Source organism: Cryptomeria japonica, chromosome 7 (assembly GCF_030272615.1).
Source record: "Cryptomeria japonica chromosome 7, Sugi_1.0, whole genome shotgun sequence".
NCBI classification, from domain to species: Eukaryota; Viridiplantae; Streptophyta; class Pinopsida; order Cupressales; family Cupressaceae; genus Cryptomeria; species Cryptomeria japonica.
The window spans coordinates 174,157,028-174,301,206 of NC_081411.1; the positions used below are offsets into that span (position 1 = coordinate 174,157,028).

The window sequence follows — 144,179 nt, forward strand, 5'->3', positions numbered from 1 at the left end:
ACTCGAAAGCTAATCTGAGGGCTTAGCAATCCCATGAAACATTGGAACACCTTCGAGCCTGTGGGTTGCTCAAATTGAAGGTGAACCTCCAGATTATGGGTTGGATCCCCTTTTGATATCCTAAAAACTACAGATTTTTTGACTGGAAAAGAGGTAGAAGGGTGCTTTAAACAGAAACTAATGCTACTAGGTGATACACCAAATAATTCTAAGAATACTAATCAGTTGTCCAAATTCACAATCAGCTGATATAAAGATCTAATTCTGCTCACAACTCAAATAAAACAAGCAATGCATAAACATTTTATAGAAAGGCTCTGAATTTATCATCTGTTTGAAGGAAAACACTAGTTTCTCACAACTCCAACTTGTTAAAATCAGACAAGCACAAACTACAACCTACACTAACAATGTTGTTTTCACACAATTTGTGTTTGAATAAATGGAATTAAAAGGATTTGAATGCAAATCACAAGAAAAAACATAATTTATTCATTCGAAGAAGTAGACAAGAATCATAGAGGAGGAACAATTGCCGAAAAATACTTCTAAAACTGAGTTACGATGCTTCTTAAGCTTGAAAGAGCTTTTCAAAAGCCGCAATGCAAGCCAAGAGAAAGAAAAGAACTCAAGAAAATAGAAGAAGAAGAAGAGGAGACTTATAGCAGAAAGTGTCTCAAAAAAATTGAATTTGAAATCATTGGCTACCTTTGGCTTGATGTTGATTGCTCCTTCTCCTCAAAATCAGGTCCAATTGGTTGTGAAGTTGAAATCAGACCTTGTTGGGCAGGATGACTTGAAAATCCCTTGAAAAGTGGGTTGGAACTGAAGATTTGGAGTTGATTGTGGCTTCAAAACTGCCCTTGACTAATAGTCAACTCACTTGGGCCTTCAAATCAAGGATAAAACTGTTGTTTTGGCTTTAAAATCCTCCTTAAATCATGGAATTTGTTTGTAAATGACCCCCTTCACTTGATTTTGAAAATTAGACTTAGTTGCATTGATGATCTTTTTGAATTTTAAATTCAAATGTCACAAGTGATTTGAATTTGAAGACTGCTTCCTCTTGGCTAAACAAAAGATATATTTCATTGTTCTTACAGTACTGCTACAATATCTTCATTACGACTGGCTTGAGGTAATGAAGGATGTCATCTCTAATGGCTTGTGTGAATGTGATTGTGACAATATTGTCAAGTCAAGATTGTCATTGAATGACTATGATTATTGTTTCCCCTGCTTGTATTTACCTATCTTTTTAACAGTGAAACAACTATAAAAACTTATAACCTTAGTGGTTGACTTTTTAGGTTGCTCATGTCTCTCAAGACTTTTAAAACTCACTGTCAAAATAGATTCTTGGTCTATTATATCATAATCAATATGCTTTGGCTATTGTTCTCATTTATTGGTTCATTCCTTTCTCATTGTCATGCTTTATGAATGATCTATCACTCTCATGGGCTGGATTCTAGTTCATTAGTTCATTTGACCCTTTTGTACTATCTCTGTTATGACAACCTTTAACTAAATGACTCTCTTTGTGGTTAAACTACTCTTTTGAGAACTAATCGACCATATGCATTTGATACATGCTTTTGAGGATCTTTGACTTGAGATCTTTTAGGTCTACATCATTAGGCTGTGATCGCTGTATTTTAACTTAACAAGAACAGTGATCAAGACTGATCTCCTTTTGTAGCCCTAATCATTAACCACCTTTGGAGGTTTCATGATTGTTATGACAAAGGTATGACTTGCGTCTCTACTTCATGAGTGTTGATGTATGCTATATGCCCTTTCTACAATCTCTTCAATGGCTGCTCTGACTGTCTTTTGTTGAGTGCACTATTCTTTGTACTGTGGTATTCAAACTTGCATACTGTCCTATTGATCATGAGTCATTTCTGTGCTTTGCCCTATGATCATTGTTATTATCTATTTGAAGGTCTTCTTTGATTGTCAAACATGACTCTATGTGACCAAAACCACCTTCCTTCAACATGTATAATCAATACCACATGCTGTTGTCTTCATAGAGCATTTGATCTCCTTAATTGAAGATGTCAGTGAGGTACATCTTCATTATCTTGACTGCTTTTAAGGTCTGCTCCAAAGAAAATCTTGCTCCAATGTTAGTTGCGTACATATCTTTTATCTTTGATGACCTTTCTCTTTTAACCCATACAAAAAGCTACTCTTACACCTATGATTCTAGTCTTGTATATTTCTTGAAAAGTTGAGTAAATTGAATTATGTTTCTAATATTTTAAAATTAATGGAGGTTTAATTGAAAATGAGATCCTTGATAAGTTATCAAGTGCATGGATTGACGATATTATGCGCATATATGCTCATGTAAGCTATGCATGCATAATATGCATTCTTATGTAACCATGTTATTGTTAAAATAGATAAGTCATATTATACTATTCCATTACTCCTGCCGGATTTAGTCTACCTCGAGTCGGGTCGGGTATCTTTCATATCATGAAAGATTCTAGGGAAGTGTAACTACTTCGTGGTAGGGCAGATACATGCTCCAACAATGTTCTCGCCCTTAAGGTGTTCAAAGGAGATAGATGTCAGAGTTCCTGTCTTGGTGATCTTCACGATTCATTTCCCATGTATTCTTAAAATTGGCCTTGTGGTCTATTGCAAAGGAACATGCTCCCTTATGTTCAACCTTGTTATACGTTGTGTATTAAAACTTTATGTTGAAATGTAATTTTAAGTATCTATTCTTATATATCTAGACATGTGGAATATTAAATGCTTTATTTTGTGAATTTTTCTATGAATTATGCAAATTATGTTATTTTGAAATTATGGAGGTAATTACAAATACCTTCGCAAAAAAATCCCTATGCTATCTTTTGTAGATAATTTGGAACTATAACTTAAACAGATTTATATACAAATTGGATCAATAGTTCGAGGTTTTACGGAGTAGGAAAAATAAGAACCCAAATTTAGGTAGAAGGAGAAAAACAAAATTCAAATCTTTCAAAGACAAAGAAAAGTATAACAAGGCATTAACTTGTATTTATTAAACAAAAAATTAAAGTGTGTATTGTATTGTACATTTATGGAAGAGGCAGTTTAAATAATTTGCTCAAGTACCTGTTCACAATGGTTCAATCGTTGAGTGTAATGCAGGAAGGCGAAAGAGGAAATCAGAGGGTGGGGATGATAGTTGTAGTATTTCAAAATCCTCTCACTCCGTGGTAGGGATGATTTGGTGATGTCAAACATGAAATAATATGATGCATAAAGGCATATGAGAGAGATGAGGATGTTATTGACATGAAATAATGAGCCCTCCTAAGCCATGCAACATGCTCAAACATTTCACCACTATCTATGCTATCATCTTCACAAAGCCACAAATGCTACAATACACTTTTTCATGTCTTCCCCTAGGCTTCACATCTTCACCTTGCTTTGCAACTTTGTTCCAAGTTGATATCTTACAAATTTATAGATGGGATGAGTTTTAATTTCTATGTTTTATTAGGGATGTAGAAGTACCCTATGTGGAACCTCTTGCAAGTTATGGGAACCTCTTTGTCTAGTTGAAATTTCAACTCCTTTTGGAAGATAAAAATCTTGGTTAGAACGACAACATTCTAGGCACATGGTCATCCTCTTGGAGAGGATAGTTATTGGTCTACTAATCTAAAAACTCCTAGAATATGGCGGGAAGTGTGACATTTCATGACTTGCCCTTAGAGAAAAGTAGGCTAGACAAAGAATAGAACAACTAACTAAAGGATCCATACATATTTGATTGAGGGAACCATAAATTTATTGGCTAAATGTCTTGAAAATAAATGTTAAATAATCTTATTTATCTCCTTTCCAAAAGAAATCAAAAGCCTATTCAATTTAATAATAATAAAGCTATGAGTAAAGACTTATTTTTAAGGATGAAATACTAAAAATTCAGATACTTCCTATTGCTAAATAATAAAATATAACAAGTATATATAAAGATGGAAAAACAAAAATAGTATGCAAGGAAGAGGTGTGGAGAGGGTAGAGGAAGTGGGTGCCTTGAGGAATTCGATTGTTAGCTATAACTTAAGTAAGATCATGCACATGAATTTTAAATTTTTTTGAAAGTCACTATTGCCATCGTTATACACTTCTCATCAAAATTACCAGATAAGAAAAGAAATGAACATAAACATTTTTGAATCCAAAAAAAATTCATTGTTAAAAAATTATTGTATTCTATTTGAATTTCTAAGAACCTTTGTCAGCCCTGTCGGAATTAACCTTGCCGGAAATATTTGGGAATGAAAGGCATGGGTAAACATGGACACGGTACGTGTTTTGGCTGCGTTTTTTAATTCAAACTTAATTATTTTGCCTCCAGAATGGATGGTTATTCAGAGGGTAATTTTTGTGGTCTGCGTTAAACATTCATGGGTCTGGACGCAAAAAACATTTGTAAAGAGTATCGTGCGTTGTGCAAGGTTTTCTATTTTAGATACGGGAGGGTATTCAAAGCGTTCTTCGAATCTGTTGTTGGGATTAGTTAATTCGAGTGCATTTTAATGGGTGCTCGTTCATAGAGGAGACAAACAAGATTTCGATGGACGCTGACACAATGCAAGAGAAGGTCTCTAATTTACAGGTGTTTGTATGGCCCATCATCATTTTTGGCGATATGTATATTGTTGTGTGATTTTTCCTAAGCAGACGGAACCTTCCTCGCCTCACTCTTGAAAACAAATTTTACCGTCAGATCTCTGAATCAATTTGGTTTAAATAGAATGAAGCAGTAATTGTACGGAGATTTGTTTTTTGTTCGTTTTAGTTTAAAATAATTATGGCGTGGTAGGGTTTTGTAAATTTCTCGTCCAAACTCTGTCCATTTTTCGTCATCAGCATCGTTGAGGGAATCTCGAGGTAAGTCATTTGCCATTGTTTCAGTGAGTTTAATCTTTCAGAATCTGTACACGATGTACACGACTGGATTATTTTTTTCTTGTTCCTTATTTCATCCTAAAACAATTCTTCTATTTAATTTTTCATTCCCCACTTGACAATAGGTCCATTGTTCGCCATTTCTGCGAGCATTGAATTTTGTGTTGTTAATTATTCTAGAGTAATGTATAAATTCCCATCATTTCAATTCTAGCTTGTCGTTTCGTCACTCTCATGGGAAATTTTCTGACTCGTATGGGACTGAAACAAGGCTTTTTTTTGTTTTTAACCTCTTTCATCTGGGTAACGATATTTTTTTTTTTGAAATGTGAGAGCAGGGGTATGTTTGAAGTAAGTTCAGGGTTTGATAAAGTGGTTATTGCATTGGAGATCTTGTTAGATACTTTGACGTGAAACAGGTAGGATTCAATGTCATTTCATTGGCCAAATTTACTGGTAAGATTGGTACTGAAACACAGATTTGTTTTTGAGCCCGTCCGTTTGGATAGTCCAAAATTTCATTGAATTGCAAGAGCAGGAGGTATTTTTGAAGTGGGTATAGGGATTTGTAAAATAGGTGATAAATCTGAGGGCTTAATAGATATGTTGATGATCATAAATGAGTTTTTTCATATTCAGGTTTTAGTTTCGTGGTCTAGATTAGTAATGGTACAAGGATTGTTTTCGTTCACCTTTCATTGGCTAGGCTATGTTTGCATTGAAATGTGAGAGCAGGAGGTAGTTCTGAGTAGTGTAAATGTTTTTGCAGACTATTTGTTGTGTTTGAGGACTCAATTGATAAGTGGATGAGAAAAAACTGGGATATTGTTATAATGGGCGGTGGATTATTGAGCCTGAAAGATCTTAAACCCCTTTTTTTAAGGATCTGCTATTTGTTTCCTGTGAATTTATTGAAGCAGAAGCTGTAGGGAGATTGGTTTTGGTTCATCTCATTTTTATATATTTTTCAAATTCTGCCCATTTTTCCTCATCATCATGATTGATAGCATTACACAATTTTCTGCAGAATCTTAAGGCAATTCACTTGCCATGGTTTTGGTGTGTTTTTTTTTATTGGGAATCTGTATGTGGCGAGTTCTTTTTTTACTGTGTTATCTGTTAATTGAAGGCATTGGTTCTCTGATTTTATTTCAATTTAGTTTCGCCTCCCATAACATTGATCCCTTTATCAATTGAAAACACAGTCTGCTTGCTATTTATTGTATAGTGGGTACAAGACTATTCCTCTATATGTGAATGGTCGTGGTTGCCCACTTACAATTTCCCTAAGTCAGCAATCACAATGTTAAGTTCCTATTAATAATCAAATTTCCATCAAAATATTTTCCGCCATGATCGCTCCAAATATTCTCCTAAACAACAGATTGTCATCTAATCAGAGTCAATCTCTTGTCAAACTTTTCCCGATACCAAATATTTGAGCCGTTTTGGTAGAGAAGTATGTAACACACATTGTAGTATTTAGTGAAATAACCATATTAGCATATTAATCTAATTGAATTTGCAAGGGCAGTTGTTTGCTGGATAATATTTAATTTATTATGAATCATTTAGGAAAGGTAGAGGTTTGCTAAATAGTTAGCATTTTATTCTGTGATTTGCAAAGAAAGGGGTTTTGTTGGATAATGTGCATTTTATACTGAGTGATTTTGCAAAGTAGGGTTTGGCTGGATAATTAGTGTTTAATTCTAAATGAGTTTTGCAAAAACAGGGGTTTGCTCGATGATGAGTGAGGTTATTTATATAGATTAAGGCAGTTTAATTTGATTGCTCGATGATGAGTGAGGTTATTTATATAGATTAAGGCAGTTTAATTTGAGTGATTTTGTTATCGCAGAGAGGTTATTTATATAGATTAAGGCAGTTTAATTTGAGTGATTTTGTTATGGCAGAGATTTACAGGATGATTATGAGAGGCTATTTTATAACGTGAAGGAATACCTAAATATAGTTTTGACGGATTTTGTAAAGGCAGGGGTTTGCTTGATACTTACCGAAAGGTTATATTAGAGGCAAAGATAGTTTTATTTGGATTATGGAGAATTTGTTTTATAGGTAAAGGTAAAGGTGATATGTACAGGATAATTAGTGAGAGGCTATTATATAGTTTTATTTGGATTATGGAGAATTTGTTTTATAGGTAAAGGTAAAGGTGATATGTACAGGATAATTAGTGAGAGGCTATTATATGAGCAAAGTGAAATTTAAATATAGTTTTATTTTGATTAATTTTGAAAAGACAGGGTGTTGTTGGATAGTTAGAGAAGTAGAACACATTTTTTTAAGTGTGTTATATTATGATATTTTATAAGATTTGCAAGGGTTGGATAATTAGTAAGAGGTTATTTTATAGATAACGGTAAAGGCAGTTTTTGGGTTCTGATCAATAGAGACATTCTTTAGATATATGAGACTGCCTGTATGTAAGCATTTCACAATGGAATTGTTTTTCTGTTTACCATCTATATTATTCAAATGAGGTGGGTAACCCTAACTCATGTTGTGGATTTGACCTTGTGACCTCTAGATTAGAGTATGGAAGACTTCAGCATTAGGCTAACATAAGCTGTTTTCCATTTATCTTACATAATTAAGGGTAAAATTTTGACAAAGGGTGCGAAAAGCAGTTTAGAGTTTTAATGAGTTACTGTTTTTTTATTTTTTCTTTTTTTCTTTTATTTTAAAATGGTTGGAGGTTCGCTACTTTATTTACAAGTATGTCTTTTATAGGAAGCAACTTTTCTATTAGAACATGCTGAAAGTCATACTGGAGCGATCAGAAGTTCCCTTATGCTCTATTGCAACAGCAGGTTTGAATCCTTCCACCCAGCTCTTAGTTTTTATTGTGTAGTATTGAATAAGAGGCAAATTAGAAGTGGTGTGGGGGTAGTGCAGTCAAGGGCTGCACCCTTTGGGTGACCCTGTAGTAGTGTCCCTCCTGATTGATTTGCAGCTTTGAATGTGTCAACTGCTAGAGAGGATTGAGTTTGATTAAGCCCTATTAGTTAGTCATATAAACTATAAATAAGGTTAGTTTGTTATTTACTTTATTGTTGTCCTAAGCCAAGAAGGTGGAATCTTCACTAAATCCGTAAATTCTTGTTTATGATTTTCATTTTTCATTCAAACTTTTCCATGTTCATCTTCTTTGTTTAAGAATAATGGATTCAAATGCTAGTAATTTTCAAACCATGGTCAGTGGATTCTGCACAGAGAAAATTTAACCCTAAACATTGGAAAATCTAAATTTGATATGCACTTTGTTGACTTTTTATATAAGTTGCGGCTGAAAAATAAATGCTTTTACAGAGAAGTGTAGTGAAAAGAAATTGAAATAAATACAACTAACCAAACAAATTATCTTTCACCAGAAACATAGTCAAGCAAGGGAAATTTTTAGTTTTCTATTCTCTGCACCTGCTCAAAGGTTGCAGGCTGGGCAAAACAAATCATGGCTCTATCTTTTGGGGAAAGATTCCATGTCTTCTCCTAGAAGGATAAACATGTCAGCAAATGATCACTGGGGATAGCTACCTCCAAGTGACCACATCCTAAATGGTTGTATTTGTTACAATGACTTATGGACTGTATGGTGCAAGTATGGTCCTTAGGTATGTATTCCATTGCAGGACATTGTCATTTGCATTTTTTTATCTCCAATGTGCCAATGCTTAGTGCTGAAATTCTTTATTTGTAGCGAATTCAAGATATAATTGTAACCCGGAATACAAAAAGATCTATTTCATTGTGCACACTCTGCCTATCGGCTTCCTGTTGTGCACACATGGCATGCAACTGCTAGTTGTAACATGTAATCGCTAATAGTTGTCTGTCAAACCATAGAGAATCATACCACCATTGTACACTGTTTCTAAGATTTAGTGTTTTATCCACTACTACTCTTACAAATGAATTCTTTTTTAATCAATCGTATAAACATATATATAAAATATAAATTAATATAACAAATTCATTACACATCTAAAATACTAATTAATATTATATAAAAATCTTAATATAAAAAATTAAATTACACATAAATTAATAAAAAAAATTAAAAAAATTTAATATCAAGCGATTAATTTGTTATTTAAATATATATTCAAATACTTAGCGATCGAGAATGTCTGAAACTAACCAACCATTTGAGAATGTTTGAAACTAACCAACCTACAACGGTATTGAGAGAATGTTCGAAACTAACCTACAACGGTAAAGAAAATTTAAAATGTCATGGAGCGGGGAAAAGCATGTGAAATGAACATCATAACCCTTAGTACATCAGTACAGATAACATTCTTCCTTTTGTTTTTCTCTTCTGTCATTGCTATGTTTTTCTATTCTGTTTGTTTGGTTATTTCTTGATTTTTTTCTTAGATATTTAAAAATATTTCTTGTAAGAGTTTGTTTGCAGTGTGCACACTGATATGTCTGTCCATGATTTTCATCTATTATTTATGCTTTTTTTGTTTACAGTAGAAGATGAAGAGGCAAAGCAGAAGATCAGGAAAAATAGCAACTGAATGAGGGCAAAATTCTTCTTACAGGTAGTTCTTTGTACCTCTTTATTATTTATTTATATTTTTACTATGTATGTGGTAGGAGATGAAGAGGTAGAGTAAAGGATTGTGTACCATTCTTTGTACCTCTTTCTTATTTATTTATATTTTTACTATGTATGTGGTAGCAGATGTAGAGATAGAGTAAAGAATTGTGTACCTTGCCCAATAAAATCATGCATTGATCAAAACCCTATGAAATTACTAATAGATCTCTCCAAATGGCATGAAAAATTGACATCTCTAGGATTCAATCCTTTGCATTAAATTTAGCTATCCTGCCATTCTTCCCCATTGAATATACGAGGCTAGGGTACAAGAGCAGAGTCTCTGATCATTCTTTGGATAGACATAGTAGCCGGTAAATGAAACCCTAATCACTTTCTACTTTCCACTATTGAAAACTACTTCAAAATTGCATTAAAACCATGGATGATAATCCCGAAGTAGTGAAAAGACATATTTGACAGTTGATCGTACCTTCCTAGGTGTTAGTAGCTTATTTGGCATGCACATGGCATTCTGGGCCATTATGGTGAGCTGATATGTAGTCAATCTATGAAATTAGGGCATCAAAGATCAGAGTTGAGAATTAACTCTTCCCTCTTAAACTATGCAAGCCTTTAGATTAATAGGGTTTAAGGATTACGACACACCAAGAAACAACTATTGAATGAGGGAAGTTTGACAAAGGAAGGGCAGTCGAGGAAGAGATGTTAACCATACCTCAAATGAGGTATCGAGGAATTGACAGATCTTGGGGAGTTCGAAGTGGGATGCAAATGGGACTTGGGATTAAGGCTTGTAGCTTTGACAAGAAACATTTAGAAAATATTTTGCTATATTAATTAATTGGATTGTTTGCCCGTCCAGAATGAATAGGAATCACATATCTTCTTATAGATTGTCTTTACTATAAAAGATAATAGATTGTTTACCCTGCTAGGATGAACAAGAATCATAGATCTTTCTGTAGATTATCTTTACTATAATAACTAATGAATTGTTTTTTTCTATCTGAACATCTGAACCAATAGGAATCATAGATTTATATATAGACAGTTGATAATACTAAGAAAGATAATAATAATAAAATAAAATAACCATCTACCTTTACGCAACCAATGAGGGGTTGTTTCTTACACATAATTACTAGCAATTGCACCTTAGTGTGCAATGGATATGCGGAAGAGGCATGAAACGTCAATCAAGGAAAATTGTAATATATTTTTCTGCATACATTTGTGCAGTACATGAAGTCAGTTAGTAAGGCATTTAGTAAATGATATTTTTTGTGCATCAAAGGTTTTGTTTTGTTCTCAAATGATTTTTTCCTGTCTTGGACTACCATGTAGGTCAGGGTTTCTTGATGCATTCTTTCATGCTCAATTACCAGGGAGAAAATCCTGGCATCTGATTTTTCCTTCGCAGCCTCATTCTGTATCCATATTCATGTTTTTCTGACATAGTCAATCACAACTTCCTTTGAGGGCCATCTTGAGGGTATAACTGGATGGCTGTGGCACTGCGATGGGATCCAGGACGTTGCGATCAATTCCTCTTGAAAATATTGTATCCAATTCTTATTCTTCCTGGTTTTCTATCATTTTTATCTTTGTGAAGGCACAAACATGATCACTGCACGCAATGACACAACATTTACACACCATATATAAGAGGAAAATATAATGCAAACTCCCCAGTCCGAAGAGTTTCATGTTACTTTCTTGACTTTTTAAGAAATTATTATTCATGTACAAGAAATCCTTCAAAATTTTGGGTTCTCCGATATCTTTGGAGAACACTCGGAACAAAGGTTATTGGATGAGCTAATCTTATAAGCTAGTTTGATCTGATCGATTATATCCACTCCGAAATTTCTAGATAAAATAGGATGATTAGATACTCTGTGGCTAAAGATACTGCCCACCCACGGTGCTGATATCTAAAACCCAAAGCAGGTACTTGTGTTGTGCACAAGTTAACTGATTTGAAAGCACAAAATAAAAACATTCAAGAAAACTATAAAGAAATTCTAATCTAGCAAAATGGTTTTTAAGTGATTTTGGTTGATTACTAGTAGAAGATATATGAATGTCGCAGATCAATTGGCTTGGAGTTCCAATCCAAGATGCCTGCAAAAAAATTATCAGTGTCCCTCCAGCACTGCACCAAAGCATGACTGACAGGCAGGAATATTTGACAAGTGTAATCTGAGCTGTCTCCCCAACATCTAGGAACCTGGCAGCAGGCTTTGGTTGCAAATTTTTTTCATATCATCCACACTATATTTCGTGGAGAATTCTACCAAAACCCTCTCCCCAGGTCTGTCAAAATGTAAATAGTATATATACATCAGAATTTATGATCATGTATAGATGTAGATCAATCTTATTGCAGATTTGGATCTGATGTTTATCGAGATTCAAACCTCGGGCGAAGGAGATATACATTTGTACTCTTCTAAGAAACTTTTCAATCTCCACATCATAACACCAAGATTTTACAGAGTCCTCATCTGGTGCATATCCAATACAATACTGTGCCTTCTACATACCATGCTTGATGAAGCGCTCAGTTTCTCCCTTCTTGTCATGGTACGCTGAATAAAGTGTTTCAGGATTCCTCCACATATCTAGCCAACATAAAACCTTTATCGTCAGAAAATCTATTTTCTATTCATACTCATTTTGGCAATGGAAACATAGCAGGGGATTTAGAGAATGAAAAAGATGTCATGGAACTCATTCCATAAAATTGAATAATTAGGACCTACACTTTAGACAATGGGGATGGATGAAAATGTGACAATAATCGCACTAACTCCACTAATAGTTAAGAAAAACTAGCAAAAAACCAAAGAGCCATTATAAGATATTACCACTTAATGATTCATATAGTGTCAGTCCAGAGCCAAGAAAGACTATCATCACTGGAGCACAAGCAATGAAGTGAATGTTAACTAACAGAACTTTCATACCTTGTTGATATGGGTATGTTGAAGAAGGTAGAAATTTGATAATAGCATATAATAATAATAAGTAATGAATCCATTGCTTCTACTTTTTGAATCAAGAAACAATAATATTGATAAAGCTACATCAAAGGGTAAAATTAGAAATCATCTTCAGATTTACATAAAATCAATAAAATCAATGAATATGGTATCATTAGACTCTTACCCATGGAGACAAGTAGTTGGGAAGTGAATCCCACAACTTTGAGAACATCCTTGAAATTTTTTACAGCATCTTCCCTTGTCAAATTGCCAACATTGCTTCCAAGCCATAAAGACAGAGTTGCTGTTCAAGATAACAACTTTCACCTGGTGCAAACCATTGCTAAATTCTGCATATACAAACTCTATGGCACTAGGTTCCAGTCCTGCCACAAGCTCTGCCAAGCTTCTTCTATCCTCATTCAACACACTTTCCGAAACATCAATTCCAACATACCTGCATCTGATTTGACCAAAAAACCACAAAAAAAAAATCAAACCCACGAATGCTGCAACAATCTGTATTAATTAATTGACCCAAAAAGTTAAACAATGATATTTATTTTTTCCAGAAGAGTTAGAGACACGTTCTTTACTTGGAGATGTCAATTTTTAATATAATTTAATGATTTTTAGAAAATATTATGATATAGAATTTTGAAAACAAGAATAGTAGTAAAGTTTAACATTAACTTTAAAATTGAACAAAAATAGAAATTAAAATTACTTATACTGCTGGTATCATAGCTAGTCAAAATGGTTTAGTGAAAGTAAGATGATATAGGTGCTGAAAATAATTTTCAGAAAATATCATGACAGAGAACTTTGAAAACAAGAACAGTGAAAAAGTTTAACATTAACTTTAAAATTGAACAAAAATAGAAATTAAAATTGTTTATACTGTTGGTACCATAGCTAGTCTATGGTTTATTCATCCTTAGTATTATTATCTTTGTTGCTTTTGACGTGGCATACTCGCTATGCCATACCGATGTGGTGTATTCTCTATGCCATTATGATGATGATAGTGGGCATTACATGTTAGATCTGGGATGTAATTCAATGTTATGATAAAAATAGTATAAATTTGTAGATAATAAGTTTTAGATTTGATCACTTCAAATGATAGTTTTCTCTTATTCTTTAAGTTTTCACATCATGTTTTATTTTTCTTGAGAATAAATGTTTTGATTTGTTTTAATTTCTTATAGATTGACTCATGTTTATGTTTTAGCCATTCATGGCACTCACATTGGATTCATGGGTTGGGTCTATTTCTCTTGTTAGTATTAGCACTTCGCACAGGCCATTGACAACTGAGGATTATTGAGCTGCATCATCAACTTAGGTTTTTCTTTTTTCCTTTTTCCCTTTTCTTTTTTCTTATTTAAAAACTTAGGGTGTGGAATTTTGTCTTTTGGATATATTTTTGTATATATTTTTATTTTATTTTAAGTATTATTTTGTCAAATTTTGGAATGTAATGATTAACAATCAACTACCAGAATTTTCCATTAATTACAACAAAGTTGCAATCATTGAAGTTGACGCGTTTGGTGAGGTTGATGCAAATGATTGAATATGAAACCCAGTATGTACATGTGCTTAATGTTTTAGATTGTTTTCATGATCACTTTGTGTGACTTGTTGCTGTTGGAAATAAGCCACACCCGGATCGACGATGGACTGGTCCAAGAGGGGCTAGTAGCTCAGTTGTAGAGCACTCTAGCAGCGTATGGAAGGTCCTAGGTTCGAGTCATAGCTGGTCCATGTCTCAACATGGTATCAAAGCCAACTCTAGGCTAGGAGGCCTAAGCACACGAGAGATGTGGCTTAAGAGGGGGTGTTGTTGTTGGAAATAAGCCACACCCAGACTGAAGATAAACTGGTCCAAGAGGGGCCAGTAGCTCAGTGGTAGAGCATTCCGACAGCGTATGGAAGGTCCTAGGTTCGAGTCCTAGCTGGTCCATGTCTCAACATGACCACCATGCATTGTTCTTTGTGTATACCCTTCAATTATGAATTTTTAAAAGTAATTTAATAAATTTGGGGTTTTTAATATTGGTACGCATTTCATTTCTTTGTTTTGTTGCTTTGACTATAAGTGAACTACAATAAAAATTGAGATTGATAGATTAAATCATTTTTATGATAATTTATTACATTATAATATTCTTTCCTTTGTCTTTATAAAATATGTCCTACAATCTGTTTTGTCTAACAAACAGACTGAAAACCCTTTAAAAGAACATTTCCCATATTGACTGTGATACAAATCAAATTGAGAGAGATAACTCCCTTGCCCATAATCTAAGCAATCAATAACAAATTCAAACATGCTTATTTTTATTTTGCAAAACAAAACTTATCTTTTGCTATGCTGCAAACATCATTTACATTCTATTGCTACTTTGCAAAACAAAACTCTCTAAACACTAGTTCAAAATAGTTTTCAATATATTTTCAAGATAGTTTTCAATATATTTGAAATTGTAACTTTACTTTTAAATTGTTTTCTCTCTCAATCCAATGCCATTTGCTTGCTAAATATTTGGCTTTGAATTTTTTATTTATTCTTTAAACTCCAACATATTTATTCATACTTCTATTTTATTTCTGTTTAATTAAGTCTACAAGTTTGTTCTTCTAGCATGAACGCTTTCCCTCTTTATTCTGTATTCTATAGATTTTAATCCCAATTTGGGCGCTTCAATCCATTTTCTCTCTTTGCCCACACTCCTCTCTATTTTCCACGCACTTTACCATTCTAATTTATTCAGCTCTTATGCAACTTTGATTTCTCTTCCTTGCACACTCTACTCTGATTCTCTCCCATTTCTCAAATTGCAACTTTGTTTTAAACATAAAACTCTCATCCTTATGCCATCTCCAGTCAAGAACTTCTTGAAATTCTATGCCCCTTTGTCTACTCTGCCTTAAAATTGTTCAACTTTTCCAACGTAGTGTAGTCATAGAGGAGGTGTTTCCACTTCATCATTATAATCTACAAAAATAAAAGTAATTTGATTCGCTTTGGCTCTCTAATAATTACTCTTAATATTATTATTGTTTGAGACTTTTGTTTAGGTTCCTACACCCTTTCATTCATGTTGCTCTCCTTTAAAATTAATTGGCTTTTATTTTTCCATCGATTTGTCTCCCAAAGTAATGGGATGGACTATCTGATGAATAATGATGAACAACAAATACCCTAATCGATACAGAGGGGGGGGGGGGGGGGGGGCGTGAATCAGTACATACAAAAACTTCTCAACAACTTATCAAGTTAAAACAATGCTAACCGATTGTCTTCATCATTGAACTTAACCATGACAATATCGGTTAAACACAGTAAGACTTCAGACAGCTAAACCAGTAAAACTGAATACTTCAAATAACATTCAACACTTGATAACTACTTCACCAATATACTCATGCATGTGTTGTATCAGTAATAGCATAACCATTAGCTTTGCATGCATATTCACCTGAACAAAGGGTGCTTAATCATCACATTTAAAATGCACAACTCATGACATATTTTTCACATGGAAACCCAAATGGAAAAAACCATGGTGGGGATGAATACCCACAAGCTTGTTTTTGAACTCTTTTGAAGCTCGCTCTGTTAGGAGCCTAGTCTGGTTAAAGACTTTACAATAAGGTTCTGTTAGGAACTGATCCTGTTAAAGATCACCTGGTTAAGGGATGACTATATACCCTGTTAAAGGTTACCTCGCTAGAGGATTTGAAGAACTCAATGATCTTGAGTCACCTAGTTAGAGGATTGCAATAAGCCTGTTAAAGCTACCCGGTAAAGGGATTTTCTTACTGTTGAAATGGTTAGAAGACAACAGGTAAAGCTTTGATCTGATAACAACACTACATGCTAAGGCAAATCCTTTTCAGCTCCTATGCTCTTCAATCACACTCTGTAGTTTTCCACTCACTGGTCTAGCAAGTATCTCATCACTCGGATACAAACACAACATTTGCCAACACAAACAATAACAAACATCATCAACCTTATAGACAACAATTAGGTCGGTAGCATAAACCCTAAACCTTAAACATTTTAGGTTTACAATTACAAGCGGTCCAATCCTGACCGTTCAAACACTTTGCATAGAATAAAACAATCTCAAACAGATCACAAGTCATTCTGCATCGTCCATTCTTCACCGCATATGGAAATCAGTAACCCATCACGCTCTCTTCACATTCCGCTAAGAAGAATGTTCATTCCCGAGGTAGACATTTAATGCAATCGATCTTCACATGTAAGATTCTCATGGAAATCCTTCATGTGCACAAAACTGACGTGACATCTCGATCGAATCCTTATCTCTTAGCTAACTCATCACAGAATGTCATCGGTTGCATCACACAAGTTAGATTGCCAAATCGGAAACCCTAGAGCTGAGACTACCAACCGGTAGTCACACTTAGTGAAACCCTGACATCGGTCCACTTCATCCCTTCATACTTATTCTCCTACTTGAACATCAATAACAACCTCTTCCAATCTTCATACTGGTTCACCTGCACTTATTGACATCAATGACAACATACATTGTCACTGCTTCATCATATGCCAACAATCTCCCCCTTTGGCATTGATGGCAATACTCAGTGTAGCATTGCAACTAAAAACAACATAGACCAGTGCAACTATAATATATATCTTCTACCATATCATATATCTTTATCACTTCAGATATCTTCTCCCCCATACATCATCAAATATCTTCTCCCCTTTGACAACAATGCCAAAGTGGAGACACAAGCTTCCAAGCTCCCCTATGCTACTCCCCCTATGGAGCAACATCCTTCAACACATCAATCCTGAAAGATTTGACACTGTAGTACTTGATTGATGTGGAGCACAAAACTTTAGTTTACTTCATGAAGGGGCAGAACCCCTAATTCACCTCTCAAATAGGTAAATGTAGTTTTTGGTAAGGGCTTAGTGAATATGTCTGTTAGCTACTCCTTACTGGAAACATGTTCTAATACAACCTCTTTGATTTGAACCTTCTCTCTCAAGAAGTGATACTTGAGCTCAATGTGCTTAGTTATAGCATGCAATTCTGGATTCTTGGAAATATTTATTGTACTTGTGTTGACACAAAATATACTCACCGGTTCAGATATAGGTACTTTGAAACCATCCAATACATGTTTCATTCAGATTGCTTGAGTGCAGTTCATAAATGCTGCCACATACTCCACTTTAGCTGTAGATTAGGAAATACAACTCAGCTTCTTACTCGTCCATGAGACTAGTCTTCCACCAAGAAAGAACGCTCCACTGGTTGTGCTCTTCTGGTCGTCCACATTACCTGCCCAATCTGCATCAGTAAATACTTTGAGATTAAAATCGCCACTGTATGGATACCACAATCCATAATCAACTGTCCCTTTTAGGTATCTAAGAATCCTCTTGACTGCTACAAAGTGGGATTCTCTTGGATTTTTCTGAAAACGGGCCACAATGCCCACTGCATGAGCAATATTTGGTCTGCTGTGTACCACATAGTGCAGTTGACTGATCATTGATCGGTACTCCTCCTCATTCACCAACGCTGAATCATCTTCCTTAGTCAATTTGCAGCCGGTCACCATTGGTGTACCAACCGGTTTGCTCTCCTCCATGCCAAAGGTCTTTAATACCTCTTTGACATACTTGGATTAGGTAATAAAGATACCCTCTTTCATCTGCTGAATCTGTAGACCAATGAAGAACTTTATCTCTCCAATCAGAGACATCTCAAACTCTTTCTTCATTTCATTTGCAAATGAATGGCTCATTTCATCATCTCCTCCAAAGATTATGTCATCTACAAACACTTCACATATCAGAATTTGATCGCCTTCAGATTTCAGGTAGATGTTGTTGTTCTCACTTGTTCTCTGAAATCCTATCTTCACAAGATGAGAGTGTAACCATTCATACCATGCCCTTGGTGTTTGTTTCAATCCATACAGGGCTTTGTGTAATGTACCCACCATGTTACTATTTTCTGATAAGGCAAACCCATCCGGTTGCTCAATATACACTTCCTCTTCTAGGATTCCATTCAAGAATGCAGACTTCACATCCATCTGGTATACCTTGAATCCCTTAAATGTTGCAAATGCAAGTAGCATTCGAACACCTTCTAGTCTAGCCATTGGGGCAAAGGTTTCTCCATAGTCTTCTCCCTTTTCCTGAGCATATCCCTTGCATACAAGTCTTGCCTTGTTCCTTACAACTGTGCCTTCTTCATTCAACTTATTCCTGAAGACCCATTTGGTACCTATGACATTCTTGTGTTCTGGTCTGGGAACCAAAGACCATGTTGCATTCTCTTCTATCTGGTCCAGCTCCTCTTCCATTGCCTTAATCCAGTCTTCATCTATAACTGCCTCTCTAGTGGTCTTAGGCTCAAATTCAAAAATCTCCTCCTCCTCCTCCTCCTCCTCCTCCTTCTTCTTCTTCTTAACTTACAGTGGGAATCTTCCTGTTCCAGTACTCATAGGGTTTTTTTTTTTACCTTTCTTGCCGTTTTCTTCACAATACTTGTTGAATTCATTAGAAGTGAATTCTTCTCCTTGATCAGTTCTTAGGCATTTTATCCTTTGACCACTTTCCTTCTCTACCAATGCTCTAAAGGCTTTGAACTTTCCAAATGCCTCAAACTTGTCTTTCAAGAATGTGACCCACATCATTCTTGAGCAGTCAGAGTAAGAATTATGAAATACCTATCTCCTTCAGTACTTCTAGTTTTCATTGGATCACACAGATCGATGTGCACAAGATCAAGTAAGTTCTTTGCTGAAAAAACTTTGCTAAAAAAGACTTACCTTTGAAAGTTGAGGAAGACATCTTCCCAAGTTTGCATTCTCTGCACAAAGAATTCTCTGGTTTGTTTAGCAAAGACAATCCTCTTACTGCCTTGATCTTACTGGCTTGTATAATATTGTCTAAGTTTATATGACAAAGTCTCCTATGCAATATCCAACTGTCATCAAACTTCACCCTCAAACACTGACTAATCTTGGCATTCAACTGAAACAAATTACCTCTGGTCTGCTTACCGGTGGCAATAAGTTCACCACTCTTTCCAATTATACCGCAGACTCTACCTTTGAACTCTAGAATGAGTCCTTTGTCATTTAGCTGAGCAACACTCAAAAGGTTATGCTTAAGACCTTCTACCCAGTAGACATCATCCAAACTGCTCTTTCCATTCAGTGAGATGGATCCTTTACCTTTCACCAAGCATGGTGCATAGTTGCCAAACCGGACAACACCTCCATCATATTCTTCCAGAAACAAAAACTTTATCCGATCACCAGTCATGTGGTGAGAACACCCACTATCAATAATCCACTCATTATAGAGTTGTCAATGCGAGAGACAAGGGCTTTCTTGTCTGACACTTCTTCCTTTACGGCTACAAACACTATGTCCTCATTCTCTTCATCCTCAGATTCTTCATTAGTAACACTTTCATCCACTACAACAAGACAATTTCTCCTACCTCCTCCTTTATACTTTCTAAACCTCTTCGGTTTATCCTTATTGTCATTGTTAGGACAGTTAACAACTATATGTCCTAACTTATTGCAGGAAAAACATTTTAAAGGAAGCTTACCTATGTATTTTCTGGTGCCTTTTGGAAGTCTTTTGACAAGAAGAGCTTCAAACTCCATCAGTATCTCTTCATCATCCATATCTCTGTATTGCCTGGATTCATAACTGGTACTTACTTCTTTTCCTTTTCTGGTTGGTGCAACAGATGCTCTAAAGGTTGACTCAGTATTCTGAACACTGCCATCATAGCTATTCAAGTCATCTGCAGTCAACTTTGCAATGATAGAGTTTAAGGATACCTTGGTTTTGTCGATAGACCTTAGCTCTTGAATAGCAGCAACTTTGATTGCATAGACCGGTAACAATGATCTCAAAACTTTACTAACAACAGTGACATCATCAATTGTTCGACCAGTGCTTTTGATATCTCCAACCACAGTCTTGATCCTTATGTCATATTGCTGAATGGTCTCTCCTTCAACCATCCTCATGTTCTTCAAATTTTCTTCTAAGGCTCTCTTCCTTAGCTTGCTTGACATGCTCATCACCACCACAAATGGTTTCTAGAGTGTCCCATACATCCTTAGGATTGTCTTTATCTTGTACATCAATGAATTCAGTATCGGACAGACTGCTAATAAGAGCTTCCATGACTTGCCCATTTTCTTGAATCTCTCTTTTCTGATCATCGGTTAGAGTGCCAGTGGGGATAACATAGACATTCTCAACATAGCTCCAGTATTGAGTACCCAAACTCTTGATATAAATCCTCATTCCGTTCTTCCATATTTTGAAGTTATCTCTATTGAACTTAGGACCTTCCCTCTTCATCATTAAAGCAAGATCTTTTACCTCAAGCGGTTAAGCTTATATCACGGAGGACCTGGAGTTGCTCTGATACCAATTGATGAATTATGATGAAAAACAAATACCCTAATTGGTACTGAGAGGGGGGGGGGGGGGGGGGGTGAATCAGTACATACAAAAACTTTTCAAGAACTTATCAAGTAAAAACAATGCTAACCGGTTGTCTTCATCACTAAACTTAACCATGACAATACTGGTTAAACACAGTAAAGCTTCAGACAACTAAACCAGTAAAATTGAATACTTCAAATAACATTCAACACTTGATAACTACTTCACCAATATACTCATGCATGTGTTGTATTAGTAATACGATAACCATTAGCTTTGCATGCATAATCATCACATGAAAAATGCACAACTCATGACACACATTTTTTACGTGGAAACCCAAATGAGAAAAACCACGGTGGGGATGAATACCCACAAGCTTGTTTTTGAACTCTTTTGAAGCTCGCTCTGTTAGGAGGCTAGTTTGGTTAAAGACTTTACAACAAGGTTCTGTTAGGAACTAATCCTGTTAAAGATCACCCGTTTAAGGGATGACTATATACCCTGTTAAAGGTTACCTCGCTAGAGGGTTTGAAGAACTCAATGATCTTGAGTCCACTGGTTAGAGGATTGCAATAACCCTGTTAAAGCTACCCGGTAAAGGGATTTTCTTACTGTTGAAATGGTTAGAAGACAATAGGTAAAGCTCTGATCTGATAACAACATTACCTCCTAAGGCAAATCCTTTTCAGCTCCTCTGCTTTGCAATCACACTCTGCAGTTTTCCACTCACTGGTTTGGCAAGTATCTCATCACTCAGATACAAACACAACATTTGCCAACACAAACAATAAAAAACATCATCGACCTTATAGAGAACAATTAGGTCGGTAGCATAAACCCTAAACCCTAAACATTTTAGGTTTATAATTACAAGCGGTCCAATCCTGACCGTTCAAACACTTTGCATAGAATAAAACAATCTTAAACAGATCACAAGTCATTCTGCATTGTCCATTCTTCACTGCATATGGAAATCAGTAACCCATCACGCTCTCTTCACTTTCCGCTAAGAAGAATGTTCATTCTCGAGGTTGACATTTAATGCAATCGATCTTCACATGCAAGATCCTCAAGGAAATCTTTCACGTGCACAAAACTGATGTGACATCTCGATATCATCCTTATCTCTTAGCTAACTCATCACAGAATGTAACCGGTTGCTTCACACAAGCTAGATTGCCAAACCGAAAACCTTAGAGCTGAGACTACCAACCAGTAGTCACACTTAGTGAAACCCTGACATCGGTCCACTTCATCCCTTCATACCGGTTCTCCTAATTGAACATCAATAACAATCTCTTCCAATCTTCATACCGGTTCACTTGCACTTATTGACATCAATGCCAACATACATTATCATCGCTTCATCATATGCCAACACTATCTTCACACTTGTTTCCTAATAGTGTAGTTGCTTATGGATTCTTGATCTTTTCTTTTCACATCCCATACCTATCTATTTTTCTATGACCCTCATGATTGTATCTATCTCACACATGACATCATTAATTATTATTTACCTTTTTAAATCTTACAAATCTTTTTTCCATTCAGCACATAGACCCTAGATTGAAAGTCATTCCACATGAGAAATAACTCTACAATATTTCACCGCCCATCTCTAGTTGTTAAGTCATTTATAGTATTGTTGTTCTTGCTATTCTTGGGAAATCAAAGCAACAATAAGGTTGTGACACTAGATATATGCTAGAATGTGGTCTAAATGTCTAAACATTTGGAAAACACTTTGGTATGTGTTGTGACGTATTCACACATCGGCCCATTGCAAATGGGGACCACTACTTTTTTGCTTGCTAGGGTTAGTTTAGTTTGCTTGATTGCCCGGTCTTGGCTATTAACCTTTGCATTGGAGAGTTGTTAGAGAGATCATTAGGATAGCAGACTCTGTTGAAGTTGAAGTGGGTCAGTAGGTGGTCTAAGTCAAGGTCTCTGTGAAGGCCTTCTCTAGGTCAAACTTTGGTCTTGTTGCTAGGTGATGTATTGTTTGAGTTTGAGATAGTCAATGAAGCTTTGTGAGTGAATGTCATTTTTGAGGGTTTGAGATTGGTCCAATTGATTAATGATGAAGTTCTAGGCATTTATTGATGTGAAGTTGACCTATTTTGCACTTGGAAACGCTTAATGATCAAGCCTAGACTTTGAAATTTGGAAAAAGGATAAGAATTTGAGCATTTTTGCAAATTTCGCTCCTGACCCTTCCAAAGGGTCTAGAGCGAAATCTTCCTTAGCTCCCTTTTGAATCCTATCCTAGACAAAACTTTCACTTTAAGGCATGGATTTGAGGGAAATAAGCTTGAGTTCACCTTTGGAGACACTTTGGATAAGTTTGGATGCAGAAATTTGATGAGAAGGTCAAGATTTCGCTCTTGACCCTTCCAAAGGGTCCAGAGCGAAATTTCCCAAAGGACCTAATTCTTCACTAAAGTCATTGAATGGTTGGGCAAATTTGCAATATTTTGGAAGGAAAAGGATCAAAGATCAAGTTTAAGACAAAGCAAAGTGAAAGAGGAGGTGAATTGAGCCTAGAAGAGCAATTTCGCTCTTGACCCTTCCAAAGGGTCTAAAGCAGATTTCTTCATAAGGCATTCTACTTTGCTCAATGCAATTTTGAAAGCAAAGAACCTTGTTTTGATAGGGAAATGTTGGAAATGAAGTCAATGAAGTCAATTTGAGCTTAAAACATCAATTTCTATCTTGACCCTTCTAAAGGGTCCAGAGTGAAATTCTTAGAAAACCTTTTTTCCTCACCACTCTGATAATAAGTTGGCTTGAATATGACAAGATAAAGGGGAAATGAACAAGTCCTAGGCAACTTAATGAGAATTAAGTTTGAAAATGCAAATTTCGCTCCTAACCCTTCCAAAGGGTCCAGAGCAAAATCCTTAACTAGACTCTTTATTTTGCCTGATACATTAAAGGGACCTTGTTTTGAGCTAAATAGATGGTGAATTTCCTTGATTTGGAAAGATGAAATTTGATAAGTCAAGTTTGAGGTGAGTTGAGAGGAAAAGAAGTGTGCAATGAGCCTAAGGGAGAATTTCGCTCCTGACCCTTCCAAAGGGTCGAGAGCGAAATTTCTTAAAAACCTCTATTTGCTCCTTGTTCAAGCCAAGATCTTTGTTCTTAGGACATGGTGGAGAGAAGATTGATATATTCTTGCATTAAGAAGTGATTGAGAGTGAAGGAAATGATGGATTTAAGCCTAAAAGACAAAATTCGCTCTTGACCCTTCCAAAGTCTCGAGTGAATTTTCATAGAATCCTCGCTTTGCTTCATTTTTGAACTAATTTTGTGCCTTGAAGCTTTAGCTAGGATGTCATCATGCCTTGGAAGCAAGTGAAGGGTGAAAGGGTGGAAGATTTAGGCCTAAAATGTCAATTTCGCTCCTAACCCTTCCAAAGGGTCCAGAGTGAAATTCCTAAAACGTTGGAAGACTCAAGTGTTTGAGGAGTTGCAAGCTATCCTCAAGATCTTCATCCTACCAAATGGAGAAACCACAAGATATCAAAAGGAGGATCTTATAAAACTTCAAAGAGATATGAACAAGTACTAGACAAGGTGGCATCCCTGTCACTGTTCCTCCAATCAGATTAGTCCACATCAGCATGTCTAGATTCAATGTACCAGACTCACCAGTGATGGCACAAACTTCGAGGCACCTACCCCTGACATCTATTGGTCCACACATGAAATGTAATTTTCTCATTGGCTAAAAGAGTTTGTTGTAAGAAACCCTAATTAGGGTTTTCATCTTGTAATCCTATCCATTGATTGTAAATCAATCAGAGCCATTGAATTGTAAAGAGCTCTGTATATAAAGCTCTGACTCTTCATTTGTAAAGGTTAATAGTCAGAGAATAGTGAATAGTTAAGAGTTAGCTAATAGAGGTTAGAATAGTGAATAGTCAGCAGATAGAATAACAATTAGAATAGAGTAGGAAGAGAAGGTAAGAGATTGTTGCCTTGATTGTAAATGAACTCTATTCTCGTTGAAGTTATGGTGAAGTGTGTCGTTTCATTGCAATATGCATGGTTTCTTGTTGAATCTTCATTTTAGATGGTAAATGATTAGATTGAATGAAGTTATTGAATGCATTCACTTGAAATTCGCCTAGTCCAAACCACTAGCCTCTTACTGATTGTAAGTGTGTCCTGTGTGGTCAACTGATATTGAATGAGCTTAATCTCGAATTGTTATGCATCTATTGTTCATGCATTAACTTGAATGGTGATAAGTGTCTAATGGTGTAATGATTTGAACATATTCAAAGCACCCCTTAGAAGACTGCACCAAGTTGATGTCAGATTTTTCAACCTGATGGTGAGACCCAATCTAGTAGGACTCCACCTAGTCGTTCATCTATCTTCTTGCACTCTAGGTCCTAGAATAGATTTCTGTAAATCCTATGCTTTTGCCAATTCTTTATCTTCTAGCTAGTAGATAGGATTTAAGTTCCAGCAGATGAAACTTAGGTCATCAAACATAAGTCCCCTTGTGAATCCAACATAATCACATCATACCACGAGCTTATCCACACGTAGGGACCCTACATACCAGAACCTTAGAATTGCCTCGATTGATCCTTAGGCGAAATCTTTAGCATTCCGGGAAACTTTGTTCAAGAGAGAATAAGATACCTTGGTATTTTATTCAGTGTTCGCATGTGCATGAAAAACACATGTACAGTATGCAACATGAACACAGATCAAGATGAATGATTTGCCCAATTTAGGTGCATAATAAATGATTAACATTCCTTCAAGAAATTGGACATATTTCCCTTTATGTGAACCATAGAGTATATTTTGATTGATTAAAAAATAAATGCAAGAGAATGTTATCACACTCTATTAAGTAATGCAGGTCTAGTGTCAAAGAATGCAATACTTTGATGCTATGATTCTAAAAAAATGTATTGCACCCACAGTAGAAATATTTGTTAGGGACGCAAAACATTTGAAATAGAAATAGTTGTTAGGGGTGCAAACATTTTCATAATTTCAAGAATGGATAGTGTTATTATGAACTGGCAATAGCTGACTGAGGGTTCCTTTGTTCTTCTAAAAATAGTGAAGAAACTAAAGATGATAAATAAAATGAAGTGTATAATTGTTCCAACATCTGGAAATGCACTTGTGAATTTTTTATTTATTTTTATATTTGTTTTCTCAAATGCTTCAAAGTTTGTAACCCATTTATTAAAAGGCCAGTCTTGTTTGTCGATAGCTGCTTCTTTCAGTTTGTAACCAAAACATACTTTGTATTTGCCATCGGAGGAGCCGCACCACCTAATAATGTCCTTATCAGGGGAAGGGAACATAAACCTTTTGTTGAGAATGTCAATAAATAGGTCCTTCTGATGTTGATCCAAGTCTAGCCGATCCAAAGAGTTTCATTTCCATTTGGCAATACCATTTTCTTGGATCGGATAACCATAATCACAGATATTGTGCCCCCAGAGGCGACAAGTTTCAGCCATAATAGGTTGCAGAGAGGGGTTGTGGCATAGGGCAACTTCACCAGACCAAGAATCAAACCAAAAGGAGGCATCCCTGCCATTCCTGACATCCCTGGTAACCCGATCACTGATGATTTCCCTGATGTCCATAATGAAATTCCAGATAGCCGAGCCTATGGGAGGATTGTTGATAGTCAAAATCATTTTAGGCTCCAGGGGATACATATATTTATGTTTCAAGAGCCTTACCCATTTTTGCTTCCCGCCGCTATAGATTTCCCAAACCAACTTAGCACCCATTGCTAAATTCATAATCGAGATTTGGCGAATGCCAACACCTCTTGCCTTCTTTGGTTGGCAGATCTTTTTCCAGGCTATCAAAGGGAATCTACCTTTGTCATCCGAACTAGTCCAAAGGAAGTTTCTCATTAGAGAAATCAATTCATCTTCAATTGCCATCGGTAATCTCAGGCAAGCCATGGAAAAAACCGGTAGTGATGAAAGACCCGATTTGATCATACTAAGCTTCCCAGCAGAGGATAACCACTTGCCTTTCCAAGATGCAAGTTTGGATTTGCACTTATCAATAAGATGCATCAAGTAGTGAGATCTGTTGGTACCAATGAAGAGAGGAGTACCAATAAACTTCCTACGGAAGTTAGCGACTCTGAGATTAAGAATCCTCGATAATACAACTTGTAGGTTAAGCGAGGTGTTGACAAAAATCACTTCAAATTTATGCCAGTTGATTTTCTACCCGGAAGCCAAACAATAATCATCAAGGAATGATTTAATAGTTCTAGCTTCCCTCCTACAAGCCGAACCAAACAGAATGATGTCATCAGCAAACTGGAGATGAGTCTTTTTTTCAACCCCAGTTGCCACATTAACTCCAACCCAACGATCATCTTGCTGAAGAGATATAATAAATCGACCTAGAGCTTCAGCCATTATGATAAACAAAAATGGTGATAATGGATCACCTTGTTTGATTCCTCTTGTCGAAGAGAAAAAACCATGGGATGAGCCATTAACTAGAACAAAGAATTTAGGGGAAGAAAGATAACTCGTGACCCAAGTGAGCCATTCCTTGCAGAAGCCAAATTTATTAAGAACGTCAAATAAGAAAACCTTGTCCACCATTTCATAAGCTTTCGGGATGTTCAGTTTTAAAACCATATAGGAGTCCTTGGTCTTGCTGGCTATGTGAAGCGTTTCATGAGCAACGATAATGCCTTCCACAATGGATCTTACAGGGGCAAAATCGTTTTGTTCATTTGATATGATGTGATTAAGGAGGGGCTTCAATTTGTTAGCTATGATCTTTGTTACAATCTTATATACAGTGTTGCATAGAGCAATGGGCCTAAAGTCACTCATCTGAAGTGGATTTTGCTTCTTTGGAATTAGAGTAAAAAAGGTGTGATTGAAAGCCCCTAACATAGTCATCTTCTTTCTTGATTCTTCTACTGCAAGATGAAGATCTTGAGCAATGATATCCTAGAAATGATGGAAGAAAGCAACAAGGAAGCCATCTAAGCCAAGAGTCTTATCCAGTTTCAACTGGAAGGTGGTAATCCTTACCTCATCAATTGAAATAGGAGTACAAAAAGCTGTATTTTGATCACCGGATATAACAGATGGGATTGAGTTTAGAATTTTGGTTCTTGCTTCATGATCGATTTGATGGACCCTGTTCAACAAAGAGTCAAAGAATCTTATAGCTTCCTGCGCAATGTCCTCATAATTCCTGACAGTAACTTCGTCTGGTCTCATAATCTCTGATATTTTGTTTCTATTTCGATAGGCAATGGCCGACCGATGGAATAATTTGGTGTTTTTGTCATCTTCCTTAAGCCATAACTCCCTTGATTTTTGACGCCAATGAATTTCCTCACATCGAAGGATTTCATTTAGGTCAGACTTGAGCGAATTTTCTTTGATAAATAGATCCTCAGTCATTCTAGAAGTGATAACAGAGCTGGTTAAGTCTGCCAATTCAACCTTAATTCTTAATTTCTCCATATGAATATTCTTGAAATGGCTCTTATTCCATTCTTTGCTCTTGACCTTAATATACTTGAGCTTTTTATTGAGAATGAGAAGTCTCGAATAATTCCCAAAAACCGGTTCATTCCACCAAGCGGCTATAATGTCATATAGTTCAGGCACTCTAAACCACATTTTTTCAAATCGGAACGGGGTGGCCCCCTTCGCTTGACCCAAGGCGACTTCCAGGCCAATCGGGTAGTGATTTGATTCGATAAGTGGGAGAATCGACTATTCTAAGGCTAAATTTTATCCTAACCACTCACCAGAGACAAGAAGCTAGTGAAGCCGTTCAACAATATTAGTAAAACCCGCTCTCCGGTTTGTCCATGTGAAAATACCATTTTTCGGAACAATGTCTAAAAGGTGATTCTACTCAACAAAATCTAAAAAGTCCTTCTGGGACGTACCAGTTCTCTGAATACCCCCACTTTTCTCAGTGCCAGAGAGGATCGCATTGAAGTCCCCAACTACCACGCAACTACCATCGGTAATACTGTTTAGTTTGCTGGATAAGAGAGCCCAAAGAGCCCATTTATCACCGATAGTAGATGGTCCGTACACATTGAAAAGATTGAAATTCTCATTCCGTCCAAGAATGGTAAACGAGTAGTGTTGCCAATACTTATCTTCCACTACAAGTGAGATCTTAACATTCATGGGGTTCCAAATGATACCCAAGCCACTAGAGGCTCCATCCGATTGCCTAAAAAGCCCATTCCATTGTTTCCAAACTCTTATCTTAGCAACAGTCTCAACCATGCTCCATTTAGTTTCCTGAAGTAGCCAAATATCTCCTTTAGTGTCATCAATCTGGCACTTAATCAAGCGCCATTTGTCAGGGGCATCAATGCCCTTGACATTCCAAGATAGGAGTTTCATTGCTCCCAGGGAAGGGTATTTCCCTTCCCTAAATTAAGTTTGGTTTCACCACAAGTAGCACTAGCGATTGCAAGCATAGCTTTTTTGGACTTGCACCCCGGCACACCTTTTAGCTTAAAATTAGTTTTGTCAATAGTTGAATCCGATTTACCAAAACCTTTTGGAGTACCCTCCAGTATAAGATCTGAGTCCGGTTCAAAGTCTTCCTCCCCCTCTGAGGCGGATGTTTCAATTTCACCATCTTCCAGCTCGATGCCCGTTGAGGAGTAGATCTGCCCTCCCATCTCCCTCAACGTTCCAGTCTCCATATCCGGAGAGTGAAGATTGCCATCTTCGATTACCAGTTGATTCCTGGGCACACAGGGGGAGGGTGGAAGTGAATCCGCTAACTTGGATTCAATATCTGCTTGTAGGGTTTTGGTCTTCTCCAAAAGTGTGAGAAGATCTTGTTGAATCTTGCATTGACCAGAGGAGGGAGGAATTATGATCAAAGGGGTTGCTTCCGTTAGTGGAACATTCTCATTGTCAAGAGTGTTGTTGCAAATAGCTTCCCCGGTGTCAAAGGCAATAGAAGGTTCCAGTTGCAGATTTACCTCAATAGGAGATTGCATACAAAAACAACTTCGCTGTATCGTAGCCGAAACATCACAACTAATACCGGTATGATATAAGGAAAAGCATTTAGGACAAATATGCAGTTGATCTTCTCTATCAATTTTTTGAATCCAGATCTTCCTTGCCCCAATAATACAAACTTCGTTGGGAATCTTGGTGATTTGATCCGTGCTAATACAAATTCCGAGGAAGCTTCCCCATAATTTATCCTCCAAGATATCATCTGCCGATACAAAGGTGCCAAGGTCTTTGCATATATCCTTGATGACATCAATGTGCCAATAATCCGAGGGACAATTATACAGTCTTATCCATACCTTGTTGTCCAGCAGTACATACGTTCGGGGGTTGAAATTGGGCTGCCAATCAATGGTGTGAACTTCAATGCCATCTAAGATGTATGGACCTTTATTTTTCAATTGCCATTTATCCTTAATACTCATAAATTCAATCATATAGAAATCATTTGGGAGGATATTAATGTTAATATCCTTACCCCATTGCGCTCTACACCAGGATTCGAAGTTATCCTTAACCCACTTTCCACCACTCCACTTGATGAAAAGGCAATACTCAAGCAAATTTGACCTAGCAGAATTAATTTTCTTCTCGCCCAAAAAGATGGTGGGTCTTGAGGTTTTTCCTACCGGTTTACGAAAACGAGGTCGCGGAGGGAGGGAGGTTGCTCTTCGAAACTCAAGGCGTCTTTCGTGGCTCGACCAAGGGTTTTGATTGTTAGGGCGGAAATTGGATCTCTAGAACCTGGCTTGGTCCGCCCTTGAGTTGTATTGCTTGAAGCTCCCATTTTGCTTTTGGGGATTATCGTGATCAATCGAGGGAACCAAAAAAGAGTCAGTGTGAGGGTTGCCTCTCTCTGGTGCCGCACTAGAAATGCTAGGTTCAGGCGGTGGATACTAGTTTCGGCGAGCCTCGGATGCAGGATGCTTAACCTTACGAAACCAGCCTTTGTTATTCCAAATGAAACCATTCTCCTTCCACTTATGCGGGTCAATAGGGCACTGGTTGCCATTTGAGAAAGGTTTCCAAAGTTTAACCGCGGTCTGGAATTTCTGTTGCCCTGGACCATATCTGCTTTCCCAGCATTAATCGGTTTTCGAACAACTTGCAATCTACCTGTCTCGATGGGGAAAGCAATGTTTGCTTCATCGCTCCAAGATCCAACCTTCGAAGACTGAGCATCGAGATAGCGCACATCAGTAACCCTGCTCCTATCGCCAGTGTCGATCTTGTTGCCATCCAGTGCCGCCATTTCGCTCCGCTCTCAATCCTTTTTATTTGCATTATCATTTTTACTTCTTCAGTATGTTGACCAATTTATGGCCAAATTGGTATGATAAAAAGGATTTTAAAGTTTGCTGAGCAGCTTTTTGAATTAGTTGTTTTTCATTATGTTGTATTCAAAATAACAAGAGATGGAATCACGCATGCACCATTTCTTTAGTTATATTTTGGTCAAGTATTGACTTGATATCATTGTAATATGTACAAATATAATGTTTAATTAAAAAAAAATTTGAAGTGGTTAAATACCCCTTCTAATAGCCAATGGACATGGTTATTCCTTAAGGTTTGTGTCTCGTTTTCTCTGTATTTTTTTTTAGTTTAAAGTTTTATTTAATAATTTATTAATTTATTTTTTAACATTAAATTTTAAAATCACAATTTTAAAATTAAATTAATTATTTACTCACAACATAAGCTTGCTTCTTGTTTCCCTGCTTCCTTTGCCTAGCTCTTTCTTGATCCCAACTTGACAATAAGTAAGACCAGGGTAAGAAAGATTGGGCATTTGAGGGGGTCACGGGGATATTTCTAGAAGAAACCACAATTTTAAAAATAAATAAATTATTTATTCATAACATAAGCTTGTTTCTTGTTCTTCTTCTTCATTTGCGTCAGCTCCTTCCTGACTCCAACTTGACAATAAGTAAAACTAAGGTAAATCGGATCGGGCGATGGGGTGGGTTGTTGGAATACCTTTAGAAAAAATCATAATTTTAAAAATAAATTAATCATTTACTTGCAACATAACTTTGATTTTTGTTCCTTTGCTTTCCTTTGTCCCAACTCATTTCCTGACCCCAACTTGACAATAAGTAAGAGTAAGGTAAGACAGATCGAGTTTTACAGTGGGTTGCAAGGATACCTCTAGAAGAAATCACAATTTTATAAATAAATAAATAATTTACTCACAACATAAATTTTTTTTCTTGTTCCTCTGCTTCATTTGTCTCAACTCCTTCCCGACCCCAACTTGGATATAAGTAAGACCAAGGTAAGGCGGATCGGGAGTTGGGGTAAGTTGCGGGGATACCTCTAGAGGAAAACACAATTTTAAAAATAAACTAATCATTTACTCACAACATAAGCTTTCTTCTGGCTCTTTCATGACCTTAATTTGACAATAAGTAAGACTAAGGTAAAGTGGATCGAGGGTTCGGGTGAATCGCATGGATACTTTTTAAAAAAAATCACAATTTTAAAAATAAATAAATTATTTATTCACAACATAAATTCACTTCTTGTTTCTCTGCTTCCTTTGCCTCAACTCCTTAATTCCAACTAGACAATAAGTAGGACCAAGGTAAGACTTATCGAGCGTTACGATTGGTCGGGGGATACTAAAAGAAATCACAATTAAAAAAAAAAATGATCATTTACTCACAACATAAACTTGCTTCTTGTTCCCTTGCTTCTCTTGCCTCAGCTCTTTCTTGACCCCAACTTGACAATAAGTAAGACCGAGATAAGAAGGATCAGATGTTGCGGTGGGTTGTAGTGATGCCTCTAGAAAAAATCACAATTTTTAAAATAAATTAATCATTTACTTTCAACATAAAATTGTTTCTTGTTCTTCTGTTTCATTTGCCTCAACTCCTTTATGACTCCAAGTTGGCAATAAGTAAGATCAAGGTAAGGCAGATCAGGCATTCAGGTGGGTCGCAGGGATACCTCTAGAAGAAATCACAATTTAAAATATAAATTACTCAAAAAATTGCTTCTTGTTATTCTACTACATTTCCTTTGCTTCTTGTTATTTCTGTTCTTCTACTTCTTTTGACTCAACTCTTTCAGGACCCCAATTTGATAATAAGTAAGACTAAAGTAAAGTGGATCGGGCGTTGGGGTGAATCGTTTGGATACTAAAAAAAAAAAATCACAATTTTAGTAATAAATTAAACATCTATTTACAACATAAAGTTGCTTCTTGTTTTCTTCTGTTTCATTTGTCTTAGCTCTTTTATGACTCCTACTTGGCAATAAGTAAGACCAAGGTAAGACAGATCGAGCATTCAAATGGGTCGCAGGGATACCTCTACAAGAAATCACAATTTAAAAAGATAAATAACTCATTTTATTACAACATAACTTTGTTTTTTGTTCCTCTGTTTCCTTTGCCTCGACTCCTTCCTGACCCCAACTTGGCAATAAGTAAGAACAAGGTAAGGCGGATTGGACATTGGGGTGTGTCGTAGAGATACCGTTAAAAAAATCACAATTTTTAAAATAAATTAATCATTTATTTACAGCATAAAAAAAAATTCTTGTTCTTCTGCTTCATTTGCCTTAGCTCCTTCCTGACACCAACTTGGCGATAAGTAAGACCAAGGTAAGGCGGATCAGGCGTTGGCGGAAGTTGCGGGGATACCTCTAAAGAAAATCACAATTTAAAAAAATAAATTAATCAATACTCACATCATAAGTTTGCTTTTGGTTTTTCAACTTCTTTTGACTCAACTCTATCATGATTCCAATTTGACAATAAGAACGACCAAAGTAAAGTGGATCGGGCGTTAGGGTGAATCGCATGGATATTTCTAGAAAAAATCACATTTTAAAAGTAAATAAATAATTTATAACATAAACTCACTTCTTGTTTTCTCTCCTTCCTTTGTCTCAGTTCCTTTTTGACTCTAGTTAGACAATAAGTAGGACCAAGGTAAGATTTTTGGAGCGTTGAGATGGTTCGGAGAATGCTTGTAAAATAAATCACAATTATTTTAAAAATTGATTATTTACTTACAACATAAACTTTCTTCTTGTTCTCTTGTTTTCTGTCTCAGGTCTTTCTTGACCCCAACTTGGTAAATAGTAAGACCGAGATAAGAAAAAATCAAACGATGCGGTGGGTCGCAGAGATACCTATAGAAGAAAACACAATTTTTAAAATAAATTAATCATTTACAAACAACATAAACTCACTTCTTGTTTCTCTGCTTCCTTTGCTTTAGCTCCTTCTTGACTCCAACTTGGTAATAAGTAAGATTAAGGTAAAACAAATCGGACGTTGGTGTGTGTCGTGGGGATATCTTTAGAGGAAATCATAATTTTAAAAATCAATTAATCATATTTACTTACGACATAAGCTTGTTTTTTGTTTATATGATTTATTTGCCTCAACTCTTTCATGACCCCAACTTGAGAATAAGTAAGAGTAAGATAAGGTGGATTGACGTTGAGGTGGGTCGCATGGATACTTCTTAAAAAAATCATAATTTTATAAATAAATAAATTATTTATTGACAACATAAAAGTTTTTTCTTGTTCCCATGCTTCATTTGTCTCAGCTCATTCTTGACGTCAACTTGACAATAAGTAAGACCAAGGTAAAACGGATTGGGCGTTCGAATAAGTCGTGGGGATACCTGTAAAAGAAATCAGAATTTTAAAAATAAATTAATCATTTACTCACAACATAAGCTTGTTTTTGGTTTTTCTACGTCCTTTGACTCGACACTTTCATGACCCCGATTTGACAATAAATAAGACCAAGGTAAAGTGGATCGAGCGTTGGGTTGACTCACGTAGATATTTCTAAAAAAAACACAATTTTAAAAATAAATAAATTATTTATTCATAACATAAACTCACTTTTTGTTTCTCAGCATCCTTTGCTCTAGCTCCTTTTTGACTCGAACTAGGCAATAAGTAGGACCAATGTAAGACTTATCGAGCGTTAGGATGAGTTGGGGGATATTTCTAAAATAAATCACAATATTAAAAAAAATTGATCATTTACTTACAACATAAACTTGCTTCTTGTTCCTTTGCTTTTTTGGCCTAAACTCTTTCTTGAACCCAACTTGGTAAACAGTAAGACCGAAATAAGAAGGATCAGACGTTGCTGTCAGTCGCAGGGATACCTCTAGAAGAAATCACATTTTTAAAAATAAATTAATCATTTATTTACAACATAAAATTTGCTTCTTATTCTTCTGCCTTAGCTCTTTCATGACCCCAACTTGACAATAAGTAAGATCAAGGTAAGATAGATCAGACATTCGGGTGGGTCACAGGGATACCTCTATAAGAAATCATAATTTAAAAATAAATTACTAATTTTTTCACAACATAACCTTGTTTTTTGTTCCTCTGCTTCGTTTGCTTCAGCTCCTTCCTGATCCCAACTTTGCAACAAGTAAGATCAAGGTAAGGTGGATCAGATGTTGGGGTGTGTCGTGGCGATACCCTTAGAGGAAATCATAGTTTTAAAAATAAATTAATCAGTTAGTTACGACATAAACTTGTTTCTTGTTTATATGTTTTTTTGTTTCAACTCCTTCATGATGCCAACTTGACAATAAGTAATACTAAGATAAGGTGGATCGGGCGTTGGCGTGGGTCGAATGGATACCTTTAGAAAAAAATTGCAATTTTATAAATAAATAAATTATTACTCACAATATAACTTTTTTTCTTGTTTTTCTGCTTCATTTGCCTCAGCTCCTTCATGTCTCCAACTAACATAATTTTTTTTCTTCTTGTTTCTCTCCCTCATTTGCTTCAGCGCCTTCCTGACCCCACCTTGACAATAAGTAAGACCAAGGTAAGGCGGATTGAGCATTGGGGTAAATCGCGAGGATACCCGTAGAGGAAATCACGATTTTAAAAATAGATTAATCATTTACAACATGTGTTTATTTTTGGTTCTTCTACTTCTTTTGACTCAACTCTTTCAGGATCCCAATTTGACAATAAGTAACACTAAAGTAAAGTGGATCGGGCATTGGGGTGAATCGTTTGGATACTTTTTTAAACAAATCACAATTTTAGTAATAAATTAATTGTTTATTTAGAACATAAAATTGCTTCTTGATTTCTTCTGTTTCATTTGTTTTAGCTCTTTTATGACTCTTAATTGGCAATAAGTAAGACCAAGGTAAGACACATCGGGAATTCGGGTGGGTCGCAAGGATACCTCTACAAAAAGTCACAATTTAAAAAAATAAATAACTCATTTTATTATAACATAACTTTGTTTTTTGTTCTTTTGTTTCTTTTGCCTCGACTCCTTCTTGGCCCCAACTTGGCAATAAGTAAGACCAAGGTAAGGAGGATCGGACGTTGGGTTGTGTCGTAGAGATATCGTTAAAAAAATCACAATTTTTAAAATAAATTAATCATTTATTCACAACATAATTTTTTTTTTGTTTCTTTGCTTCTTTTGCCTTAGCTCATTCCTGGCCCCAACTTGACAATAAGTAAGATTAAAGTAAGGCGGATCGGGCGTTGGGTTAAGTTGCGGGGTTACATCTAAAGAAAATCACAATTTTAAAAAATAAATTAATCACTACTCACATCATAAGTTTGCTTTTGGTTCTTCAACTTCTTTTGACTCAGCTCTATCATGATTCCAATTTGACAATAAGAAAGACCAAGGTAAAGTGGATCGGGCGTAAGGGTGAATCGCATGGATATTTCTAGAAAAAATCACTTTTTAAAAATAAATAAATAATTTATAACATAAACTCATTTCTTGTTTTCTTTGCTTCCCTTGTTTGAGCTCCTTAACTCTAATTAGACAATAAGTAGGACCAAGGTAAGATTTTTGGAGCATTGAGATGGGCCGTAGGATGCTTCTAAAATAAATCACAATTTAAAAAAAAAATGATTATTTACTTGAAACAAACTTTCTACTTGTTCTCTTGTTTTCTGTCTCGGGTCTTTCTTGACCCCAACTTGGTAAATAGTAAGATCGAGATAAGAAAAGATCAGAGGTTGCGGTGGGTCGTAGAGATACCTATAGAAGATAACACAATTTTGAAAATAAATTAATCATTTACTTACAACATAAACTCACTTCTTGTTTCTTTGCTTCCTTTGTTTTAGCTCTTTCTTGACTCCAACTGGGTAATAAGTAAGACCAAGGTAAAACGGATCGGACGTTGGGGTGTGTCGTGGGGATATCTTTAGAGGAAATCATAATTTTAAAAATAAATTAATCATATTTACTTACGACATAAGCTTGTTTTTTGTTTATATGATTTATTTGTCTCAACTCTTTCATGACCCCAATTTGACAATAAGTATAAGTAAGATAAAGTGGATCGATGTTGGGGTGGGTCGCATGTATACTTCTAGAACAAATCATAATTTTATAAATAAATAAATTATTTATTCACAACATAAATTTTTTTTCTTGTTTTTCTGCTTCATTTGTTTCAGCGCATTTTTGATGTCAACTTGACAATAAGTAAGACCAAGGTAAAGCGGATCGGGCATTCGAATAAGTCGCGGGGATACCTGTAAAGGAAATCAGAATTTTAAAAATAAATTAATTATTTACTCACAACATAAGCTTGTTTCTGGTTTTTCTACTTCCTTTGACTTGACTCTTTCATGACCTCGATTTGACAATAAATAAGACCAAGGTAAAGTGGATCGGGCATTGGGTTGACTCGCGTGGATACTTGTAAAAAAATCATAATTTTAAAAATAAATAAATTATTTATTCATAATGTAAACTCATTTCTTGTTTCTCTGCATTCTTTGCCTCAGCTCCTTGACTCCGATTAGGCAATAAGTGAGACCAATGTAAGACTTATCGAGAGTTAGGATGCGTTCGGGGTTATTTTTAAAATAAATCACAATATTAAAAAAAGTTGATCATTTACTTATGACATAAACTTGCTTCATGTTCCTCTGCTTTGTTTGCCTCAACTCTTTCTTGACCCCAACTTGGTAAATAGTAAGACCGAAATAAGAAGGATCAAACGTTGCTGTCAGTTGCAAAGATACCTCTAGAAGAAATCACAATTTTTGAAATAAAGTAATTATTTATTTAAGACAAAATTTGCTTCTTGTTCTTCTGCTTTAGCTCCTTCATGACCGCAGCGTGACAATAAGTAAGATCAAGGTAAGATAGACTGGACATTCGGGTGGGTCGCAGGGATACCTCTATGAGAAATTACAATTTAAAAATAAATTACTCATTTTTTCACAACATAACCTTGTTTGTTGTTCCTCTCTTTCGTTTGCTTCAACTCCTTCCTGACCCCAACTTGGCAATAAGTAAAGCCAAGGTAACGTTAATCACATGTCGGGGTGTGTCGTGTCAATACCATTAGAGGAAATCATAATTTTAAAAATAAATTAATCAATTAGTTACGACATAAACTTGTTTCTTGTTTATATGTTTTTTTTGCCTCAACTTTTTCATGATGCCAACTTGACAATAAGTAGGACTAAGATGAGGTCGATCGGGCGTTGGCGTGGAAAACATGAATACCTCTAGAAAAACAATCGCAGTTTTATAAATAAATAAATTATTACTCACAACATAATTATTTTTCGTTTTTTTTCTGCTTCATTTGCCTAACCTCTTTCATGTCCCCAACTAACATAATTTTTTTTTTCTTGCTTCTCTGCTTCATTTGCTTCAGCTCCTTCCTGACCCCAACTTGGCAATAAGTAAGACCAAGGTAAGGCGGATCGAGCATTGGGGTAAATCGCGAGGATACCTTTAGAGGAAATCACAATTTTAAAAATAAATTAATCATTTATAACATGTGTTTATTTTTGGTCTTCTACTTCTTTTGACTTAACTCTTTCAGGACCCCAATTTGACAATAAAAAAGACTAAAGTAAAGTGGATCAGGCGTTGGGGTGAATCGTTTGGATAGTTTTTAAAAAAAATTCACAATTTTAGTAATAAATTAATCATTTATTTATAACATAAAATTGCTTCTTGTTTTCCTCTGTTTTATGTCTTAGCTTTTTTGTGACTCCTACTTGGCAATAATTAAGACCAAGGTAAGGCAGATTGGACATTCGGGTGGGTCGCGGGGATACTTCTACAAGAAATCACAATTTAAAAAAATAAATAACTCATTTTATTACAAAATAACTTTTCTTTTTGTTCCTTTGTTTCCTTTGCCTCGACTCTTTCTTGACCCCAACTTGGCAATAAGTAAGACCAAGGTAAGGTGGATCGGACGTTGGGGTGTGCCGTAGCGATATCATTAAAAAAATCACAATTTTTTAAATAAATTAATCATTTAATCACAACATAATTTTTTTTTTTGTTGCTCTGTTTCATTTGCCTTAGCTCCTTCCTGACCCCAACTTGGCAATAAGTAAGACCAACGAAAGGCGGATTAGGCGTTGGGGTAAGTTGCGGGGATACGTATAAAGAAAATCACAATTTAAAAAAATAAATTAATCATTACTCACATCATAAGTTTGTTTTTGGTTTTTCAATTTGTTTTGACTCATCTCTGTCATGATTCTAATTTGACAATAAGAAATACCAAGGTAAAGTGGATCGGGCGTTAGGGTGAATCTCATGGATATTTCTTAAAAAAATCACATTTTAAAAATAAATAAATAATTTATAACATAAACTCACTTCTTGTTTTCTCTGCTTTTTTTGTTTCAAATCCTTCTTGACTCTAATTAGACAATAAGCAGGACCAAGGTAAGATTTTTGGAGGGTTGAGATGGGTCGGAGGATGTTTCGAAAATAAATCACAATTTAAAAAAAAATTGATTATTTACTTACAACATAAACTTGCTTTTTGTTCTATCGTTTTCTGTCTAAGGTCTTTCTTGACCCCAACTTGGTAAATAGTAAAATCGAGATAGGAAAAGATCAGACGTTGCGATGGGTCGCAAAGATACTTATAGAAGAAAACGTAAATTTTTAAATAAATTAATGATTTACTTACAACATAAACTCACTTCTTGTTTCTTTGCTTCCTTTGCTTTAACACTTTTTTGACCCCAACTTGGTAATAAGTAAGATTAAGGTAAAATAGATGGGACGTTGGGGTTGTGTCATGGGGATTTCTTTAGAGGAAATCATAATTTAAAAAATAAATTAATCATATTTACTTACGACATAAGCTTGTTTTTTGTTTATATGATTTATTTGCTTCAACTCCTTCATGACCCCAACTTGACAATAAGTAAGAGTAAGATAAGGTGGATCGGCGTTGGGGTGGGTCGCATGGATACTTCTATAAGAAATCATAATTTTATAAATAAATAAATTATTTATTCACAACATAAAAGTTTTTTTTCTTGTTCCTCTGCTTCATTTGTCTCAGCTCATTATTGACGTCAACTTGACAATAAGTAAGACCAAGGTAAAGCGGATCAGACGTTTGAATAAATCGCAGGGATACTTGTAAAGGAAATCAGAATTTTAAAAATAAATTAATCATTTATTCACAACATACGCTTGTTTTTGGTTTTTCTACTTCCTTTGACTCGACTCTTTCATGACCTCGATTTGACATTAAATAAGACCAAGGTAAAGTGGATCGGGCGTTGGGTTGACTCGTGTGGATACTTATAAAACAATCACAGTTTTAAAAATAAATAAATTAATTATTCATAACGTAAACTCAGTTCTTGTTTCTCTGCATCCTTTGCTTCAGCTCCTTCTTGACTCCAACTAGGCAATAAGTAGGCCCAATGTAAGATTTATTGAGCGTTAGGACGAGTCCGAGGATATTTCTAAAATAAATCACAATATTAAAAGAAGTTGATTATTTACTCACAACATAAACTTGCTTCTTGTTTCTCTGCTTTTTTTGCTTCAACTCTTTCTTGACCGCAACTTGGTAAATAGTAAGATCGAAATAAGAAGGACGAGATGTTGTTGTCGGTCGCAGGGATACCTCTAGAAGAAATCACAATTTTTAAAATAAATGAATCATTTATTTACAACATAAAATTTGCTTCGTGTTCTTCCGCCTCAGCTCCTTCATGACCCCAACTTGACAATAAGTAAGATGTAGTTAAGTAGATTTGACATTCGGGTGGGTCGCAGGGACACCTCTATAAGAAATCACAATTTAAAAATAAATTACTCATTTTTTCACAACATAACCTTGTTTTTTGTTCCTCTGCTTCGTTTGCTTCAGCTCCTTCCTGACCCCAACTTGGCAATAAGTAAGACCAAGGTAACGTGGCTAAGATGCCGGGGTGTGTCGTGGCAATACCATTAGAGGAAATCATAATTTAAAAAATAAATTAATCAATTAGTTACGACATAAACTTGTTTCTTGTTTATATGTTTTGTTTGCCTCAACTCTTTCATGATGCCAACTTGACAATAAGATTGACTAAGATAAGAGGGATAAGATACGAGGGATTGGGCGTTGGCGTGGATCGCATGGATACCTTCAGAAAAAAATCGTAGTTTTATAAATAAATAAACTATTAGTCACAACATAACTGTTTTTCTTGTTTTTCTACTTCATTTGCCTCAGCTCCTTCATGTCCCCAACTAACATAATTTTTTTTTTTCTTGTTTTTCTGTTTCACTTGCTTCAGCTCCTTCCTGACCCCAACTTGGCAATAAGTAAGACCAAGGTAAGGCGGATCGAGCATTAAGGTAAATCGCGAGGATACCTTTAGAGGAAATCACGATTTTAAAAATAAATTAATCATTTATAACATGTGTTTATTTTTAGTCTTCTACTTCTTTTGACTCAACTCTTTCAAGAGCCCAATTTTATAATAAGTAGGACTAAAGTAAAGTTGATAAGGTGTTGGGGTGAATCGTTTGGATAGTTTTTAAAAAAAATTCACAATTTTAGTAATAAATTAATCATTTATTTATAACATAAAATTGCTTCCTGTTTTCTTCTGTTTTATGTCTTAGCTTTTTTGTGACTCCTACTTGGCAATAATTAAGACGAAGGTAAGGTAGATTGAACATTCGGGTTGGTCGCAGGGATACTTTTACAAAAAATCACAATTTAAAAAAATAAATAACTCATTTTTTTACAACATAACTTTGTTTTTTGTTCCTCTGTTTCCTTTGCTTCGACTACTTCTTGACCCCAACTTGGCAATAAGTAAGACCAAGGTAAGGCAGATCGGACGTTGGGGTGTGTCGTAGAGATATCGTTAAAAAAATCACAATTTTAAAAATAAATTAATCATTTATTCACAACATAATTTTTTTTTTGTTGCTTTGCTTCATTTGCCTTAGCTCTTTCTTGACCCCAACTTGGCAATAAGTAAGACCAAGGAAAGGCGGATCAGGCATTGGGGTAAGTCGTGGGGATACGTATAAAGAAAATCACAATTTAAAAAAAAAATTAATCATTACTCACATCATAAATTTGTTTTTGGTTTTTCAATTTGTTTTGACTCATCTCTGTCATGATTCTAATTTGGCAATAAGAAAGACCAAGGTAAAGTGGATCGGGCATTAGGGTGAATCTCATGGATATTTCTAAAAAAAATCACATTTTAAAAATAAATAAATAATTTATAACATAAACTCACTTCTTGTTTTCTTTGCTTTTTTTGTTTAAAATCCTTCTTGACTCTAATTAGACAATAAGTAGGACCAAGGTAAGATTTTTGGAGGGTTGAGATGGGTCGGAGGATGTTTCTAAAATAAATCACAATTTAAAAAAAAATTGATTATTTACTTACAACATAAACTTGCTTCTTGTTCTCTTGTTTTCTGTCTAAGGTCTTTCTTGACGCCAACTTGGTAAATAATAAAATCGAGATAGGAAAAGATCAGACGTTGCGGTGGGTCGCAAAGATACTTATAGAAGAAAACGTAAATTTTTAAATAAATTAATGATTTACTTACAACATAAACTCACTTCTTGTTTCTTTGCTTCCTTTGCTTTAACTCTTTTTTGACCTCAACTTGGTAATAAGTAAGATCAAGGTAAAGTAGATCGGACGTTGGGGGTGTGTCGTGGGGATTTCTTTAGAGGAAATCATAATTTTAAAAATAAATTAATCATATTTACTTACGACATAAGCTTGTTTTTTGTTTATATGATTTATTTGCCTCAACTCCTTCATGACCCCAACTTGACAATAAGTAAGAGTAAGATAAGGTGGATCGGTGTTGAGGTGGGTCGCATGGATACTTTTAGAAGAAATCATAATTTTATAAATAAATAAATTATTTATTCACAACATAAAAGTTTTTTTTCTTGTTCCTCTGCTTCATTTGTCTTAGCTTATTATTGACGTCAACTTGACAATAAGTAAGACCAAGCTAAAGCAGATCGGACGTTTGAATAAATCGCAGGGATACCTGTAAAGGAAATCAGAATTTTAAAAATAAATTAATCATTTACTCACAACATACGCTTGTTTTTGGTGTTTCTACTTCCTTTGACTCGACTCTTTCATGACCTCGATTTGACATTAAATAAGACCAAGGTAAAGTGGATTGGGCGTTGGGTTGACTCGCGTGGATACTTATAAAAAAATCACAATTTAAAAAAAAATAAAAAAATAATTCATAACGTAAACTCACTTCTTGTTTCTCTGCATCCTTTGCCTCAGCTCCTTCTTGACTCCAACTAGGCAATAATTAGGACCAATGTAAGATTTATCGAGCGTTAGGATGAGTCCGGGTATATTTCTAAAATAAATCACAATAGTAAGATCGAAATAAGAAGGACGAGATGTTGTTGTCGGTCGCAGGGATTCCTCTAGAAGAAATCACAATTTTTAAAATAAATGAATCGTTTATTTACAACATAAAATTTGCTTCGTGTTCTTCTGCCACATTTGCCTCAGCTCCTTCATGATCCCAACTTGACAATAAGTAAGATGAAGGTAAGGGAGATCGGACATTCCGGTGGGTCGTAGGGACACCTCTATAAGAAATCACAATTTAAAAATAAATTACTCATTTTTTCACAACATAACCTTGTTTTTTGTTCCTCTGCTTCATTTGCTTCAGCTCCTTCCTGACCCCAACTTGGCAATAAGTAAGACCAAGGTAACGTGGCTAAGATGTCGGGGTGTGTCGTGCCGATACCATTAGAGGAAATCATAATTTTAAAAATAAATTAATCAATTAGTTACAACATAAACTTGTTTCTTGTATATATGTTTTTTTTGCCTCAACTCTTTCATGATGCCAACTTGACAATAAGATTGACTAAGATAAGAGGGATAAGATAAGAGGGATCGGGCGTTGGCATGGATCGCATGGATACCTCTAGAAAAAAATCGCAGTTTTATAAATAAATAAATTATTAGTCACAACATAACTGTTTTTCTTGTTTTTCTGCTTCATTTGCCTCAGCTCCTTCATGTCCCCAATTAACATAAACTTTTTTTTTTTTTTTTTCTTGTTTCTCTGTTTCATTTGCTTCAGCTCCTTCCTGACCCCAACTTGGCAATAAGTAAGACTAAGGTAAGGCGGATTGAGCATTGGGGTAAATCGCGAGGATACCTTTAGAAGAAATCACGATTTTAAAAATAAATTAATCATTTATAACATGTGTTTATTTTTGGTCTTCTACTTCTTTTGACTCAACTCTTTTAGGACCCCAATTTGATAATAAGTAAGACTAAAGTAGAGTGGATCAGGCATTGGGGTGAATCGTTTGGATAGTTTTTAAAAAAATTCACAAATTTAGTAATAAATTAATCATTTATTTATAACATAAAATTGCTTCCTGTTTTCTTCTGTTTTATATCTTAGCTCTTTTATGACTCCTGCTTGGCAATAATTAAGACCAAGGTAAGGCAGATTGGACATTCGGGTGGGTCGCAGGGATACCTTTACAAGAGATCACAATTTAAAAAAATAAATAACTCATTTTATTACAAGATAACTTTTCTTTTTGTTCCTCTGTTTCCTTTGCCTCGACTCTTTCTTGACCCCAACTTGGCAATAAGTAAGACCAAGGTAAGGCGGATCGGACGTTGGGGTGTGTCGTAGAGATATTGTTAAAAAAATCACAAATTTTAAAATAAAATAATCATTTAATCACAACATAATTTTTTTTTTTTTGTTGCTTTGCTTCATTTGCCTTAGCTCCTTCCTGACCCCAACTTGGCAATAAGTAAGACCAAGGAAAGGCGGATCAGGCGTTGGGGTAAGTCGTGGGGATACGTATAAAGAAAATCACAATTTAAAAAAATAAATTAATCATTACTCACATCATAAGTTTGTTTTTGGTTTTTCAATTTGTTTTGACTCATCTCTGTCATGATTCTAATTTGACAATAAGAAATACCAAGGTAAAGTGGATCGGGCGTTAGGGTGAATCTCATGGATATTTCTAAAAAAAATCACATTTTAAAAATAAATAAATAATTTATAACATAAACTCACTTCTTGTTTTCTCTGCTTTTTTTGTTTAAAATCCTTCTTGACTCTAATTAGACAATAAGCATGACCAAGGTAGGATTTTTGGAGGGTTGAGATGGGTTGGAGGATGTTTCTAAAATAAATCACAATTTAAAAAAAAATTGATTATTTACTTACGACATAAACTTGCTTTTTGTTCTCTTGTTTTCTGTCTAAGGTCTTTCTTGACCCCAACTTGGTAAATAGTAAAATCGAGATAGGAAAAGATCAGACGTTGCGATGGGTCGCAAAGATGCTTATAGAAGAAAACGTAAATTTTAAATAAATTAATGATTTACTTACAACATAAACTCACTTCTTGTTTCTCTGCTTCCTTTGCTTTAACACCTTTTTGACCGCAACTTGGTAATAAGTAAGATCAAGGTAAAATAGATGGGACGTTGGGGTTGTGTCATGGGGATTTCTTTAGAGGAAATCATAATTTTAAAAATAAATTAATCATATTTACTTACGACATAAGCTTGTTTTTTTTTTATATGATTTATTTGCTTCAACTCCTTCATGACCCCAAATTGACAATAAGTAAGAGTAAGATAAGGTGGATCGGCGTTGGGGTGGGTCGCATGGATATTTCTAGAAGAAATCATAATTTTATAAATAAATAAATTATTTATTCACAACATAAAAGTTTTTTTTCTTGTTCCTCTGCTTAATTTGTCTCAGCTTATTATTGACGTCAACTTGACAATAAGTAAGACGAAGGTAAAGCGGATCAGACGTTTGAATAAATCGCAGGGATACTTGTAAAGGAAATCAGAATTTTAAAAATAAATTAATCATTTATTCACAACATACGCTTGTTTTTGGTTTTTCTACTTCCTTTGACTCGACTCTTTCATGACCTCGATTTGACATTAAATAAGACCAAGGTAAAGTGGATTGGGCGTTGGGTTGATTCGTGTGGATACTTGTAAAAAAATCACAATTTTAAAAATAAATAAATTAATTATTCATAACGTAAACTCACTTCTTGTTTCTCTGCATCCTTTGCTTCAGCTCCTTCTTGACTCCAACTAGGCAATAAGTAGGACCAATGTAAGATTTATTGAACGTTAGTATGAGTCCGAGGATATTTCTAAAATAAATCACAATATTAAAAGAAGTTGATTATTTACTCACAACATAAACCCGCTTCTTGTTTCTCTGCTTTTTTTGCCTCAACTCTTTCTTGACCGCAACTTGGTAAATAGTAAGATCGAAATAAGGACGAGATGTTGTGTTCGGTCGCAGGGATACCTCTAGAAGAAATCACAATTTTTAAAATAAATGAATCATTTATTTACAACATAAAATTTTCTTCGTGTTCTTCCGCCTCAGCTCCTTCATGACCCCAACTTGACAATAAGTAAGATGTAGTTAAGCAGATCGGACATTCGGGTGGGTCGCAGGGACACCTCTATAAGAAATCACAATTTAAAAATAAATTACTTATTTTTTCACAACATAACCTTGTTTTTTGTTCTTCTGCTTCGTTTGCTTCAGCTCATTCCTGACCCCAACTTGGCAATAAGTAAGACCAAGGTAACGTGGCTAAGATGCCGGGGTGTGTCGTGGTGATACCATTAGAGGAAATCATAATTTAAAAAATAAATTAATCAATTAATTACGACATAAACTTGTTTCTTGTTTATATGTTTTTTTTGCCTCAACTCTTTCATGATGCCAACTTGACAATAAGACTGACTAAGATAAGAGGGATAAGATAAGAGGGATCGGACGTTGGCGTGGATCGCATGGATACCTCTAGAAAAAAATCGTAGTTTTATAAATAAATAAATTATTAGTCACAACATAACTGTTTTTCTTGTTTTTCTACTTCATTTGCCTCAGCGCCTTCATGTCCCCAACTAACATAAAATTTTTTTTTCTTGTTTCTCTGCTTCATTTGCTTCAGCTCCTTCCTGACCCCAACTTGGCAATAAGTAAGACCAAGGTAAGGCGCATCGAGCATTGGGGTAAATCGCGAGGATACCTTTAGAGGAAATCACGATTTTAAAAATAAATTAATCATTTATAACATGCGTTTATTTTTGGTCTTCTACTTCTTTTGACTCAACTCTTTCAAGACCCCAATTTGATAATAAGTAGGACTAAAGTAAAGTGGATCAGGCGTTGGGGTGAATCGTTTGGATAGTTTTTAAAAAAAATTCACAATTTTAGTAATAAATTAATCATTTATTTATAACATAAAATTGCTTGTTGTTTTCTTCTGTTTTATGTCTTAGCTTTTTTGTGACTCCTATTTGGCAATAATTAAGACCAAGGTAAGGCAGATTGGACATTCGGGTGGGTCGCAGGGATACCTTTACAAGAAATCACAATTTAAAAAAATAAATAACTCATTTTATTACAACATAACTTTGTTTTTTGTTCCTCTGTTTCCTTTGCCTCGAGTCCTTCTTGACCCCAACTTGGCAATAAGTAAGACCAAGGTAAGGCGGATCGGACGTTGGGGTGTGTCGTAGAGATATCGTTAAAAAAATCACAATTTTTAAAATAAATTAATCATTTATTCACAACATAATTTTTTTTTTTGTTGCTCTGCTTCATTTGCCTTAGCTCCTTCCTGACCCCAACTTGGCAATAAGTAAGACCAAGGAAAGGCGGATCAGACGTTGGGGTAAGTCGCAGGGATACGTATAAAAAAAATCACAATTTAAAAAAATAAAGTAATCATTACTCACATCATAAGTTTGTTTTTGGTTTTTCAATTTGTTTTGACTCATCTCTGTCATGATTTTAATTTGACAATAAGAAAGACCAAAGTAAAGTGGATCGGGCGTTAGGGTGAATCTCATGGATATTTCTAAAAAAAATCACATTTTAAAAATAAATAAATAATTTATAACATAAACTCACTTCTTGTTTTCTCTGTTTTTTTTGTTTAAAATCCTTCTTGACTCTAATTAGACAATAAGTAGGACCAAGGTAAGATTTTTGGAGGGTTGAGATGTGTCGGAGGATGTTTCTAAAATAAATCACAATTTAAAAAAAAATTGATTATTTACTTGCAACATAAACTTGCTTCTTCTTCTCTTGTTTTCTGTCTAAGGTCTTTCTTGACCCCAACTTGGTAAATAGTAAAATCGAGATAGGAAAAGATCAGACGTTGCGATGGGTCGCAAAGATGCTTATAGAAGAAAACGTAAATTTTTAAATAAATTAATGATTTATTTACAACATAAACTCACTTCTTGTTTTTCTGCTTCCTTTGCTTTAACTCTTTTTTCACCCCAACTTGGTAATAAGTAAGATCAAGGTAAAATAGATCGGAGGTTGGGGGTGTGTCGTGGGGATTTCTTTAGAGGAAATCATAATATTAAAAATAAATTAATCATATTTACTTACGACATAAGCTTGTTTTTTGTTGATATGATTTATTTGCCTCAACTTTTTCATGACCCCAACTTGACAATAAGTAAGAGTAAGATAAGGTGGATCGGCGTTGGGGTGGGTTGCATGGATACTTCTATAAGAAATCATAATTTTATAAATAAATAAATTATTTATTCACAACATAAAATTTTTTTTTCTTGTTCGTCTGCTTCATTTGTCTCAGCTCATTATTGACGTCAACTTGACAATAAGTAAGACCAAGGTAAAGCGGATCAGACGTTTGAATAAATCGCAGGGATACCTATAAAGGAAATCAGAATTTTAAAAGTAAATTAATCATTTATTCACAACATACGCTTGTTTTTGGTTTTTCTACTTCCTTTGACTCGACTCTTTCATGACCTCAATTTGACATTAAATAAGACCAAGGTAAAGTGGATCGAGCGTTGGGTTGACTCGTGTGGATACTTATAAAAAAATCACAATTTTAAAAATAAATAAATTAATTATTCATAACGTAAACTCAGTTCTTGTTTCTCTGCATCTTTTGCTTCAGCTCCTTCTTGACTCCAACTAGGCAATAAGTAGGACCAATGTAAGATTTATTGAGCGTTAGGATGAGTCCGAGGATATTTCTAAAATAAATCAAAATATTAAAAGAAGTTGATTATTTACTCACAACATAAACTTGCTTCTTGTTTTTCTGCTTTTTTTGCCTCAACTCTTTCTTGACCGCAACTTGGTAAATAGTAAGATCGAAATGAGAAGGACGAGATGTTGTTGTCGGTCGCAGGGATACCTCTAGAAGAAATCACAATTTTAAAAATAAATGAATCATTTATTTACAACATAAAATTTTCTTCGTGTTCTTCCGCCTCAGCTCCTTCATGACCCCAACTTGACAATAAGTAAGATGTAGTTAAGCAGATCGGACATTCGGGTGGGTCGCAGGGACACCTCTATAAGAAATCACAATTTAAATATAAATTACTCATTTTTTCACAACATAACCTTGTTTTTTGTTCCTCTGCTTCGTTTGCTTCAGCTCCTTCCTGACCCTAACTTGGCAATAAGTAAGACCAACGTAACGTGGCGATACCATTAGAGGAAATCATAATTTAAAAAATAAATTAATCAATTAGTTACGACATAAACTTGTTTCTTGTTTATATGTTTTTTTTTGTCTCAACTCTTTCATGACGCCAACTTGACAATAAGACTGACTAAGATAAGAGGGATAAGATAAGAGGGATCGGGCGTTGGCGTGGATCGCATGGATACCTGTAGAAAAAAATCGTAGTTTTATAAATAAATAAATTATTAGTCACAACATAACTGTTTTTCTTGTTTTTCTACTTCATTTGCCTCAGCTCTTTCATGTCCGCAACTAACATAATTTTTTTTTTTCTTGTTTCTTTGCTTCATTTGCTTCAGCTCTTTCCTGACCCCAACTTGGCAATAAGTAAGACCAAGGTAAGGCGGATCGAGCATTGGGGTAAATCGCGAGGATACCTTTAGAAGAAATCACGATTTTGAAAATAAATTAATCATTTATAACATGTGTTTATTTTTGGTCTTCTACTTCTTTTGACTCGACTCTTTCAAGACCCCAATTTGATAATAAGTAGGACTAAAGTAAAGTGGATCAGGCGTTAGGGTGAATCGTTTGGATATTTTTAAAAAAAAATTCACAATTTTAGTAATAAATTAATCATTTATTTATAACATAAAATTGCTTCTTGTTTTCTTCTGTTTTATGTCTTAGCTTTTTTGTGACTCCTACTTGGCAATAATTAAGACCAAGGTAATGCAGATTGGACATTCGGGTGGGTCACAAGGATACCTTTACAAGAAATCACAATTTAAAAAAATAAATAACTCATTTTATTACAACATAACTTTGTTTTTTATTTTTCTGTTTCCTTTGCCTCGACTCCTTCTTGACCCCAACTTGGCAATAAGTAAGACCAAGGTAAGGCGGATTGGACGTTGGGGTGTGTCGTAGCGATATCGTTAAAAAAATCACTATTTTTTAAATAAATTAATCATTTAATCACAACATAATTTTTTTTTTTTGTTGCTCTGCTTCATTTGCCTTAGCTCCTTCCTGACCCTAACTTGGCAATAAGTAAGACCAAGGTAAGGCGGATCAGGGGTTGGGGTAAGTCGCGGGGATACCCATAAAGAAAATCACAATTAAAAAAAATAAACTAATCAAAACTCACATCATAAGTTTGTTTTGGCTTTTCAATTTGTTTTGACTCATTTCTATCATGATTCTAATTTGACAATAAAAAAAACCAAGGTAAAGTGGATCGAGCGTTAGGGTGAATCTCATGGATATTTCTAAAAAAAATCACATTTTAAAAATAAATAAATAATTTATAACATAAACTCACTTCTTGTTTTCTCTGCTTTTTTTGTTTCAAATCCTTCTTGACTCTAATTAGACAATAAGTAGGACCAAGGTAAGATTTTTGGAGGGTTGAGATGGGTCGGAAGATGTTTCTAAAATAAATCACAATTTAAAAAAAAATTGATTATTTACTTACAACATAAACTTGCTTCTTGTTCTCTTGTTTTCTGTCTAAGGTCTTTCTTGACTCCAACTTGGTAAATAGTAAAATCGAGATAGGAAAAGATCAGACGTTGCGATGGGTCGCAAAGATATTTATAGAAGAAAACGTAATTTTTAAAATAAATTAATGATTTACTTACAAGATAAATTCTCTTCTTGTTTCTCTGCTTCTTTTGCTTTAACTCCTTTTTGACCCCAACTTGGTAATAAGTAAGATCAAGGTAAAATAGATCGGACGTTGGGGTTGTGTCGTGGGGATTTCTTTAGAGGAAATCATAATTTTAAAAATAAATTAATCATATTTACTTACGACATAAGCTTGTTTTTTGTTTATATGATTTATATGGCTCAACTCCTTCATGACCCCAACTTGACAATAAGGAAGAGTAAGATAAGGTGGATCGGTGTTGGGGTGGGTCGCATGGATACTTCTAGAAGAAATCATAATTTTATAAATAAATAAATTATTTATTCACAACATAAAAGTTTTTTTCTTGTTCCTCTGCTTCATTTGTCTCAGCTCATTGTTGACGTCAATTTGACAATAAGTAAGACCAAAGTAAAGCGGATCGGACGTTTGAATAAATCGCAAGGATACCTGTAAAGGAAATCAGAATTTTAAAAATAAATTAATCATTTATTCACAACATACGCTTTTTTTTGGTTTTTCTACTTCCTTTGACTCGACTATTTTATGACCTCGATTTGACATTAAATAAGACCAAGGTAAAGTGGATTGGGCGTTGGGTTGACTCGCGTGGATTCTCATAAAAAAATCACAATTTTAAAAATAAATAAATAAATTATTTATAACGTAAACTAACTTGTTGTTTCTCTGCATCCTTTGCTTCAGCTCCTTCTTGACTCCAACTAGGCAATAAGTAGGACCAATGTAAGACTTGTCGAGCGTTAGGATGAGTCCGGGGATATTTCTAAAATAAATCACAATATTAAAAGAAGTTGATTATTTACTCACAACATAAAATTGCTTCTTGTTTCTCTGCTTTTTTTGCCTCAACTCTTTCTTGACCGCAACTTGGTAAATAGTAAGATCGAAATAAGGACCAGATGTTGTTTTCGGTCGCAGGGATACCTCTAGAAGAAATCACAATTTTTAAAATAAATTAATCATTTATTTACAACATAAAATTTGCTTCTTGTTCTTCTGCCTCATTTGCCTCAACTTTCTTCATGACCCCAACTTGACAATAAGTAAGATCAAGGTAAGGCAGATCAGACATTCAGGTGGGTCGCAGGGATACATCTATAAGAAATCACAATTTAAAAATAATTTACTCATTTTTTCACAACATAACCTTGTTTTTTGGTCCTTTGCTTCATTTGCTTCAGTTCCTTCCTGACTCCAACTTGGAAATAAGTAAGACCATGGTAAGGTGGATCACATGTCGGGGTGTGTCGTGGCGATATCGTTAGAGGAAATCATAATTTTAAAAATAAATTAATCAATTAGTTACGACATAAACTTGTTTCTTGTTTATATGTTTTTTTTGCCTCAATTGCTTCATGATCCCAACTTGACAATAAGTAAGACTAAGATAAGTTGGATCGGGCGTTGGCGTGGGTCGCATGGATAGCTTTAGAAAAAAATCACAATTTTTTAAATAAATAAATTATTTCTCACAACATAACTTTTTTTTTTGTTTTTTTGCTTCATTTGCCTCAGCTCCTTCATGTTCCCAACTAACATAATTTTTTTCTTCTTCTTGTTTTGCTTCATTTGCTTCAGCTTCAGCTGCTTCATATGTTTTTAATCATTTACAACATATGTTTATTTTTGGTTCTTCTAATTCTTTTGACTCAACTTTTTGAGGGCTCCAATTTGATAATAAGTAAGACTAAAGTAAAGTGGATCGGATGTTGGGGTGAATCGTTTGGATACTTTTAAAAAAAATCACAATTTTAGTAATAAATTAATCATTTATTTATAATGTAAAATTGCTTTTTATTTTTCTTCTATTTTATTTGTTTTAGCTCCTTTATGACTCTTACTTGACAATAAGACCAAGGTAAGACAGATCGGACATTCGGGTGGGTCGCAGGGATACCTCTACAAGAAATCACAATTTAAAAAATAAATAACTCATTTTATTACAACATAACTTTGTTTTTGTTCTTCTGTTTGCTTTGCTTTGACTCCTTCCTGACCTCAACTTGGCAATAAGTAAAACCAAGGTAAGACGGATCAGATGTTGGGGTGTGTCGTAGAGATACCGTTAAAAAAATCATAATTTTAAAAATAAATTAATCGTTTATTTATGAATATGTTTTTTTTTTGCCTCAACTCTTTCATGACCCCAATTTGACAATAAGTAAGACTAAGATAAGGTGGATCAAACATTTGGGTGGGTCATATAGATACTTTTAGAAAAAATCACAATTTTATAAATAAATAAATAATTTATTCACAACATAATTTTTTTCTTGTTTCTTTGCTTCATTTGTCTTAACTCCTTTCTGATCCAAACTTGACAATAATTAAGACCAAGGTAAAGTGGATCGGACATTAGGTTGAATCGCATTGATACTTCTAGAAAAAATCACAATTTTAAAAATAAATAAATTATTTATTCATAATATAAACCCATTTCTTGTTTATCTGCTTCCTTTGTCTCAACTCCTTGACTCCAACTAGGCAATAAGTAGGACCAAGGTATGACTTATTGAGCGTTGGGATGAGTCCGGGGGCACTTTTTCATTTATTCACAACAAAAGCTTGTTTCTTTTTTCTTTGCTTTTTTTGCCTCAACTATTTTCTTGACCCCAACTTGGTAAATAGTAAAACCGAGATAAGAAGGATTAGACTGTGTGGTCGGTCGCAGGGATAACTCTAGAAGCAATCACAATTTTTAAAATAAATTAATCATTTACTTACAACATAAAATTGCTTCTTGTTTTCTTGCTTCATTTGCCTTAGCTTTTTAATGACCCCAATTTGGTAATAAGTAAGATCAAGGTAAGGCAGATTGGATATTCAGGTGGGTCGCAGGGATACTTCTATAAGAAATGACAATTTAAAAATAAATTACTCATTTTTTCACAACATAAACTTGTTTTTTGTCCCTTTGTTTCGTTTTCCTCAACTCCTTCATGACCCCCAACTTGGCAATAAGTAAGACCAAGGTAAGGTGGATCAGACATTGGGGTGTGTCGTGAGGATACCATTAGAGGAAATCATAATTTTAAAAACAAATTAATCAATTACTTACAATATAAACTTGTTTCTTGTTTATATGTTTTCTTTTTCTCAACAGTTTCATGATCCCAACTTGATAATAAGTAAGACTAAGATAAGGTGGATCAGGCATTGGTGTGGGTCACATGGATACCTCTTGAAAAAATCGTAATTTTATAAGTACATTAATTATTACTCACAACATAATTTTGTTTTATTGTTTTTTTGCTTCATTTACCTCTGCTTCTTCCTGACTACAACTAACATAATGTTTTTTTTCTTGTTTCTCTGCTTCATTTGCCACAGCTTCTTCCTGACTCCAACTTGGCAATAAGTAAGACCAAGGTAAGGCGGATCAGGCGTTAGGGTAAATTGCAGTGATACCTCTAGAAGAAATCACAACTTTAAAAATAAATTAATCATTTACTTACAACATATGTTTATTTCTGATTCTTTTACTTCTTTTGATTACTTTTTCATGACCCCAATTTGACAATAAGTAAGACCAAGATAAAGTGGATCGGGCATTGGGGTGAATCGTTTGGATATGTTTAGAAAAAATCACAATTTTAATAATAAATTAATCATTTAGTTACAATATAAAATTGTTTCTTGTTTTTCTGCTTCATTTGTTTCAAATCCTTAATAACTCCTACTTGGCAATAAGTAAGACCAAGGTAAGGCAGATCAGACATTCAGGTGGGTTGCATGGATACCTCTACAAAAAATTACAATTTAAAAAAATAAATAGCTCATTTTATTACAACATAACTTTTTTTTTTAAATTCTCTGTTTCCTTTGCCACAACTCTTTCCCGATCCTAACTTGGCAATAAATAAGTTCAAGGTAAGGCGGATCGGGCATTGGGGTGTGTCGGGATACCTTTAAAAAAAATCATAATTTTAAAATAAATTAATCATTTATTTATGACATAAGCTTGTTTTTTGTTTATATATATATATATATATATATTCTCAACTCATTCATGACCCCAACTTAACAATAATTAAAACCAAGATAAGGTGGATCAAACGTTTGAGTGGGTCACATGGATACCTCTAGAAGAAATCACAATTTTATAAATAAATAAATTATTTATTCACAACATAAATTTTGTTTTTTGTTCATCTGCTTCATTTGCCTTAGCTTTTTCCTGACCCCAACTTGGCAATAAGTAAGACCAAGGTTAGACACATCGAACGTTGGGGTAGGTCGCGAGGATATTTCTAGATAAAATTATAATTTTAAAAATAAATTAATCATTACTCACATCATAAGCTTGCTTTTGGTTCTTCTACTTCCTTTGACTCAACTCTATCATGATCCAAATTTGATAATAAGTAAGACGAAGGTAAAGTGGATCGGGCGTTGGGGTGAATCGCATGGGTTCTTTTAGAAAAAATCACAGTTTAAAAAATAAATAAATTATTTATAGCATAAACTCACTTCTTATTTTTCTGCTTCCTTTGCTTCAACTCTTTCTTGACTCCAACTATGCAATAAGTAGGACCAAGGTAAAACTTTTTGAACGTTGGGATGGGTCGGATGATATTTCTAAAAGAAATCACAATTTAAATTTTTTTTATCATTTACTCACAACATAAACTTGTTTCTTGTTCCCTTGCTTTCTTTACCTCAACTCTTTCTTGACCCCAACTTGGTAAATAGTAAGACCGAGATAAGAAGAATTAGGCATTGCGGTGGGTCGCAGAGATACTTCTAGAAGAAATCACAATTTTTAAAATAAATTAATCATTACTTACAATATAAACTCACTTCTTGTTTCTCTGTTTCTTTTGTCTCAACTCCTTCCTGATTCCAACTAGGCAATAAATAGGACTAAGGTAAAACTTATAGAGTATTGGGATGGGTCGAGAGATACTTTTAAAAGAAATCACAATTTAAAAAAGTTTGATTATTTACTCACAACAAAAACTTGCTTCTTGTTCCCTTGCTTCTCTTGCCTTATGTCTTTATTGACGTCAACTTGGTAACTAGTAAGATTGAGATGAGAAGGATTAGACGTTGCGGTGGGTCACAGGGATACCTTTAGAAGAAATCACAATTTTTATAATAAATTAAGCATTTACTTACAACATAAAATTGTTTCTTGTTCTTCTACTTTATTTTGCCTCAACTCCTTCATGACCCCAACTTGACAATAATGAAGACCAAGGTAAGACAGATTAGACATTCGGGTGGGTCACATGGATACTTCTAAAAGAAATAACAATTTAAAAAATAAATTACTCATTTTCTCACATAACCTTGTTTCTTGTTCCTCTGCTTCCTTTGCTTCAGCTCTTTCCCGATCCCAACTTGACTATAAGTAAGACCAAGGTAAGATGAATCGGGCGTTGGGGTGTGTCGTGGGGATAGTTTTAGAGGAAATCTTAATTTTAAAAATAAATTAATCATTTACTTACGACATAAGTACGATTTGGTTTATATGTTTTTATTTGTCTCAACTCTTTCATGACCTCAATTTGACAATAAGTAAGACTAAGATAAGGTGGATCGACGTTGGGGTGGGTTGCATGTATACTTCTAGAAGAAATTACAATTTTATAAATAAATAAATTATTTACTCACAACATAAATTTTTTTCTTGTTTCTCTGTTTCATTTGTCTCAGCTCCTTCCTGACCCCAACTTGACAATATGTAAGAACCACGGTAAGGCGGATCGGGCGTTGGGGTAAGTCGCGAGGATAGTTTTAGAGGAAATCATAGTTTTAAAAATAAATTAATCATTTACTCATTAATATATTTCTTTTGACTCAACTCTTTCGTTCCTTCAATTTGACAATAAGTAAGATCAAGGTAAAGTGGATCGAACGTTGGGTTGAATCGCATGAATACTTCTAGAAAAAATCATAATTTAAAAATAAATAAATTATTTATTCATAACATAAACTCACTTCTTGTTTCTTTGTTTACTTTGCCTCAACTCCTTCCTGACTCCAACTAGGCAATAAGTAGGACCAAAGTAAGATTTTTCAAACGTTGGGATGGGTCGAGGGATATTTCTAAAAGAATTCACAATTTTAAAAAAATTGATCATTTGCTCAAAACATAAACTTGCTCCTTGTTCCCTTGCTTCTCTTGCCTCAGCTCTTTCTTGACCCCAACTTGGTAAATAGTAAGACCGAGATAAGAAAGATCAGACGTTGAGGTGGGTCACAGGGATACTTTTAGAAAAAATCACATTTTTAAAATAAATTAATTATTTGCTTACAACATAAAATTGCTTCTTGTTCTTTTGCTTCATTTGCCTGAGCTCCTTCATGACCCCAACTTGGCAATAAGGAAGACCAAGATAAGACAGATCGAACATTTAAGTGGGTCGTATAGATACCTCTAGAAGAAATCACAATTATAAAATAAATTACTCATTTTCTCACTACATAACCTTGTTTCTTGTTCCTCTGCTTTCTTGACCTCGACTCTTTCTTGACCCCAACTTGATAATAAGTAAGACCAAGGTAAGGCGGATCGGGCGTTGAGGTGTGTCGTGGGGATATCTTTAGAGGAAATCATAATTTTAAAAATAAATTAATGACATAAACTTGTTTCTTGTTTATATGATTTTTTTTGCCTCAACTCCTTCATGAACCCAACTTGACAATAAGTAAGACCAAGATAAAGTGGATTGGACGATGGGGTGGGTCGCATTGATACCTCTAAAAGAAATCACAATTTTATAAATAAACTAATTATTACTCACAATTTTTTTTTTGTTCCACTACTTCTTTTGTTTCAGCTCCTTCTTAACCCCAACTTGACAATAAGTAAGATCAAGGTAAGGCGGATCGAACGTTGGGGTAAGTTGCGGAGATATATTTAGAGGAAATCACAATTTTAAAAATAAATTAATCATTACTCACAACAGAAGCTTGTTTCTGGTTTTTCCACTTCCTTTGACTCAACTCTTTCATGACCCCAATTTGACAATAAATAAGATCAAGGTAAAGTGGATCGGGCGTTGGGTTGAATCGCATGGATATTTCTAGAAAAAAATACACAATTTTAAAAATAAATAAATAATTTATTCATAACATAAACTCACTTTTTGTTTCTTTGTTTCCTTTGCCTGAGCTCCTTCCTGACTCCAACTGGGCAATTAGTAGGACCAACTTTTCGAGCGTTGGGATGAGTCGGGAGATACTTCTAAAAGAAATCACAATTTAAAAAAAATTGATCATTTATTCACAACATAAACTTGTTTCTTGTTCTTTTGTTTCCCTTGCCTCAGCTTTTTCTTGACCCCAATTTGACAATAAAAAAGACCAAGATAAGAAGGATCAAACGTTGCGGTGGGTCGTAGGCATACCTTTAGAAGAAATCACAATTTTTAAAATAAATTAATCATTTACTTACAACATAAAATTGTTTCTTGTTCAATTTGCCTCAGTTTTTTCATGACCCCAACTTGGCAATAAGTAAGACCAAGGTAAGACAAATCGGGCATTCGAGTGGGTCGAAAGGATACCTCTAGAAAAAATCACAATTTAAAAAATAAATTACTCATTTTCTCACAACATAACATTGTTTTTTTGTTCCTTTGCCTGAGCTCTTTCCCGACCCCAATTTGGCAATAGGACCAACCAAGGTAAGGCAGATTGAGCGTTGGGGTGTGTCGTGGAGATATCTTTAGAGGAAATCAAAATTTTAAAAATAAATTAATCATTTATTTATGACATAAACTTGTTTTTTGTTTATATGTTTTTTTCTCAACTCCTTCATGACCCCAACTTGACAATAAGTAAGACTAAGATAAGGTGGATCAGACGTTGGGTGGGTCGCATGGATATTTTAAAAGAAATCACAATTTTACAAATAAATTAATTATTTACTCACAACATAAAAAAAGTTTCTTGTTCCTCTGCTTCATTTGCCTCAGCTCTTTCTTGACCCTAACTTGACAATAAGTAAGATCAAGGTAAGGTGGATCGGGCGTTGGGGTAAGTTGCGGGGATACCTTTAGAAGAAATCAAAATTTTAGAAATAAATTAATTATTTACTCACAAGATAAACTTGCTTCTGGTTTTTCTACTTTTTGACTCAGCTCTTTCATGACTCCAATTTGACAATAAGTTAGACTAAGGTAAAGTGGATCGGGCGTTAGGTGAATCGCTTGGATACTTCTAAAAAAAATCACAATTTTTAAAATAAATTAATTATTTATTCATAACATAAACTCACTTCTTGTTTCTCTGCTTGTTTTGCCTCAGCTCTTTCCTGACTCCAACTAGGCAATAAGTAAGGTAAAACTTATCGAGGGTTGAGATGGGTCGGGGATACTTAAAATAAATCACAATTTAAAAAAAAATAAATCATTTATTCACAACATAAACTTGCTTTTTGTTCTCTTGCTTCCCTCGCCTTAGCTCTTTCTTGACCTCAACTTGATAAATAGTAAAATCGAGATGAGAAAGATCAGACGTTGCGGTGGGTCGCAGGGATACCTCTAGAAGAAATTACAAATTTTAAAATAAATTAATCATTTACTTATAACATAAAATTGTTTCTTGTTCTTTTGCTTCGTTTTGCCTTAGCTCTTTCAAGACACCAACTTGGCAATAAGTAAGACTAAGGTAAGACAGATTGGGCATTCGGGTGGGTCGCAGGGATACCTCTAAAAGAAATTACAATTTAAAAAATAAATTACTCATTTTCTCACAACATAACCTTGTTTCTTGTTCATTTGCTTCCTTTGCCTCAACTCCTTCCTGACCCCAGTTTGGTAATAAATAAAACCAAGGTAAGGCGGATCAGACGTTGGGGTGTGTCGTGGGGATACCTTTAAAGGAAATCTTAATAAATTATTCATTACTTACGACATAAGTTTTTTTCTTGTTTATATGTTTTCTTTGCCTCAACTCCTTAATGACCCCCAATTTGACAATAAGTAAGACTAAGGTAAGGCGGATAAGACGTTGAGTGGGTCATAGCAAGACGTTTAGAAGAAATGACAATTTTAAAAATAAACTCATTTCTTGTTTCTCTGCTTCCTTTGCCTCAGCTCCTTCATGACTCCAATTAGACAATAAGTAGGACCAAAGTAAAACTTATCGGGCGTTGGGATGGGTCGAGGAATACTTCTAAAATAAATTACAATTTAAAAAAAAATTGATCATTTAGTCACAACATAAACTTGTTTCTTGCCTCCCTTGCCTAAGCTCTTTTTTGACCCCAATTTGACAATAAGTAAGACCAAGATAAGAAGTATCAGACGTTGCAGTGGGTCATAGGGATACCTTTAGAAGAAATCACAATTTTTAAAATAAATTAATCATTCACTTACAACATAAAATTGCTTCTTATTCTTCTATTTCATTTGCCTCAGCTCCTTCATGACCCCAACTTGGCAATAAGTAAGACTAAGGTAAGATAGATCAGACATTCAGGTGGATCGTAGGGACACCTCAAGAAGAAATCACAATTTAAAAAACAAATTAGTCATGTTCTCACAACATAACCTTGTTCCTTTGCATCCATTGTCTTAGCTATTTCCTGACCCCAACTTGACAATAAGTAAGACCAAAGTAAGACGGATTAGATGTTGGGGTGTGTTGTGGGAATATCTTTCGAGGAAATCGTAATTTTAAAAATAAATTAATCATTTATTTATGACATAAACTTGTTTCTTGTTTATATGTTTTCTTTGCCTCAACTCCTTCATGACCCCAACTTGACAATAAGTAAAACTAAGATAAGGTGGATCGAGCGTTGGGGTGGGTCGCATGGATACCTGTAGAAGAAATTATAATTTAAAAAATAAATTAATCATTTACTTGCAACATAAACTTGCTTCTTGTTTTTCTGCTTCATTTGCTTCAACTCCTCCTGACGCCATTTGACAATAAGTAAGATCAAGGTAAGACAAGTTAGACGTTGAGGTGGATCACGAAGATATTTTATAAAAGAAATCACAATTTAAAAAATAAATTAATCATTTACTCACAACATAGGTTTGATTATTATTCATCTATTTCATTTGCCCCACCTCTTGACCCCAACTTGACAATAACTAAGACCAAGGTAAGGTAGATCATACGTTGGGTGGGTCGCAGCGAGACCTTTAGAAGAAATGACAATTTTAAAAATAAATTAATCATTTTACTCACAACATAATTTTTGCTTCTTGTTCATTTGCTTTCTTTGCCTCAGCTCCTTCCTGACCCCAATTTGACAATAAGAAACACCGAGGTAAGGCAAATCGGACGTTGAGGTGGGTCGCGATGATACCTCTACAAGAAATCACAATTTTGAAAATAAATTAATCATTATTCACAATATAAACTTATTTTTTGTTCCTTCGCTTCATTTGACTCAACTTCATCCTGACCCCAACTTTGCAATAAGTAAGACCCAAGTAGGACGATTCGAATGTTGGTCGCAATGATATTTCTACAAGAAATCACAATTTTAAAAATAAATTAATCATTTACTCACAACATAAGTTTGTTTCTTGTTCCTCTGTTTCATTTGTCTCAACTTCTTCCTGACTCCAACTTGGCAATAAGTAAAACCAAGGTAAGGCGAATCGGGCGTTGGGGTGGGTCGTAGGGATACCTCTAGAAGAAATCTCAATTTAAAAAATAAATTAATCATTTATTCAAAACATAAGTTTGTTTCTTATTTCTCCGCTTCCTTTTTTTTGTTCCTTTGCCTTAGTTCTTTCCTAACCTCAATTTGACAATAAGTAAGACCAAGGTAAGGTAGATCGAACGTTGGGGTGGGTCGCGGGGATACGTCTAGAAGAAATCACAATTTTAAAAATAAATAAATTATTTACTCACTACATAAACTTGTTTTTTTTTCCTTTGCTTCATTTGCCTGAGTTTCTTCATGACCCCAATTTGACAATAAGTAAGACCAAGGTAAGACGGATCGGGTGTTGGGGTGGGTCGCAGGGACACCTCTAGAAGAAATCACAATTTAAAAAATAAATTAATCATTTACTCACAACGTAAACTTGTTTGTTGTTCCTTTGTTTTTCTTTGTCTCAACTCCTTCGTGATCCCAATTTGGCAATAAGTAAGACCAAGGCAAGATGAATCGGGTGTTGGGGTGGATCGTGGGGATATTTATAGATGAAATCACAATTTTAAAAATAAATAAATAATTTATCATAGCATAAAATTGTGCTTCCTTTGCTTCAGTACCTTTTTTATCCCAACTAGGCAATAAAAAGACTAAGGTAAGATGGATCAGATGTTGGGGTGGGTCGTGATGATACCTTTACAAGAAATCACAATTTTAAAAATAAATTAATCATTACTCACAACATAAGCTTGTTTTTTGTTCCTTTGTTTCTCTGTCTTGGTCTTTTCCTGGCCCCAATTTGACAATGACATATCATAAAATATGACAACTTAACATAATATTCACGTTTAAGTTTAATATTTAAAACTATGTAAACATTTTTTTATTATAAATAAAATAAAATGTATTGTGTTGTGTCGTGTCATGTCGTTTTGTGGTTGTCTTAGGTCAATTAGGTGAGGCCAAACAAGCTTCCACCTTTCACGTGGTTGGCTTTGTTAGTAGAGAATGTTTGAATAAATAATTTTGAAGCTAAGAGAAGCTTGTGTAAATATATTCATTTAAAATAAATAATATTTTATATGTCATATTATATGCACGTTGAAATTTTCAAAGTAAAAAAAAATTGTGATTTTAAAGGTGAAAATAAAAGTGCATTTTGATTATTCATTATAGTTTACCATAATTATTTCATTTATTATTAGTGTAAGAACCTTATCTCAAACACAAAAGATGAGATGTATGCATGAGTTAACGACTATGTGTACCTATAATGTGTGTATAAGCTACCTTGTTCTAGTTTAGACTGATTTTCGCTAGTTGTTAGGATGTGGTAGAAGTTAGGATCCACCAAATCAAATGTCTAGCAAGTTGTGGAATATCATTAATTTTTTTTTATATGTTGTATTTTGAAAGACTTACACCTTGGTTATGACAACTAGTAAGAATGTTTGTTTTGTCAAAATGGCTAAAAATGATTCTAGAAGGATAAAACCTACAATGTAGTGTGGGATGCACTGACATTCCTATTCTTAGTTGGGATGTATTTGGAGGGTGAGTAGTGAACCAATTAATGAGATGATGCACACAATAAAGTTGCATCCACTTTCTATTATCAATTGAGCACTATTTGTGAGTTAATCATTATGTGCATGTGCAATAATGCTCTCATTTGTTATGTATTGTTATATTTATGTCATTTCTAGTGATCACATGTATGGGTGCTTGTCTTGTCATCATAGAAAAAATGAACAATGAAGATGATGAGACCCTTGATTTAATATAGGTTGAATTGAGATTCCTCTTTCTAGTTAGGATGCACTTAAGTGCTTATTTGTTACTGAACTAGGTAAACTCAAATATAACTACAATGGAAGATGATGTCACAAGGTGTCATGTGTTACCACATAAGTTCAGGTTATCCAAGAAGGATGTGTTGTCAATTTCAAGTCAATTAGACATGTTCGACTCCATAATTTTTTTACTACTGTCATGATGAAATTCAACAAAAACTAGGGAATAGTGGAAGTTTAAGAGGTTTCTTGACGATTTAGTGACAGATAGGTAGTATGAAAGATAACTTTTCTCCCATTCATGGATGACTATTGCATCACACTTCTTTCAAAGTTGTAGTTAAACTAGATTGTGAACATTAGTCATGTTAAACTGAGTCACTCACAACTAGTTGTAATGGTTGAAAAAGAGATAAAGCATACATACAATAAAAGTTGAAGACAAGACTGTAAATAAGCGGTTTTTAACTTAGAGAATCTCTCTAAGTAGGATGATTGTAATCAATTGTGTCAATTAGTAAAATTTGGTTAGATGTCGTCTATTTTGGAGTGACCCATAGTTAGTTCATTTCTTCAACATAATATATTGAGCATATTCTTCTTTGATCTTCTTGAATTTACGTTAGTTGTTCATTTGACCCACTTACATAGTCTTATGAATTAAAGTCAATTGCTTTCAAATCAATAGCCAAGTCTTATGAATTAAAGTTGTATGATCTCTATAACAAAGTGTGTTTGTGCATGTGTCAATTTCAAGCAAACTGATGGAGCTATGAAACACAGAGAATGAAGAGTGGAAAATAGTGTAGGTGGGAGAGCACAATGTTTGGCAAACCTTGCTCACATGTTAAGGACCTTTTAGACAAGGCTTAGTTGTAGATTATTTGGATAAAAAGAGTGATCGTGTTGAATGATATTACTGAGAGCAAAAAGTAGATGCTACTATAGTTGGACTAGTTGAACTCAACTTTGAGGAGGAAGTCTACATGGATGATGAGTTTGTAAAAACCATATTAGAAATTGAATCTCTCAAACTATTCAAGGATCTTGAACTCAAAAGAGGCCATAAATTAGATCATAAAGAGCTTTAAATGTGCTTTGAATTTGAGTCAATCTAGGAACCCCAAGAGTCATTACTGATGAGCACAAAGTTAAGACATACCACATTACAGTTGGACTTTGTGAAAAATGAAGACATTAAGATAGATAAGAGAAAGATTACGAATTGAGACCACTCGATCAATCAACTAAAAACATTCCTATTGTAGAAATATCAATATATTTATTTAAAAAATTCTAAAATCTAGATGTCAAATAAGAAAAAGCTATTAAATCAACTTTATAGACTTTAACATTTAAAATAACCATTTAAAAGATACCACAACAGAAGTTTCTAAGTAATTTTTTTTTTCTATTCATTCAAGATAAAATATATCACATTCTATACAAGGGGCCTATCAAGTAGTGCTCATAGAGGAGTTTTCATAGAAACAAAAAAGTGTGGAAAAAGAAGAAAGAAGGAAAAAGGTTGATAATGGTAATGGAAGACAAGCTTATGAATAGAAAAAAGTTATGTTCTAAACATGGTGATGGAAGAGGGCAGTTAGGACCAACTCAACATGTGAATTTGTTTGTGCATGAATTAGGTTGCATTTAATGATAAATGACATTTTTTTTGTTTGTGTTGTCAAAATCCTTTCAACAAACATGAAATTAGGATTTTGAGCGAGGGATCCTTAAGCAAACAAACAATTTTTGTACAACTACTAAGTCAACTCATCTTAGTCTTCAGATCTATATATTATGATCGAAGCTATAAAAGGACGTTCTACAATATTTTCTCTTATATTATCTCAATAACATTGAAAAAAATACTTGGTATTCCTTTGTGAATCTTGAGTTAAATATCGAAGTATTGAATGTATAAACCTTCAAGGTAATCAAATGAATATTTTCATTTGAAATAAATAAAATACTAAGTTAATTCACAATGGTACCTTTTCTTCAAAGCCATAGAGGGAAAATAAGTTGTGTAGGAAGGGGCTTTAAAAGAATGTCTTAAAATACTCTTAAAACAATGAAGAATGTTTGTTTTAGTGAGACAATTTTATCTAGAAAGAAGAGAAAAAATCGAATATTTTTTAATGATTCATTTGCAGGTCCGAGTGATCTAAGAGTGACATTGAAATAATTTTAGTGGTTTTTGTGAATTTGAGGATTTCCAAGGAGGGTAAGGAAATATGGAAATCAAGATATTACAGGAAATTAAATGCAAAACATTAATGGAAATTTATTTAATAAATCTCATACTAATGGTAATTAATGCGTTAAGACATACATCATTCAACATACTTTTTAGTGTATGTGTCTCAGTTTTATAACCATCATTACATATATGTTCTTTGGTTTTTATATGCAGTAAAACAGTAAATAGAGGTACTCCCATAAACTTAATGTATTTATTTTAGACTTGGGTAAATTGGGGTTTAACTTTAAAGGTATAGCTAACTAAGGGACATTACAGTGTTTGGGTGTTATTCTTGCATGTGAGAGCAAATCGGTCAAGTGCTAAACGAATATCTGAGAAGAGACGGAGTGTGAGGGAGAACCAGGTTGAAGTGTTCAACCAGTAGTAGTATGGAACTGGTAGTGTTTATACTGGTAGAGCGGAAGTGAAGAGAGTTGCAGAGAAGACTGACAGAGTGTAGTATCGGTGAAGAGCAGAGCAGTAAGGAGGAGATCTAGTAAATTAGAACATAGGAGAGGTGAACCGGTAGAGTTTACTAGCAAGGAAGCAACAGATGAGAGAACCAGAAGAATGAACCAATATAGCTGAAAAGGTGTCTCACTGGCAGAGAGAGGTATATGAGATGGTTACAAGACTCGCTTGTAACAATATGATTACTTTTGTACTTGAATGTTTATTGTGATCATTGAGTTATAGCTCGGTGTAGGGGTTGTAGCTCCTCTGAGTTGTAGCCAATAAACTAGTAGGGGTTGTCACTCCTTTGGATTGGTGCCCATAAATCAGTCAGAGGTTGGTGCCCTAAACATTGTAACAAAGTTTCATTGTGAGGCTGGATTGGAGCAGTAGACTCCAACAACATAGCTCACCGAGGTTTTTCCCATCTTTGGTTTTCCTTGTACATGCTGGTGTTATGTGATGTTCCTTTATGTGAATTCATTTGTGTTTAGTCTCCTCACTAACCTGTAAGTTTGCATTCAACTATATAGGTTAATCAATATACTTCGTAAGGATAGTTAAAGGGAAAAGTTTGAGAACCACTGATTCACCTCCCTCTTAGTGGTGCATTGTGTCTAACAATCAGGCCCTCTTGACTACCAAACAAATATTATCCAATGTCTTAAAAAAGAAGTAAATCCCTCTTGGAATATTGCTAATTGGGTAAATTTATCTCATTCAATTATCAATTCTTTTGAAGAATATCAGATTTCTCATACTCATAGAGAAAATAATAAGGTGGCAGACTATTTTGCCAACCTACGAGTTAAAGCCTATGAAAAGCTAATTTGGCGAAAAGGGGATAAATTGAATGATGCAGTGAGGGGGTTAATTAGGCTGGATAACCTTGCCAACCAAGAAGCTAAGTTGTAATGATCATTATAATGATTTCTAAATCGTGCTTGTGATTTTTTGAAATTAGAATTAATTGTGTGTGGTGTGCGAAGGACATTTCTTGGGAGATTAGGAGTAACTGCTATTCTAGAGCCTTCTTCCCACACGTTTTTTGGGTAAGTTTGGGATCAAAACGTATTCACAAACAATTTGGTACCAATTTATGCTTGAAGAATTGCAGTGGTCTGGTTATTCGCAGACTGATTTTCAGGCACAATGGTTGTGACAAAATGGGGGGGGGGGGTAGATTTGAAGCGTGTGTCACTGATGGATTGCACAATGCTGAAAAAGAATCAAACTATTTGGCGAATTTTGGAGAAAGACAACTTCACTATTTACATTGAGAAGTTACATGGGGTGAAAGCTAAGTTTACTAAAGATTTTGTCAAAAACTATAATAAGGATGTTGTCAACCTTTTGGTAGAGAAATTGTTATCAATGAGGACCTCATTGCAAAGGTCGTTGGTCTCTCTACTGATGGTTCCAAATTCTATAAAGATAGGAAGTTCTCTAAGAATGTAGTGAAACTCTTCCCTAAGCAGGAGAAGGAGAGGAAAACTTTGGTGAGAGATGGGACTACTAGCTACAACACTATGAAGATCAAGTCCATATGGGGTGTTGTCTTGAAGGTGATTATGGAGTATGTCATTCTTAATGGGAGGTACACCAGAGTCTTTGCCTACCATTTTGCTCTCTTAAACCATTTTTGACATAAGGTAAGAATTTCTTTCCCCCTTTTTCATACGAGATCTTTAAATACCAACATTGTTGATCATAAGAAGGATCCTATCAAAAACCTTGTTTTGCATGAAGGTCTCATCCTTCTTATCTTTGATCATGTGAAATCTCTACCGCCTATGAATTCCCTCTCCCCCACCCCGTGAGGTTAATTCTCATACAAATGAATCTCACTCTTTGGAGGATGAGTATTATATTGAGATCGAGGATGAAGAATTCATTCCCTCTTCGACCACTCCTAAAAATAAGGGGAAAGCTAGTGTTGTTAAGAGCCCTAAATCTAAAAACTCTTGTAGATCTCGCTCCTCCTGTTCATCAAATTGATCCTAACCTTGTTGGTGCTTTGGTTGAAAATCTTCACAACTAGGGTAAGAGTCCTTCTCCCTCTGCTTCTAGTGAGTCCCTTCCTAATCAAAATCTTGAGAAATATTAGCCCTTTCTGAGTTCTCTTGAACCCTCCTCACATTTGCTTTGTTATGATAAGGAGTTTGTTAATGATGTTCTTGCTCTAGCCAGAAATGGGGTTGTGGATACTTTTAAGTTTTTTAGATGGATTTTTCATGAGATTAAGGACATTCAACTTAAATAAAGAGCAAACAACAACAATTTGGTAATTGCCAAAGATAAAGTCAAGCAAATGGAGAAAGTGCAGGTGTCGGATGAGATGACCCCCAAATCTGAGAAGGATATGCCCTCTTTCATAGAATGTCTTAAAACTATTATGGAGGCTTTGACAATTTGAAGAAGGGCTATGAAGGCAGGATGGAAACTCTAGAAAATGAAAATGCTAACATTAAGGAATCCATCAAAATGGTTGTTAAAACTAGTCGTGGGGTGATTAGTTCCATTGTAGAAAGCTTTAAGAATATGATTAGCAACTTGGAAGAGTAGTTTTAGTTGAAGGAAGTGGTGGATGTGGATGCTAATACTGAACAAAATACTTCTTCGAGACCCAACAAAAGGACCAAGGTACATTGAAGAGAAAGGCAGTTGGTCCTCCTGACTTTTAGAAGCTCAAGATCACTGACACAATGATCACAGTTGAAAAAGAGATGGAACAATCCATGAAATTGCTAGACTAGGGTTGTTGTTCTCGTGCTAGTTCTCTGTTAGCTTTTATGTGTCTTGTGTTCTTTTCTTTCTCTTGTTTTTGTTTTTTGCTCTATCTGGTCTTTGTCCCTTTGATGTAATGTGGTTAATTTCTATTATAGGTCTGTTAAGTTTTTGTGCCCTTTATTGGGTTATCTTATTGTTAAGACTTCACTAAGCTTTGATTTTGTTAAAGGGTTTCAGGTCCCTTCAAAACCTGTTTTTTCTTTAATCAAAAAGTAACTTCACTTAGGGTTTCATTGAATTATCTAGGCCATTGATCTAGAATCAATTTGGGCCCTTCATTTGTAACTCAAAGTCTATATAAGGCTTGGTCCTTTTATTTGTAAAGGTTAACAATAGAACAATGAAAACAAGTAGTTAGAAATAGTAAGAGAAGAATATTAGAAATTGTTGCCAAACTATGTCAAAATAAATACAATTTTCACGAAAGATATGGTGGATTTTTGTATGAAGTTTCAACATTTTGCCTGGTTTGTACTTCCCAAGTTTTAGCTGAAGTTCATTTATTTTAGTGGAGAAATGTGAAGATATTTGATGAATTCCTTGGTTCATACCATTTTTAGTTTGTTGATTGCAAATTGGAATGCATCGTTAGCGTAAACCTTGTTTCGACAATAGTTTGATTGTGGATGTTCATGTGGATGTTTACAATATGAAAATCCATCACTACCTTAGAAGGTTTCACTCTTTCTATGGTGTTGTGAGCTATGTTTGGTTAAGTAGAAAGTAGTTCCATGAGGAATTTATCTATCTAAGCACTATTTACTATCATTATTGTCTTTATGTTCTTAGATTAGATTTCTCTAATCCTTATCCTTTTTTCCTTATATTTAAGGTTCAAATCAGTTTAGTATTCAAGTTCAAGCTGCCTTACAGAAGTGAAAGCCTAAGTCCCTTTGTGTAAACAACAAAATCACATCATTTCATTGAGTATATCCATTGCAACATCAATATTTAACATTTGTAAACCTTGGGGTTACCTTATTTGATCACATTGTTTAACATTTGAGGTTTCCTTGTTCAAGAGAGGGTAGAATACTTGGTATTTTATTTTGTGTTGGAGAGTATCACAAAACACACATCAATATGCTCATTATAGAGAATTCAATGTAGGAGTTATTTTCACACCAAACTCCATAGGCTGCATGCCAATCACTGACATCTTACCATGAAACCAAGGCCACTTCAAATCACAATAGACTTCCCCAACTCCACATAAAACTGAGACTTTCCAGGAACATCATCATCATTAGAGTGCATGATATGTAATGTCTCCTTTTGGGAGGAGACTAAATCTTGCCCAATATACTTGTAGCATTATTGCAAGTTATGTATTTTTAGTATGTTGTGGTAATTTGGATAGATTCAATTCGATGTTGTTTCCCTTTTTAAATGCACAGATCTATTGTTTATATCAATTTGATCTGTTGTCTATACTTTGACATATGTGTATGAGAATCCTTTCTATTCCATTAGGTTTGATTATCTAGTTATTGATTTAATGTTTCATGTCCTTTTCCTTCGATGCCTACTTTATTATTGTTTGTAGATTTGTATTTGCGTTCGGATCTCTTTGATAAATGTTCATATCATTCTTCTAGATTTTCTTATAATTCTGATTTAGATTTTCTTATCATTCTTCTAGATTTTCTTATAATTCTGATTTAGATTTTCTTATCATTCTTCTAGATTTTCTTATAATTTTGATTTAGGTTTTCTCCTAAATCTGCTACTAATCCTTCAGATATATTGTTCTATTCCATGGATCCTTCCTTCTCAAATGAAAACTTCTTTAATTTATATCTCCAATGTGAGGGAGAGTTACACCTCTTCTTAATGGTCGTAACCTTTCACAAGTACCACCTTTCGAAAAGATCACAACCTTTCACAATTACCACCCTTCGAAAGGGTCAAACCTTTCATCATTATTGCCCCTTTGAAAGAGTCACTTCCTTATCTTCTCCCCATTAATGCTTCTTTAATTCCTGTTCTCCTTTCTTTCTTCCTTTTTCCCCCTTTTTCCTAGTTTAAGTTCTCATCTCCCTTTTATATCTTATGTTTGAGGGAGTCACAACTTTTCATTTCATGCCTCTTGACCATTCATTAAACTTAACTAAAGTAAAATGATATTAATTTTAATTTTCATCCATTTATATTTTAATTTATTATTACTATTTAGTATTTATTAATAAATCCTATTTTAACAAGAAGACATTACATGATATCATCCACACATGCATTATTTCTGAACAAAACTAGTTCAAAGGGTACATGTGACCACAAAATATCTTTGGAGCATATAACAGATTGAATTTATATGATATCCATGGGATAGCCCACCCAAAAACGAGTCAAAAACAAATAAGAGGTAATACCTCGCATACAAAGAAACACCCCCCTTAATCTTGACAGACATGATGACCTAAAAATTTGAAATAGGGTGGTGACCTTCACTCTAGTAATGACGACTTGAGAAACGAAATAAAATGGATGGAACCGCCATTTCAGCTTTAACTTGAGGATCATTGTAGGTATTCAATGTGAGTTGTTTTCCCATCAACTCTCATACATTGCACATAAACAACGAAAACTTTACTGTAAAATAAAAGCCCCTTCAAATGTCCAATACATTTCTCCAACCCACACAAAATGGAAACTTTCAAGGAATGTTGTCACCATAAGGATGTGAGGAATCATCTACCTTTTGAGAACTTCAACTAGAGTATTCATGCCTGCATGATTCATAAACAAAACCAGTTTGCGCAATTGATGAAACCAAGAAACAACTCTAGATCAAGTAATTAATTGAATTCATATGTTGTCCACGAGATGGACTACCCAAATATACAAGAAGAAACAAATATCAAGGAGTATCTCACATACGAAGCAACAAACCCCTTAATCTTGAAAGACACAAGGACTTATAAAATTGAAACATGGTGATCTTCTCTCTAGTAGACAAATTAGTAACAAAAAAAATTGAGGGAACCACCATCCCATCTTTGATTTGAGGATCATTGTGGAGATTTAATGTGAGAGTTGTTTTCCACCACCTCACAAACAATGCACATCAACGATGTACACCTTATTGTGAACTATAGCCCCTTCAAAACCTCAATACATTTCTCCAACCCCACAAAGAACTGAGACATTCCAACGACATTATCATCATGAGAGTGAGTGAAATCATTTGAGAGCTTAGACTAGAATATTCACACCTACATGAATTTTGAACAAAACCAAATCAGACAGTATATGCTACCAAAAACAACTTTGGAAAAGATAAATGATTAGATTTATATGAAACCTATAAGATATGCCACCCAAGAATAAGACAAACAAATAATTTGAGGGAATACCTCACATACAAAGGAACAACCCCTTTATCTTGATAGTTATAAGGGCATGAAAATTTAAAACATGGTGGCCTTCTCTTTAGTAATGACAATTTACAAACAAACAAAAAAATTGAGGGAGCCACCATTTTACCTTTTATTTGAGGATAATTGTCAAGATTGAATGTGAGAGTTGTTTTCCCATCAATTCACATACATTGCACACCAATGACCGACACCTCAATGTAGAACAAAAACACATCCAAATTGAAAATTCATTTAACCAACCTCACATAAAACTAAGACTTTTCATGAATGTTATCATCATAAGAGTGCATGGAATCATCCACAATTTTAGAACTTAAGACTTGAAAATTCACGCCTACATGATTTCTGTACAAAAATAGTCTAGATGATAGATGCAACTAAAAAACAACTCTAGAGTAGATTAATGAATGAATTTATATAATATCCATGTAAGCCGCCCAAAAACAAGACAAACAAACATAAGAGGGAATGCCTCACATGCAAAGAACAACTCCCTTAATCGTGATAGTCATGAGGACCAAAAAATTTCAAACAATGTGGTCTTCTCCTCGATTAAGACACTTCAAAACAAGACAAAAAAATGAGCTAACCACCATTTTGCCTTTAATTTGAGGATCACCTCCATTGTATCCATTAGTATCACAACCAATGACATGATCTTGGATATACACAATGCCAGACAATGTTATCATCATGCCAAGATTCAAACCAATTAGCCCAAAAACATGCATGTTTGCTTGATCAACAACCAGACCAACGTATGTCAATACCACCTGAGACATGAACTCCATATATGATGCTCTCGGGGCTATTGCAATGATCTCCAACTTCATTATCTTACATAACCTGCAAGTACCTATTAGCATTCATGTCGGTAACAATCTGCACATACCAGTTTCTTGTACCGGTCCACTATCACTACCGAAGAACCTTCTTGTAACTCGTGATCTTTTGTGTTAATGTGTTTGATTTCAATTGTTATCTCATCATATATTGCCACACCAGTAGTGATCCAACATTCCTCTGTAGGTGTGCAGTCAAGGCAGCCTCTACACACACTTATCATCTCGTTTTCTTCTTTCATACCGACAACATCATGTGCTTCCATGTGCCCTTCTTCCACTGAGGTGGGGGGGGGGAATGATAAGTTTAGTATATTACTCCCCCTTAGATCACGCATCTCCTTTAGGCCTTAGGAGATATCACTTGTGCATTGAATGCATAGTGCTGGTCCGTGAACTTCTTCATCCATGCCTACTTGGTCTTATTCTTCTTCCCATTTTCAGGCTTGGGAGTAGGTCTTACCTTCTTCTACTGATGGGTCCTTTCATTTCTACATTTTGTATCACACACAAAAGTAGTACTATAGTAGCACACAACATTTATCCGAACTTCATGATTGGGGAATCTCTTAACATACCGGTTTGACCATCTTCTTCTGGGCATGTTGCTATGACTAGCAACCAAAACCGGTGGACTTCTTGCTCTTGCAGGGACATTTCTCCTTTGGTTCCATGCAGGTCTCTGACTTCCATATGCTCTATATCCACTTTTCCGCATAGCATAGTTGTTATATCGGTCTCCTTGTGACTGCAGGTTCATCTTCCTACATTCAAACTCTTTATGACCAAATCTATTTTGGTTATGACAAACAATATTTGCATAACCGGGAGAGGCAACATGCATGTATCTACTCTTAGATACATTTTGCTCATGTGCATGATGTATATGAGATCCTAGATTATTCCTTCTAGATATCTTTCTACATTCTTCTACCCTATGTCCATAAGCATTACATGCAAAGCAATAACCAGAGAAAGATGGTGTATGACTTACAAATTTATTCTGCCATGCATGGGGAGATCTTACCGGTTTAGTATCTCCACTTCTCCTTCCTTGAGAATGGATCCTTGGTTGTCAATTATGGGAAGCTCTTCCATCTTGTCTCTTCTTCTCCCACACTTGCTTTGCCTTGTGGGTGGTAGCATTTCTTTGTCCTCTGTCGGTAGGAGGTCTTCTTTGCTGACTTCTCACGTTCCTGCTTCTTCCAGCACCAGTCTTCATTCTTGTCTGCAAGTCTTCACCAGTTGTACTTAGGTCAACCTTCTTCCAGGAAGCATTTCTAACTGTGAAGGTTTGACCCTTGTTTTCTCCGTTTGAGGAGAGAAACAAAATGTCATTGTGGGGGACATTCTTATTGGTCGAGCATTCACCGACACCACAACCTAAACCTTCAGTGTCCTTGGCATCCTTTTGTTTCTTCAACATTTTGTCCAAGGCATCACCACTGCCATCAAACCCGATTCTCACCTTGAGCTCATCCTTACATTTCTCAAGGTCATTTCAGAGAACCTCCATTTCTCTAAGCAACGTCTGATATTCTTTATCTTTTACTTCTAGTTCAGAGGTTAGATCTTCACACCAACACTCCTTGGCGCCTTTTTCTTGTGTCCTCAACTCTGAGATGCATTTCTCAGATTCTTCAAGTCATTTTGTTAGCTGGTCCTACTCCACTATAGCAACATTCTTTAATAGCCTCTATTCACTTCTTACTCTATTGAGTTCTTCAAGTGCATTTACAAGCTCTCCTTCAAGATCAACTTCTACCTCTTCTTCTTCTTCTCCTTCACTATCAAATAGATCTTGATGGGTAGATCTATCTGCCTTGTCTCCTCCTTCCTCATAATCACTATTAAGCACATCTTGCCGGTGGGATCTATTTGCCCTATCACTTTCAGATGTGTGCACCTCATCTTCAGATTCTTGAGCCATGAAGAGGTGGGTTTCTTCATCATCATTGTTGCAGCTGCTAGTTGTTTTGCCTTCATCATCTGCAAATACATGAGATGCATTTTTCATCATATCATCACAAGCCGGTTCTGCAGTAGTGGGCTCATTTCCATAGAGCTTCTTCAATCTCTCCCATAAGTTTTTTTGTCGATTTACATCTATCCACCTGTGAGGAAACATCATTTGTTAACCCACTGAGAATAGCTTTCATAGCTTCTTTATTGCACAAGCATCTTCTTTCTTTTTCAGATCCGGTGGGAGTCCTGACATTCCTAGGGAGACCATTAATAACCGACAACCATACATCAAACCCTAGAGAGGACAAGAAGACTTCCATTCTGCAACTCCAAATAGCATAATTTGATCCATCAAACATTGGAGCAAGGATTGACACTAAACAAACCATTGTGTCCTTAAGCCAGAATCTACCCAAGCTGGAGAAAGCTTATCTGACTGGGAACCTATGCTTTGATACCAATTGTTAGACACAATGCACCACTGAGAGGGGGGTGAATCAGTAGTTCTCAAACTTTTCCCTTTAACTATCCCTATGAAGTATACTGATTAACAGATCTTGCTGAATGCAGACTTGTCGATTAGTAAGGAGACTAAACACAAATGAATTCTGCTGGAGTCTACTGGTCTAATCCAACCACACAATAAAACTTTGTTACAATGTTTAGGGCATCGACCCAAGAAGCACCAACCCCTGACTAATTTATGGGCACCAACCCAAAGGAGCTACAACCCCTACATCACACTACAACTCAGTGATCACAATAAACATTCAAGTACAAAAGTAATCATACTGTTACAAGTGAGTCTTGTAACCATCTCATATACCTCTCTCTGTCGGTGAGACACCTTTTCAACTATACCAGCTCATTCTTCTGGTGCTCTTATCTACTGCTTCCTTGCTTGTAAACTCTACTAGTTCATGTCTCCTTTGTTCTACATTACTGGATCTCTTCCTTACTGCTCTGCTCCTCACCAGTACTAAACTGTGTCGGTCCTCTGTCTGCCTTCTATGCAACTCTCTTAAATCTACTCTGTCGGTATTAACACTACCGGTTCTACACTGCTATCGATTGAACACTTCAACCTGGTTCTCCCTCACACTCAGTCTCCACAGTTATTCGTTGAGAACTTGACTGATTTTCTCTCACATGCAGAAGTAACACTCAATCACTTCGCAACAACACTCTCTTCTATTCAACAACACTTTAACTATGTCTTTGGGCTGCATATTTATAGCTTGGTTTTCCCACCAAATGCCTATTCAAATTCTAGGCGGCTAAGGTTTCCTCATCATCCTTGAGGCAAACCAAATCCAATCAGATCTTGCCCGGTCCAATCTCCCTAACAACCAACCATGCACCTTCGCCATTAATGCTCCTTCTTGACCACGCCTTTCTATCTTTGGCAATCTGCGACCTTGTCAGTTGATCTCTTGGTCAAACATCGAGATTGGTCTGCATGTTTCCTTCATCTACCTCGATCTTCTGAATCATTCTAAGCTAGTTCTTAGTTGTCCTCCAAACCTCAAGCCACAAACCTCTGCAACAGCTCTACAACATGTCCCGTGATTTGTGGGATCTGCCATTAATGTTGACCAACTCTGCAACTACTCCGTCGGTGCACACTCCATCAATCGCTGTAGCAAGTCCGCCACCTTGACTCCATGTGACATACATGTCGACCAACTGCTAATTGGGCTCTTCATGTCAATCCAGATAGGATCACCGACCAAACACTCTACCAGTTCATCTTTTTTGCCAGTTTAATAACCTTGTCAGTTGAACCCTCAAACCGGCCTGTCATCAACCTTGCACTCTGCTTCTCTTACGATGGACTACTCAATCGGTCAACACTCTTGCTAACCTGCCTTATGCACATCTTCATCAGATGGGGAATCTTTTGCATCTACACCTTGTCCATATTTTCGGTGGACTTACATACTGGTAAACACTCTTGATGACACCATGTCATCAACCTTCAACGAACTCCATTTTCAATCCAACCCTTCTACTCTGATCAGGTCAAACGATATCTTAGTCGTTTTGTCAAGTTTACAAACCCATCACTCTTCATCTGTACTGACATCTCAACATGCCTTCTCAGTCAGTCCAGTGCATATCCTTGATTTCATGTACTTGAAGCACACCTCTCCTTCCTTATCTCACAAAACTATGATGCACACAATGCATAATAGGAGATAAGTTCCACTTACTGGTGGAGTGAAACCTTGTCTTCTGCATCCTGTTATGCACTCATGTGACTTGCACATGTGATCCGGTGTGGGCACATTCATTGTCAGTCATCTCTACACATGGTGACTACATCTTCATCCGGTGGGAGTCTTTTTGTTCTGCAACCTCACAACGTACTGGTGACCTGTTTATTCTTCTCCTCCAGTGTTGATGTGGTTTAGGTAACATTTTGCCTCTTCATCATAAACAATAGCTCAAGCACCTTGGCCATCTTGCTTGTACACTGGTCACGAGCTTTGTCGGCTGACAACCACTCACTTGGTTGATCTGACTTCTCCATGTCAACACATCACTTACTAGTTGCCATCCTTTCCTTACTGGTGATATACTGTACCAGTACCAGTCACCTTACCATTCCATCCACACAGGTCAGGCACTAACTTGTGTACCGGTAACACCATTGGTCATTCATCTGAATGACATTCTCTCCCTTACCTTATCGGTGTCCTGCAACACAAAGTGATATCAAGGATATCTCAACTTGTACTCCTCCATGACATTGTTGGACATACATCTCTCATACCGGTAGTCATCCCATGCTGGTTGACATCAATTACAACACAATGCCAACAATCTCCCCCTTTGGCATTGATGTGAACACATGTAGTATCCGACATACTACATAATCTTTCTTCCCCTTTGTATGATCCAATGGATTCTCAGTCATGTAGTATGCAGTATACTACAAAATATTTCTCCCCCTTTGACAACAATATTCCTCCTTGCATTTTCCAGGCATTGACATAATTCTTTCTCCCCCTTTTTCTTTATCGGATGTCTCTCCTTTGATACCAATTGTTACAAATTATTACATCTTCTCAAGTCACAACACTTGAGATGGAGAACTCAACCATCTACTAACACCAATTGAGTATACACATTTGATGTCAAGAAATGATTAATGAAAGAAGAAAGAAATGAGAAGAAGAAAGGTTGCGACTCTTTCAAAAGGCATAAATTATGAAGGTTTGTATTGTTTCAAAAGGTGGTAATTGTGAAAGGTTGTGAATCTTGCCAAATAATAGACATGAGGAAGAGGTGTGACTTCTCCCTCCTATTAGAAGTTATAAAGGGGAGAAGGTTCCATTTGAGGACATGCAAGGGAGATCAAATTGGGAAATAATTTATTATTCTCAAAGGTAGCAATGAGGGGTGTGTTAATGACACTATACAATGTAGAATAAAATACCAAGTATCTTATCCTCTCTTGAATAAAGACCTTTCAGATGCTAAACCAAGTGATCAAATGAGACGACTCCATGGTTCCAATAGTCAGGACTTGACCTTATACATGGATAGACTCCGTTGTATGATCTGATTTTTCCAGAATCACAAGGGGACTGATGTTGATACTTGAATGCTTGAATGTTGTTGGAATGTGGAAACTTACTTGACTTTTAAACAAAAGGAAAAAGAGATAGGGTTTTGGAATCTAGTCTACTCCTAGGAATGTAAGAAACTATGGATAGCTTAGTGAAGTCTACTTGACTTTGCTTTGCCATAGAAAACAATAACTCCACAAAGATAGTGTGATATTCTAAGGTAGTTTTATGATGTTTAAATCACCACCAACAACATAGATACCATCAAGAGGATGCATACCAATGAGTAAGTAGAGCAATCAAAGTTAAGTTTATAATGAGTTCATTTGACCATGCAAGATACTTCACAATCGGTGAAATACTAGTAGTATGAACATGAAAATTTTACTATTAAATCATCCATAATAGCTTCCATCCATCTAATCAACATCATCTAACATGAGGATACAACAAAAACCTATGCAATATATAGAAGAAACAACATATTCTACCATAAATTCAATGAAAAGGATGTTTATTTACAAGCTTGACAATAATTTCTACCTTCTCCTCCTACCCTACTCATAATTACTAAGTTGGCTTCTTGTTATCGACCTATTAACTATTGACTATTAACCTTTACAAATGAGGAAAATGAACCTTTATAGTGCTTTCATTACAATTTGAATGGTCAGGATCAAATCCACATCAATGGCCAAGATTGCAAGATAGAAACTCTAATTAGGGTTTGTTACACCCATTAAATAACATTTAATACTTACCAATCATAAAATTACAATAAATTGGACATGTCCTTTGAATGCTTGACCAATAGATGATGAGGGTAGGTGCATCAAACTTTGTGCCCACATGTGGTAGTCCACCTTGTTGGATGAGCCCAATGCATTGAATCTGGATGCCTTGAATTGAAATGAAGTGTGAAGGTAATGACTTGGTGCCACCTCAACTTGCTTTTAATAACTCATCACAAATGTTTGTGACTCATGCAATATCTCTTGATACTCAATATTTCCAAGTGCCCATTGTGATGGTGGAGGGAATGAGATGATGGTGGGAGATTTTCCAAATTGCATCATCTTCTAACTTTGATTTTTTTTTGAACTATCTCCTTGACCTTGAATCCCCTCATTGGAAGCCTCCATCTTGGATAACTCTTTTGATGTACTGGCAACAATTAAATTCAAGATATTTGTATGTTCCTCCCTTTAAGTGGATTTCTACACTTGCCTTGTAGTGCCTTTATTTGTGATGGAAGTTCCCCTATCCGCTTTCTTGCATGAGTTTGATACTTAACTTCTTTATGTTGTATTTGTTTTTCTTTCACTACCTTCATTTTCTTGCATGCCTTGTCCTTTGACACTCTTGTAATGTTGCAAATCCTCTCACCCCTTTGCAATTTCACTTCAAGTTGATGAACTTTCATGTTGAGTACAATCTCATTTCTTGTAGTGAAATTCTCTTTCTTAGTGATGTATAAGCTCTTCATGATGTTGAGTTCCTTCTCCTCAAGGAGTGTGAAAACCCTATCATTGATTCCTTCATGACCATGACTTCACCTTCATTTAAAATCAAACAAAATGAAGATGGAATCAAACTGTTTCTTCCCTCCTTAGTTAGACCGATTGTCTTGATGTTGTCTTGACATGTGAATGCTTCCCTTGAACTTGATCCGCTTGACTCCTCCATGTGGGTGAGTCATTTATGTTGTAATATCTTCTCCCCATCATTCCACGCATTGATTCTCTGCATCAAAACTTCAATTTTGATTTCAGATATTTTTAAGTTCTAATTTTTTGCTTTCAAGGTTTGCACTCTTGTTGGAATTGACTTAATTCCGATTTGAATCTATCTTATTAAGTGCTTGATCTAATCTTAAACCTCCTCGATTTTCTGATCTCCATCTTTGGTCAAGCTTGTTCTTCTTTGTTGAAATGCTCCTTGTAGTTCCCTCCTTTCCTCGTGTTGATGGATCTCATGCTACCTTGTTTCCTTGTGTCAAACCTAAAAAGAACACAATTAATAAAATGAAACTCAATTTACGTCTTCCTAATGCATAAATGAAAACAACAGTATGTTGATGGTGAAAATGAGTTGCTGCTGCTTTTGGTCAACATAGAATAGAATGCTAAGTGTATCCTATTCTCACTTGAATAAGGAAATTCTTAGTGCTATTGGGGCTAAACACAAGAGATAACTTTGAGGCTCATGTTTTTAGGTCTTGACTAGCTAAGGATAACTAAGTGTTGATGTGTTTCCTTGGTAAAACACAAGGGGAGTTACACCGGCTATGAGGATAAAACTTTTATGACACGTTTTACAAGAAACTTTAAGACTTTAGAAGCCTTACATTCATCAAATGTTTAGTATTCATGATTTTGTCCTAGATACTTCGTAACACATTTTTTTGAAAATAAATAGCAAAAAGGAGGGGTTAGAGAGATTGATCTATCCTGGATAGAGCAACTTCCAAGTTAGTAGACGAAGTCTTCAAAAAACCAAGCCTTTCTTTTCTAGGTTTTTGGACACAACTCAATAAAGGCCGGTGCAATCTTCAAGGGATTAACACATATTTTTAAATTGTTAAATGCATACACTAAACTCTAAATATACATAGCATTTCAACACAACATCTAGCAATCGAACAAAGATTCATACATTGTTCAATCTAACTATACACAACAAATAAAAATTAGTTAACTCCCAATGATATTGTTGGCTAGTGATTTGTGACTGTAGACAACTAAAACTTGCACAATGAATTCAATGAATTTTATTCATTTAATTATCCCTAATTCTTCATATTAATTAAACTAAGGTTTAACTGATATCTCCTTTTCTTCTATTTTGACCATTAATCAAATTAAAGATTTGATTAATATTCCCCTTCTTCTATCTAAGCCATTTAATTAAATATAAATTTATTTGAAAATCCCCCCACTTGCAAAATCCTACAAATGCAAGTTGTATCCCCTTTTTGGCCAAATTGAATCATTTTAATTTTCCAAGATTCCCAATTCCTCTCACCCACTTGAAAAATCCTACATTTTCCATTGTTCCCCTAATCATCCTTCTAGAAGCCTCCTAATCCCATCCTAATCATGTCTAATCTCCTAATCATTTCCCATCCCTAAACTTGGGGGAGTCACTTCTCCAAATTTGGGGAAAGTATTAAAAATGTGTTGAAGACTCTACCTTCTTCAACAAGCTAACTTGTTGAGTTCCCCAAATTTGTAAGGCTCTTACAAATTAACCCCCAAAGTCTTCTAAGGCATTTAATGTCTCTTACAAACCCACACCCTTTAGCCATGATGGTTGTCCCTTTAACCATTTTCCCATGTTGCACAAGAGTTTACCTCTTGGGTAATATCATGTCTCCCAAGTTAATGACATTATCCAATGATGTCACTCCTTGAGGTTATCCCTGATTGCTTTCTTAGCATCTAATGCTTGTTTAACATCCTCTTAAGCCCTCTCAAGGTGACATTTGTCAACGCTTGTTTAGCATCCTCTCAAGCCCTCGCAAGGTGACATGTGTCAACGCTTGTTTAGCATCCTCTCACGCCCTCTCAAGGTGACATTTGTCAACTTGGGATTGGATTGAATCTCCCCCATGGATTGATAACTTTCAATCCTAGCCCTTGTTGAGATTACTCAATCTCAACCATCCATTTCTCTATTTTGCTTATAAATAGAGCCCATTCCTTCTTCAATCAATCTAATCCTCTTGTGCATCCAAATTATAGTCATTTTGTAGGTTAAGGAGCTCATATTGTAATATTCAAGCATCCAAGTCTTCAAGCATTAGCATTATAGCACTTAGCATTTGTATCATGCTTTAGGCCATTTTAGTTAGCTTAATTTCATATAAATTACTTAGTTTTCGTCTTCATCTAGCTTATTTAGTTCATCTTAATCTTAAATTTGGAATTAGCATAGCTTCATCTCATCTTCATCATCATGATCATATCTAGTTTTGCATCTTGCATCCTTAGTTTTCATCCACCATCTCACAATTCACTAGGATCTTAGTTGCATTCATTTTGATCCTAGAATCATCATTTAAATCTCGTTCTCTAAGTTGACATCCAAGAGATCAAGCGCTCTTCCAAGTGAGGGCCACCTTAAATCTTAAGGATCTTTAGAGATAGAGGAGCATGAAACTATTTTGAGATTTTTTGGTTCGCTAACATGTTTTTTATGATTACTAACTCTAATGCAATGTTTCATGTGTGTGTGTGAGGTGTTTTCCTTGCATTGCAAGTTGATCCTACATTCCAGCACAGTGACCACACCAACACATAATAAAGTTTCCCAATGGTCACTTTATCTTCTCTTGATCAAAATCATGTGTATGCTAAGATTGTAGGAAGATCATACATTGACTCCAAGTTTCCAACTACATACTAGAGACTTTTTGATGGGTATAGGCTCATTTGGCTTTCATATTTGTTGGTAATCCAAGGGGATTTATGTTTGGATCATTCTTTCACTTCTTTGCTATGGCTGGAACTTCATCATTGAATATAGAAATTCTGTGATGCTTCTGGTTTGAATGATCTGAATCAGAATGAGCTGAAATTAAAGGGTAAAGGGTTTAGAAAGACCAAGCTAAATCTAAGAACTCAATAGATAACAATGATCTAAGCAAGATCAACCACACTTTACTTCGCCACTAGTAGACAACTACATAAAGAGGGTGCAATCTTCAGAGGTTGTATTTGTAATATTTTAAACTGTCATTGAACACCATCAAAGAACAATATTCATCCAACAATTTAGATTAAGAACACAGATATAAGAGCTCAGTCCAACCTTGCTCTGTGGATAGAAATCATTTATCAACAAAAGGTACGAGCAAGCGATCTCACCATAAAACATTGCAATAAAATTCGTTCATCTAAATGCTTGAAACAAATATAAACTAATTGAGGAAGGTAAAACCATGCAAGCCACAAAATAATACAAGTGAAGGCCATTAGAGAACAATGCATCATTGTTATTATCTCAATAACTTATCGCAACAATTTCATACAATCTCCCTGTTTTACAAATGAAGGGGTGGCCCCTTTTTATAGGCCTCCAAGAGGAAAATGGATGATCGAGATTACAAACCAATCAATGGCTAAGATTGAGCATGCAAAACCCTAATTAGGGTTTGACCAAAAAATCCAAGTATGGCACTAGGTAATGGGAATAACAATCAATTGAAGAATCACATCACTACCTATTAATTGCTCTTTGCTCCCAAAAATGGCATCCATAATGCAATAAATGTCCCATTACATTCAAAATCACCCAATATGCATTAATGAGTCACTACCTCCTTGAATATGCCAATCGCCATGCAATGAATAAGCCACCACTCAATCAAAACGTCCACCAGCAATAAATGTGCCACCATGCCACCATGCCTTCATGCAATCAATAGATTTTTCGTCCAAAACCAAACGACCATTATCTCGTTCATTTATGGTGAATGTGACTTATCTAGCTATGACGACTTCCATCCCTCCTAAGATACACTTGGCATAGTCTCCAGTCTGAATTCCAGCAGTGAAATGTCCTCTTCACACTTGGAGAAAAGCTTCTCCATCTTGATGCCGCTTTGGAAGAATTTTAACAATTTGTCCACTTCTAAAGAAATCTTGTACATCTGGAATTCCAAGAGAGAGAATATTTCCAAAGAGATTTTTGTCCAGAAGGGAAATTTTGATGTTCTTGTGCACACTTTGTCCTGTAGGGAGACTTTTCCATCAACTAACCACTTTTTCCATGTCTGAGGAATTTTATCCTATCCCAAATCCCGGAGAAAGAAAATCTCACAACCAATTTTTCTCGTTCTTTGAAATTCTTCACCTTGGACGCATTTCTTGCCCAATGAAGGAATTTTTTAAAATTTTGAAAATTTCCTCCTTAGCCTTGAATTCCACATTTTGTTTTGTCCTTGGGCACATTTTGAAGGTAGTGAAGGATTTATCTGAAATAGACATTTTCCCCGTAGACCATGTTTTTGCATTTTCTACTTGTCTTGGAGCACATTTGCTAGGAAGCAAAGGAATTATGAAAAGTTAGACTTTTCTTTCTTGATGTCATTTTGGCACCCATTCCTTTCCTAGTGCAATTTTTTTCCATGCTGAAAGAAATTTTAGATGTGGGGGGGAATTCCTCTTTAACCTCATTTTGGTGTCCAACTTTGACCTTGATTTTACTTTGCTCTCATGGAGGGAATTTCTTGAGGTCTTGAACGTATTTTGACCGTGCAAGAGGAATTTTGGTTGGAGGAAATAATTCATCCTTAACCATGTTCTAGTGCTCCCCTTCTATCTAGGGCATATTTTCTTCATGATGGTGAAAATTTCACGAAGGAAAGAATTTCCTCCCTACATTGGTTTTAGTGCTCCAACCTTGACTTGGGCACAATTTCCACCTAGCGAAGGAATTTTGACTTGGAGGAGATTTTCCTCCTTTTCTTGGTTTTGGCGCTCCAATCCTGACTTGGGCACATTTCACATATGGAGGAATTTTGGATTTGGGAGGAAATTCCTCCTCATCCTTACTTTACTACCCTATCCTTTGCTTGAGAACCATTTCATTGTGGGGAAGAAAACTTGGAATTTTAAAAAATTTCTCAACCCATTTCTAGCACCTTCTTTCTTCCTTGGGTGCCATTTGACTAGGATGAAGGAATTCCTTGAAGATTGGAAATTATTTCTTACTTTGTAGAATGTACCTTCTTTCCAGATTTGACTGCCATCTTTGGATTTGAGGAAGATTTCTCATGCCTTTGTAAAATTCAAAAGAAGTTCTAGACTTAGCAATTTTTCTTATCATCTACCTATTTTTCCACTTTTCTGGATTTGGACTTGAATTTTCTGGAATGCTTTGCTATCAATGTCTTGTCAACTGCATGAGATAGACCTATAAAAAATAGACTTACTAAAAATAGTAAGTACTTTCGAACATCAAATTCAGGCAAACCGGGACAAGGTGACACTTAATAAAAATAAACACAACTAAAAATAGTAAGTTTGTTTAAAAATAAAATTAGGCCAATTTAGGACACAATGAAACTTAATAAAAATAGCAAGTGCTCAAAATTTGCTCAAATTTCTTTAGTAGCTTCCTTGAAGGGCTCTAAATTCATTGCAACATTTACATTTTCCAAAACCTAAGAAAATGACCTCAAATCTAAGTCTGAATGACAAAAATTCTAAAATAGACAAAACAAGCTTTAGACTTAGTCAAATTTGCTAAAAACACTTGCAGACTTGATCAAAATTTACCAAGACACTTGCAGACTTGATCAAAATTTACCAAAACAGTTGGAAACTTGGGTAGATCAAGGAGATTTTTGTGAAAAGACCCAAAGAACGACAACCAAAAGACCAAGAGGACCAAAAATGTAGGGGGTCTCCATTTGCAATGGGGCAATTGGTGAAAATGTCACAACATGTATGAATAGAAAACTCTATCAGATACTAACTTAAGAAAACCATTCCATATTAAAATGCATAAACGAAAATAAATAAAGGGGAAGAAGGAGAACTATGCACTCACATGAAATTCATACACAAACTATCCTTCAATAGTTTCTGTATTAATTTTGGTAGAGTTTCAACAACAATTCTTAAGCTTCTTACAAAAAATAGGAGAGAACAAGCTCTCTTTTATAGATTTTCACAAACTAGATGAATGGCCAAGATTTAATCCATTAAATGGTCCAAATGCATCCATAAAACATGCCCCACATACCTACTAGAGGATATATTTCACATCCCAACTAATTTTACAACTACCAGTGATTAAGTCCCCTCAAAAAGCAAACTATGCAGAGCTCAAGAGAAGAAAAGGGTACTTTTTCTTGTTGAGGAAATAACTAACTATGGACATACCTTTGCCTGATGCTCGCTTTGCCTGAACATATTCTTGGAACTTAACCAAGACATATCTTATCTCTTGTCTGGAAGGAATGGGCATATGGTCCATTCGTTAACTGGTATCCATAACATGATTCTCCACCATTTTCAAGTGCTACTGCTACTTATCCTTGTTGGCTTCATACTCACATATCACAACACACAACCTACTAGCAACCACCATGTCATCCTTGGAGTATGGAGCCTAATCATTCTTCAGTTGGCTTTTCTAGAGAAGCCTCATCATGTCAATTTCCATGTTGGGATTTTTATCGTCGATTAGACTCTATAGAAATAGGGAGCAACTATCTTCTATGAATGCAACACTATTTTCACAAGTCTCCCATCCTTCATCAATGATGTTTAATATGTCTCTCTTTAATCTCAAGGCCCGATTCCAATCCTCAATGGTTCTGAATTCATGTGTTTCAATAATATATTGGCCTATGGGAATCTCAAGGAAGGTCCACAAAAAGGCATTCATGAGGGAAATTGGATTATTAAGCAATTTTTTCAAGTCTTTCACGCTCTTTCTAAGGGTCTCCATTGATTGCAGATGTTGTTCCATCTCATGCTACAAGGAAATTATTTCCTTGAGCATCTGGTTTCCTTTCTCAATTATATCCTTGAACTATTCTTGTGTTACTCTAGAAGTGCTCCTTATCTTTTCAAACTCATATGTTTCCTTTTGTGTGAATATCACAGGAGGGACATATGACTCTTTTGCTTTCTGCAATGGCTTGAGCAAGTGGTTGATGTACCTCTCAGCCTATTCAGCCTGAGCTTTATACATCTCCTTTTCATCCATCTCTTTCTTCAATCTTCTTAGTATTGCCTTGGAGGAGTCTCAAAATTCCTCAACTTCCTATTTTCTGGTTGCTCTTCCCATCTCTACTTATAAAATGTGGTAATCAACAAGAGTTACATCCTCGACTAATTTATCTGATGGTGGAACATAAACAAGTACAACCTGGTTTTGATGAGCATCCTTGGTTATCTTTGAGTAGGACCTTGGATTCTTCTTTTCCTTGACTTGAGGTTGTCCTATTCGAGCAAATAAGTCCTCAAGGCTTAGGGGTGGCCTCGTTGTTGTTTTCTTTTATATCTGGGTCTGCAACCACACAGGTGGTGCGGATTGGATGGAGGTGGCCACAATTTCCTTCGCCTACTATCCAGATTCCACAACTGACCCAATATTCACCTTCTTTTGCCCGCCCATAGATACAGGTTGGTTCTCATCAACATCTTGCTCCTTTCCTCGAGTTGAGCTTTCCTTGATTTCACTTAGTATTTGTTGATGTATCTCGGTGTCTTATTGTTCTCCACCTCTATTTGTGTCCTCTTTGTCATCCAATCCTACAAGCAAGATTTCTCTTTCCTCAATTTAATTTACAGGATTTTGTAGATTAATAATTTGTATTTCTTGCTATTGGAGATTTGACTCTTCTAAGTTAGTTGTCTTGACAAAGACCGATTCTATTTGTAGCATGGGAAGAGTGGGTTGGCATCCCATGACAGTTGCATCTCTTGCAACAACAAAGTCCTCTTTGGAGGTAGATGCAGTAGATGGTCACCTTATCTTCAATTTCTTGCAAGTGGGAGCCTTAGGTGACAAATTTTTTTCTCTTCTGGACTTCTTGGGTACCTTCGGCTCTTTAGTGTATTTTTTCTTCTTTCTTTTCTTTTGAGGCTCTTCTTCATTGTCCTTATTTTCTTCATCTTCTTGTGCTGCAACAGGTACCTCTTCTTCACTTTTTGATTATGGATACTTGAGGCCTCCCATCAAAATATAGGTGAATTTCACACCCTCACATGTAAGCTCTTTGGTACATTATTGTATCCAAGCATTAGTAAATTTCTCAGGTTCCCTCATTATCACCTTCAAATTGGTTATAGGATCTTGAGACCAATTGATCAAAGACAGTGGACGATCCTTGATAGAGTCATAGGTGTGGTGTTGCAAGCAATTCCAGTCATCAAACATTTGGTCTGGATCTCAGGCATACTCATAAATTCTAATTTAGTACATGATTAGTCTATAACACTCCCTTCTTTGGACCTTGAAGTCATCACTACAATTGATCTAGTAGTCTTCTATGTTCACCTTATGTTTATAGTTCCCGTCATAGGCCTTCCGTCCCAACCCTTCAGGATCAAAGTTTTTCCTATGGGGGTGCTCTTGCAAACCATATGATGCCAACTCCTCTGTTGAGTGTTCTACTTGGGCAACAATTTTTTAGATATACATTGTTGCCCCCAATTGCCATTGGAAATGACACCCCAGTGACCTTTTCTCTGAGGATCTTCCTTGTTGCATTTGTTTGTCCATTCACCTCCAGGAGTACCATTTTATCTGTGGGGTATTTAGGGAGTTTGTATGGTGATCTTGCAAATCCAGAAATTCCCAAGTAAGAGAATCTAGGAAATTGTATGAACGATGCCTTGTTTTGTTTCACTAGCACAATTGCTTGTTTGGACAACCTTTATTGCAGTCCTTCTTGCATTATTCTGACCATTCCCATGGTAAAAGCATCATTCACTCTCTCATATTGGGCCACTACATTTTCTACATTGTTCCTTTCCCTTTGGCCTATTTTGTGATAGTGAAGCTGGGGTTAGTATTCATGCACCTTCATCTGCCTCTCCCTATTTTTAATCTTGCCAAGGCGGATCAGTTCCATGAGCCTCGAATGTCGAGCTAGCATATACACCACATAAGATGACATGGTGAACATCCTCTTTGTTGATAGTAGCAGGTCATCTGCTCATGAATGTTGTCACTAATTATCTAAGCTCAGTCTAACTTGATCTTGCCCCCAAAAACCTCCTCTGCATAGTAGAACATCGATTCCTTGAACAAGTTCGAGTGGGGTAATCCCATGATGCGATTGATGAGGGTGGCCATATCCCCATACTCTTTGTTCAACTTACTCCTATAGGTCTTTTTAAGGATCTTGTAGTTGTGGGGCCTTGTCTCCCTAAACCAATTCTCATTCATTTTATTTTTGCATTTAGTCAGGTTTTTGCCATATGTTTTTTGGGCTTCATCCATCTACACAACTATCGCATCCTCATGGACAAGAATGCCAAAGACCTTTGTGAGGGCCTTAGGAGTAAAACCGACAATCACCATTTCGTTAATGAGCACCACCCTTTTTGTTGGTTTATAGTGCTTGGCACACTCCACAATCAATTCATAGTTTTGGATAGCCTGCATAAAACCAACAACCTGTGCTATCCCATTCTACACCATCATTTGTGCTCTCCCAGTTGGATTTGGGCAATACATCCTATCCTTGAATTTCTAGATGTTAATGTGCCCAAACTCTATATCCCTAACATTTTCCCAACTACTCTGAACCTTTGTGTCCTGCAACACTCCTTCGTACTTGTACTTCATTTTGTCCAACTTACGAGGATTCTTGACTTTAGATGTTTGAGATGTTCCTAGTGCTTCAGGTGCCTTGGAAGAGTCAACCACCTTAGGAGGCATCTACTCTACACACCAAGATGTGAATTATGAGATTTTTCGATGAATAAAATAAGGGTTATATTTTCCCAAGATGTTGTTAGCATATAAACATCAGCACAATGATGAAAATGATCCATCTTTTAAATTGAGTAACAAAACATAAGGGCAAATTTGAGCATTAAATTGACAATGAATAATTTTTCAGTTTTCAATGTACATTCCATAACTTATGTAAATTTTTGAAGTAGAGTTTGATGTGCATTATATCATTAAATACCAAAATTTGACAAAATCCAAAGAAATTTTTGAGGTTGGCAAGCTGGTTGGAAATAAGCCTTATTTCATTTTTTGTGTTGTAAATCCCGAGTTTTGAGCCGACAAGGTATTTTTCTAGTTTTTCTTTCAGCTCGTGTGATTTGTTTGTATAATCTAGGGTTTACACTGCATGAATTTTGAATAAAGTTTCTAAAATATGCAAACCACATGTGTTGATTTTAAACCTAGGGTTTTATGGCCACGTTTTATTGCTAATTCAACACGGCTTAGCAAGGGCGAAAACATACGTTTAAGTTATTTTTCTGAACTTGGTTATTTTGCAAACGTTTTAAGTGATTTGAAACACTAGATTTTTATTGGCAAGGGAGTGAACCAAACAAAACATGACTACTTTTCCTAACAATGCCAAACATTGATTTCATAGAAGTAGTTGTTTTGAAATGACTTCATACTTTGGTGTTTTTTCTTGGCTTAGAAGGAATCGAAAGCAATATACTTTACGCTACCCTTCTTGGTAAGGTCAATTTTCATTTGGCGTTTTTTATTTTAAGTGTTTTGACATTTTAAAACTAGTATAGTGCTTATCTTTAGAGAAATATGGATTAAGTACTTCAAAAGATATCATATTTGTTCATTATTCCACTTACAAAATAATTATATTATTATATTGTAATTACTATTAAATTATTATTATATTATGATATTGTAATCAATTAAATTATTATTATGATATTACTATATTTTTATATTTTTATTAAACTCTTTACCAAAACAAAAAATATTAATTATTATTATATTATCTTATCTTTATATTATTATTATAATTTTAGATTGACATAATTACAAAGTTAACTCTTTTTTTTTTATCAATCATAGTTGAAGCAATATTCGCTTTTGACTAGAGCTATGAACCAGTGAGACCACATTTTTGAGGTACCTAAGCATCACCTTATCTCTCCATTACTTGTCTGTGGGACACATGCGCCTTGAGTAGACTTGAACCCAAGACCTCCCATGTAGGAGGCTTATAGCTAACTACTACGTTGTGGGGTCATACCCCCTATGTGACTCTTAATATGATGGAGATAGAAAAAATTGATTAATAGTTAACCTCGGTGAATAGTAGTTGAGAGGAGAAAATAAATTAAATATTTCTTTTCTTTTCATGGATTTGTGTCACAAATAGGTCAAATTTAATGCTTCTAGTTTTTATTAACACATGTTTGTGCATCCATTATGAGAATGTAATATGCCCTCATTGCAATAAAGTTGGATCTTTTTTGGTGTTTTCTTAGGCGATAACAAGGGTGTTGGAAGAAAACAATTTTATTTTTGCCTTGGTAGAAATATCGATTTTGTCTTATGGTAGAAAATTCAAGCTCTCATTGCTTTAATCACAAACCTCGATTTTTTTATCGATTTTGGCAGGTGCGTGGGGGTTTGAAAAACAACACAACCTAAGAGATTTACAAAACGTTGAACTTTGATTCATTTTCCTACTTTTTTGAGATTTTGACTTTAAACGCCTTAAAACAAAAGTAGGCGTTTTTTATTAGCATTTTCCAAAACCTTGGCAATAAAGTGTTTTCATTTCTTGTCGCAAAAATATCGATTTTAGAGTCATGCTTGAGACATTGGATTTTTCAAAAGTTTTAAGGCAATGGTTTGGGCACTATCTCAGTGCTTGGGCTTAACTTATTGTGACATCTTTCCCTATGCTTTGGGGGAAGGCCATGGCATTTAACTCTCAGTTTGGGCATTGGAGGTCCTTTCCCTATGGTGATACTTAAACTTCCAGATTCAAGTCGACATGCACATCTTATTTGACTCTTTCCATGCCCCTCTCTCTCTCTCTCTCTCTCTCTCTCTCTCTCTCTCTGCCAAACAAACAGAGTTTATTTCAAGACCTCAACAAGGAAAACCAAAGGAGGGGGGCCTATCAGAGATGAGGAGTGTGTGCAAGGCACAACATATTTATCACCCTATCATTCGCAAGTAAAGATTTTCTTTTCAGATATGAAAATGAATTATGATCTTGGAAATGATGCTATTGACTAATAAAATGATGGAAATTTCCCTCAATTAGGTCTACTATGGAATTCTCCCTATAAGCTAACAAAATTTGCTTCAATCTGAAGGGTAATTGATTAGAATTCTTCCCAATTCTGCTGGTCATATTCCTTAAAGTCTACTCTTATGTTATTTGCCTTCAATTTTTAATTGTTTATAGTTTTGATTTCAAATTTGTCCTTAACCTAATATAAATCATCTCCCCTTGAGTAGTATATAGTCTACCCTAGGCCTAATGAAAAGAAAACAAAGATGCGCTCAATTTGCTCTTAATATGCTGTGAATTTCTAAGGTGAATGCACTTGTCTGACTATGAACTTCACCTCTCTCAAATTTTTATTAAATTTGTCATAAAATTCACATGTATCTACTCTTGAGATTAATTGTCTCTGCACAAAATTTGCATTCTATTGGCATCATCCTTCTAGGTATAATTTGGATGTGTACCCCTTGTTCATAGATTTGTTGCTCCTCATTTGCTACAATTCACATCTTAGGTCTGCTTTAATCTACCCTAAAATTTCTTTAATTAATGATAACACAAGATGTTCTTCACTTCTTATATATATAACACCCTAAATATTTCACAAAACACTACTAAGGCCAACCTAGATCAAAATTCTACGTTTCTTTCAAATGGAAATCAATTACCCTAAGTTAGCCATCTTAAAATCATTTTCCTTTTTTGCTTTTAAAATTCAAAAAAATTCCAATCATAATCAAGTCGTCCAGCTTCATTTCCCCCCTTTAGCGCTTGCACTCATATTTCTAAAGGTTATTATATTGTTCTCCTAGGTTGGCCAACTTGTGAATATATCTATTTTTCTTTGAAATTTTCAATATCTAATTCAGGTTGGCCCTTCAAAATCAAAGCCTAAATGTATATAAATAAGAGTGAAGTGTCCAACATTGAACACAATTCAAATCAACATCAAATATTAAATATGCTTTGCCTTTAAGGCTACAAATTAGGATGGGAATTAGGTATGCTCCTAGAGTTTTAAATCTAATTTTTACATTTCAGAGTTTGAGTTTTTTTACATTTTAAAGTCTGATTGCTCATTATCCACCAAGGCCAAGCTTTTTTATACGAACTGGAAATACCTATAACAGGTTAGACTTTTGATGGGGCACTGGAAGTGCCCTATAATAGGTTGAGATTTTGTGGTACCACTATTAGTGCTTGGAGCATATTGGGGATTTGAGGGTAACTTGTATTTTTTGGGTGCTACTGACAGTGACATCAAGTAGGTCGAGTTTTTCACCCCCAAGTGGAACTGACAACGAGCAAGTCAGGGTTTTGAGGTGTCACTAGTAGTGACTATAAGTTGTTGTGGATTTTATGGTCCACTGATAGTAACATCTTCCTCCCCAATCCTTTGCATTCCTTCATTGTCATGATAACTTACTTTTCTTAAACATTGAAACCCTCATCTCTTAGTACCACAAACATTATATCTTTATGTCCTTGCGTGGAATTTTGAGTCCTAACTGGAAGTGGAAAAGGTTGGTCATGGTTTTGTAAGGTCACTAAAAGTCTCCATCAATAGATCATGGATTTTACTAGCAACTATAAATAACCTAAGGTGGCTCATGGATTTTTCCAATAAGTGGAAGTGATAGAAATTGGTCAAACATTTTACCCTCAAGTGGAAATGTTAGCAAGTAGGTCAAACTTTTAGGGGCAAGTGAAAGTCCTCAAAGGTGGGTCATGGATTTGGAGGGTCATTGGAAGTGACTTCAAAGAATGAATGTAACTTGCTCATTTAGCATTTCAAGTCATTTCCACTCATACTCAACAAACTCACCAACCTCAAGAAACATGCTTCAAAACATCAAAACTTACCTCAACAAGTGTTGATCTCACCAACAAAAAGGACATGCTCATCCTAGACAGGCATTTGATAGCCAATTGGAAGTCACCCAAGGTGATCAAACTTTTGGAGGGTCACTAGAAGTGGCTCCAAGAAGCTGGCCGAGGATGTAGGCACCAACTATAAGTGAGGATGAAGCAAGGTGTGGATTTAAGAAATCACTAGAAGTAACTTGATTTGTCTCTTTTCACTGCTTCTATCACTTCATCCATTTCAAGAGTTCTTCCTTCATCTTATAGAAGCAACCTCATCTTTACAAGGCTTCTTCATTATTTTGTATGCCATGACTACCCCTCACCAAGCATTTCACTTCATTTGATAGTTCTCCACACTTAGACTCAACATTCCTATCTTTGATTTTGAAAGTTGAATGGTGATGATCAAATGAAATGATCATCATAAATCATTCCATCACCAAGGAATTGAAAGGTAAACTGACCTTATTCCAACGTAAAGAGAGACATATGACTTGATCACTTTTTGACAACCTTGGGCACTGCATCTCCTTAAGTAAAAGGTTAATAGCTAAAGAGACTAAAATTATTACCAGGCCAAACAACTAAACTAAGACAACTAACGTAGAAAGAAAAAAAGAAGTGGGGGGTTAGTGTTTTGGTTTTCGAATATTTGCAATGGGGTGATGTGTGAAAATGTCACAATAGAGTGGTGACTCAATTCTAATGAAGGGTGGTGACTCAAGCCTTATGAAAGGTGGTGACCCTTTCACCAATAAAGTATAAAGGCGACCATTCCAAACATTCAAGGATCACCTATCAATCAGTATTCCAATCATTCAAGTCAAGCAAACAATCAATCATCAAATTATGCTATCAAACCAACACTCATTCAATCACCATTCACCAATATATAAATCCAGCCTTCATTACATTATCACTCACCAATACCTCAAACATACAATCGAAGGAAATCATTGAATCAAGCAAACAATCAACTAGCAAATCATGCTATCGAATCAACACATCAGCAAAACATCAATCACAAAAGAAGATTGAATCCTCTAGCACATACAAACTGAAACAATAGTATCAAAAACCAGACCAGTCAAGGTTGTAAATAGTTGATCAAGAAACAACATTTGAGAGATTTCAGTATAATCTTTACAAGCCAATATTATTGAAATAAATAACACTCACAAATATTTGTCAATCCATTACACACACAAATATATGTATATGTCTATGTACACACAGATATACATATACATATACATATACATATACATATACATATACATATACATATATATGTATATGTATATGTATCTGTGTACCTATATGTATATGTATATGTATTGTTGGCTATTTGAGGAATTGATTATGTGTTGCATTGATGTTTGTCATTGATGTCAACACTAGCTATTTTGGTTGTCTACCGGGTTCCAATAGAGTGGTTGGATTGTGATGATGATCAGGAGATTCATCTCTGGTATGCTTTGGTTTGTGGTATTAGTTTGGTTCAGTCATTCATGTGGTTCAGGCATGTATCACATTCAGTTGGTTCGGGATTTGGTGATCCAGAAGCTATCATTTGTTCTAGTAAGCTTTTTGGTTACCGGTAAGGGTTTTACTGATAAAGATTTTGTTAATTTTTTTTTATAGATTTGATAAGTGGTGTTGGTGTGGTTTCTAGAAGGTTATCAGGATGCTGATGGTTATCGTACTCATGTTCTAGTTGATTGATGGTGTTGCATTTGGCTTATGGCGACCTATTTTAGGTCTAGTGTTATTTTGCTTAGGTTATGGACCAATTTGTGTAACGTGTTGATGGATGCTCTCGATGCGTTACCGATTGGATTTATTGATTGGTTTATGTTGTTTCGACCTCAGGCCGACTTGGATTATCATTGGTTTACGGGTTTATGTAATGGATTTATTGTCTTATCTTTTAGGTGGTCGACCTAATTGTTTAGGTCTCAGGTTTGTATAAATATGATGTAAGATCTCTTTGTAGATCATGTATGGTATGGGTTATGGTTATGGGATTATCTGTGTGTGAATAAAGTTGTAATCATATGCAAAGGTTTTGGTCGATCATAGGTGATTGAATTGGGTTTGTGTAAGAGGTTTTAGACCTCTGACATTGAGCTTAACCGAAACTGTACTAAGGCATTCGAGATGCTATTCTTGTAGTTCAATCATCTTTCCAAATTGTAATTTGAAGATATTTTGTAGTCAATGAGGCTCCTTTGTGATGAGAAGTGTGCTTCGGGCAGTGTGTCTTCCTGCATTTGCAAGCCCCTTATTGTAATCATATACTTACTGCAGAAGTATTATCTGACTGTGGGTAGGCTTCCCACTGTGGTTTTTCCCTTTACCTAGTTTTCCACGTACAAATCTTGGTGTTATGTGCAGTGGATGGATGGTAAATTTTCTATGATTTATGTTTGTGCTTAATTGCTATATCTACTATTCCGATATCTGGTTTATGCATTTCGGTAAAAGGTTTTAAGTGCTTAAAGTTTCATTATCTGTTGACAACTAATCCACCCCGCCTCTCAGTTGTCCATCGGTTATCCTAACAACGTATATGTATATGTATGTGTGTGTATGTGTGTTCATATTTAATATTTTGATGATGCTCAATAAGATTATTGCTTAAGTGTATGCCTCTATGGTAGTAAAAATATATGCATATTATTTGAAATCTACCTTTTGGGAGAGGGCTTGAGGTGTAAGAAAAGGGTGACTAATAGGCTCATGAGTAGGTCATCCTAGAAGGACCATAGTGGCCTAGGACAAAGAGTGAACTTACAAAGTCAAAGAACCCCCTTATAACCTCCCCGCAATCCCACAAGATGACAACTGTCTTCCAAAAAATAGGACATGAATGGGGAAAGCACGTACAAGCTACCAAGGAAGCAAGAAGGTTGCAGTAGACATCCACTCTTGGGCTTGGTATAAAAAGGCTTCAAGAGGACCCATCATGTCTCTTCCTCCAAACCCCAATATGCTTGTGTAGTATTATTGATAACCTATGAATATGATATGGTTTTCCTAACGCTAATGATTGAATACATATATGTATATGTATGTATGTATGTGCACACACACACACACACACACACACACACACACACATATCATATGTTATGATTTCAGAATTCAAACCCAGGAATCATGCTATTTAAAGAGATTTACTTTTTGGTAATATGTAACCCTAACCCTAATTTGTTGCAAATTCAATTTCTAGGGAAAATTGGGAAAGGGACATTACAAGATTAATAAATGATTGAATTTATATGATATCCATTGGAGAGGACACTTAAAAGTAAGAGAAACATGAATGGGGAAAGCATGTACAAGCTGCCAAGGAAGCAAGAAGGTTGCAGTAGACATGCACTCTTGGGCTTGGTATAAAAAGGCTTCAAGAGGACCCATCATGTCTCTTCCTCCAAACCCCAATATGCTTGTGTAGTATTATTGGTAACCTATGAATATGATATAGTTTTCCTAATGCTAATGATTGAATATATATATGTATGTTTATATATGGATCTCTTTGTAGATCATGTATGGTATGGGTTATGGTTATGGGATTATCTGTGTGAGAATAAAGTTGTAATCATATGCAAAGGTTTTGGTCGACCATAAGTGATTGAATTAGGTTTGTGTAAGAGGTTTTAGATCTCCAATATTTAGCTTAACCGAAACTGTACTAAGACATATGAGATGTTATTCTTGCAGTTCAATCATCTTTCAAAATTGTAGTTCGAAGATATTTTGTAGTCAATGAGGCTCCTTTGTGATGAGAAGTGTGCTCCAGGCAGTGTGTCTTCCTGCATTTGTAGGCCACTTATTGTAATCACATACTTATTGCAGAAGTATTATCTGACTGTGGGTAGACTTCCCACCGTGGTTTTTCTCTTTACTGGGTTTTCCACGTACAAATCTTGGTGTTATGTGTAGTGAATGGATGGTAAATTTTCTATGATTTATGTTTGTGCTTAATTGCTATATCTGCTATTCCGATATCTGGTTTATGCATTTCGATAAAAGGTTTTAAGTGCTTAAAGTTTCATTATCTGTTGACAACTAATCCACCCCGCCTCTCAGTTGTCCATCGGTTATCCTAACAATGTATATGGATATGTATTTGTATGTGTGTGTGTGTGTGTGTGTTCATATTTTATATTTTGATGATGCTCAATAAGATTAATGCTTAAGTGTATGCCTCTATGGTAGTAAAAATATATGCATATTATTTGAAATCTACCTTTTGGGAGAGGGCTTGAGGTGTAAGAAAAGGGTGATTAACGGGCTCATGAGTAGGTCATCCTAGAAGGACCATAGTGGCCTAGGACAATGAGGGAACTTACAAAGTCAAGGAACCCCCTTATAACCTCCCTGCAATCCCACAAGATGGGAACTATCTTCCAAAAAATGAGACATGAATGGGGAAAGCATGTACAAGCTGCCAAGGAAGCAAGAAGGTTGCAGTAGACATCCACTCTTGGGCTTGGTATAAAAAGGCTTCAAGAGGACCCATCATGTCTCTTCCTCCAAATTCCAATATGCTTGTGTAGTATTATTGATAACCTATGAATATGATATGGTTTTCCGAACGCTAATGATTGAATATATATATATATATATGTGTGTGTGTGTGTGTGTGTGTGTGTGTACACACACACACACACACACACACACGCACACGCACACGCACACGCACACGCACACGCACACGCACACGCACACACACACGCACACGCACACGCACACGCACACACACACACACGCACACACACACACGCTATTTAAAGAGATATTCTTTTTGGTAATATGTAACCCTAACCCTAATTTGATGCAAATTCAATTTCTAGGGAAAATTGGGAAAGGGACATTACAAGATTGATAAATGATTGAATTTATATGATATCCATTGGAGAGGACACTCAAGTAAGAGAAACAAATTAGAGGGAATACCTCACATATAGAAGAACACACCGCTTAATCTCAAGAGTTATGAGGAACTTAACGTTTTCAACAAGATGTTATCTCAATAAAGACAACTAAAAAAAGAAATAAAAGAAAATATTAGAAATCACCATTTGATGATCATTGTAGAGATTCAATGGAAGAGTTGTTTTCACACCACCCCCAATGCACTGCATTAAAACAACCGACACCTCTTCAAACCCACAATATGATTTCCCAATCCCACATAAATCTGAAACTTTCCAAGAATATTAGCATAATGAGTGGTTGGAATCATCCACCATTTCAAAACTTAGAGCAGAGTATTCACATAACCATGATTTCTAAACAAAACTAGTTCAGACAATAGGTGTTTTAAACACCTAAAAATATCTCATTGCTAATATGCACTAATTATTAGTCTTTATTAGTTAAATAATTCTTTAATTATTTAACTAATCTAATTATTATTCTTCTAAAAGTAATTTAATCATCACATTTTCATCATATTCTAATTATTCAATTTCTCCTTCCAATCATTTAACTTTCTTTTTTATAATTAATTAAATATTTATTATTTAATGAATTTTGAATTAACACCTTTAATTAAATAATCTTAATTTTTTAATTAAATCCAAGTTCCTAGTAATTAAATAATTTCTTTAAATTGTTTAATTAACTAATTATTTTTTACTAATTCAAAAATTCAAAAATCCCCAAATTCTAATTTTGTCTAATTTCAATAAATGTGCATTTCATTTCATGTTTTTGAAAATTGAATTTCAAATCAATTTCCTACAACAAATGTTAAAATCCTAACTGGTTTAGTTTGACTAAGCAATTAATTCAGCCAACTTCCCAATCAATTCAGTCATCTCCCCAATTAACTCAGTTAACTCAATCACTTTTTCAATTCCAAATCAACTTTTTAGAATAGCTCAATCAATTCAGATTCAATTCACTGATCAATCAACCTAGTTAATTCATCAATCAAATGAGATTATTTCTCAATCAGTTATGTCTCAAGAAATCTCCACCGTTGATCAATTATGTTTTTGAATGAATCTTGATTGTCCATTCCTCTCATCTATAATTTATAAATTGTACATAATTTTCCCAAATTCAATAACCATTATCTTCAAAATTATTGTGCCATCTTTATGTAGGAATCCTAGCACGACACTGAGAGCCACAAAATCACAATATTGGAGAAGAACAATGGAGGCTATGATTTTCATCAACAAAAGGGGTTTGTTTGTTTATTACTTATGCTTTGTTGATTTAGATTATCTATTTCATTGTTATTATGATTTAACTAATTAGATTGAAGTTTTGGTGGTCAGCTTTGATAATATGATTATTTATGACTAAATTTTTCGTAATACATTTGGTGAACCGGACATGAATCTACATCAACTTAACATGCTATCTATTTTTTGTGTTTTTGCACGTACAACTTACGGATCTTCGCATTTACATGTAGGTTTTCGCATGTGTATGAATAGTATTTTTGATACGGTCATATGGCATTTTGCATTTGTTAAGATGGTGTTTCGCATTTGTGCCTCAAGTGTTTCACATTCATCCAAGGTAAAAGCATGGTAAGACATTTAGGTTGTCTCTATTAGTAACTACCTCAACTTTTTTATTGTGATTAGTTTTCGCAATTCTGAAAAGTTAGTTGATCGGTTACAAATTTTATTTAAAATGCATCTAACCCCATGTCTCGTAAGATAAAAATTAAGATTGCAGATTCCAAACAACATGCAGAACATAGAAGACAACAAAGATATTTCTAGAAAACCTTGAGAGCAAAACAAAAACTAATTGAACCAGAGTTGGAAATCACTTATTTTTAGTATTAAAGACGTGTCCAAGCCTATATATTGAAATATAGAATGATCGAGGGGAGTGGATTAGCAATCAGATAATAATTTTTGAATTTTTAACCTTATGTTTTGCAAAAATCAAAATTGCAAGTTTTACAAAGAAACTAGTTTTGCATGTGTTCACTTTGTGTTTTGCATGCATTCAATCAGTATTTCGCAAGAATTAAGATATTATGTCACATGTGTTAATGTATGGTTTCGCATACATTCATTTGATGTGTCGCATAAGTTTGGTAATTTTTATTTCATTCTATCTTTGTCCTTTATCTCTGATTTGATTTTTTGGTGCTATTGATGGTTTGTCTTCGACGTGTGGCAAGGACAACAGAGACGTTTCAATCGACCCGATTTAAATTAAACTACTAACTCACATGCTTGCAGGATGTGTTTGTTTTTTATTTTAGTAGTTTCACAGTTCAATTTGGTACAATAAAATGGACATGCATGGTAACTCACACTTCAATTTGGGTTTAATAAATGGAAATGGATCCACCTTTTGTTTAGATTAGCTAAAAAATTGTTATCTTAAAAGGAAATGAACTCTTGTTTCTTGTCTCTTGAGCGCTTGCTCGATTTGTAGGTTGGACCCACTATTGCATTGAATACCTTTCCACCCACCTTCGAGGTCTTGGGAGAGAGGGAAAGGTAATAATGATACCTATTTTTTTCATTTGTAGTAGAGGGATATCTTTGATTGGAGATTTCATCACCCTATAAGGATATTTCAAATTGAGATACATTGGAGATATTGTCTCTCCTAGCAGGATCTCGAGCAATGTTTTTCGAGCCACTATATAAATATGATGGTCAAGCAACTGAAGTGTTGAGTGAATTCGACATATGTGGAGGCGCTCTCTATACTGATAAGCTCAATTAAAGCCTTAAGTGGCTTGCTTTGAGAATTCACCATTGGAATGGGATCCCTCAAAACATTACTACAAACCAACTATTTTTAGTAACGAACAATACTTACATTTGATGGTTTAGGGAGTGTGGATCGTACCCAGTAGCTACCTCTCATGTACCCTTCAAGACGAGACAAGAATCCCCTAGTTATAAAGATATCTGGATCGTCAGGGTAAGAGAATCTGGTATGCCCGAGAAGTGAGTGTTATGGTGGGGGAGCCAGTACTACCAGGATTTGTATCTATCAGTCTTTCTTGAGGTATTCTATTGTAGAGGCCCCATTGAATGGTTTCCATTTTCCAAACTAGGCTTGTAGTTATTTTCAATCTGTTTTCAAATGTTCTGATGTGAAAAACTAGTAAGAGTCAATCCCATCTCAAGCTAATCTAGGCCCTTTCATGTGTGACTCTGATTTTCAAAGTTTGTCTGCAGAAAACACATTGGCCATATTGTTTGTACTAGCTTTTGAGTGTTTGAAATTTACCATTTTACCAAAAACATAAAAAACTGAAACAAGATCCGAAAAACAAAACATTGACCCAACTCAAACTTTACACTATCTTATTCACACCTTTGCGATCAAAAGTTTGTCTAAGCCCATAGGTCCCATAGGTTGCATAATCCTGATTTTAACCTGCATTATCTTAACATTGAATCTAAACATGTCAATAGGTCATTGCATAATCCTCATTTGTACCAGCATTGTCTTAAGGTCAAGTCCAATCTTTGGTTTAGGAAGTAATCAAACCCATAAGTTTCATAGTCCTCATTTTGCACTTGCATTATCCCAAGATCAAGTCCAAACACTTGTTTAGAAATTTGTGAACTCAAGAGACCTCTCCTTATCAATCAATTTCTAATGAGTCTAGGTGCCCATACTCATATGTCTAGTATAGGGTATCGTCTATCAAAACTCAACTTAGCTCTAAAACAATCCTCATTACTTTTGAGAAGTGTCACCAATTTGGTCATTCACTTTTGCCTTACTGTTTGCATTTTCACTCCAGGTTTCATCCCCCATTTAGAAAGAGCCTTAGAGAAAGCATCAAAATGGTATTACTAGGTGACAATTTCTTCCCATTCCTACATCCTAATCTAGGACCAAACAATGATTAAGAGGAAATTATTAACAGTCTTAACAACCTTTCTTGGAGGCTAAGACGAAACGCTCCCCATTATATAGGAATCACATTTGTCATAGAGGGCAAAATATGAAAAGCTCATTGTATCAAGACCGAAGCTGGAAGAGAAATCATTTAGCAGAGACTCAAGAGACTCAAGCTACAACAACAATAACAACCTCATCCTAATCCTCAATAGAGTGTCAAGTTAGGGTGCATACTTAGCCTCACTTGTATCCATAATTTATCTCCAAATCCAAACCTTACATTTAGATCCTTAGTGTGTCACAACCCATCATAGGTCTTGCATTTTAGATTTGAATCATCTTAGAAGTACACATGCCCATCACCAAATCGCAAAAGGATAAGAACAAGATGGATCAAAATAGTGATCCTTTGTTTAACCCAAATGCATAATGAACTGGTCAAACTATTCACATGGACAGGCTTGAGGAGGGGCAACCTTGCCAACAAACTTGAAAAATATGCCCTTTATAAATGAAATTCAACACAACTTGACCACAAATGAGCTTGAGGCCACCCAACAAGACTCACAAGTCCCTATTGTCCTTAATGTTCTCTTAAATTACAATCAAGATAGATATCTATTCCTTCTATTACAAAATAGCGCAAAGTTACCCCAAATATTTGATGTGACAACAATCTTACCACTAGGAGTAACTTTAAGTCAAAACACAATCTTGTCTCAATTGCAAATTGTGTCCTCAAGCTCTACTCAAGGACCAACTCAGAATACACAAGCATCATCAACCTAGGCTACCATAGCTTCAAATTAGAGTTTACAATTTGGCATGGCATCTTCTAATGTAAATGTCACATCCCAAACACATGTCAATGTTACTTTGCAAACAACCTCAAGTGTCTCAACATGAAGTCAGGAAACTACCTCCAACATTTCATTTCAAACTAGTAAATCTCAATTGGCGGTGTCGGTCTTAGTGGGAACAACTTACAGTAACCAAGGTTTAAATCAGGGTCCTAATAATCCACTTGCAACTCAACCTAATGTCAGCATGCAATTTAAAAATCCCCAAATTCTAATTTTATCTAATTTCAATAAATGTGAATTTCATTTCATGTTTTTGAAAATCAAAATTCAAATAAAATTGAATTTCAAATCAATTTCCGACAACACATGTTGAAATCCTAACTGACACTGACTTTCAGTTTGACTAAGCAATCAATTCAGTCAACTTCCCAATCGATTTAGTCGTCTCCCTAGTTAACTCGGTTAACTCAATAAGTTTTTCAACTCCAAATCATCTTTTTGGAGCAAATCAATCAATTTAGTGATCTCTTCAATCAACTTGGTTCACTGATCAATCTATTCAGTCATTTGATCAATCAACCTAGTTAAATCATCAATCACATGAGTTTATTTCTCAATCAGTTCTATCTCAAGCAATCTCCATCGTTGATCAATTATGTTCTTGAATGAATCTTGACCATCCATTCCTCTTATCCAAAATTTATAAATTGGACATCATTTTCCCAAATTCAATAAGCACGACAATAAGAGCCACACAACCATAGTATTGGGGGAATACAAATGGATCGTTTGAATTGGAACTTAGCCTTTGCTTTGGTATCCTTCTTATCATATGAGACACTATAAAAATCTAGGGAGATTTTGCCATCAAGAGTATTTTGAAAGCTTCTTTATATATACAAGCTTCACAAAGGTTACATGCCATTGTCTCCCCATCTTCTTAACCTTAATCAACTTAATCTCTCGTAGAAGTTTTAGTCATTTGTTGGAAGTTGGGATGACAAGTTATAATGCATTTGGTTAGTTATTTTGGGTCCTAAATTAATTCACTTTGTTGTCTATATTTTATATTAGGGCATCCTTTTGAGTAGTCAATTAGCACATATGGGTGTTCCCCATCATTGTTGCTCAATTTGTCACCATAGAGAATCCTTCAAATAATATTTTTAAATTTTTTTCTAGAACTCATGAAGCTTCAAAGTTCAAATCCTTGGATTTTTCAAGTCATTTAGGCCTAACCCTTTCTCTTTGCATATGGTCTGTCTTAAAAATTGGTGTTTTCTAGTGTTAATAGGGTGATCCACCTAATTGTCCAAAATTGACGTAATATTTGAAATAGTTTACTTAATTTTACTTAGGTTACACATGGGATCTTTATCACCTTATGTCCCAAGTGAGAACATCAGGGAAAAGCTTAAGAAACCCCCCCCCCCCCCCCCCTCCCCCTTGGACAAGGTGTAAAAACATGGCGAAAGTTGTATAATTCCCTAGAAAAATTTTAATTTTACTGGCTAATTTTTGCGATTTACAGAGAAAAAATAATAATCTCCATTGGCAAATTAGTCATGATCGCTCAAAGTTTGTGAAAAATCCTCACAAATTGTAATGTTTTTCAAATAAAAAAAATATTTGCATGGGCGAATTGTAATGTTTTTAAAACCAGAAAAATATTTGCATTGGGAATTTCAAGCTATTTTCAAACCATTAAAAAATATATTGGTGATTTCAACCAATTTTCAAACCATAAAAATAAAATATTGGTGATTTCAAGCTATTTTCAAACCATACAAAAATATATTGGCGATTTTAAGATATTAAGTCATTAAAACACGTGGCAAAACTTTTACAGAACCCGACAAACAAGTCCACGTGTCAATCCCCATCTTTAATCGGACACTCGCAACCGGTTAGAACAATTTGGAAAGTAACCGACGAGTTATTGACAATGCTACCAAATGCTCTTAATCGCAAGCTCGCAACCCCTTTTACGAATTTTCAAAGAATCGCGTGAGTGAGCGATAGCCGTTGATCTTCATCAAGCCCTTCAGTCGCAACCTCACAACAACATTTGTAATAGTCTTTCTTTACCTGCGAGCTCGCGACCATTACAAATCTAACAAAACAACTTATTTCATCGCAAGCTCACAACTCAAAACTTGACTTAAACCCTTGCGATCTCGTGACAACAAGACACTTAACCGCCATCGCATGCTCGCAACACTTTTTGACTTAAGACTTACAAACCCGCGAGCATGCGATGACCACAAAATCAGAACAAAACTTAACTGTCGCCAGAGCGCAACATAAAATGCTAAACAACTTCAAAACCTACGAGCAAGCGACGAAACCAAGCTGCGATACCAACCACATCGCATGATCGCAAATTAAAATGACTTAACTGTGAATACCTCGTGACCTTGCGATAACATAAAATCACACCCAATCGCAACCTCACAACATAAAATGGTCAAGTGCAAAACATCTTGCGAGGTAGCGACAACTAAAATCTCCCAGTACTCACAAGCTCGCGACTTAAACTGATTTGATGATAAAGGACCTTCGAGCTAGTGATAACCATAAAATCTCAAAAGTATTTATCTCTTGACTGCAGTGACCCAATGAGTACCAACAAAAATTGGTGTTTTATGTTAATTAGTACTACCTTCATAAACAGGTGCGAGTAGTGGCACACAGACCATTAATGACTTACTCGCTAACTCTCACCGCTATAATGCATGACATCAAACCAATTCGAGTCGCTAACTCTCACCGCTATAATGCATGACATCAAACCAATTCGAGACCTTGCGACCAAAGTAATTTCATTAACAATCTCTAGCTCGCCAACATAAAATGCTAACACCAAAAAAACTAGAGACCTCGCGATTTAAACCCAAACCAACACTCGCTAACTCGCCACTTAAATTGGTAAACATGAAATTTATCTACGAGTTAGAGACGAAACATTAAACATGTCTCATTATCTGACCAATCGTTTGACCACACTTGACGTTGACATGGACAAATAAAGAAAGGACAACTCAGATTTTCAACGCACAATAATTTTGGTTTAGTAGCCAACTAAGACAAAAAAGAAACACAAAACCCTAATCGCCATGAACATCATGTTAAGCATTTAATGTAGAACAATAGAAAGGTTCTAACAGTTATGCAATATGAATAATTTTATGGATCTTGTGACACAAATTGTTGCATTTCATGTTCAACATAATGTGGAACCAATTTACTAATAATTCAAAAAATAAATTGTAATTGTTGACTAATAATTCAAATTCATAATTAAAAATATGAAATAAGTATCCATTCTGATTGACAAATTCAAGGAATACAATATCAAAATCATCAATGACAACTATACTATTGTAAATTGTAATATGACTCAAGAACTATAGTATAAATACCTATAAACTAACTGCTAATTCACTTCAGTGACTTAGTCTGAGGCTTCTATATCCCAAATGGACTCAAGATCCGGAAATTGACTAGTACTAACAGGTTCATCTTCATTCTTTGTCAGGTATTCAGGATTGCAGGATTGTAACTCTGACCCTCCGCCCTACAATGAACTTCGGCGTTCCAACTCAAATTGTTGAATGCGAATCGAGAGCTCCCAAATTTACTAATCAAACATGAACAAATTGTAAGAAAGAGTATTTATATCAATCCATGATCGCATTTTTGGCGAATTGCGCGGGCGTTTCAAAGTGCATCTTGATTTAAGCGGGGCGAAATGGGTCCTCGAATGCTTATAATGTTTTAATTGATATTGGCGAATTTGGTCGACGCGTGCAATGAACATTTAATTTACTATTGGCAAATTAGGTCTTGGGTACGTGGTCGTTTTACTATTTCTGGCGAATAACGGAGGTGATTTAATACCCATGTCTGAGTGATTCCAGGCAAATATTAGGGGCATGCACGTCAAATGATGTGTGGTCAATGCTGAAGCCAGAATACAGTGTACCGTTAACCCCGAAATTCTGGGCGATTTGACCATTATGTTGCCCCAGACTATTCGCCATTTCCTAAAAAAACATACTAAAAAATACGCAAAATTTGCCAATTGGCGAAGATTCGCCACTAAAAAACTCTCTGTTCAGATTTCCATGACTTCAAATATTGCAAAGCTTGATTATCTATAATAAAACAAACTCTTTTTTGGGAAAATATAATGTCTCCACTCCCTCAATGCCCAAACTATAGCATAAAACTGCTGATCATAAACAAAATATTTTCTCTTGGCATTGTAGACGTATAAATCTAGCCACTTTCTTAAATAAATATTTAATATTTATTTTAACCCCATCCCTCCTATTGATTAAATCCTATTTAATTAATTTTTTCATTTTCATCTATTTGATTAAGTGAATTACTCAATTTATTTAATTAAATTCACCTAAACCTTTTCTAGCCTTTAATTAAATAAATCACTTTATTTAATTACTTCATCTTTCTTTCTTTTAATTATAATGGCCCTTGCATATAAATAAATCTAATTTATTTATAAAAATCCCCCCACTTGTATTTATGCAAGTTGCATCTATTTTAGTTGAAATAAAACATTTTATTTTAGTTAAAATTAATTTTCTCCCACTTGCCCTCTCCTACATTTCTCACTTGCCTCCTAATCATTCTTCTAGAACTCATCTAATCCTAATCAATTAGCCTAATCAACTCCTAATCATGCCCTTCCCCTAAATTTGAGGAGGTTACTTCTCAAATTTGGAAGAAAGTTTTCTAAATGCATTTAAAGCTATATTTCTTCAACAAGCTAACTTGTTGAGTTCCCCCAAATTTGGAAGGACTCTTACAAATTTGTCCCCAAAGTCTTCCAAACCATTAATGGTTAACTCAACCTTCCCCTCATGGTTAGATACTTTCTCTCTAACTTAACCCATGGGTCTTATCAAACACCCATGACTTTAACCTTGGTTATCCTATTAACCCTTGCACAAGAGTTTATCGCTTGGGTAAAAACTTTATCCAATGGATGACCCTAACCTAACCTCAACCTTACCTTCTAAGGTAACCTTCATGTCTTCTCACGCATTTAATGCCTCTTGCATCTCTTATCATGCCACCTCTTGTTGACAATTGTCACCATTTCATTAATGAAAATTGTAAACATGGATTGAGTAACTTTCAATCCTAACCATTGTTAAGATTATTCAATTGCCCTTGTAAGATTTTGTCAAGATCAAGAGCTTAATGAAAAGTATAAAATAGAGAGACAAAATATAGGACAAGAATAAATTGTATTCTCATCAATAGATAAATGATCAATAGATGTTCCATACAAAGAATGTGAGTCTGCTTAGATAGGAAAGGTTATATGGATATGTGAGCACACAAACATGACATGTGGCTCAATAAGAAACAAGGGTAGGTAGGAAATAGGTGTGGTAGGTAGGAGAAACAATAAAATATTCCACATGAGGTGGATCACCCACCGAAGGTGGAATGTAACAAGACCACAAAATGTTGAAATTCTCCTACACACACTATCCCAATGTGGCACAAACACCGAAGTGTCTCATACCCAAGCTACTATGAAATGCATTATCCTTAGTAAACTTAAGTAAGGTGTAATAATATCCAACATGAATAATTAATTACACCAACACCCCCCCTTAAGTGCTACTTAGGGGAATGCACTTAAGTCTACAATGCAACTAAGCAATGCAAGATGGGTCTTGGCTACGAGGCCATATTAGGTACCCATGTACAAAAGCAAATACAAGAAAATCAATGCAATGAAATCTCTCACAAAGATGGGAAAAAGAGAAAGCCCCAATGGGAAAAAACCCTCCCCCAAAAAAGAGATGAAAACTATACAAGAGAACTCTCATAGAAGTATGTGAGGAACAAAACCCCATGTGAGGAAAAAGTCCCCCCCATATGAGAGAAGAAGAGAAGCTAGGTACCCCCACCCCTCAATGTAGAATCTTCACCAATGGTGGAAGCTCGAGAATGAATGAAGAAACGGCTCCATGAACGTCGAACAACATTCCTCCCCTTGGGAATCATGAAGGGAAGATTTAGGAAAAAAACTCATGATGAAAGGAATCTCTGAAAACTCCTCAAGTGTCCTCACATCGATGTTGAAAGATACCCCCTCCAAAGGTCGTGAGCTACTCACACACATCTTCAAAAAGTACAACATTGATCTACCTAATGCCTACAAGAAGGAGGATTCATCAACTTCCACTTCCTCACATTCAAAAGGGAAAGGGCAAGCATTAATGGCCTCAACAAGTGGGAAGACTCACTATTTTTGGAAAAGAAAAGGAAAATCTCTTTGTGCTACTACAAGTCATGATTTAGGGAGATGGCTTCTAGATTCAGAGGCTTCTCATCATATGACATCTTCGTAGTCTATGTTCTCTTCATTTGAACCTTGCATCATGCCACAAATTTTGATGGGCAATCATACATAAATGGATGTGACTAGGAAAGGAACTATTTCCATTGGGGATAACTCCTTCAATGATGTGTTGTGTGTACCCCACTTGACAAACAATCTCTTTTCCATCTATCAAATCACACATGGCGCAACAAAGAGAATTATGGAGTTCACACCTGAGTTAGTTTTCATTAGAGACTTGGAGACTAGAGCTATCATTGTGACTGGGGTGGTTGATTATGCATCTCAGTTATACTCCTTTTCAGATTTTGTTGATGAGGATGATTTCACATATGATTATTCTTGACATGATGATCACACTTCTTCTGATGATTCAGATTTTGAGAACTTTGGGTACTTCAAATTTCGGGATTCTCACATGTGACCTTGTTCTTGAGCCTTGTGTTTCATCTCTTCCTATTGATATCACATCACCTATTGCACCTGATGATGCAGATAGTGTGACAATTTTGCCTTCTTATGATTCAGTGCAACAGGATATACCTTGTCTTCTAGCTTTAGTTTCATGGGATGAGTACTTGATAGACATTGCAGATTTGTTTGTGGAATCCTACATTGCAGATATGGGAAACATCATTGATGATATTCATCTTCTCTTTGATGAAAAAGATTCTTCGTCGATTGTGAGTTCATCAATATTCTTAGAATGGAAACGATGCTCCCCATAACCGACCTTTTTACAATAGGCACAAGTAGGTCTCTCCCTCTTGGGTGAATTGTCCCTCTTGGAAGAGGATGAATCTTCTCGTTGTAGAGAAGGTGGTGCTTTGTCCTTAAGATTTGATTGTCATTTCTTCTTGTTTTAGTTGCCCTTTCCTTGATTTCCTTTGTTTCTTTGATTTGCCACTAATGCTTGAGACTTATAAGTCTTAATAATGCCCATGCTTATCGACTTAGTTTGTTCCATCATCAACATTTCAGCAAAAACATCAAATATAGGCATTGTGTAGCTTGAACCCATTGTCATCTTATGAGTTTGGAAACTAGAAATAAATGTTGCATATTCTTGTGGAAGCTTTCGCATCAAATTGAAGATCAATTGAGTATCCTTCTTGTCAATGCCACAATCCTTGAGTTGTGCCCTCAACTCTTTTGCCTTGGTGACATAATCTTGTATAGTATCAAAGTTCTTGAGATCTAACATGGTGAGATCACTATCAATTTGATATCAACTAATCTCATCAACTTGACCATACAAGTCTTGAAAGTTTTGCCGAGCATCCTTAATTAAGGTACATTTTTCAATATGAAAGATGAGATCCTTTGATACATATTTTCTTAAGGTATCAATTGCCATGATGTTCTTAGTGATCCAATCCAAACGAGCAACAGGATCGGCAGGAGCAACAATAGTTCCATCAATGTAATGAGTTAATCCTTTTTCCATAAGTTTACTCCATGTATCAATTTTCTAGGTAGCATAATTATGAGGAGTTAAGAGAGGAAACTTAAGAGAACCCATAGCAGCAAAATAGAAAGAACATAAGAGAAAAAAAGCACAAGAGACACCTCCCTCGCCCCCCCTCCAAATTCACTTAATCAATGTACCTCACCCCCTGCCCCCGCCCCCCCCTCCCCCCCCGAAAAAAAAAAGATGGTTTAGGCACTTTATATGTAGTGTGTGTACAATAGGCCACTTGCAAACAATGACAAGGTGGACTTCTGATTTTGTTTTACAACTACCCCAATAGGCTAAGAACTACAATGCAAAAGACTAGAAAGATAGATCTGTGCAATACAAGTGTCAAATTGGCCAAAATTGACTATATGCTGAAAGTATAATTTCTACTCAAAATCACTGCAAACTGATAGCAAATTATGAAAGTAGATGAAAAATTATGCACTTTCAAAAAAATGGCATCTGAAAACGAGTTCGTATGAGCCCAAACGGAGTCACATAAGTTGCAGAAATGAGGATTGGATAGGTACAATCACAAAAAAATGAGATTTTTGAAAAATTTGTCCATCAAAATCAGAAAATAATGCCACCATGAAAAATTATCCCATTTCAAAAAAAATTGCACCCAAAAAGGAGCAAAAATGAGAAAGATATTGCCATTTGAAGTTGAATAGCAAAATCAAAAAGCTCAATAGGAGGGGGCTGATAAATTTTTAAAAACTTGATAACGTCAGAAAAACACGAGATTAAATTTGACAGTCGTATGGACGTCACAAAAAACTTCACTCCTTGTTGATTGTGCGTATGTACTGTACAGACTGTTGACGTGGCGCGAATGTGATGTGATCTATACGATAACGTGGCAGATGACGTCAACACCATACGCTGTTGTGGATGCCAAGTGGGCGGTTGACTGTACACAATGGGTGAATTAGATATCGTCATGTGGCGTTGTAGGTTGCGTGGTACACTGACTGGTCCTCTAATTGGGCAAAGCAAGGGCCAATGATTAATAGCAGTGGTCATCATGACGGTGGCTCAGTGGGAGTTGTTAACAAAGCACAATCATCGCCGGTGGACGGATAGTCAGGAGGACCGGTGCCCAAAGCGACGCCGGTCGAGAATAGGCGACGACTGGGAAATGTTGATTGGGGGAAGCCAAGCTGGGTTGCGAGAGGCACAGGCTGGAAGCGAGGGGAGAACACAACAACGTCAACACGAAATCAAAACTGTGTCAGTGTGGATGGTGCAGCCAACGGGAAGTTGACGACAATGTTGAGATCAAAAGGTGCAAGGTCATCAGAAAAGGAACCATCGGCGATGCCAGGTGGAGTACTACATGAATTGTAGTGGTAGGGGTACGATGACAACCGAGCCTACAAAAATTTTAATTGCAATACAATACGCGGGGGTGGGGTAAAATCCCCCCCCCGTAATATATATTTTTTTGAATTTATTTATTTTTAAATACACCTTTCAATAATAAAATTTTGCAATTTTTTTTTTTTTAATAAATGGAAATAATACCAATTTCGCATAAAATAATTTTTTTATTTTTTGAAAATTTGTATCGTACTGCCCTAATTGGGCAAAATTTTCCTCCTATCCCCAAATTTGACTTTCACCCAATATAGGTGAATTTATAGTCAAAATTCATGGAAACAACCACCCAGACTCAATGGTGAGGTCGGATCTCGTCTAGGATGCCTCCAAAAGATGTTGTGTAATACCCCTACTTGTTTCAACTCATTAGATTCATATTTTATTATTGTTTGTTTTCAGTGGATACATTACCATGATATCTTAGTCAGATTTGTATGACATTATTTTATGCTTTATCTGGATATGAGATGCATAAGTTATTTGCAGTATTTCTGTACTTGTAATGTATGACATTTTTATGGATTATTGCTATGTACTGACACTTTATTTATGCAATGTGAAATTATATGTTGTGTATTTGCGAGTGTATTGGATGCAAGGGGGCGATTTTCTTTCACTCATTTCAGTGAGACAGGGAACGTCGCGATTCTTTTTCATCGGTGTGTATGTCATGTTATATATATATATATATATGTGCATGTGGTTCGGTGATGCAGGATATTGCAGATACAAGTACCAGGTAGGTACGGAGTATCGTCTCCACCTAGCTTCACAGGTCTGAGCATGCCTTATATTTTCCGATGGAAGTGGAGGAGATAGTAGTTGACCCTATTTTATTCAGTTACACTCGTATGAGTGTCATCAGTTGGTTGTTCTGTCAGTTTGTTCGGTCTTCTTATTTTTGTCATTTGATCTTCTTATGAGTCTTTGCTTTGATTTGCTCTATTGTTTGTTTAGTGGTTTTAATTAATTAATTAAATTTATGGTATTATCTCATAGTGAATTGATTATGTATTGAGATTATAAATTTAGTTAATTAAAAGAAATTATTAAATTAAGTTGCAAGCTGCATGATATTAGAAATATATTTTTATTAAAGTTTTTGTGGAAAAATAAATTAAATTAGTTGTATTTATTATTTCCTAGAATTATAAATAAATAAAAGAATAAATAATTAATTAGAATTAAAGTATTGTTTTAATTTTTTATTTAGAAAATTAATTTATTTGCATGAGAAAAGAAAAGAAAGAATGAATAATGATTTTTTATAATTGCATGTTAGCTTATCTTTTGTTATAAAATAAAATTACTTTTATTCTAAATTTAGGTTTTTTGAGAAAAAGCTATTGAGCCTAGAATTTTAGTTTAAATAGGGGAATAGGTCTTTAATTTAGGGAGACAGGGAACAGTTCAGGGATTTAGGTGAAGAAATTTATTGGAAGCTTATTGAAAAGATTAGGGCTCTTCTACAAATTTCTTCCAGGAAAACTATACCAGTTTGGGTGGCTTCTTTTAATTATTGTTTTAAGAAAATATTTGTGTTTCTTCTATCTTTTGAATGATATGTGTGTTAAAATGATTGTCATATTCTTTTAATTAATTCGATTCTTAGCTAAAGTCCATACCCGATGTTAATTTCTTGTTTAATGGAAAGAAGTTATTTCTTAGTGTTGTGGATTAAATTTTGAGAAAATTGGGAAAATTATTATGATAGATTTTACCAAGATTTTTACTGTGTATGGAAATTGAATGTTTGGGAGAAAATGGGTTTTACCAGATAAAATATTTCTTTGGTTTGGCATTGGATTTGATATTTTGCTATGACTGTCCTTAGTATATTGGTGCGTTTCCATATTTAGATAAAAAAAATTTTTGTTTAGGAATTAAATTTAGTAGTATATCAAGTTTATGAGAAAATCTGTATTAATTAATTTATATCAATTAGATTTCCTAGAAATAAATCTTTAAAAAAAATATATAGAATTTAATAATTGTTGGGTTGTTGAAATTTTAATATTTTAAGCTATTTAAATTTAATGTCATTAAATTTTTTTTTTTAAATATAATATTAAATAAAATTAAAAAAAAAATTTGTTTGTGTTGTGTGGGGAGGCATTGCCGCTACCCACGTAGTAGTAGCTACCTAAAGGTAGCCGCTGCTGCCATATGGTAGCAACGCTACCATAGGGTAGTGATAGTTTAGGATAAATTAAGTTTTTAATTTTTATTTGTGATAGTGATAGTGATCATTGTGTGTTTTGTCCAAATGGTCAATCTTGGGTTAGTGATTGTGTATCCTTCACCTATGCTTTGTCAGGATTAGTTGTGGTTGTTTGTTTCGCCATAGAGTTTTCGTAGAGAGACCTTTCCTGTTAGTGTCCTATGAGAGAGAGTGGCTTTCGAGCGGGGGCCGTGCCCGAAGTGGATGGCAAGATAATCCATCGAAAGTTAGTTAAAAAGTGATAACCTAATAATATATTGGGGGGGAGTGAGATAAATATTAATTAAGATAATGTACCTTGTGCATAGGTGTAGTGCTAGTACATGGCTCATAATGTTACGAGAACGCCTGGAATGACAAACGTACCACCTTGTCTTCACGAAAGGATTGGTAGGGTCCGCATGAGACTTAGTTGGAACCAGAGGCTCGGGAGAGGTTACCAGGAGAAACCCAGGATGGGGGCCGCGACCTATGGAGGTTGTACCATGGTATCCATCGTAAGACATGCGATGACACTCTCTCCTTAGAGTCACTAGTGTTTTGTGAGTTGAGTTACATGGATGTTTGCGAAGTCTTGTAGTCCTTTCGTACTTGTCTTACTTTGCTTGCTTGAGGGTTTTTTACTATCTCCTAGCACGGTGGGGTGGTTCTATTTTGGGATCACATGGTTGGGTGGCAGTGCCACTTCCCATTGGATGTTTTGGATTGTATCTTCAAGCGAGGAAAGACTTCGCTGGTTTTTCTTGGTTCGTGGTTCATGTACCAGCTCTTGTTCGAGATCATTGTTCAGTTGAGACCTTGTGGTCATTGTATCAGACTTTTATGTAACCTTGATATTGTAACTTTATAATCTGTGGCATTATTGGAAGCCATGTATTTGTGGATATTGTAATAGTATGTTAGTGGAATGTATGTTATTTCAGTTGCTTTAATCTTATGTTAAAATGTTTTATGGAAATTGGATACATTGGAATACTTTCATTTCTTCATTATGGAATTTGGATGTATGTGTAGTTTTAAACTTAAACATTTAATTTATCTAATTAAATGGACAATTGGATTAACTTTGGTGTTAATATAATCTTCATTGGTAACCCTTAGGAAATCATATGTTAGACTTCCGTTGTGTTATTATACGTGCAATGGTTATAGTTAATGCACTTAATTTAAATTTTTTTTTTATTTCACCCTTTAGTTTCCTAGTTGTGTTGTTTTCCTTTAGGGTTCCTGGCAGAGCATTACATTTGGTATCAGAGCCCAAGTTTTAACACTAGGTACTCTGGGTTTGTAATGTGTCTTTCAGTTGACCATCTTGCTTAGGCCTCAATGTTTGTATCTCTCTTGTCTTATCCTTGCTGTAGACCTCAACTGTTTTTTTTTTATGGTACTAGGTCATGGCTAGGAAAGCTAGAGGAGGTGGTCGTACGGGTGGTCGCAAAGGAGGCAGAGGTGGAGGACAGGGTCGCGGTTCTGACCATCACAATCCTTCACCACCACCCACTCATGTGAGTGTTGAGCCGGAACAATCCATTCATCTGGTGCCGGAACAGTCTGTTCATTTGAACTCTCAGCATGCAGGAGAACATGTTCCCGAAAGGGAAGAGCTGAGATAGATGTTTCAGGGGGTTTTGGCTAGGTTAGGCCAAAGATCTGAATTTGAGCAGCGTATTCATGCTCAGGTTGACGAACCGCTTCAGCAGGTTCCAGAGGAGAGAGAGAGAGGGAGAGATCACCTAGGAGGAGAGAGATTCTAGCTGTCCGAGATCCACCTTCCTTCGGTCACATAAAGGATTTGATGAGGTCCAATCCTCCTTACTTTGATGGAATGGGTACTGGTCTTGAGGCAGAGACCTGGCTCATCGGTTTGAACCGGTGTTTCGCTATGTTTCCATATAGTAGCAACACCAAGGCGAGATGTGTTATTATGCGTCTCAATAAATTGGCTTCAATCTGGTGGAGATTAGAGGAGGAGAAGATCACTGTATATATTAACACCATTACATGGAAACTATTTCTGGAGAGATTCAGGTCACGATTTCTTTCACCCCAGTGGAGGTAGACTCGATCAGATGAGTTTTATGCCTTGCGTCAGTATGGGATGACAGTAGACCAGTATAAGCACAGGTTCTATGAGCTCAAGCAATACGCTGGGATTGGTAACGACGAAGCTATGTTTGTCCAACATTTCTTGAGGGGGTTGAAAGACCGCATTAGTGGAGGAGTGGGAGTGTTTGAGCCACCTTCAGTTGAGATAGTCGTGGCGAAAGCCAGATTAGTTGAACTGAATCTTAGTCATGCACCTGGTGGTCAGCCAGGTGTGCAGATAGGGAATGCACCTTCCAGTGGGAATAGAGCTTGGGGAAATCATTCCTAGTCAGCTGCACCATTTAAGACTCCTCAGACACCCGCTAAGGGTGGACAACAACAACAGCCGTCGAAATCGAAACAATTTTAGGTCCCTTCAGGGCAGTCCTCGCAGAGTGAATCTCATACCCCTAACCAAGGAGGTTTCCAGAAGTCTAGTGGGTCAGCAGGTAATAGAGGACCAGGTAGAGGAGCTTGCTTCTCTTGTGGGTAGTTTGGTCACAGAACCGTACAGTGCCCTCAACGTTTCCACGATACAAGTAGTCAAAGGCCAGCAACATCAGAGCCTACAGTGGGAGATGTAGGGAGATCCCATAGGGTGTTTACAACGGTGGATGACCGCCAAGTTGATCCTCAGGGGTCGAACAATCGATTGGGTAAGGGTCCTATGGGACCCAAATGATGAGACCTCGACAACTTGGGAGGATACAACGAAGATGAGAGAGCTCCATTCTTATTTATTTTAGGCTTCCAGGAGTAAACCTAGTTTTGGGGGGGAGAATGTAGTACCCCTACTCGTTTGAACTCCTTAGACTCATATTTTATTATTGTTTGTTTTTAGTGGATACATTACCATGATATGTTATTCAGATTTGTATGACATTTCATGCTTTATCTGGATATGAGATGTATAACTTATTTGTTGTATTTATGTACTTGTAATGTATGACATTTTTACGGATTATTGCTATGTACTGACACTTTACTTTATTTATGCAATGTGGAATTATATGTTGTGTGTTTGCGAGTGTATTGAATGCAAGGGGATGATTTTCCTTCATTCATTTCGGTGTGAGAGGGAACGTCGCGATTCTCCTTCATCGGTGTGTATGTCGTGTTTTTTATATTGTATATATATGCATGTGTGGTTCGGTGATGCAAAATATTGCAGGTACAAGTATCGGGTAGGTACGGGGTATTGTCTCCACCTGGCTTCACACGTATGAGCGTGCCTTATATTTTTCGATGGAAGTGGAGGAGATAGTAGTTGACCCTATTTTATTCAATTACACTCATATGAGTGTCGTTAGTTGGTCGTCATGTCAGTTTGTTCGGCTTTCGTATTTTTCTCATTTGATCTTCTTATGAGTCTTTACTTTGATTTGCTTTGTTTTGTTTTTTTCAATAGTAGTGGCATAGCCACTAAACTTTATTATATTATTTTTAAATTGTTTTGATTTGCTTTGTTGTTTGTTTAGTGGTTTTAATTAATTAATTAAATTTATGGTATTATCTCATAGTTGAATTGATTATGCATTGAGATTATAAATTTAGTTAATTAAAAGAAATTATTAAATTAAGTTGCAAGCTCTGTGATATTAAAAATATATTTTTATTAAAGTTTTTGCGGAAAAATAAATTAAATTAATTGTATTTATTATTTCCTAGAATTATAAACAAATAAAAGAATAAAAGAATAAATAAATAAAAGAATAAAAGAATTAATTAGAATTAAAGTATTGTTTTAATTCTTTATTTAGAAAATTAATTAATTTGCATGAGAAAAAAAAAGAAAGAATAATAATTTTTAATTATTGCATGTTAGCTTATTTTTTGTTATAAAATTAGAAAATAAAATAAAATTACTTTTATTCTAAATTTAGGTTTTTTGAGAAAAAGCTATTGAACCTAGAGTTTTAGTTTAAATAGGGGAATAGGTCTTTATTTTAGGGAGACAGGAAACGGGTCAGGAATTTAGGTGAAGAAATTTATTGAAAGCTTATTGAAAAGATTAGGGCTCTTCTACTGATTTCTTCCAGGAAATCTATACCAGGTTGAGTGGCTTCTTTTATTTATTGTTTTAAGAAAACATTTGTGTTTCTTCTATCTTCTGAATGATATGAGTGTTAAGATGATTGTCATATCCTGTTTGATTAATTATGTTCTTAGCTAAAGTCCATACCCGATGTTAATTTCTTGTTTAATGGAAAGAAGTTATTTCTGAGTGTTGTGGATTAAATTTTGAGAAAATTGGGAAAAATTATTATGGCAGATTTTGCCAAGATTTTTATTGTGTGTGAAAATTGCATGTTTTGGGAGAAAATGGGTTTTACTAGATAAAATATTTCTTTGGTTTGACATTGGATTTGATATTTTGCTATGGATGTCCTTAGTATATTGGTGTGTTTCTATATTTAGTTAAAAAAAAAAATTGTTTAGGAATTAAATTTAGTAGTATATCAAGTTTATGTGAAAATCTGTATTAATTAATTTATATTAATTAGATTTCCTAGAAATAAGTCTTAAATAAATAAATAAATAGAATTTAATAATCGTTGGGTTGTTGAAATTTTAATATTTTAAGCTATTTAAATTTAATGTTATTAAATTTTTTAAAAAATATATATAATAATAAATAAAGTTAAAAAAAAAAATTGTTTGTGTTGTGTGAGGAGGCATTGCCTCTACCCACGTAGCAGCAGCTACCTAAAGGTAGCGGTTGCTGCCATAAGGCAACAACGCTACCCAAAGATAGCAGCTGGTACCTATGGCAACAACGCTACCCAAAGGTAGCGGCTGCTACCATATGGTAGCAACGCTACCATAGGGTAGCGATAGTTAAGGATAAATTAAGTTTTTAATTTTTATTTGTTTTTTAAACTATTATTTTTAGTTTAAAAATAATAATAATAATTAGATTGTGTTATTATATATATGTATGTATATAAATATATATATAGTTTTTTTTTTTGCTTATTTTAATTTAAGGTAATTTCTTTATGCTATGGATTAAAATGGTTTCTTTGTAAAATATAAATGTGGGAATTTGGTAGCTGAAGATTTTTGTTTATATATATAATTAATTAAGAATTTAGTTATTTCAAGAAAAGCTTATAATTTAAGATTCCATATTTATGCTTGAAAACACATTAGGAGATTAATTCATATGTGAATTTATTTAACTTTATTGGACAAATGACAAGTTTGATTTCTTTGTATTAAAATAGTTGTAAATTCTTATTATCTGGAAATTCTTAAATTGCAAGTTATTTATGATTTTGGTTGTTTAAAGAAAAGATTGTCTGTATTAGGATCTTGTGTAAATGGTATTTGCAGTCAAGCTTAATTTCATTGCAATTCTGGTTGAATTGTCATTATGTCCTATGTTATTATTTCTCCTTGGTCAAGTGTTGTTGTATAACCTTGTTGATGTGAACCGTTGTATGTTTTGTCCAAATGGTCAATCTTGGGTTAGTGATTGTGTATCCTTCGTCTGTGCTTTGTCAGGATTAGTTGTGGTTGTTTGTTTCGCCATAGAGTTCTCATAGAGAGACCTTTCTTGTTAGTGTCCTATGAGAGAGAGTGGTTTTCGAGCGGGAGTCGTGCCCAAAGTGGATGACAGGATAACCCGTCGAAAGTCAGTTAAAAAGTGATAACCTAATAATATATTGGGGGGGAGTGAGATAAATATTAATTAAGATAATGTACCTTGTGCATAGGTGTAGTGCTAGTACATGGCTCATAATGTTACGAGAAGGCCTGGAATGGCAAACGTACCACCTTGTCTTCACGAAAGGATTGGTAGGGTCCGCATGAGACTTAGTTGGAACCGGAGGCTCGGGAGAGGTTACCAGGAGAAACCCAGGATGGGGGCCGCGACCTATGGAGGTTGTACCATGGTATCCATCGTAAGACATGCGATGACACTCTCTCCTTAGAGTCACTAGTGTTTTGTGAGTTGAGTCACATGGATGTTTGCAAAGTCTTGTAGTCCTTTCGTACTTGTCTTACTTTGCTTGCTTGAGGGTTTTCTACTATCTCCTAGCACGGTGGGGTGGTTCCATTTTGGGATCACATGGTTGGGTGGCAGTGCCACTTCCCATTGGATGTTTTGGATTGTATCTTCAAGCGAGTAAAGACTTCGCTGGTTTTTCTTGGTTCGTGGTTCATGTACCAGCTCTTGTGCGAGATCATTGTTCAGTTGAGACCTTGTGGTCATTGTATCAGACTTTTATGTAACCTTGATATTGTAACCTTATAATCTGTGGCATTATTGGAAGCCATGTATTTGTAGATATTTTAATAGTATGTCAGTGGAATGTATGTTATTTCAATTGCTTTAATCTTATGTTAAAATGTTTTATGGAAATTGGATACATTGGAATACTTTCATTTCTTCATTATGGAATTTGGATGTATGTGTAGCTTTAAACTTAAGCATTTAATTTATCTAATTAAATGGACAATTGGATTAACTTTGGTGTTAATATAATTTACGAATTAATCTTCGTTGGTAACTCTTAGGAAATCATATGTTAGACTTCTGCTGTGTCATTATATGTGCAATGGTTATAGTTAATGCACTTAATCTTTTTAAAAAAAATTATTTCACCCTTTAGTTTCCTAGTTGTGTTGTTTTCCTTTAGGGTTCCTGGCGGGGCATTACATGTTGCTCTTCAGATCTGTCTCTTGATGTTCTTCAAAATCTCTGCAAAGACGAATCAATGACGCTCTAATGGCTCTAATACCATGTGAGATTTTGTCAAGATCAAGAGCTCAATGAAAAGTACAAAATAGAGAGACAAAATATAGAACAAGAATAAATTGTATTCTTATCAATAGATAAATGATCAATAGATGTTCCATACAAAGAATATGAGCCTTCTTATTTAGGCAAGGCTATGTGGATATGTGACATGTCGATCAATAAGAAACAAGGGTAGGTAGGAAATAGGTGTGGTAGGTAGGAGAAACAATAAAATATTCTACATGAGGTGGATCACCCACAGAAGGTGGAATGTAACAAGAAGACCACAAAAGGTGAAAATTCTCCTACACACACTATTCCAATGTGGCACAAACACCCAAGTGTCTCATACCCAAGCTACTATGAAATGCATTATCCTAAGTAAACTTAAGTAAGGTTTAATAATATCCAACATGAATAATTAATTACACCAACAACCCTATTTTCCCTATAAATAGAGCTCACATTCTTCATTCTCTATATCCAAGTTTCATGCATTTACATTATAGCCTTATTTACTAAGCATTTTAGCCTCTCTTTGTTAAAATATCATCATAACATTTAGAAGCATTTCATTTCATATCATAGAATATCCATGCTAGTATATCATGTTAGGATAATTTTGTTAATCTCTTTATCATATCACTATCTCAATCTTAGCTTAAGCATCATAGTTTTTAACATATCATATAGATCTCAGAATGCATTCATGCATATAGATCATAATACCACTCGTTGTTGGAGTTGTCATTCTTAAGTCATTTGCTTAATGATCTGAGAGAAAAAAAATTGACTTTAGAGATCCTGTGAGATCGAGAACAACGGGACACCCCTTGGGAAGTTAAACTAGTTTAAATTAGTTTATACTTGCACTAAGAGTCTCATTGGTATGTAGGTCATCTAATCTCGATTTATTTGTTTTGATCGCCACATTTTCCCGCATACATCTTTGGCGCCCACCATGGGGCATGTTCCTAAAAATAACATCATTTGTTGTGCAGGTTGAACACAAAGATCACGTCAAAATATCATAATAGTGCATCGGAGCGAAAAGTTCTTTTAGCACATCCTAGCACTTAAATGACACATATTAACGCATAGAAACCATCTTTCAACGTATCTAATCTTCTTTTTAGTGCATATCCCTCTATGTTATTTCAGCGCATAGGAGTAGAAGACTAGCGCATACAAGCCTCAGACTAGCGCATATGTCTGATTTGCTAGTGCTTAGGAATCATTTCTTAGCACATATGTTCCATAGTTTAACGCATAGAGCTGACAGATGCAAAAATTTGTAACAGAGCTAAAAAAGAAAAAAATAGGCTTTTGGAAGGACAATATATATGGAATATAACATTTAAGTATAATAAAAAGAAAATATCTAATCTCGATTTATTTGTTTTGATCGCCACATTTTCCCGCATACATCTTTGGCGCCCACCATGGGGCATGTTCCTAAAAATAACATCATTTGTTGTGCAGGTTGAACACAAAGATCACGTCAAAATATCATAATAGTGCATCGGAGCGAAAAGTTCTTTTAGCACATCCTAGCACTTAAATGACACATATTAACGCATAGAAACCATCTTTCAACGTATCTAATCTTCTTTTTAGTGCATATCCCTCTATGTTATTTCAGCGCATAGGAGTAGAAGACTAGCGCATACAAGCCTCAGACTAGCGCATATGTCTGATTTGCTAGTGCTTAGGAATCATTTCTTAGCACATATGTTCCATAGTTTAACGCATAGAGCTGACAGATGCAAAAATTTGTAACAGAGCTAAAAAAGAAAAAAATAGGCTTTTGGAAGGACAATATATATGGAATATAACATTTAAGTATAATAAAAAGAAAATAGAAGAGTTATATTCTATATATATTGTTAGGATGTTTGAGAGGGCTTTCGGACCTCTAGGAGTTATAATGCAAAATCTGGTTTTTGGAAGATCCTCCAAATTTCAGACTTAGTCAATTTTCAGGGCATTTTAGGATCAGTAGTGAAAAATTTGTAACCAAGATCAGAATTTAGGCTTGTGAAGCCCACCATCATGATTTGATTTTTTGCTAACTAACTGTGTGCAGGTTCTAACAATTTTGTGCAGGAACATAAGGAATTAGTTTAGTTTTCTTTGATTTCTTTCAAATTTAGTAAAAAGAACTCACTTTTTTTTTTTCTGCAAAAGTTCAAAATGGATCTCACCTTTTTTGGGGGGGCTTAAAATAAACTTCATGTTTTCTTTTTGGTGCTTAAAACAAAACTCAATCTTTTCTTTCTTGCATGGATTAAAAAAAAAAAAAAACCCAAATCCTTTTTATGCAAGTTAGGATATCGTTTCTTTGGGCTTTAAAAAGAAAAAATACAACTTTCCAATTTGGCAAAAAGGGTTAAAATTAAACATTGTTTTCCTTTGGTTCTCATTAAAATTAATTTCACCTTTGTTTTGGAAGCTTAAAAAGAACCTTCACTTTACCATTTTAAAAGCTTTCAAAATTGAGATCGTTGTTGTTTAAATTGGCGATTCATTTTGTTGACAAGGGTTTCTTTTCAAAAGTTCAAAGTTTTTGTTATCTTCACACATTCCTATATTTGGTTAAAAATAACTACATGTCTTTTGGAGCAACATCTCCAAGATAGCTTTTTAGAAAACAACTGCAATATTGGATAAAAAGAAAGTGTGTATTTTATGTCTCGAAAAAGCTAGGCATATGCTTTCCCCTTAATTGGATGATCAAAAAGACAAACCCACTCTTTAATTTTTTTTTTACTTCAATCATTTTACATCCTTTAGAGGGTTTAGTGAGAAGAGAACGACCCAAGTGAGCACAACTAAAGCCAAGCAATCTAACTCACTGTAAATAAATAGCCTTTGAGATGAAAATCTCACGGACAAAGCATATTTAAGTTATCTCTTTGAGATATATCATGTTAGACACTTTGTAGGGTCTTGCGGTCTCAATCACGCTTGTCTGACTACATCTTGTTAGATACTTTGTTGGGCTATAGGCCTCAATTGTGCTTGCGCGACTTCAAGGAATATCTTCGAACGAAATCCTTACTAGGATCCATAGAAATAGAGACTTTGAGCTGAGTCAGTTGCCAAATATTGACAATATCATAGTGCAAGTGTGGGGAAGAATCGGCCCCCAAGATTACTCACCATATATCTCCCTAGATAACTACTCAATTGTGAAGCAATTCACTTTGGGTTAATTTCTGGACAAAGGCAAAAAACCGGGTGCCCCTAGGGGGTGACAAGGTTGTTTGAGCTGATGGAGTATCAAGACTAGTGAGCTATGATATTGTCAATGACCTTTGAATAAAGAGTCTATCTGATATATTTTTTATTGTATCCAAGCCGGTGAAAACATCGGGGATTTGAAAACATCCTCAAACTTGAACATACACTATTTGTTAGCATAGGCAGATTGTTACTACTTTGTCTATTGTGTTTTCAAGTCATTTTTCATAAAATCATCCATCAAAACACAAAAATCATTTCTCAACATCTTAGCAAAGCCATCAAATCAAAGTTATCAGGACTATTAGCACGTGGGAGCAACATCCTAGCGCATATCGACCATCAGATAGTACATTTCAACCAACAATTAGCACTTTCATCACTCACATTAGCTCATAATTAGTATAATATTGGTGAAAACTTAGACAACACTTTCCAACATCATTGCAACACATTGGAGCATCGGTCTTGCGCATCTGAACCATAGTATAGTGTATTCACACCAAACATTAGCGCTTCAAACGGACATATTAGCGCATACCCTTTTCAAGCTTTGTGATAGCAGACAGTAAGAAATAGTGCATTTAAGGACATCATAAGCACTTTCTGAATGTTCTGTAGCGCTTTGGGGTCATCCTTTAGCGCATCAGGGCTCTGTTTTAGCGCATGACCAAAATTGGCTAAAATAGAGGGCAATCTATCAACCTTTTGAAAACTCCATAACCAATTTTAGATACCCTTTTTGGTCTTCTAACAAATCCAATGCAGACGGGAGAATTTATATCAACAGAATATCAGTTAGTGATCACAAGTTTCAAATCAACAAATCCAAACATCAGCATACCAAGTTAGTTTTCTAAAGTTGGTCAAATCAACTTAGTTTCGAATATCTAGGAAACTATATCATATCATTTGACATACTTAGTCACATCAATAGGGGAATATCGAACCCTCTATTCGACTTAGTAAGCTTGGGTTTCCAAAACAATGTATTTGTTATCAAGTCAACCTATCAAAAACATCAAATTTGATCATTAATATGACCATTCATCATCAAACCAAGAAAAAAGAAACTCAATCAAACGAAATGAGTCCTAGCATAAATCAAGATCACAATATCATGACTTTCCAATCTGATCCCATCTTAGATCAAGATCCCACCTGTCAAAAATCTTATGATGACCCCTTAATATTTTGGTATTCCATCCACGATGATCCCCTTTCATCTTGAGAGCAGAGTCCCATTCAGCATCCACCTCCTAAGAAAGAGCATGATATCCCTTCCATATCCTCCATTAATCTAATTGAAAATCAAGAAAAAAACACAAATGATCCTAATACAAGTCAAGATCAAGGTATCCCTTCATCATCCAAATCCATTTTAGGTCCTTTCATTCCAAAGTCAAAGCCTTCCTTCCTTCTATCCATCTTAGGACCTTACATCCACCCATCCAAAATACCTCCATATCATTCCTACCCATCCATAAATCCCTTTCCTTTTGGAAGAAATTTGGATGTCAAGAATAAAATCCATAAGTCTAAATATCCACATGCATCTAAAGATCTACATGTTCAATCTAAAAGACATGTCAAATCAAAGAAAAATCTGATCCAAAAGCAAAAAGCAATATCCAAAAAGTTACAAAAACCTTTTAAGCAAAAAGAAAAATCAAAATCAATGCGGATGCCCATAACATCATTACAATCCAAAGAATATTCAAAATTGGCATCTAGACTTGTTCCAAAAGCTTCCTTCAACCATCTATCTAAACATCTGGATATGTGCACAAAGATGGTGGTCAAAAAGTGGAGACCACCCAAAAAAAAAATGAAAAAACAAGCAGCGCGTACGCAGTTCTAAAATTTGAAATCACTGTATACGCACTTAGGTCCGTTATTCCCAAGCCTAAAAAAAGATATCGCGTACGCGTCGTTTTTAGGAAAGTGAGCATGTACACGTCTTTAGGAAAGTGATGCATACACACTGCTTTTAGGAAAGTGAGCGCGTACGTGCTCATAAGCCCTAAAAAAATGCGTATGCGGTACCTGTCAAAAAAAGTTTCTTAAAAAAGGAATGGGTTTTATTTTCATCGTGACCACGACATTTTTTCCTCCTTTTTCTCCACGAAACTGTGAACGGGCTGCCACATTTCTCCACCAAACGCTATGGATCAAGGTTAGTTTTCTTAATTTTTGTCTTTCTTTCTCATTTATTCAATTAGTTTTACGTTTTGAATTTAATTTCGTTTATTTTGGTTTAATTTTTTAATTTTTTGTTTCAAAAACCAAATTCTGATAATCCACAAAAACAACAACAAAATACACCTCTTGAAAACCCCGAAAAAAACCTACAAGATACACCTCCAGTTCCTCATTTTAATTGTACACCTAAAACACAGGAACAATTGATTAATCAGTTAGGGCAAAACACATCTAAAATAAATAGACTGATTAATAAATTGAAAACATTAGCTTGTGGTGCCATAGTCATTTCCACACAAATTACAAAATGGAGAAACTTTAGGGATATGTCTCGTCAATACTATGCTGGTGGGTTATCATACGAGGGAGTGAAAAACAAAAATATTAGTAAACAACAAATATGTGCCCTTTTTGTTGATCTTAAAACTGATCAGTCATTACTTCTTAATGCAAAGAGGTTTCCCATACATTAGTGTACCAATGTAAAAATGAAGAATTTTTTTTGGCAGAGGTGGTGGATGGTCTTTGATGATCCACCTTGTAATAAGTATGAGGTGCCATTGCATTTTTTGAGAAAAGTATAATGTGATTTTATCTTCAATGTGCGGCCAAACTATTTTGACATGAGAGAGTTTCATGGTAGAGGTGGCGGCTTTGCCCAAGATAGACCTGGAGCCCGTAGGCGAGTAGCCCGAGAGAGTCGTTGCCCCCTAGTATCCAAACCCAAGGTGCATCAGGTTGTCCCAGTAGAGCTAAAAGAGTCGATGGAGCTACAAACTCTTCAAGTAGCCATAGCATTGACTGATGTCATCATCTAGCATGGGACACAATTAGCACACCCTCTTGTACTGGATGATGAGCCATTAGTTGCTCCAAATGGCGACAGAGAGCCCATTCAACATGTGTGTGTCAGTTGCTCGAGGATACGCTTAGGGATGGATGATGCAGTCACTGCAGATGGATCCACATCTCATTTGTGCACGATTTGTGAGAGTAGATGTCAGCGTGTGTGTGAAAAGTGGACTAAGAATCTGTATCTGCAAGTGACAACACTTCAATCAAGTCATTACATGCATGGTTAATCAAATATAATCAATGAATAATAAACCATAACAAATTGACCCATTGTCTTCTAAAAGATGCGAGCATATAATTGCTCTTATATTATAAGCAATACCAGTGACTAGACAACATCAAGATGAAGGATTTTATCTATATGAGCATGATGAATGCTAGATGGATGCAATATTAATCTAACAAGATTTAAGCAATATCAATCTAAATGATTTAATCAATGTGAAATAATTAATATGCAATGAGCCTAGAGCAAAAACAATATAATAACAATACATTCTCCAGCCTTTTTTGAATGAGAGATGAGCCTGAATTTATAGAAAATTCAGAAAGAAACCAACGGCTAAGATGGACTGATGATGAGCGGTCAAAATTTTCCAAGAGGAAACACACTTCAGGTGAATTGATTAAAGTGGTCAGGTTTTTCTTAATTTTATCAGCTTGATTTGAAGCGATAAAATTGATATGCCCCTAGAGATTGATTTGATTCAGATGATCAAGAAATCTCAACTTGATATAAAGCGATGAAGTTGAGATGCCCCTAGCGATGAGGTCTTATTTGATTGATTTTCTTTAGTTGAAAAAGATGTTTTTCTCGACTTTTGATGAAGATTTGAAAATTTTCTTGATATTTGAAGATGTGAGGTCATAAGGTCACGAGTATGCCCCCTCGGGAGCGAAATCGAAAGATAGCGAGGGTACATGATGATTATAGGCAATTTTTAGCGATGATAAGTTGTTTGAGCACAAATTGATTCAGAGGAATTTTTGAAAATTTTGCGTTGATTAACAAGAAATTGAGCGCAAAGTTGATTTGTAGAAATTAAATTGAGATTCAGCGTTGATTAATGAAAAATTGAGTGCAATTTGAATAAAGATTGAGCTTTTGATGAAAAACGCTAAGTGGTCCAAATTCTGAAATTGACTAGCAAAATGATCTTGAATTTCGATTTCAATCCTGAAAATGGACTCAGGACGGTCAAATTAGCTAAGGGTACAATTTTCGTGTCCATCGAAGCAAGTTGAAAAATTAGGTTTTTGGCTATATATGGGACAAAAATGTCATTTTCAATTCATTTTAACCCTCCAAGTTTGAAAATTCAAAAAGCCTTATGCGAAGAAAATGGTGGTCCCTATTTGGCAGCATCGATTCGAATGCCAGAGGAGACATAATCGACCCCGGAACTACGAGCCAGCGGTAAGTAATCGATCTTAAGCCTAGTTGTGTCTTCAATTTTGAATTTTTTAATGCATTTTTCAAGTTTTTCACGTGTTTTGGGTCGGGTGTCATGGTTTATCACTGTTCTTATGCCTTAGGAACCCATATTACTTTTGACTTTTCTTCTTTCTTTGGGGGCCTGTGAGAGAGCAGGGGACAGACGCTGGACGGTCGATGAGGGCACTTCTTGCAGAGTTGCAATCACAGTTGCTAGTGGTCCAGACTCAGCTGGCAGAGCGAGACCGACAGCTGGCCGAGGTGAGGACTGAGCGTGATCATCAGATTGCGGCTCTTAGAGCGGAGATGAGAGCAGAGATAGAGCCCCTGCGACAGGAGGTCCTTCACCAGTCTAGTAGGGCATCTTATTATGTGGTCGCATATAGCGTCATAGTTCTTGTTGCTCAGTAGGTGATGCCTTACTCACAGTACATGGCACGGTCAGAGGGAGCACGGGCACTTCGTCAAGATCCCGGACATCAGGCTCCTCTTCCACCACCAGGCGATGAGGGAGAGGGAGCGAGCTAGATGATTTCTTTTTTGTAGCTCAGATATTTTTTGTAGACACACCCATTTTTTTGTAGCCTATATGATTCTTGCTCCGATGGGAGTTTGTATATGTCTATTGACATCATTTTGTACCTTGAGACTTGACATGATATATATATATATACGAGATTTGATTTGACTTCATCGTACTTGTATTGATTTGCTTATGAGATGTTTTTTTATATGCTTTATTCTATATGTATGCATTTCTTTTCAGCATGAATATATGAATGCCAATGATCATAGATGTCTATTTTTATTTCTTTTCATATGCAAGTAAATGATAATGCAAAATGAGCAATGAATGCAAAATTTTATTTTATTTTTTAATGCAATAAGATGAATGCAAATGAATGATAATGAATGTATGAATATATATGAAATGTTTATGTATGCAGCTAAACATCTCAAAACACAAGTACTTGATCGGAGAAATGATGATGCTCCAACTCTCATTCAGAAGATAGAGAAAGCATTGTTACTATACCAAAATCACTCGAAATGCATGAGATGCAGAATGAAATGCAAAAATGAGATGCAACCCTAAACCTGGTCACTGGACTTTGAATAGCTTAATTGTCATCATTGAGCATTTTACAACCACAGTAGGCAGAATAGAGTTCATTTCTTTTCATGTGGAATAGTAATTATCTTATCCGCAATGACCCTTTTTTTGTTCATATCCTTGGACAAATTTCGCAGAGACTTGGATTGCATAATAAAGAAATTCCCTCAAACCAGACAAAGAAATGATATGGACCTCCCTCTAGCATTCAAATAAGCGAAGTCGAGGTATGTGAGGCGATTCCACCTTGATGTGGAGGCTCTTATCACAGACACCCAGCTAATTTAGATGTTTCCAGATCATTGGGATCATTCCTACAAACAGCAAACAAGAAAATATTATGCCCCCAATCCTTGCTCCTCTTAGTCAAGATAGACTTCCTCGAGTTACTCAGAGGGATAATAATCGAAAACCAATATAAAAGATAACACACAAAGAAAATTTCCATGCACAACTCAAACTGTTTAGTGATTGTTTTCTATTATGTTGTTTTGCTTGTTAACTCAGTGATAAAACTCTTCAGTAGTTAGGAGACAGGTAACTGACCCGGAGTGGACGACCAGGTTTCACTGACATAAGATTGACTTGGATGACACTGCTTAGGACACGTAATGTGCTCTTGTCAATTAACCTAAGATTATGACAATGATCGATTTCAAGCCATGAGGGTTCCAACGAACCAGGATGTCACAAAAGTGACTGAAATATGTACAAGCGAAAGCAAAGATGCATGAAAGTGGGAATACCAACGTTGCGTTGATAGATGGAGCACATGAGTACAAGAGGCACCTGTTTACTAGGTTTTCATCGAGGCATTTTCTCTCTCTTTTTTTTTTCAGGACTTTTTCCAATTTTTAGGATTTCTTCAGGACATTTTCTAATTTTTAGGATTTTTTTCAAGATTTTTTCCGCTATAAAAGTTGTTGGAGTAGAGAATATTTAGGTGAAGAATTTCTTCAGATGGATGGTGTTAATCAGCTCGTGGAGTTGTTCTCCTTCCGATGTTGAGAGTTGATAAGCACCAGAACCAAAAGTTGCAGTAACGATATAGGGACCCAACCAATTGGGTTCAAACTTCCCTTTGTTATCTCGAAACTGTTGATTTTTAGGATTCTCTCTTAGAACTAAGTCACCGACCTGAAATTATCGGTGTCAAACTTTCTTGTTATATCCTCGGGACATGAACTTTTGATATACTCTGAGATGATCAAATGCCACTTGTCGACGCTCATCTAGTAGTTTGAGCTCTTGCAACCTAGATATTCTATAGTCTTCCTCAGTAATAAGACCTTGCAAGGAAACTCTTAAAGATGGTATTTCTACCTCAATAGGTAATACTGCTTCGGACCCATACACCAAAGAGAAAGGTGTAGCCCCAGTAGGTGTTTTGATACTTGTTCTATAAGCCCATAATGCAGGATTGAGCTACAGATGCCAATCTTTTCCAGATTTGTTCACTGTTCTGTGTAAGATAGTCAGTAGGTTTTTGTTAGATACCTCTGCTTGTCCATTACCTTGGGGCTTTTATACTGAGTACCAGTGTTGTTTGATTTTAAATTTCTCACAGAGGTCGTCCAGATCTTTGTTCTTAAACTGTCCTCCATTGTCAGTTATAATGGGCGAAGGTATACCATACCTGCAGATGATATAATTAAGAATAAAGAGAGCTACTTGTTTGCCTGTTGCCTTGATGAGCGGAATCGCTTCTACCCACTTAGTGAAGTACTTAGTGGCGGTGATAATGAATTTATGTCCATTAGATGATGTAGGATATATTTGGCCTATCAGATCAAACACCCACTATTGGAAGGGCCAGTGTGTGACAAATGGTATGAGATCCCTTGCAGGAGCATGTATAAGATGCCCATGTAAATAACACTTTTCACAGGTTTTAGCAAATTTCATGGCTTCCTTCTCCATGTCTACCCAATAGTAGCCAGCCCTTAGTAGTTTTCGTGCTAGAGTTAGACCATTCGAATGGGATCCACAAACACCTTCACGAACTTCAGATAATGCGTGTTGAGACTCCTTAGTTTCTAGACATCTAAGCAAAGTATTATCTAAACTATGCCTGAATAATTCGTTAGCAATGATGACGTACTGTGACACGTTTTGAATTAGGTTTCGTTTTTCATTTCGGGGAAGATTGGCAGAGACAACTTGGTCACGCAGGTAAGCGTAAATGTGGCAATAAAGAGATGAGTCATGTCCAATGATAGAACAGACTACCTGGGACTTGGGAGAATCATAGGCAGGGTAATGCAACTCTTCCACTAGAAATTCAAAACAAAAATTAGACTCCTGTAGCTGTGGTATAGATGCCAAAGTGGCCATTACATCCGCTGCTCTATTTGCTGTTTTGGGGATCTACTGAAATGATATGGAGGTAAAATATTTCTTGAGGTCATCCACCATTCTCTTGTAAGGCATCAGTTTCTCATCTCGCATCTGATATAGATCACTGATCTGGTTGATAATGAGTTGAGAATCCCCATAGATGTGTAATTCCACGATCTTCCACTCAATGGCCAACTTGATACCGTTTACCAAAGCTTCATATTCTGCAATGTTGTTTGTGCAAGGGAAGAGAATCTTGTAAGCTTTTGGAATTAATTATTTCTGGGGAGTAATAAAAAGTAACTCGGCACCAAAGCCATGTTGAGTAAAAAACCCATCAAAGAACATTTTCTACGATTGTTTAGTAAGGTGCATGATTGATTCATCTGAGAATTTTATATGCAGAGGATGATCATCTTCAAGTGGAGCTTCAGCAAGTTGGTCTGCGATAACCTGTCCTTTGATGGCTGTACGTTTCACATATTCAATGTCAAATTTTGTAAGGACCATGACCCATTTGGCCAGTCTTCCTATAAGCATTGCTTTACTGAGAAGATATTTGAGTGGATCAATCTTGGTTATCAGCTTAATAGAATGTGCCAACATATAGTGCCTTAATTTTTGTGATGCAAAGACCAATGCTAAGCATGCTTTTTCTATTATAGTGTAAATCATTTCATATGACACTAATGTTTGGCTAGTGTAATAGATAGCTCGTTCCTTTTTATTGCCATCTTGTTGTGCCAGAAGTGCCCTAGTGAAGTATCTGTAGCTAATATGTACAGGATCAATGGCTTACCTTGAATCGGTGGCATTAATATGGGTGGATTAGCAAGATATTCTTTGATTTGTTGTAAATATAGCTCACAATCTTTATTCCAGTTGTATTGAATCCCTTTCCTTAATACCTTTGTGAAGGGTTGAGCTTTGTCAGCTAGCTGAGATATGAAATGCCTTATGGACTGAAGACGGCCTTGTAGACTTCTCATCTGACTAATATTCTTTGGTGGAGGCATCTCCATTATAGCTTGGACCTTTTCAGGGTCAACCTCAATTCCTTTCTTGGATATTATGTACCTGAACAATTTCCCTGATATTACTCCAAATGCACATTTCTTTGGATTTAAGCGGAGCTTAAATATTTCCATTTGATCTAATATAAGGCCTAGTTCTTGAATGTGAGTAGATCTTTTCATAGTCTTTACCAGGGTGTCATCAACATAATCTTCCATGTTTTTATGCATCATATCATGGAAAATAGTGGTTACTGCTCTTTGGTAAGTCGCTCTTGCATTCTTTAGAGCAAACGGTATAACATTCCAGTAGAAGGTTGCCCATGCGCATGTGAAATTTGTCTTCTCTTGATCTTCAGGTGCTATCTTGATCTGATTGTAACCAGAGAATCCATCCATTAATGAATACATCTCGTATCCAGCAGTCATAGCTACTATCATGTCAATGTTGGTCAATGGAAAATCGTCTTTTGGACATGCCTTGTTGAGATCCCTGAAATCTGTGCAAACTCTTATAGATTTATCTGCTTTTGATACAGGTACTATGTTGGATATCCATTCTGTGTAGTCTATAGCTCTAATAAATCCAGCTTTTAGCAATTTCTCTAGTTCAGCCTTGACTAATAGTGCCACATGAGGATGCATTTTTCAGAGTTTTTGTTTCGCTGGTTTAACTCCTGGCAAAATAGAGAGATGATGCATGATGAGATTAGGATCTAGCCCTGGCATATCTGAGTATGTCCATGCAAAGTTAATCTTATTTTCTAAAAATAGATTGTTGAAATCTTTTAACTCTTCTGCTGACAGTGATTGAGCTAAATGAATGATATGCGGTATCTCGACTCCCAATGTTCACTGGTTGAGTTGGCTCAATCAATATAGAAGATCTCTCCTGGAAGTGGCTCGACAATATATCAAGTAGCTCACCTTTAGGCGCCTCGGAGAGGTTTTCACCTTTAGGTACATCCTTTATTTTCTCTTTTTTAGAATCTGACACCGCCACAATGTGGTTTTCGCCGTCAGATATTTTATTCTTATTTTTCTTGTTTTTACAACTAAGATACTTGATATCCGCTTCAGTCATGTTTTCATTTCGTTCGCTGGTGGAAGAGTACATAGGTTCAACTGCATTGAGATAGTAGGCTAGTGTATAGTCATTGGCAAAAGTAGGCACATTCAAGGGTTGGTTATAAAGAGTATTATCAATCAATTCCGGATGTATTAAGGATAAGGTTGGAATAGGCTTAAGGGAGTTCACAGTACTATCATCATGGTTTCGGACCGACCAGTTGAGTTCCATAATATCACCTTGCGTATGTGTTTCAAGACTAGGAAGAGTTACGACACGATTATCAAAATTCATGTTAGTATTTATTGGACCTAACCCAACCGAACTACTCCTAGCGTCATCACCTACTTTAGACTGGACTACATACCGTGGTATAATAGTAGACAGTATCTTAGCATTCATGACAGAGTAGTCATAATGTGATGTTGAATAGTTGTTATCATAAATAGAGCTCATGCCTGAGTCATCGAAGTCATATGATGGAGTTGCTGACTCATCTTCAAGTGATTTAGTGAAGGCATATATAGTATCAACACCCACATCCTTGATGCTGCAAGTTCCTTCGTGATTTGGTTCATTGATTGCTTTCATTTGACACACTTGTGGACATGACTTGGACGGTTCTGTTAATCCCTGTCGTCTGTTCCATTCAGCTTCTTCTAGACTGATAACTGGTTTGTTTGCTGTAGCTTCTAGTTCTTCTTGTGTGATTTCGTACCTAATTTGTCTTATCTCATTAGGAGGATTAGTAGGTGAATGACTTGTTTGTGTCTTTTCTTTCTTCAGTTGTCGATCATAGTCTTCTTGTTGTTTTAATTTAATTTCTTCTATTTCATTTGGCATTCTTAGGCATATCAACTCTTGTGCGTCATTTGTAGCATCCCTGGGTTTGTCAAGAATTTCTATAGTAGATGTATCTGAGATGTGATCTGGACCCCATTCATACTCATTTGAATCAGTTTCTAAGTCATCTACTTGTTGTCTAGCAGTATATGTGATTGGAACGTTTAACGGTGCAAACAATTCTCTGATTTTGTATATCTTGTCTCTCATATCCTCTGGGATTTCTACTTCCTATGGTATGATAGTTGATAGGACTAGAACTTGATTTCCATCTGTCTCCTTTCTCTAGGTAGGCAATTCTTGTTGTTCAGCGTCACACTCTTCCTGAGTTTGGTGAACATTAATCTCTTGTATGGTTAAAGGTAGTACCTTTTTCTTCCACTTACGTTGATAGTGAGGTGTGCATTTCTGATCTGAGTTCTTGCTTGGATCATATCCCAGTTCAGCTTTATCATTGACAGACTTGGTTTGCAACTGAATAGGTTCAACAATACCTTGTTGATGCTTACCTAGAGGACCAAAACGTGAATATCCCATGCGTTGAAGCATCTTATAGCCTGGACCATATTGTGTCGAAGAAATTGAACAATGTCTTACTTGTTTATCTGCACTGTCTTCTTTGAAAAGTGATTTAAGGGCATCATCTCCTTCTATCTCACCTGCAAGAGAAGTAGAGGATTGTATAAAGGTGTCATCATAAATGACCTTTGGGGTTGAAATTTGTGGCTTCATACCCTCTGACGGTTTTCCCAACTATCTTGGTGATGGAGGAAGTGACATCAGTGAGAGTATAGGCTCTATCTTGTAGCCATCCATGCTAGTGTTTGTGATTTTCAGTTTCTTTTCCAAATCTTTTAGCAGAGATTCTGAACTTTCAGCTACGAAAGCTACTCTATTATTAGGAACAAAAGCATCAACACCATGCGTTAATGCATTGCAGGTATAGCTTGTATCGGCCAGAATACTGACTTCTACTCCATTATAAGGGAATTTCAGGCATTGATGGTACGTAGATGGTACTGCTTTCATTTCATGAATCCATGGTCTACCCAGTAAGATGTTGTATGAAAGATGAAGATCCAGGACTTGAAAAATGACATCTCTCTCCATAGGTCCTACTCTTATTGGTAATGATACCAGTCCCTTAGAAGTTCTTTCTTCTTCATCGTAAGCCTTGATTGTTATTTTCTTTGTTGGATCAATAACATTTTCAGAGAATCTCAGCTGTGTTAATAGATTGTAAGTACAAATATTCAACCTAGCACTTGCATCTCTCAAAACACGTTTAATGTAGTGTTTATGGATCATGGCTTCAATGTGTAATGGTTGGTTATGTGGATGACTCAGTGAATTATCATCTTCTTCAGATAACGTGAGGTAATGAGGGGAGGTCAGGTGACCTACCATAGATTGAAACTGGCCTACATCTAAATCTTTAGGAACACTGATGGTAAGTAGAGCCTTGTCCAGGATCTCTTTATGGGCAGAGGAGATCTTAAGCAATTCTAGAATGGAGATTTGACCATTGGTTCTCTTCAATTGTTCTACAATACTATAACTAGGAGAAGATGATGAAACTGGTTGTTTTGATTTGGCCATGATGGTGTTTGTTTGTTTATTTGGCAGTTGTGATGTTGTTTGATCAAAAGTGGAGGAACTAGCTCCTGGGAGAGAAATCTTCCTTTGAGCGTGAGTCACGACATTAGCAATCTATGCTTGACTTTGGTGATCTTGGACGATGATCACGTTGCAATATTCAGGTTGCACGGATTCAATCATGTTGATCATATTATTGTGATTAGTGTATGTATAGTTGACTCTAGCTCCTCCCTTGGATTTTGAGGATTCCCCTTGTTCATAATTGGGTAAGGGATCTTTAAAAGCCTTATGATCAGCATTAGTCACGTGACTTCCAACAACGATCTTTCCTGCGTCAATGAGATCTTGAATTTCATGCCAGAGTTTCATGCAGTTGTTTATGTTATGTCTCTTGTTTCGATGATAGTCACAGTATTCATTTTCTCTCCACCATCTGGGTCTAATTTTTGGATTGTATGGTCTAGAGTTGTCTGGCAATGTTATTAGATTGTTTTCCAATAAAGTTTTAAAAGCTGACTCATATGACTCATCTAGAGGAGTAAAATCACGTTTAGGTTTTGAGACCCAAGGTTTGTCTTTAAACCACTCTCTTATCTTCTTTGGAGGATTTTCCGTTGTAGTTTCAGCTGCCTTGAGCGCTTGTGTGCCACTGGCCAAGTTAAATATTGTGGATTTCTCTTTTGCTTGGACGGTACCTACCACTTTGTCATTGACGACGTTCTTGTTTCTATCCTTGCCATATTTCCAGTATTTACTCTTTTCTTTAGAGCTAGAACCTAATTGTGTTTCTTTCCAAAGTGAGTTATCCCCTTTCTTTATGAGCGCATCTTCCATTCTAAAGGCGTTATCTACCATTTTGTTGAATGAAGGATGCACTTGCATCTGGACACTGTACTTCAATTTAGGGACTAAGTTGTTGATAAAGATATCCATTTTCTCAAGGTCTGGGATAGTCCGTGAATATCTAGAGAACATCTTTCTTCATTGTTGGAGGAAAGTGAGAAAGGGTTCTCTTGTCTTTTGTCTAGTATTGCAAAGTTCTATCATAGTGACTGGGTGACGAATGTTGTACGATTATTGTTGTAAAAATAGTTGGATTAATTCTTCAAACGTTTTTATCCCTTTGGGTAGGCTTGCGAACCATTCCATTGCTTGACCCCCTAAACTCCTTGGAAAAAGGCGTATGAGGTACGTTTGATCATGCATAAACTCCATACAAGCGGCACAAAATTCTCTGATGTGATCTTGAGGATCTGAGGTACCATCATACTTGTCAAATTTTGGTATCTCAACTCGTGAAGGAAATGGAGACATGTAAAGGTTTTTGTCAAATGGAAATGGGCATATTGTATCCAGAGAATATTGTTTTGGCGTCTTATCTTTGTTTTCTATTTTTGTGACTGTCATTTGCAATGCTTGCATTTGTTTGCTTATTTTCCCCCATGGTGTTTCTTCCTCTTTAGCAATAAGGGCCTCCACATTATAACTAGTAGGGAGTTTGGCACCTTGTTTTGCTAATTTTAGGAAATAGTCTTCTTTTTCCCTAGCCATGATGACCTTCATCATTTTCCGAAATTCTTTATTATTCTGACATCTATGTACTTCATCTTCAGGAGGTTCAGGGAGCTCAGATTTAGTTGATGAATCGTTGTCAGTGACTTGATTGCTGAAATCTTCATGGGTGTTTTGTTTACTAGCTTCTTTTTCTTGTCTTTCCCCAGACATGGTGGGAGATAGGGGCTGACCAAAGATGGGTATGTCGTAAACTAGTATCTGTGACAAGGACGGTTTATTGTAAAAGGGGTCTCCCACAAAGAATGGATTGTCTTTGGTTGAAAAGGGTGTCTCTTTTGCTTTGTCTGTTTTGTTGCGAGAGCTTCTGGTTTGAATAGGCATTTCCAACCGACAGGACCAAGAGCGGGATGCGTTGCAGAAGTCAAGATCAAATTGTAGCTAGTAGTTCATTTAACATAGTAATTAAGAGAAGTAACTTAAGATCTAGTCTGGTTTCAGGAACGATCTATCCTGTGTAAGACGTTATCCAAGTTGACTTAGGTTTGATAAAAATTTTGTTTGAACTAACTGAGAAATGATCGACAAAATAGTGCAACGCAATTGCAGAGGTACACTATCAAGGTTGTTTATGCTTATGAGGATGATAACCAGTTTTAGGCTCACTGTAGACTATTTTGGACAGGTTTAACTATTTTGGACTAGCAAAATCAGAGACTCGTATGACATAATTTTTGAGACCGTACAACAGTTCAACAGGTTCAGGACAACAACAATTCTATTTTGTATGAGTTAATGCCTTGTACCATACGACAAATGGGTAGGTCTCGGACGACAGATAATTTTATTCAGTTTTGATTCGTATGACACAAGATTTAGCTTTGGATGACAGACTGTTTAATTTCGTACGACACAATATTGGACACAGAACGATAATTTAGTATACCCGTACGACATAGGATTTGGTATAGGGCAACAATTCAGCAGACTCGTACGACTGTTCACAGAGCAAAGACTAAAATTCTGAGTCTTTCAATGACTGAGTATGATAGTTGAGTATGACCAATTTCTGAGATGGGCTGATTTTTGACAGGGATAGACCAGTTTTGACACAGACAGAGTTTATCACTGAGTTGTTTGGTTTGTTTTCTCCAATTTCAATATTTCACTTTTAATTTCTAGGAATGAAAACACAAATAACATGCAAGATATACAATTATTTCAAGCATAGCATGCTAATCCTATGGAAGTTGGCTTAGAGAAGAAAACCTTTGCTTGCTGACTTAGGTACACACCCAATAGCTAATTAGAATACGATCGCTGAGTCTCACGTAATGGATTCTCAACGTTGTATTAGCCAACTCCAAATGCTAATGAGGGCATGATATGGCAAGTGTCTTGGGAGAGTTACTATCTCTCTTGCACAAAGATTATCAACCTTTCAGAGGTGAATCGGGTAGCTTCTATCTTATAGTTCTTAATCAGGAATTCTGTTTGAAATCACCCCTTGAAGTCATGCAAGCATGATTGAGGCCTATAGCCCGACAAGGTACCGAAACAAGTTGTAGTCACGTAAACGCGATTGAGACCATGAGGCCCTACAAAATGCCTGATATGAGAGATCTCAAAGAGAAAACTCAAATAATCCCATCCTCTAAGACTTTAATCATCAGAGACCTATTTATTATAGTGAGTTGGAATGCTCAGGTTCAGCTATACTCACTTGAGTCATTCTCATAGGGTGATTACATTTTCCCACTGTGACAAGCCCGCTAAAGGTACACAAATCTCAAAACTTAGAAAAAAGCTTCAAGGGTCTAGATTTCTGATTGTCTGTAAAAGACAAGAGCATACCCTGCTACCTCTCAGATTTTTTTGAAAACATAAAAGACAGATTTGTTCATTAACCAGATAGCAAGTTAGGTGCCTAAAAAAATGAATTTAAAGAATACACGATATTTGGTCGATTTTCCCTTTAGGCAACCTGCAAAAACAATGCATCAGTAGTCATGTTGTTTTCATTCTTTGATAGGTGTATGTTTGATTTGATGGATTCTTTGACAAGCGTCCTGAAAGAAATTGGTCAGGCTATAAAAATCTCAAGCAGACAGAAGACAATCCAGGGTCAGCGTTAGCATCATCCAAAATTTAAGCAAAAAATCCTGAAAAGTAATCTGTTTTTAATCTATCAGAAAATAGAATCGTATGACAATCCTTGCAAAATAGAACAACAGAAATCTTTTATCATACGAGTTAGAAACCAACATAGAACAACAAAAGGATAACATACGCAATATGTCGTACAAGCCAGGAATCAAAATAGAACGACAAACTATAAAAAAATTAGTATGTCTTACGAGTCCATATTCCAATTCGTACTATAATTTAAAGGATATGATCTTGTTTTGTACGATAAACTGCAGGCGTTAATATAATGTCGTACGATGCAGTGAAACTGCTTGTATGATATTTCGCAGAGGCTGTACGACCGAAAATCTGAAAAGTTGAAAAACCTGAAAAATAACAAAAATAAAAAGTCAGTCTTTGGAGGCCTAAAAATCTAGTCTTCTTCCCCACGGTGGGTGCCAGAAATGTGTGTGAAAAGTGGACTAAGAATCTGTATATGTAAGACACAACACTTCAATCAAGTCATTACATGCATGGTTAATCAGATATAATCAATGAATAATAAACCATAACAAATCAACCCATTGCCTTCTAAAAGATGCGAGTATATAATTGCTCTCAGATTATAAGTGATGCCCTCCTAAATGGCACAAGGTTAGTGAATGATCAACAACACAAAAAGACACAAAACCGTTAGATTGTTAGTGTTAGTCAATCAAAAACTAATCTAAAAAGGCATACCAAGAGAGACACTAAAAACATGCTAATATATCTAACTAAAGAAGCAAAGATAATGAGACATCTCCAAATGCCTCTTAGCATGGTTTTGGTTCCTTTCTCCCTTGTTCCTCTCCTCTCCAAGTTCCAAAATAGTGTAGCTCTCAGCAGCTTTTTGCACTATGGATGCTTATGGAGGATTGAGATTGTAATATTGAACTTCGAATATGAAATGAGAAGCTAATGCTATGCTATTGATGTTAAAATGATATATTTTAACCAAAATAACAAGGTATTAGATGATTATGCTAAAAATGCTCTCTAAAATGTCTATAACTTAGATGCATACAAGTTTTCAGGATCTGGATTATGAAGAAATGGGCTCTATTTATAGGAAAAATGGAGCAATGGATGGTTGAGATTGAGCAATCTCAACAAGGGTCAGGATTGAATGAATTCAAATCCATGTGAGGGCTTTCAACCCAATCCCAGGATGACAAGTGTTAATGTGAGATAGGTTGAGAGGAGAGGGAATAAGCATTAAATGCTTGATATGACCTTGGGATTTAAAGTCAAGGTTGGTTGAATGAATAAACTCTTTATTCAAATAATAAAGCTTTTATCCAATAGATAAACTCTTGTGCAAATGTGAAATGGAGGAATATGGTCAAAATAATAAATGTTTGGGGAGACAAGTTTGAAATAACCATAAATGGTTATATAAGAGCCATAAATAGTCATGTAAGAGCCATTAGTGGTCTTGGAAGACTTTGGAGGTTAATTTGTTGAACACACAAAGCATTAAATGCTTTTCAAAGACTTTGGAGTCTTTGAGAAGTGACTCCATTTTGCTTAGGAATGTGACAATAATTAGGGGATGGATTAGGCTAATTAGGAAGGGATTAGAAGAATCTAGAAGGGGATTAGATTTTGCAAGTGGATTTGGTGGGTGAGGGAAAATAGGATTTTATTAAAATAAAAATTCATTTATTTCAATAAATGTGTGCAAGTTGCATTTGTAGGAAAATGCAAGTGGGGTGGGGATAATGATTTAAATAAATGTTTTATTTAATTTATTTAAAAGAGGAATAGGGGGATTTAATTAAATAAATAGATTTTATTTATTTAATTGATTGGAATTTGATTTAATGAATTAATTAAAATAAACTGAATAATTTATTTAATTAATAGAAGAATGTTTGAAGATGAATTAATTAAATATTAATTAAATTAACTGATGGCTAGTGGATTTTTTAATCAAATAAATAGCATTTATTTATTTAATTAAGCTGGACAGATTTGTGTGACTACAATAAGCAATACCAGTGACTAGACAACATCAAGACAAAGGATTTTATCTATATGAACATGATGAATGCTAGATGGATGCAATATTAATCTAACAAGATTTAAGCAATATCAATCTAAATGATTTAATCAA

The 144,179-nt window shown here is 35.5% G+C and overlaps 1 long non-coding RNA gene and 1 other non-coding gene across 2 annotated transcripts; both read left to right on the top strand.

Annotated features, from left to right (window-relative positions):
• The first annotated feature begins 4,275 nt into the window (after nt 1-4,275).
• On the top strand, nt 4,276-101,608 carry LOC131062371 (uncharacterized). The gene is made up of 4 exons (XR_009110879.1): nt 4,276-4,642; nt 9,433-9,503; nt 100,853-100,935; nt 101,170-101,608. It is a non-coding gene; the product is annotated as an uncharacterized LOC131062371 (long non-coding RNA).
• On the top strand, nt 14,411-14,482 carry TRNAR-GCG (transfer RNA arginine (anticodon GCG)). The gene has a single exon. It is a non-coding gene; the product is annotated as a tRNA-Arg (tRNA).
• Nucleotides 101,609-144,179: the final 42,571 nt, after the last annotated feature.